This window comes from Strongylocentrotus purpuratus, unplaced genomic scaffold (assembly GCF_000002235.5).
Source record: "Strongylocentrotus purpuratus isolate Spur 01 unplaced genomic scaffold, Spur_5.0 spur5_scaffold_21, whole genome shotgun sequence".
NCBI classification, from domain to species: Eukaryota; Metazoa; Echinodermata; class Echinoidea; order Camarodonta; family Strongylocentrotidae; genus Strongylocentrotus; species Strongylocentrotus purpuratus.
Window position 1 is genome coordinate 23,684,745 of NW_022145607.1, and position 121,896 is coordinate 23,806,640.

The 121,896-nt window shown below is 38.4% G+C and overlaps 5 protein-coding genes across 11 annotated transcripts; 2 read left to right on the forward strand and 3 right to left on the reverse strand.

The window, feature by feature from the left end:
• Nucleotides 1-3,174: 3,174 nt before the first annotated feature.
• Nucleotides 3,175-16,396, reverse strand: LOC593522 (paraspeckle component 1). 2 transcript variants are annotated; one of them, XM_030995418.1, is made up of 7 exons: nt 15,847-16,396; nt 13,729-14,030; nt 13,109-13,401; nt 12,798-12,861; nt 11,552-11,708; nt 9,134-9,277; nt 3,175-4,923 (listed from the first exon to the last, which is right to left on the reverse strand). In XM_030995418.1, exons 1-7 carry the CDS (start codon nt 16,291-16,293, stop codon nt 4,393-4,395), a joined length of 1,938 nt encoding a protein of 645 aa, XP_030851278.1. In that variant the 5' UTR covers nt 16,294-16,396; the 3' UTR covers nt 3,175-4,392. The 2 variants fall into 2 exon arrangements, with proteins under 2 accessions (XP_030851278.1, XP_030851279.1); XM_030995419.1 differs by lacking the exon at nt 9,134-9,277.
• A 4,973-nt stretch (nt 16,397-21,369) lies between these two features.
• LOC588817 (zinc finger MYM-type protein 3) lies at nt 21,370-51,788 on the forward strand. 3 transcript variants are annotated; one of them, XM_030995416.1, is made up of 19 exons: nt 21,370-21,574; nt 27,812-29,797; nt 31,235-31,405; nt 32,506-32,814; nt 33,479-33,631; nt 34,404-34,594; nt 35,530-35,666; nt 36,883-37,364; nt 37,938-38,037; nt 38,727-38,907; nt 39,524-39,690; nt 40,779-40,841; nt 42,111-42,326; nt 43,940-44,359; nt 45,480-45,626; nt 46,398-46,617; nt 48,520-49,256; nt 49,691-49,838; nt 51,120-51,788. In XM_030995416.1, exons 2-19 carry the CDS (start codon nt 27,881-27,883, stop codon nt 51,436-51,438), a joined length of 6,078 nt encoding a protein of 2,025 aa, XP_030851276.1. In that variant the 5' UTR covers nt 21,370-21,574; nt 27,812-27,880; the 3' UTR covers nt 51,439-51,788. The 3 variants fall into 3 exon arrangements, with proteins under 3 accessions (XP_030851276.1, XP_030851275.1, XP_030851277.1); XM_030995415.1 differs by having other exon boundaries at nt 21,371-21,574; nt 48,517-49,256; XM_030995417.1 differs by having other exon boundaries at nt 21,371-21,574; nt 36,919-37,364; nt 48,517-49,256.
• Nucleotides 51,789-54,536: 2,748 nt separating this feature from the next.
• Nucleotides 54,537-60,217, reverse strand: LOC589690 (alpha-amylase B). The gene is made up of 5 exons (XM_789325.5): nt 60,122-60,217; nt 59,267-59,417; nt 57,964-58,193; nt 56,108-56,390; nt 54,537-55,470 (listed from the first exon to the last, which is right to left on the reverse strand). The coding sequence occupies exons 2-5, from the start codon at nt 59,404-59,406 to the stop codon at nt 54,639-54,641; spliced, it is 1,485 nt and encodes a 494-aa protein (XP_794418.4). The 5' UTR covers nt 59,407-59,417; nt 60,122-60,217; the 3' UTR covers nt 54,537-54,638.
• Nucleotides 60,218-62,801: 2,584 nt separating this feature from the next.
• Nucleotides 62,802-78,239, forward strand: LOC579451 (histone-binding protein RBBP4). 2 transcript variants are annotated; one of them, XM_030995420.1, is made up of 12 exons: nt 62,802-62,941; nt 67,207-67,354; nt 67,763-67,813; nt 68,466-68,590; nt 69,599-69,772; nt 70,178-70,293; nt 70,925-71,085; nt 71,529-71,592; nt 72,030-72,092; nt 72,389-72,543; nt 74,922-75,090; nt 76,818-78,239. In XM_030995420.1, exons 1-12 carry the CDS (start codon nt 62,923-62,925, stop codon nt 76,893-76,895), a joined length of 1,323 nt encoding a protein of 440 aa, XP_030851280.1. In that variant the 5' UTR covers nt 62,802-62,922; the 3' UTR covers nt 76,896-78,239. The 2 variants fall into 2 exon arrangements, with proteins under 2 accessions (XP_030851280.1, XP_030851281.1); XM_030995421.1 differs by having other exon boundaries at nt 62,803-62,941; nt 68,496-68,590.
• An 11,735-nt stretch (nt 78,240-89,974) lies between these two features.
• LOC575857 (galactosylceramide sulfotransferase) lies at nt 89,975-120,268 on the reverse strand. Of its 3 annotated transcripts, none has more exons than XM_030995422.1 (3): nt 119,652-120,217; nt 92,328-92,501; nt 89,975-91,733 (listed from the first exon to the last, which is right to left on the reverse strand). In XM_030995422.1, exons 2-3 carry the CDS (start codon nt 92,462-92,464, stop codon nt 90,743-90,745), a joined length of 1,128 nt encoding a protein of 375 aa, XP_030851282.1. In that variant the 5' UTR covers nt 92,465-92,501; nt 119,652-120,217; the 3' UTR covers nt 89,975-90,742. The 3 variants fall into 3 exon arrangements, with proteins under 3 accessions (XP_030851282.1, XP_030851284.1, XP_781324.4); XM_030995424.1 differs by lacking the exon at nt 119,652-120,217 and adding an exon at nt 102,319-102,422; XM_776231.5 differs by lacking the exons at nt 89,975-91,733; nt 92,328-92,501 and adding exons at nt 95,754-99,194; nt 102,319-102,503 and having other exon boundaries at nt 119,652-120,268.
• Nucleotides 120,269-121,896: the final 1,628 nt, after the last annotated feature.

A 121,896-nucleotide genomic window follows, 5' to 3' on the forward strand; every position in this document is an offset into this window, starting at 1 on the left:
TTTACCCATTAATGCTAACAAATCGCTCCCTTTCTAGTTTCATTTTCATTCTGTAGGCCTGTCCTTTACATCCACTAAATATTGGAAGAATGTCAGATAAACTGATAAAAATTTGGAGAAGAAAGAAAACATACAAAGGAGAGAAAGTCACTTGTGTCTTCCAAATACTACTTCATAAATTATGTGACCTCCCAAACGCAAAATCTGCTCAGAAATGGCCTAGGTTAACGAACAAACCCACCCCCTTTAGATTAGTAATTAAAATCAAAGAGTTCCAGATGGCAAAATGAATTTATAAATCTTATCCTTTTAAGAAATAAAGAACAGTTAAGTTTTCATAAGTGTTACTAGAATTGAGTAAACTATTTTACGCCTATGTTCTTTTCCGGTGTCTTTAATCAATGATAATCAATGATTTTAATAATTGTCCCAATTTGAAAAATGAATATAAAAGAATTCTGGCGACAAATTATATTTTCTATTAATTTTCCCTTTTATTTCATTTTGAGTAAAAATCTCAATATCAGGTTAGAATAAAACTCCTTGCGAACTTTCTGTTGTTTTTATTTATATTGCAATTATTGCTTTAACCTCTAGGTTTAAAAGATGAAGGATCTGCTCTCTTGGTTGATATGTGACATCTTCAACAGGGTTGTCCACCAACAAAATTCAAACATGTAAAATTGAAAGTTGGAAGGAGTATGAACTCGTGTGTGCGAAGCCCAATGCCTCTCATTGGCTAGGTCCATGGCTTGCCCAAAATGCTCTCTGGTGGAACCCAGGTCATATTTTTTTGACTGCCATAAGCATGTTTATGAGATTGAATTTTAACCGGTCACTGATTGTCAAGCATGTCATTTAAAGATTCAAACCAGTTGCTGTTATATTCTAAAACCCCTTGCAGACCACCATTTCTCCTTCACATATGAGGGTATAATAGATATGACTAGAGACACACAAACAGTAAATAGGGAGTATGGAGAAAAAACAAGGTAGGATGGAAAGATACAAAAATAAAAAGTAAAATCAAATTGATATCAATTTGGTTAGAGAAATGAAACAGGAAGAGTGGTAGAATCAATAAGAAGAAAGAGAGAAAAGAAAAAGCATAAGAAAAATAGGGATATGGGAAATGTGAAAAATGGTACAAGGAAATAATTATGACATATTGAGTAACAGAAGATTACAATACCTGACTAAGATCGAATTGTAGAACAGCAGAGAGTGACAAAGAAAATATGGAAACGGAGAGAGCTCACGTCAGTTATGATATACATTTACAATCAAAATAATGAATGATACATCTATAATGACTGAGAGGAAGGGAGATAGAGAGAGAGAGAGAGAAAGAGGGAAAAAGAGAGAGAGAAACAGACAGACAAAACTTAAGATTAGACGAGGAAATAAACAGTTCTGAGTCCTTGAAGATGTCCACAGCTTGAATTACAGGATTCTCTTGCCACAAAAATTCAAAATGGTGTCCCAGTGTTACAACGGGCATTTACACTGCAATCACAAATCATCAATTTTTCTCATATTCAAGAGTTTTGCCAGAAGTTGCTAGACATCTAAAATACCAATAAACATGACAAAAATCCGGCCTCTGGATTATGTCTTTTGTTTAAATGCAGGATGAAACCCTGTTACACCCTGTAGGTTTTGCAGTGTAAGTGCTCGCTCTTAAAACACTGGTGAACCATTTTGATTTTGCTCACGCGACTCTCGTCGTCTCCGTGTTATCACATGCAGAGCAGCGATCACTGACGCTTTCCAATTAGTGTAAATGATATTTCATAAATAACATTTTTGTTTCCATATTGTTTTTTTGACAATGAAAATGGGCTTCATGAGACCATTACAAACATGCTTGCCTCAGGATATTTCAACCACAACTAAAAGCAGTTTACTTAGGCTGCATATAGAAATATCAACCCTTGCCCTTGTGGTATCAAAAAAAGAAAAATCTACAAGTTCGGGCAAGTAAATGAAATTATTCTGGTAATTGCTGGGATTAACTCACTTGATGAGTCTGGAAGCACTGAGATTTATAACATAATCCTTATGAGCTATTACCTTGACAATTTCTATTACTTCACACTATAGCATTGAACACGCAATTTATTACATGATCCTTTTCCATAAACATTGTAAAGTGAAAACACTTTTGTGACCCAATATGTATCCAGGTGCATCTATCTTTCTTTCTTTACACTTTATTTTTTTTCCTCTGTCCCGTTTTCCTCACTCTCTCTCCTCTATTTCCCCCTCCTTTTCTCTCTCCCTTCCTCTTTCTCCAACTTTTCCACTCCTTTTGTTCTTCTTCCTCACTGCCACTTTCCAATGAGAAATATTTTTACATTCATTTAAACTTCATCTGCTAATATTTACTCTTAGAAAATCATAATTTACAATAACATCATTCCTCTCACTCTCTCATCACTGAATCTTCAACTTGCATCTCGAGCTAAAGTTAGCATTATAATTAATCTGGAGGTTATTTCAATATATCGCACAAAAGCGATTAACTAAATTAGGGGGATAAAAAATGGTGACTGAAGTCAGTTTGAGTACATGATAAATTTAGAAAAATGCAAGCTCCAGCCTTGCACTGTAAACAAGATCACCTTCCAAGTTCCCCAAACTCTCAGTTTTCTTTTCCTAAATACAACAAATATAAAAAGATATTCATGTGAGCAGGAAAGCCTCTTTATGGCATTTCTCAGGCTAAATGTAGAAGAATCTACATGAACATGAAGAATCTTCATTCACTTCAGAAATAAAGGCAAGTCTAAATCTCAATACTACTTTACTGACCTCTACTTGTTAAAGAGTATAACTCCAATTTTTTTGTTTACATATAACCCTACCCCTACCCCCAACAAGATCCTGTATTGTCATCTGCAGCCTGTCAGTAAATGTTGTTACTGTATTTCTCAGATGCCAACAGGTACATGTAATGTCCCTTTTCCATCATTATCATTATTTTTAATATTTGTTTTGCCTAGAAACTGCTGGAAACATCATGCAAGGTAATTAACTGGAAAAAACCCACATCCAAACAAGGACTTGCATCCTCAGAAATGTATAGTCCACGTTCCAATTATGTGATGACAGGCTGCAGAAGGCAATATCTGATTAAAGCAAAGTGATAAAAGCAATGTCAAGCAAGAGCAGTTCATCTTACAAACAACGTTCCACATATTTATTATACGCTTATTACCACAACATACATCACAAGATCGTCAAAAACAACAGCTAAAAACATGGTATAATACTCAAGTATCCAATTCTTTCCCTAAAAGCTTAAAATATCTGTCATTCATGAACAGCGAGGTTACTATGTAAACGAGAAAACACAAAAACAAAACTTTTTTTTCCAATGTCAACGTAATTCCACAAAACTATGCTTTTAGAACATGATCAATTCTGTACATAAAATTCACAAAATCAAATTACTTAAGAAATAGCCATGTGCACAGTGATCCATTGTACATATTTCTTCCATTGTTTACATAAATATTTTTGATTTTTGATTAATTTTTTTTTTGCCACATATTTTTCTCCTCAATGTACACCTACTGCAAATCAAGTTTCAAAATCACCCTTATAATAGGCAACTAACAAAAAGTGATTACATATGGCAAACGGCTGCACATATTTATATACAAAAGCTTACACGAACTGTCTGGGAGTATCAAGGATGTAAAGGAAATCGAATACTTGTATGTACAAAAAATATATCAAAACTGATTAAAAGCTGAACATACGGACTAGTCAGTTTTCTTAAAACAAATTCTTTATGATTTTTTATGGTTTTTATGGTGCATATTTACATGCTGGTTTATGAGATTAAAATGAGATACGACATCCACAGAAATGAATTTTGTGCAGTAGTGATGGCCCCAGCACTTGCAGTCCTGTATCTTGTCCTTCTCGTTCAAAATCGGAGCAAGGCAAATAGGAAGTGGGGGGGGGGGGGGGGAATGGAAATGAAAAAAATCATTGAGAAATATTTACAAAATAATAATTGAAGGCTGACCCAATCTATCTATCAAATTTGTTGGTCTAGGAATCTTTTGCGATTGACTGGAAAAAATACCAATGTTGTAATAAAATAAAGGCAGATCTTTTGTTCAGCACGTTATACATGTATCTAGTCTTGAATCAAAATGAGTCATTTAAAATATTAAGTTTCCATCATTACTTACAAGGGATGCAGGAAACATCATGTATGGGATTATTTTTTTAATCAATGTCAGACTTAGAAATTTCATGTCCCTTCTCTTGGCAGATGAATCCATCGAAGCTGACTTGTTACAACTCAGGCCTCGAATGTCTAAGCTAATCAATAAGAGTGATCAGGATTCTAAAATAGCTGTTTTTCCTTGACATCTAGAAGCGGCGCATGCGCTTGGCCATGTAGTCATCACGACGTTCCATACGGCCACGGTCACCAGCACGGTCGTCTCTTCGCTCCACTGGCATCCTTCCTCTTCCTTCATCCATAGGGGGGCGGTTTGGTCCTCCCCTGCCACCGAAGTTACCGGGTCCTCCCGGTCCTCCTCCTCCCATGTTGGGTCCTGGTCCACCTTGGTTTGGGCCTCGTCCTCCTCCCTGGGCTGGGCCACGTCCCCCTTGCGCTGGGCCTCGTCCACCCTGGGCCGGGCCGCGGCCGCCCTGTGGTGTGCCACCACGTCCACCCTGTGGGGACCCAACCTGACCACTACCTGGGGCACTGCCAAGAACTCCAGGGGCACCTGGTCCACCTCGGTTGGCACTCTGGCCTCCTGGTTGGTTACCTCCTTGGTTTCCTCCTTGGCCTCCTCCGTTTCCACCACCGCTAGGAAGAGGACCACCTTGGTTGGGTCCACGATTTTGGCCATTATTGAAGCCACCGCCTGGTTGATCAAACCTACTTTGACGCTGTTTATTTAAATGATAGTTACAAGTTTTTTTTGCAGAGGTTCAAGAGTAGGTTCATGTTCATGTCACCATGATTAGGGACAGCATAACAAAATATAACCCAAAAGGGGTAGTAAAAAAAGATGCATTGCAAGTTCCATGATGGTTCAGGTTTCATACGATTGGGTAATTATATGCAGGGGACATCAGATCAATTCAGGGTGGTTCCAATGGAGAGACATCAACAGTTGTCACAAAGAGTGATTGAGGCACACATAGGGTAAGAGAGATAAAGGTAATTTCATCATTAGCAAAATGTCAGATATCTACATCTATAGGAAAGTGGCACTTTGTTTATTTTAGAGTTTACGCAGCACAATTCATGGTTGATTTGCTATTAAGTTGAAGATGCAACAGTCACTGAGTAACAGATATTACTAACAAATATCAGGTCCATAGACGGCACACGAAGGACAACTAATTTTACCGCGTAATAAGACACTAATGTTACATTTTATAATTTAGCCCCCACATACAGAGGTTCCGGCTCTTTTTCCACTTTAGCAATCTTTGCTTTCATATCTTTTGCCTAGAAGACATCCACAGATCACAGGAGATAAAAAGCTTTCCATCAGAGTGAAAACTCAAGATCAACAACTCATCTACAGCAAAAAAAACTCAATGAAGAAGCCATAAGCTACAGTGTACAAGTCGAAATACGATTTCAACAGGATTCAATTGTAAATTATGCGCAACAGCAATGATACCAATGTTCGTATTAATTTCAGCAAAGTAGTCAAATAAATACATAAACTTATAGACAATTAGATGATGTCAAATGTACTTGTTTGCATCGCAGACTTGATGAGTAACTTAATCTATATTCTAGTCAGTAAATGTTTGACTTCTATTTACCATTCCCAATCATATAAAAAGATTTGAAGTGAACTAAGTTACTTAGAGGAAAGCACAGCCAAGAAGATATACTTAATCAAAAGATGACACAACACAAGATGGCTACATGGCAATTCTTAGAAATAAAAGTATTTGTCAAATTTAGAAATATATGTGCTTCATGTAAAAAAAATTAGAGTTAAGTTATGAAAAATCATAACAGATTCAGTAGAGATACGTTATTTTCATCTTTGCTGATTGCCGTGACCAACGCAGAGCTCTATCCAGACAAGATATCAATGTGTCCTCAAGCACAATAATATGGCAGATAAAATATGATTATTCCATGCTGTTTGTCTTTCCATAATAGATGTTTGAGCCAGTGAAAGGAGAGTATAATCCTGAAAATGTTCAACAGTAATTACTGATAGACATGTGATTAGTTTCAAATGATTGTTATATCCCAGGCACAAATTACGCAAGCTTTTGTTTCAATTAAAACCCTTTTTTTATGATCCAATTCCCCTATTTTGCTAAATCTCTGAAATGAGAAACAAATATTCAGACAATTCATGTATTTCTATTCTACTCTATATTTTAACAAAAGAGAATAAATGTGACTTTAAAGCCCTTACTTGCATACAAAATCTACAATGAATTTGATTGAAGTTCATTACTTTTATTTTATTTTAATCGGTTCAAAATCGACCCCCGCTCAATAAAGAGTTCTCACTGATGCATAACAATTTATGTGCTAATACCAAACTTGTGACCTTTAAGGAGAAGAACAAACAAACATATAGGCAACTAATCTCCTACAGTTGAATCAACAAGGGTAATAAATAGGCGAACTTCCTTTCTTCATTCATCCCAAACCACCCCCTCCCTGCCCCCTGATAAATCAAGGCTACATTCCAACCGATGTGGACCCTGCCAAGTTGTATCTCTCTGTACTGTAGATGGTCAATGTTATTACGGTGGAATCTGCCATGATTCGCGTGAAGGAAAAGCAAACGGAAAATAGCAATGCAGACTGACGGTGCAGCAGAGTATCCACCTCATCTATGAAATCACACTTTTCCTATCAGATTTACATGTAGAATACTCAGGACGTGTTGCACAACAACATATTCAATACAACCATGTTTAGATGCATGCTTTCAGTAGTATAACCTAATCAAGTGCCACTTTAAAGTAATTTTCTACACAAATAACACAAAGAACATATAATATGAACTGCGAAACAGTGATTGCTGGTACCCTAAAAAAGAGTAAATATGTATTTCAAAGACCTCTTGAAGGTTAGGAAATATTCAATGAAATATGATGCTCAAGCTAAAGCGCTACACATATGTATAATGTAGACCTTTGCTTCTGTCGAGATAAAGAAAATTCACTTGAATTGAAGAGGAAAGCATCAACTGTCCCCCCATACAAGGGGAAATCCCCTAAATGATTTTACCGACAGAAAGTTAGGTTCTTTCTTTTTATTGATGCTAGGTCTCAGAGTGATATCTCTAGGACCACTTCAATTGAAATAAAAGGTTCATGACGTGCAAGTCAATGTTAAATATCACTTATTGGCCCATTTTCATATAAAAATATGGTACTTTTCAAACATTTTACTTCACATGTAGGAGGTAATTAACTTTACTACACCATCTGCACTCTTACTTTTTCATTTCTTTTTCTACACAGAAAATAGAAAGATGATAAAATGTGATAGTACACATAATCACAAGTATACACAAATCAAAGAATCAAGCTTGACGAAGAAAAAGTAAGAAAAAAAAAAACAATATATGATCTAGAAAGTGCTGGGTAGATACCACTATCAACGAGAAATGAAAGGGAAATACACAGCACGTTCAGTTTTTTTAGTGTATGCAAAGCAGTCACGCATTGTAGCCTACTATGCAGTAATTCACAACTCTGGTAGCTCAAGATTGTATGGAGAATAGATCGTAAAAAATAAAATAAAAATATTTATTTTAAAAAAAAATCCCCATTCCTCTCTCTCCATAAGCAACAACAATGGGGGGAAAAGTGATCAGATGATACAGACTCTAGTAGCTCAAATTGTTTTGAGAATAGAATGAAAAATATAAAAAGTCCCCCATTCCTTTCCATTTCATATCATGCTGCTCTCTCTCTCTTTGAGCAACAATGGGGGAAAAAGTGATCAGATATTACAGACTCTAGTAGCTCAAGATTTTTTCGAGGATAGAATAAAAAATATAAAACATTCCCATTCCTTTCCATTTCATATCAGGCTGCTCTCTGTGAGCAACAACAATGGGAGAAAAAGTGATCAGACATTGTAGACTCTGGTAATTAGGGATTGTTTGGAGAATAGATTAAACAAAATTGAAAAGGACCTATTCCTTTCCTTTCTATTTCATATCAGACTGATCTCTCTCTATGAGCAACAACAATGGGGGAAAAGTGATTAAATGTTACAGACTCTGGTAGCTCAAGATTGCTTTGAGATTAGATTGAAGAAAAAAAAAGGAGAAAAAAATCCTCATTCCTTTCCATTTTATATGAGGCTGCTCTCTATGAACAACAACAAGGGGGAGAAAGTGATGGACGATATTACAGACAGGCACTAGAGAACAGTAGAGCTAAATTGCTCATTGCTCTTGTGCATCTTTTTTTTCCAGCCATGTACACAGGTACATTTGTTCCTATTCACTCTGAAACTTGAAACATTTCATCAACACATCTTTTGAAGAAGAAGAAGAAGAAAAAAAAAGAAGAAAAAAAAAAAAGGGATAAATATGTATAAAGAATAAAAAGGGGGAAGAAAAAAAATCTTCATGATCATCATGTAGTAAAAATAAAAAAGTAAAAAAAAAGATGCTGCTCTTTAATACCATACAGTTCTGGATGAAAAACATGTGCTTGCATCTTTTCCCTACTTCGAGTCAGGATTTTATGGTAGAACAATTCGAAATGTTGAATTTCTATCTCTGCAAAACATTCCTTTATTTAGGAATAGCACATGAAATGGGCTAGGAGAATTGAAGTTCTCTGAACATTCGAAGGTGTATTACATTGACTTCAGCCAATATATACCTATTTTGTTTTGGAAAGGTATAACTGTTCAATATTTTCTGCTTCTCAGTTGAAAAAAAAAAGAAAAAAGAAAGAAAGAAAAAATTGGGACGCCAAAAGAGAACAAAAGACAGAAGATAGATTTGTCAACCCAAAGAATTCGAGAAAAGGAAAGGGGTTAACTGCGACACAGAAGTCCCCTCACTCGTCTAGAAAATTGCCATCTCTCACATTCCAACCACTCTCTGACTCATCTGACACGATAGGAGAAACTACTTACCCCGCCGGCACCTCCTTGAATTTGCTGAGGCAAGATGTCTGTACCACCGCCCTGGGGACCACCACCACCTGAGCCTTGACCACCACCACCCCCCATCAGGGGCTGGGGCCCACCAACTCCTCCTGGCATGGGGCGTCTAGAGCCCTAAGAAGAATTATGTACACATTGCATTGACCAAACACCTGTTCCAACACATTGCATTGACCAAACACCTGTTCCAGTAGTTTCCACAAAAGGGACATTTGTCACAAGCCACATATTTCAGACAAAAGGGAATACACTATTCAAGTAACGGACAAGAAGGCCCTACTTTGTTCAGAACTAGTTATCTCAACATCATATCCTTTATGTTACATGGAAACAGAGGATTTTGTACCAAGGGTGTAAAAGGCTCCTACTTGTTTTGTTCAGAACTAGTTATCTCCACAGCATATCCTTTATGTCACACCAAGGAAGCTCTATTTTCTTTATTTTTCACTGATAAAATATATTTGAAAGATCTGCATATAAAGATATAGCTCTTATATGTTAACCCATAAAGAGGAGTTTCTTCCTTTATCAAAGGTCAAAGGTTAATATGGGGCAAGTTACATATAGGATAGTACAAAAACATGAGACACACTCATGTGCAACAAGATTCACAGATTTTCAGGGAACAAGCCAGAGAAGAATACCATAGAGGCATTTCACCATGATTCTCTGCTTTGCAGACATCTTTTATTTAATTTAATTTGTAGCAATTTTTTTCTTCTTAAATGATAATTGATTATTCTTGACATCTATTTCATCAATTACATGCACAAAATCCCTTTTATTCTTAGGTTGGCAAATCAACTGCTTTTGATCTTGTCAAAAAGGTGCAATGCTGTACAAAGTGTACATGTAGACTTAGATGCTTATACTCCAGCTATAGTCAAGCATGTGACCCCATCCCTCCATTTTCCGTGCATGTCAGTGAGGATTTCCTCGGGAAATTCCCAAATTATGGGTCTCAATTATCAAATATCGTTTTGACTCCTATACTTCATTTCACATGCTTTTTTTTACAGCTAAAAATGTTGAATTCGGTGTGTCGGTTCCATGTGAAATCTCCAAACATAAGTAACTGTGTTCCATGCCTGACTATATTCTGAAATCTGAATGCTAGTACAAATTTGTCGTCAACATAGACCTGGCTAGTGAGTATCGGTCATCACAAATAAAGCTTATCCCACAAACAGGATACAAAAATGCTGCAAAAATAATTCTTCATCATATGTTCATGCAATGAAAGGTATCTATGATGTGACTTGCAGATAAATGCAATCAGATAACTCTTCGTCAACTCGCTCATATTCACAGCATCTTTAAAAAAAATATATATTTTCCAGTCGACACTTGGTTTAAAAGCCAGTAATGAAACCATTACTGTCACATTGCTTGTCAGAACACTAGTGTTCCCCAATCGTAATCATCACCTGCAGGAGGTGTCTTTGACAAAGGAACAAACACTGTATGCAACTTGTACATGTCTTGCATTCAACACTCGGCTACGCATCGACAGTTCTGCGACTGCAACCTCTACCAAAACACTCTTCACCACAGAGATAGAATAGACTAGATAGAATAGAAAGCATGCACTTCTGAATATTCTGAACTGGAGAAAGGAGGTTATTATCTCTAATGAGAGATTCACTCACAATAATTAAGATCAGAATCAACATTTCGCTTCAATTTTCAAATATAATATCCGAAGACATGAATGCTTTGGAATAAAAATTTGAATTTTGGAAAGCCAAACATATTTCCCTAAACTTACCAAGCATAAATTTGGGGTCCTTTCATTTCAGATTGCGGTAGTAATTTGATGGAAGCTAAACGAGCAAAGCCAAGGTATTTGGTCATTCTTTGTCCTATAGGTTATCAAGGATATAAACAACTAAACGATGTTGAACATCGCTAGCGTCACTCTCCTCATTGTGTCAGATCCAAACTCTACAATAGGGAAGCCAACTTGATGGAATTAGCAATTATATCAGGGGTGATAGTGAGGACTAAAAAAATCTCAACCACACCCACTTTGAAAAAAAGAAAAAAGAAGAGGATTTGGCGGAAATAAATGGCATCCAACAACATTTCCCCCCCCCCCCCCTTTTGAGTAAGAAAATTGGGAAAGTAGAGAAAACAAGGGAAAATTGAGGAAAATGGGCATTAAATCGGGGGGGGGGGGGGGGGGGGGGAAACAGAGAAGAAAAATAATCTGGTACAAAAATTTAAAAACCGGGAAATCAATTTAAATCGGGTAATTATCAGGCCTGATATATACTGCAACCTCTGATATGAGTTACATATGGGACAAAACACCTTGGACTCGCACACAGACACTTTCTCCAGTTCAGAGTTCAGACAGTGTTAGGTCTCCTAGGAGACCATACCTACCTCCATCTGCATCATGTTATCCTCCTGCTGTCTCCTCATCATGTCCTGCTGGAGCCTGAGGTCATCCTGCTGGACCTGACGACGTCTCAGGACATCTTCCTGCTGCTGTCTGAACAGGTTCTCCTCCTGGCGCCTTCGCTCGTCTCGCTCGTTGCGCCTGGAAGAAATAGGTAATTAATGGTTACTTGCGATAACTCGAATTCTAGCTTGCATCTAGCCATCTACCCCAACTTATCCAGGGATGCCAGTTAGAATTGATCAGAGGGCCTGAAAATCACCTAGAATAAGCTATTTTGTACAAAAAAAATGGCCTGACGTCTTCAATAAATTGACATTAGTACTTTACAAGTAACTCTGAATAAGTCACTACAGTAAAATTTTGCATAATTCAAAACATTTCAGTGGTCCTAACAAATTCAACTATGTTTGACGGGGATTCCACAAACTTCAAGGGATGTGAAGGCTCCTAGCACTGGACCACTGGTTCCCCAGAGATGCCAACTTTTGGAAATCAGAAATAGGGAGGATTTGTAATCGACACCAATTAATGTGCGCGTAGCGCACATCTCGAGCGCGTAGCGCCCGACACATGCGGCCGGGGTCCAGGGCCCGCCTTAGGGCCCTGGAAGCTCTGGGGTTCTAGATGCTCTCTGGTGCAATCTGAGCCTTATTTTGGAGCATTTTACATGTGTATTTAGTTAAATAATTCCCCCTTTTTTTTTAAATAACATAAAAATTGTACAAAATGCATGATGAATTACTTTCAGACTTCCGATTACACAGGTACTTGATACTGTATTCGGTCTTATACTTCCGAGACCATTTCCTGGTCTTATTTTGCTGATTTTCCGCCATTTGGATTCTGTGGCAATATCCACGCATTGGTTACGGCGATCCATATGCTGAAACAATCTTTCGCTACTCTTAATTTGTCTTTTAACATAGTGGAATTATTACATGCTTAAGTTAGCAGATGATATTTCTCTTTCAATTCACAGATATATATACTGATAAGCGCCCTCCAAAAAAAATCATAATAAAAAAAAAAAAAAAAAAAAAAAAAAATCATTTTTTTTTTTTTTTTTTTTTTAATAAATCGGGAGGATAAGGATGGTGATCGTAAGGTCGGGAGTTGGGGTGAATTATCGGGAGCCTCCCGATAAAATCGGGAGGGTTGGCATCTCTGGTTCCCTCCCTAGTCAGACTAGACAAACATGCAGCCTATGAGTGTAATTTAGGCACTCACCTCATTTCAAACTCTCTTCGTTGCTCCTCCAGGCGTTGAAGTTCTTCCTGGCGACGCATAAGCTCTGAAAATAGAAAGAGGGACAATATAAATGTCGTTAACTAATTATTCAGAAATTGTATGTGCCAAGAAGGAAATTGAAATATGACAACTGCAACCCTTTCCCTTTCCCTTTATTTCTAACAAGTTCAATATACTTGGTATAACTGCTGTATTTCTCACATAAACCAATTTTTTTTTTCCAATGACTGTACCACCATCCCATGCTATTCCAATCATGGGAGGGTCCTTCATATTTTGTTTCTACATACCTTGCCGCATAACAATAGCCTGATGCTCAGTCTTGGCGATTTCCATCTCGTCCATGACCTTCAGTCTTGAGTCGTCAATGTTCTTCTCCAGCTGGTCTCTCTTCATCTTCTCCTCATCTTCCAGGGCTTTCATGCGCTGCCCCCACTCGTACTCGAAGCTTCCTGGCTGGGCAAATCGGGGAGGTTGCTCTCTCTCCCGCTGATACTCTCTGTTCTTCATGATGTAGCGCTCTTGGTTGCCATCCTCTTCGTCCTTCTGTTCCAGAGGTTCCACAGTGACGGGGAATGGAGACCTAAAAAACAACCAAGTAATGCCATGTTAATTCTTTATCATTTTACTATACATTTTTTTCAATACTCTCCCTTTTCTACTGCCCCAATGCCTGAGTGAACCTTTTACAAAATGTCCACACGTTTGCAGTTGATTTCTAACTTCATAAAAATCTCCTAAAAGTATACTTATAAGATTTAATTTCATGGAACAATAGTTGAAGTTTTATTGACAAATTAATACATAACGACTCAACTTCCAACTGAATTTTTTCACTCATATCTCTAGGTTTCTTTTCTCTCAAAGTGACCGATACAAATAATGTTCTCTCTTCCAAGATCACACTTACACTGTCAAAAGGAAAACTCCTTGACCGATTCTGTTCAATGCATTCTGTGCGCCAGGCTTGCGAGAGAACTCCACGATTCCATTCTTGGTTGCACGTCCTCTGTCATCTACGATCACAATAGCCCTCTCTACCTCCCCGAACATTGAGAATGCCTGTTCCAGAAGTTCGTTTGATGTGCTGGGTGGGATGTTCTTCACTCGCAGTGCTGCTCCATGTGTGGCAAAACGAACTCTGATGGTACGGTTCTTCTGTTGGGTGCCATCTAGGGCAGCTTTAGCAGCTTCTGCATTTAATCTTGTATCCTGCATTGGAGATAAAAAAAAGAGGAGTTATGAAAATGAGTTTCAAATAAGACAAGTAGAAAATGGGTCAAGATGTGGGTTAGATCAAGTATTACAGAGTTAGTAATAATTGAAAATGAGTTGATTTTTTTTCTTTCTTTCTTCTGATCCGATCGAATCATAGCTCCAACTAACCCTGTAAGTTGGGGGCTTTGATCGGATCGGAGCGACACCCTCGCACCTGTGATCGGTATCGGCAAAAAAAATTGGCAGAATTTTTTTTTTTAATGCCGAAAATTTTCAAGTTTTTGGCAAAGTTTTAAATCAAATGCTTTAAAAATTTCATAGCTGGGATTATTTTGTCATTTGGAGTTGTTCTAGACTCTAGACCATGTTTGTTGATATTTAGTGCCTTTTCATGACTGAATTAAATAATATTGGTCTAAGAGAAGAGGCAAAACATGCGGGCCGCCATCTTGGACAATAATGCATGCCTACATTATCATCCCACAACATTCCCCCCTAAGACTCTAAGAAAATTTGGGGAAAAAGTTGGAAAAATCTGGAAGATAGGCCAAGGGAGAAATCAGGGGGAAATCCAATAAAAAAAATTCTTGAAACCCGATTTAATTAAATCGGGTAATTAATTAGAGTAAAGTACCCGGTAATCGGTCAGCTCCGGTTTTCGGCCAATTGGTTGGATACATGGTAAAATCACTTTAAAATACATCGCATAATAGCATAACACATATCCCACACATACCATACCATGCCAGTGTCACTGAAGAACCACATTTGCAATGAAAAATATATCCTAAAATATCACATTTTAGCGATGTAATCGGCGGTCCCGCTACCCAAATCTGAAAAATCGAGTTTCTTACGCGTGTATGTAAGAAATATGGGTACCATAAAATGAGCTTTATTTCAAGTATTTTTCAGATATAGAGCCCGATTTTGTGCTGGTCGCAAGCTCAAAAGTATCTCATCGCATGTATTAAATCAATGCAGCCGCACACCGCGACGCACACACGATATGTCCGTCTAATTCAGATTCCAACTTCCGATCACCGCTGTGCCTGTATTCGGTCAGGCGAGCACCCGGGAGCTCCGGCGTGGGATACCTGCTCCGCCCGCGTGTGCTATACATCAGCGCAGAAACGCACGGCGCGCGCGAGCGCTTCCGATTGACTTTGTACATGCGGCCGTAAACTGAAACGCTCGGCCGATAACCGGCTCCAAAACAGTGAAAATTGAAATGAATATTGTCATGGCAATTCGTGATTTTTTTTGGGGATTCTTTTTTTGTTTAAATAATAATAATATTTGCTTCATGATTTGAACAAGAAATGATAATAAATAGGAAGTAAAGAGTCCAATAAATAGGATTTTGTCTTAAGTGGCCGAAAACCGGGTACTTTACTCTAGGCCTGCATTGACTAATCCGTTTTCGGCATCGCCAATCAAAAATACGAAATGTCAGCGAAAATGCAGACGATCCTTTTATTTTATTTTTAGGACGCATCGAGCCGCATTTACGAAGACGATTCTCGATAATGCAGACGTTCCTTATTCTCGGACCAGCGCCCCGTATGGATGATCCTAATTCTTGGACCAGCGCCCCTACTGCTATTCGAAATCCTACTTTAACCCTAAAATTCAATCATACCGGACAACTCGGCCCCATATTTGCATCGGGCCAGCCGAGTTGTCCCCAGGTCAAACCGAGTCCCATGTCAATTCATCATCAAATTCATGATCTTTGTCATCAACAAAACCATCATCAACAAATAACTGTTATCATCATCATCATCATATTTATCATAGGTAAACCTACCAATCGTATGAAACCAAAACCTTTTTGGCTGTTCAGGAATGTTTCAGACACTTCACCATATTTTTCAAACATCTTTTTGAAATCCGATTCCGAGATGTCGTTGGCAAGATTGCCGACAAAAAGACGACACCGCCCTGTAAACTTCTTTTCCGTTCTTGGTCCTCCATCAAATTCTGGAAGTGGATTAAGTGCGTCATTTCCTTTCTGATAGTCTTTACGGTTTCCCCCTTGATATGGAGGTCTGTTGTTGTGGCGTTTCTCAGCGCCAGATTGATGCTGATGCTGTGGACCGCCGCCTCTTTGACCACCTTCTTGCTTGACGGGCTTGGCCGGTGTTGAATTCGAACTACCCTCACCGCCTCCTTTACTGTCATTTCCACGATTATTCATTTGAAAATTGTTCCTTTTTTGTCCCTGGTTTCCTCTTGGTTCGTTTCTGTTCGGCATTTCGAATATATTGTGAATAAATAACAGCTGAGAAGGGTACTAATTGATAAAAGAAATGTCACTTTCCAAGATACACGCAGTGCAATGGAGTTGGAGACAAATAAAAGGGTGCGTCGTTTGGAGCACACCTACAGGACTATAATGAATATTCATATCGTGACGTCACGCAACGTCACGATCAGTCCAGGCAGGCGCCGCTTACACTAGCAAAGGCTATGTATATTGCCCATTGGATAGCGTAGCAATAATGTTATTTTTATTTTATGTGCTGATTGTGCTCGATGAATTACACTTGCTACTAATACAAGTATATTTCTCAATTATATTCGCTTCATGTATACAAATTTCATCTGTAATCCCACTAAAATATATCCTCAGAGAAAGTATTGATTCTGACTCATTTATATAAATCGCCTTGTAGATGTGCTCCATCAGCCTCTACATGTGCTCCCTAAATTACACTCGCTAAATATGTATATTTTCTCAATTATATTGCGTCATGTGTATAAATATCATCTGTACTGGCACTAAAATATCTCCTCAGAGAAAGAATTGATGTTGATATATTATATCTGACTCATTTTCATCATTTTGTGTCAGTATATATAAATCGCCTTGGACATGTGCTCCATCGACCTCTACATGTGCTCCATATATTACACTTGCTAAATATGTATATTTTCTCAATTATATTTGCGTCATGTGAATAGATATCAGCTGGAATCGCATTAAAATATCTCCTCAGAGAAAGCATTGCTGTTGATATATTATTTCTGACTCATTTTCATCATTTTGTGTCAGTTTATATAAATCGCCTTCTAGATGTGCTCCATCGACCTCTACATGTGCTCCCTAGATTACACTTGCTAAATATGTTTATTTTCTCAATTATATTTGCGTCATGTAAATAAATTTCATCTGTAATCGCACTAAAATATCTCCTCAGAGAAAGCATTGATGTTGATATATTATTTCTGACTCATTTTCATCATTTTGTGTCAGCTTATATAAATCGCCTCCTAGATGTGATCCATCGACCTCTACATGTGCTCCCTAAATTACACTTGCTAAATATGTATATTTTCTCAATTATATTTGAGTCATGTGTATTAATATCATCTGTAATCAGGGGCCATAGAATCTACAGTGCCTATGTTGACTCCTGGGTTTGGGTTTGCAGCTTGTGCACTCTCTGGACAGTCTCTTTGCATGTGGCCAGTCTTGCTTTCGTAGAACTCTTATATCACAAATGTTAATATAATTTTTTTTTTGAACTATGAACCGAGGCTCTTGCCTTTTTGTAAATATTATGTTGTATAATTCTTTATCTTTGTATGCAGTGTAAAATACCAAGGCTTTGTATTTAAACACAACATATTTCAGCCTCGATGTAGAATAGCTTGTAGCAGTGGCGTAGACAGGTTTTTACACCTGGGGGTGGGGGGGGGGAGGGGGAGGATGATTTGCCGATCACAAGGATCAATCTTGTATACAGATACACACACCTTGTGAGGTGGGGATGCATATAATTTTGAAAGTTTAGGTTTTTATTCAATGAAACTTGGCCTAACGAGTTATCAAGTATCCCCAATTATGTGAGTAGAATTTCAGGTCACAAAGTCAAGGTCAAAGGTCATTTCAGGTCAACAAATCTAGACTATGTTGTGACGTCAACATCAAAACTCAACCATAGGTTAAGATTTTGAACTTTTAATATAATTTTCAAAGTACAAGTACTTATTCAATGAAACTTAGACTAAAGGGTAATCAAGTATCCCCAATCATGTGAGTATAATTCCAGGTCATTAAGTCAAGGTAAAAGGTCATTTCAGGTCAACAAACCTAGACTATGTTGTGACGTCAACATCAAAACTCAACCATAGGTTAAGATATTGAACTTTTAATATGATTTTGAAGTATACATTCCCATTCCATGAAACTTGAACACAAGGGTTATCAAGTATCACCAATCATGTGATTAGTCTTTTAGGTGACAAAGACAAGGTCAAAGGTCGCTTTAGGTCAGTAGACTTTGATATGTTTTCACAACTTAATATGAGAAAGAATGAATCAATTTTTGTTATTTGTTCATATTTCATGAAAGTTATCAATCTTGGTACAAATAATAGTAAATAATTCTTCTGATGAGTCTTATATTCACTTCAAAGTGCTGATTATATTCGGAGGATTTCATATTTGAGGGCCTGGTTAGTGGGCCACCCTGCATATCAATAATGTCCCAACCTCAATTTTTCATCATATTTTATTGCGTAATGCAGGCGAGACCTCCGAGAGCGTTTCCCTTGTTAACAGAGGCGGCCCTCCCGGGGGGCAGGGGGGGGGGGCACAGTGCCCCCCACTTTTTTAAGCACCGTGAAAAGTGCCCCTTTTTACATAGGAAAAGTGCCACTTTTTACATAGGAATAGTGCCCCTTTTACTTTGACAAGTGCCCCTATTAATTTGTAAAAGTGCCTCTTCCCCTTTTCAACTGTGATAAGTGTCTTTTATTCGGACACGTGCCCCTTTTCATTCGACAAGTCCATTTTTTCCTTTCAGTGCAAAAAGTGTCCATTTTCCATTCTCCTAAGCGCCATTTTCAATCTCTAGTAAGTGCCCCTTTTCAGGCACGAGAATTGCCTCTTTTCACTTTTGATTAGTGCCCCTTTCACCTCTGATAATTGCCCTATTGAAATCTGAGAGGTGCCTCTTTTACTTTGACAAGTGCCCTTTTTCCTTTGTAATAAGTGCCCCTACCCCTTTTAATAAGTACCCAATTTTAACTGGGATAAGCGCACCTTATATTTTAAAATGTGCCCCTTTTCATTTCTGATAAGTGCCCCTTTTCCTAATGATAAGTGACCCATTAAAAAAGAGCCCCTTCCCCTTCTCATAAGTGCCCCTTCTCTGGTAAATGACCTTTTTCAGGTACGAGAAGTTACTCCTTTTCACTTCAGATAAGTGCCCCCTTAACCTCCGATAAATGCACTTTAAAATCTGATTGGTGCCCATTTTATTTTAACTAATGCACATTTTCCTTTATAATAAGTGCCCCTTTTCAAATCAGGTCATTGTCCCTTTTTTCAGGTGTGATAAGTGCCTCTTTTCACCTCTGATAATTTCCCTTTTAACAGTGATACGTGCCCCTTTTCTTTCTAATAAAGGACCTGTCCCCCCTTTTTACCTGATGGGGGCCCCTTTTCCGTCGACAAATGCCCATTTCCTTTTCTTATAAGTGTCCCCTTTTCCTCTCATCATTAAACGCGCCCCAAATTGCAAGCGACTAAGAGCAATTTAACCCAAACTCGCTCGCTACGCTCGCACGCATCTATAGATGATATACTTATGTTACCTATCAAAGGTCTATTCAGTTTTCCGTTATGAGAATGTGCTTATAACCCCATCAGGATTGGTTTTTTCCTCTTTATAAGATGCAATTTTTCGCACTGCGATCTCACAAATATTAAAATGTTTCCTTGCTCGCTTCGCTTTGTTTATAATTCTTTGTGTACAAGAATAAATATTAAATTTACTGTGGTAACACATATTACAATGAGTTGACACTTTGATGGAATGCTTTGTGTATAATTTTTTTGTGTACAAGAATTATTATTAAATTTACTGTGGTAAAATGAGTTAGAATAATTGGAAACAATATTATGGAGAGATACGCCATGTTTTGTGCAAAATATAAAAAGGCAGGGTACATGATAAATAACGTCAGGCAGAAATAATAATAATAATAATAATTGTTTTAAATGGGGGCACGCTACAAGGGTCCTATCTCGCACCCCGGGGCAACGTGTCTGACACGGCCGGTTGTAGCAACTACTCCGAAGATCAAGATTACAGTAATCTTGATCTAAGGAGACACGAACGAACGAATATATCAACATCAATGCTTTCTCTGAGGAGATATTTTAGTGCGATTACAGATGATATTTATTCACATGATGCAAATAACATTTAGAAAATATACATATTTAGCAAGGTAATATATGGAACACATGTAGAGGTCGATGGAGCACATCTCCAAGGCGATTTATATATACTGACACAAAATGATGAAAATGAGTCAGAAATAATATATCAACATTAATGCTTTCTCTGAGGAGATATTTTAGTGCGATTACAGATGATATTTATTCACATGACGCAAATATAATTGAGAAAATATACATATTTAGCAAGTGTAATATATGGAGCACATGTAGAGGTCGATGGAGCACATCTAGAAGTCGATTTATATAAACTGACACAAAATGATAAAAAATGAGTCAGAAATAATATATCAACATCAATGCTTTCTCTGAGGAGATATTTTAGTGCGATTTCAGATGATATTTATTCACATGACGCAAATAACATTTAGAAAATATACATATTTAGCAAGGGAATATATGGAACACATGTAGAGGTCGATGTAGCACATCTAAAAGGCGATTTATATAAACTGACACAAAATGATGAAAATGAGTCAGAAATAATAGTACATCAATACTTTCTTTGAGGAGATATTTTAGTGCGATTACAGATGAAATTTGTACACATAAAGCGAATATAATTGAGAAATATACTTGTATTAGTAGCAAATGTAATTCATCGAGCACATTCAGCACATAAAATAAAAATAACGATATATTGCTACGCTATCCAATGTGCAATATACATAGCCTTTGCATTGCACGTAAGGTGTAAGCGGCGCCTGCCTGGCCTGATCGTGACGTTGCGTGACGTCACGATATGAATATTCATTATAGTCCTGTAGGTGTGCTCCAAACGACGCACCCCAAATAAAATGGCGAGACGCGGTGTTCGGGTTTTTCCGTAAACTATCGGATGTTCGCGTGTACTTCCGGAAAATAATATATTTTTAAGTTTGTTTAAAAATGATCAATAATTTGATAGATTCAGACATCTAAATTATTAAAAATATACCTCTTATACATGATCTTTTCGTTTTCAAACTATATAATTAGTACTTATTAACAAATATTTTATTATTTATTTTCCGAAATACTGCGGCATGGTTCGGATTTTACGGAAACTTCGCACGTGCGTACTTTTTATTGTCTCTTTATCTCATATAGCGAGCTAGTGACGCGATGCAGCACGTAACTGGACATGGTGCTCGCACTCGCGATCGCGCATCCCATTCGATATCGCATCCCTGGTTCTTTTTTCTACGAATATGTCCGACGTGTACATTTTCATGTTTGTTTTTAACAGAGAAAATTGAGATGAAAGAATGAAACCGCAGCCACCCATTTTTAATTTTATAAGGTGAGTAGAATTATAGTTGTAACTTAACCAAGGAGTGAAGGACAACCGTAAGCTTAACTTCATCATTTTTGCCTGTGGAAAGTTTGAAGTTCTTGGAGATGGAATTGATCTTTTTTTTTTTTTTTATGGTCAGTTTTTATTCTTTTCTCTCTTGAAACAAATTATAATCATAGTACAAATTACAATCATCATAACTCTCACTGCAAATGTGATGACATTATAAATCAGTATAAATTTTTGTCTTACAAACGGCTTCAAAAGAAACTTACATAGTTAGTTCCTATACATCATATTTGAAACAAAAATTCATATTTTCAAAGAAAACATATGCAGTTGTATAATCCAATTTTTTTTTGTTTTAACAATGTAGCAACTTATACTTCTTTTTATACTGTTGTCCTGAGAGAAAAGTTTTCTCTTTTTGTTAACCCTACCCTACCCGACCTCTCCCTTATCCCCATTCCCCCCCCCCCCCCCCCCCCCTCTTAACCGGTGGACGACTGGCTCTGGGTTCCAATTGTTTGTCTAATACTCAGGTTTTCCCATTTAGAAAAATGAATAGTGAGAGTTCCCCTCATTGCTGCCAATTTCCTTTCTTCTACTTTATCCCCTATTATACTATTCTTTATTTCATTAAAAGAGGGTGGTTTTTTAAGTTCTCTATTTCTATAAATCAGATATTTAACAAGAATTAAAACATGATTCATTAATTGATATTTTCCTTTATTTCTCTCCTCTTTCCCATACAGAATTTCCTCCAAACTACAGTTATGTATTTCAAAGTCTAAAAATCTCGTGCACATTTCCCACACTGATTGTGCAAATTCACAAGTATAGAATAAATGTTTATATGTTTCTTCATCTTTTTCGCAAAATGAGCATAAGTTAGTCGAGACAAGACCAAAACGGAAGAGGTGATGGTTTGTATATAATATATTATGTATAAGTTTGAACTGAAACTCTCTTAATCGACTGTTAAGTGTACACTGTCTTAGTCTTAAAAATATGTTTTCTATTTCCTTACAGGAAAAACCATAGTTCCTTCCAATTCTCTCAAAAACCAAAGGTTTAAAATCATCTTTCTTTATTAATTGTACATAAATTTGTTTTGATTTTAAATCAGCTATATTAGTTGTTTTCTTCCCCAAAGTGAAATCAGTTCCAGAATTATTTTTTTCTTCTCCCTTTCTAAAATTATTTTTCCAACAAACTGGTAAACAGGTATAAAAGTGCTTGATCTTTTCAATTTCATTTACTTCAACACCTAAATCGATAAAATGCCTGTCACTTTTTAGTTTACCATCGTTTTCCAGAATATGTTTTAATTTGTAAATTCCTTTGTCATACAACCTCTTATCGTATATACAACTTCCTTTATATCGAATAAGTTTATTATTAAAAATTACCACATCACCAATGTCTATACTCCTTATATGTCTCGTATTCACCCAATCTTCTAATAAATCCTTATAAAATTGTGGAGCTGTCACTTTTAATAAACTTGGTATATAGTCACATGAAAATATCAAATCTCCACCCACGTGTTCAGTGACGAAGTTAAAATATTGTTTCCATTTCATGTCTTCATCTTTGTTTAGAAGTTTTTGAATCCACATAATTCGCTGCGATTTAACTTGTGCAGAAAAATTTAACATCTTTAACCCCCCTTGGTTATAGTCTAAGAACATGGTGTTTCTATTGATTTTATCTGTTTTTCCTTTCCATATGAAATCAAAAGTTAATTCATCCAGTGAATCATAAACCCATTTTGGAACAGGAGTAAGTGACGCCCGATAAAGAACTTTAGAATAAATGTGCACTTTCAATAGTTGAATCTTACCCATAAGTGTTAAATCCCTTTGCTTCCAAAAATTTAAAAGTGTTTTTATTTTACTTAAGATTTCTTTATAATTTAGATCTTCTTTCTTGTGTTCATCGAGGGAAAAGAAAATCCCTAAAACCTTAAGAAAGTCAACTATTTCGCCAAAAGCAAAATCACAATCTAAACGTTGACATGAACCTAACCTTAATATTTTAGTCTTGTCGTTGTTTATTTTCAGTCCAGAAATTTTTTCGAAATCTGCAAATAATACTTTTAACCTATTAATTGATTTTTTATTGCGAACAAAAATTGTCATATCATCCGCATAAAGTACTAGTTTAGTTTCCTTATCTCCAAAATTAATTCCGTCCACCAATTTATCTATTCGTAATTTGTGTGCCATTACTTCAATACACAAGATAAAGAGGTACGGAGAAAGAGGGTCTCCCTGTCTTACTCCCCTTTCTACTTTGAAATAACCAGTGGACCCTCCTTCATTTAATACACAACTTAGAGTGTTCATGTATAAAACTTTAACCCACTTTTGAAAGGACGGACCGAAACCAAATGACGACAGAACTTTTTGAAGAAATTGATGTGAAATTGAGTCAAAAGCTTTTTCGAAGTCTACAGCTAACAAAAAACCAGATAAATTGTAACGGGATGTATGAAAAATAATATCATCTATAATGCGAATGGCCTCACCAATATTCCTCCCTTTCATGTAGCCCACCTGATCTCCCATAATGATCTCATTTAATACTTTCTTGATTCGCTTAGCCAAAATTTTTGTTAAGATTTTATAATCGACATTAAGAAGGGAAATGGGTCTATAATTTTTCAGTGAAAAGGGATCTTTCCCATCTTTAGCGATTAACGTAATTACAGCTTGTTTTTGAGACGATGCTAATTCTCCTAATCTATATGCTTCATTCAAGGCATCTTTAACTAAATCTCCAATATTCGGCCAAAAGGTACGATAAAATTCTGAAGAAAAACCGTCATTTCCAGGTGATTTGTTCTGTTTTAATTCTTTTAAGATTTCTAGGCATTCTTTATTACTTATAGATCCTTCACAGTATTCTCGAGATTTTTCAGTCAATTTCGGTAAACCTTGAAAGAAACTATTATAACAATTATCCGAGCACTCGTACTCTACTTTACTGTACAACATGCTGTAAAACTTCCGGATTTCTTCAGTTATCCTTTTTTCATCGCAGCAAATAGCACCATCTGAGGTTTTAATTTTTTTAATAGTACTCTTTCTTTTGTTATTTTGCATTAATTGATTGAAATAACGCGAATCCCTTTCTCCGCTTTCGTACCACGAGGCTCGTGATCGAATCCTAATTCCTTCATTTACATAGCTATAAACTTCCTTTAATTTCTTTTTTGTATTTTCCAATTTTTCTAAAGTATCTGCATTAGTGCTTTCCGTCAATTGTTGTTCTAAACATTGTATTTCTTTTTCTAAATCTGTTCTTATTGTTCTTCTTTGATCAGCCAATTTTTTTGAAAATTTTTGTGTAAAGCTCCGAATTTTCATTTTTAAAAAATCCCATAACAACCTTTTGTCTTTTATTTTAGTTTGCAATTCGTTTTTTAATTGACAAATTTTCTTTTTTAACTCTCTAACATAATCTTCATTTTCACATAAACTATTATTGAATTTCCAATATGACCCTTTTCTTCCATTCGTTTTATTGACTGTTTTGTCAAATAAACGTAAAAATATTGAATGATGATCAGGGGCAACAGATGGAATTATATCGCACTTCATAACCATTTCCTCTAGACATTCTGATATTATCCAGTAATCTAGTCTACTTTGCATAAAGGGATTGTTTTGCATATAAGTGAATTGCCTTTTTAAAGAATGCCTACATCTCCAAATATCCAAAAGCTGCAAATCTTCCATGAATTTTTCAAATTCTCGATTAAATCTTTTCGAAATCCTGTTTAAAGATTTCCCGTTATAATCAAATTCAATGTCCCTAATCATGTTAAAATCACCACCTATTATAACCGGGTAGTTATCTTTATTTAACTTAGCCAGATTATTGCGTAATTTTCGAAGAAATTGCAATTGATCACTCTCAAAATTTCTTGTTGGAAAATACACATTGCCTAAAATCAACCTAACACCTTGAAACTTACAGTCTATAAAAATATATCTACCCTCACTGTCTTTTAAGACTTGCAATATCTCAATATCTATCCTCGGCGCAATCAAAACAAGAACTCCTTTACTGTGATTAGAACCATGACTAAAATAAGTAGAACCCTCCCACATTGAAGCCCACTTGTCCTCACAATCGCTAGTACTAAATGTTTCTTGTAGGAAAACAATGTCCGCCCCTTTATCTTTACACCAGAAAAATATGCGTTCCCTTTTATCTCTGTCCCTGATCCCTTTCACGTTGAGGGAGAACAATTTACAATTAATCAGAACATCCATAACCTATCACACACAAGAAAATTTAACCCAGTCCCAGAGCCAATCCCCCACCTTAAAGGACCCCACGAAAAGCAAGAACGAAACCCCGTCATCTGGGAAAGAAACTGATACATGTAAGGCATGCAATATTGCAGCTCCCCCGCCCCACCCCTCCCACTCTAAAAATTTCTATTTGAAGGTAACATTCCCGAAAATAAGGCTATAAAGGATTATGTACCCTCTCCACATTGAAGGTGCTATAATAGCCTGACTTACAGAATACACAAAATAAATGCTTCCTTGCAATTATAAAAAAAAAAAACATGTCATGTACGAAAATCTTTGAAGGCTCTTGAATCTATTAATCACAAATTGATTAAGTATTCAGGAGTAAATTACATTTCAATAATCAACATATAAAAAGGGAACATCCTTAATAATCACAGGGTTGTAAACCAGTATCTTCCCATATAATAGCTTAACTACCAAGTAAATACCAACATGAAAAACATGCAGCTGGTAAGTACACCTGGGAACAACCAATACTCTCCGAAGCTACATCTTATCTTCTCTTATTAAGGAGTGATGCATTTCACCAACAGTCTCACAATAATAACTACAGACCCTTGGAATTTGCATGCATATAAAAATAAAAAAATTTAAACAAAAAGATGACATTCTTGAAACGCATGTAGTTCGAAGCTTAAATACTTCTCAAACATAAGGAAATTTGACTTGGCAACAGCCCTGAAAAAAAAAATGAAGCAATTATTTGACTAAGAATAAGAGTTATCCATTTACATTCCAATACTCTCCGAAGCTACATCTTTTCTTCTCTTATTAAGGAGTGATGTATTTCACCCAATCAACAGTCTCAAATTAGAAACTACAGACTCTTGGAATTTGCATGCATATAAAAAAAGTTTTTTTTTTAAACAAAAAGATGACATTCTTGAGACGCATGTAGTTCGAAGCTTAAATACTTCTCAAACATAAGGAAATTTGACCTGGCAACAGCCCTGAAAAAAAAAATGAAGCAATTATTTGACTAAGAATAAGAGTTATCCATTTACATTCCAATACTCTCCGAAGCTACATCTTTTCTTCTCTTATTAAGGAGTGATGCATTTCACCAACATTCTCACAATAATAACTACAGACCCTTGGAATTTGCATGCATATAAAAAAATAAAAAATTAAACAAAAAGATGACATTCTTGAGACGCATGTAGTTCGAAGCTTAAATACTTCTCAAACATAAGGAAATTTGACTTGGCAACAGCCCTGAAGAAAAAAATGAAGCAATTATTTGACTAAGAATAAGAGTTATCCATTTACATTCCAATACTCTCCGAAGCTACATCTTGATCTTGATGATCGATTGTCATGATTGGGGGGCATCATGTTTATTTGTGCCTCCATTTTTTAAAATAAATAATTTCATAAATAATAGTAATCAATTTTCTAGGCATATCGAATACGGAAAATGCCATTGATGGGGGAATTAGGGGGAGGAAGAGGGGGATGTCAGGAAAGGCTTCTGACTTACTTTAGTTTTGCCTTCGGCTTCAGATATTTGTCTGATGAAGGGGTGACAAAAGTTCGCAGAGATTTTGATGATTGATATATTAATCATTAGCGATATTCAATTCATGATTTCTCATATTCTACACAATTGTTTTTATTTCAATTAGACCTAGTCTATAACTAAATGGATGGCAAAGTTTTGGAAAATTTATTGTCCGGAGAAAGTCTACCGCGCGCGATCTAAAAGTTTGATGTCGGATCGGCATGTTTGAGTTTGACTCTTAAAAGTCTTAGAACTTAGAAGATTCATGAAATATTGCGTGTAAATTTCTTCAAACTGCTGGATTAGTAAATTAGATCGACTGTCTGGATATAACAACTTGACTGGGTGCGTGATCAGTCAAGATTATTATTGAACAACTGTTCCCTTTCATTTTCATCACACTCACAGGTCGAGGGTCAAGTGTTTTCAGAAAGAGATGTCCAGGTCTAGTCTGCAGTCCAATATCTTGGTGTAATTATGGAACAAGCCAGCAAAATTTATGAAGAATTGGAGGATGCAGATGATGCAATTCTTGGAGAAGATGAAGTCTGTAAGCTTCAATTATCTGAAGATGATGCACTGCAAAAGAACCCACAAGATGATGAATCAAAGCCAGGAGAGGAAGAGCAGAGGGATTCTAATGAAATAGCAAGTGATAGTATTAGCCATGTCGAAGAAACGTCTGGCCAGGATGTACGTGCTATTAGTAATGATGATACTGCTGAATCAACTTTTCCCAAGAAGGCCCCAGAGGTTGGACAATCACAACCAGAGCTGGTGGCAGCGATGGATGTACCAGTTCCGGATGTGGAGGACAAAGCAAAGGTCGATGCTGATCAAGAGTCAGGCGCATTGGCAGGAAATTCTCTGAAGCCTGATTCCTGCAATCAAGGGGGAAAGGAAGTGCAAGAATCCTTGACAGAAGCTGCTCAAGATTCAGTCAAAGAATATGAAGAGGAGGGACAGTCTGCTTCCTCTGAGCAAAGCCTAGAAAAAAAAGGAATTACTGAAGAAACTTCAGAAATTCCAGGGCTTATAACAGATGTGGGAGATGGTGTGCAGGTTGGTGCTGACAAAGATGCTACTGTACTTAGTGAAAGCGTTTCTCCTCCGTCTAGCTCACAAAATCAAGGAGAGGAACCCTTGGCTACTTTAACAATGGATGATCAAGGATCGGGTGAGGGCCATGATGGGATTGATAAAGATACACCCGGCGAGCAGGACATGGCCAAAGGGGATGGTCCTGAGGGATCTTCTGCAGTGCAGATGATGTCTGAGCAGGAAGAGACGGACATATCTGCAATGGAAGAAGTGGCAGAGAGAGGTGATGAGGGCTGGTCTGAGGACATCACTGGTGATAACCCACCACTTGATAGTCAACAACCTCTTGAAGCCTTTCTTCAGGAAACTACTGAACCTATTGAAAGTGAGTTAGTAAGAGAATCTGGTTTGGATGCAGAAATGGACACCTCTGAACCATGTCCTGATGGAGACAAAGAAACAGATGTTGGTGAGAGAACAGTAGAGATTCAAGAGGCCGGGGGAGATGCACCAAGGGTAGATAATGTTGAAGGATTTAATGATGAGACGGGTGATGGAGGTCAGTTAGGAACCGATTTGAATGAGGAAGATGAAAGAGTCCTGGATCAGCAAATAACTGATGATATTGAGGGTGGTGGCAATGTAGGGGAGGAGGGCATGGATCATAATGAGAAACCACTGACAACCCAAGAAGAGGATCAGCTACTTTCAGAAGACACTCAAAATGAGTCTACTCAGCCCCCAAGTCAGTGGGAAGAAAGCCTTGCAAATCAAGATGCAAATCTATCTTTTGATGAACCTATGGACACGAGTGAAGGTGAAGGGGGCACAGGGGCAACTACCAAGGAGTCAGATGATGGTAACGTAGGAAGTGCCATGGAAATGAGCGATAACATGATAACTAGTAATACTACCATTTCGGAACTTGAGGATAGCGGTCATAACCAAGCGCTTCCTGCTGAGGGGTCTGCTCACGCCGAAAACATCACGTCTGGTGCTGAAGCCCTTGTGAGAGTCGGTGAGTCTAACAGTGGATCCAGTATGCAAATCAAGCAGGAAATTTTGACTGAGGTCATGACCGAAGTGCAGGCCAACACCGAGGCTGAACCTCTCCAAGCTGCTGAAGATACTAGCACCACCAGCAACCCTGTCCTGGAGAAAGACCAAGATGTGAAGCCTCCCAAGGCAGAACTTGACAGTGTCTTGGACCAGACCCAATCCAAGCAGACATCACTGGGGGAGGCAGAAAGTACCCCTGCTTCACAGGCAAAGAAGAGCAAGGGCTTCAGTATCACAAGCATTGTAGGAAGGCTCTTTGATAAGAAGGAGGAGGAAGCTAGGAAAAGAAAAGAGGTAAGAAAAAGTAATGCTAGCTTTTTATTATGTTCCCGGCAGCCTGTGCGCCGTGGGATTTTGGCCATTTCCCCTTTTTTTCAAGTTTTAGGTCTCGCAAATTTTGTTTGTAACGTACTGTCACATTTTGTAGCGTTCACCCATTTTACTACAACTTACTAGGTTTCTCAATTGTTGTTTTGGAACTTACCCTTACACCTCAAATCCATGACTACTTAAGAAATTATGATTTACAGTGCCTCCTATTTTCTGACTGTAGTCTTTGCCGAATTATTCATTTCCATTACTACATACCGTAAATCTCTGTGTATAAGGCGTCTTTTTTGCCGCCGAAAAAAATTTGAAAGTCGGGGTTGCGTCTTATACACAGGTACAGAAAAATAGTTTTTTTTTTTTTTTTTTTTTTTTTTTTTTAGCTTCAATTTATGGCGCTATGCCTGGCAATGTCTCCTAGCTCAGTAAACAGTGTGTTGACTCACCACTCGGAAACTACAACAACACTCAAATTTGTCTGTCATCTTGGTTTGAAAGTAATCTTTCTAATAGATCTCACTCAATATGTAGTTTATAATAATAATTCCTCAATTTTTTTTCCATAACAAATGGTGTACCACAAGGTTCTATCCTAGGTACTCCATTGTCAGAAATTTAGAGGATGCTATTCATATCATGCATGACTATTGATGTTTGGCATAGAACACAGTGCTTCTGCTAGGTGATGTGATGAGGCTGGTGTGGGACACTTGGTATCATGAAGCCTTAGACTGTTGTTACTTTTATTTATGACAAGTTCACAACTTCAACTGCACCTCGATGTAAAATGAAGGTCCTTCCCCGCGTGGGTTTTCGGCAACAAAACAACAACAACAACAACAAAACAAAAAAACTTTTTTTTTTTTTTTTTTTTTTTTTTTTCTTCTTCCTTTCTTTCTCCTCCCCAAAATAGGGGTGCGCCTTATACACGGAGATTTACGGTACATACTTGGATTGTTGTGTTCCTCCTTGATTCTGTTTTGTGTGTCCCCAGAGTCTTTTAATACTGTATCCAATTTTGCTGGAACAATGAATTATTTTCCCCTTCTTTTATTTTATTTTCAAGAATTTCCATGGGTGTCCATGTCCCATGACCACTTCAGTAAATGAAGAGTTTATTTCCAAAAGGAGCTAAATCCATTTTTGTTACTTTGGAGAAAAAAGAAATTGTTTACCAGACTTTGTATAGGGTCAGGCACAATCTATGAAAAAGTGATACTAGAAGGTGCTTTATTTCATATTTGCTCCCAAAATGTAGGTAAATAGTTTTGATAAAAGACAGGTACTTTAGTGAACAATGATCTGATATCAATAACTCAATTTTCATAAAAAGTGGATTTAGCTCCTTTTGGAATTTAGCTCTTCAAATAGTGACATACCCCCTTTTGTTATCTCATTGCGTAGACCTCTCCTGAAGAACCCCCTGACGAGATTGCCAATGTTTCCTTCAAGATCTCCGGTGTCAAGTCCCTAGCTGCTCCTGAACAGGCAGCAAAGCAGCAGCAGAGACAAGAGATGAGGCAGACCACCGCCTCACCTTTCGTCATAGCCAAGGTCACCTCCCTGGCTACAGAGGTAAAATAATGATTATAATAGTAGTGGGTTCTTGTATAGTGCTCATGTCTGTCAGACTTGACACTCCTTGCGCTCCCGATTATTACCCTGGCTTTAGCACGGCTGCCATTACAGCGCTGTAGCATTTCAAGGAATTAATTCCAGCCAGGTACCCATTTGCATCACCTGGGTTGAGTGTGGCAAATGTAGATCAATATCTTGCCAAAGGACATTAGTGCCGCGGTGGGACTCGAACCGTGGACCTTGTGATTGACAGTCCGGTGACATATCCACTTGACCACAACGCCTCTAAATGAGTTCTTGAAGGAGATATCATCTTTTTGGAGCAGGAAGGGTGTTCACTTGTATTTCTTTATACAGAGTCAATGCCCCTCTAGCCCCAACAAATTAACTAATTACTGTGTAGAAAAAAAAATGTATATTACATAAATTTTATCTGAAAATGTCCTCAGGAATATTTATCTGTCTTTGTCTACAGGTACATATACTTGAGAATCCACTCAAAGTCATTTAATACTATTCATTTACACTCAATATTTGTCTCTCTGTTCGGTCCAAGCTCCAAGCTTTAATATTTGTAGCGTACATTACCGACCACATGTCAGTAATGTGTATTTCTGGTGATCACTTCAGTCAATAAATTAATAGCATCACTGGAGCTTTGATCGGACAAGATTTGTGATAAGTCATGTTTCTGGACCCTGTATTATAAAGAATTGCGATCGATTCAAATTGATCACAACTTGAAATTAATCCCAACTATGTACTTAAGAGACAGGAGTTGAGATTACTTTCATGTTGTGATTAATTTGAATCAATTACATCTTTTTATGAGACAGGTACCTGGTGAAAGTTTATACTCATAATTCCATAATACTTGGTAACATATAGGACATAAAATGCTCTGGGCCCCATCTTACAAAGAGTTGCGATTGATCCAATCAATCGCAAGTTTGCAGTCTTCTATCTCTTATGTACATGCTTGTGATTGATATCAATCGCAAATAAGTTGCAATTGATATCAACTCTTTTTAATACGGGCCTTGGACTTGCCCATTTATTTTTGCCAACCATTCTCAATGACCTCTATCTCTGTTCAGGTCGAGAAGTGCAGCAAGTGTAGCAAGCAGATAGAATCTGAGAAATCGGCATACAAATGGCAGAAGGAACTCTTCTGTTCTTTCTCCTGCCTGGACACCACGAGGATCACCTCCACCAAGACGGTCACCTGCGACTCCTGCACCGTAGTCCTGCACCCCAGGATCAGGAACGTCCACTTTGCCAAGGTCGGCAAGGAGATGCGCGAGTTCTGCTCCACCCGTTGCTCCAAGAACTCGGAGGAGTCGCCCAAGCTTTGCCCGGGGTGCGGCAAGGATGTGTCCTCTTCGAGTAACCCGGTACTAGCTCAGGTGAGGATCATTTGAAGTGATTATGGAAGAAAATGAATGGGTTTTTATCACAAAGGCAGAAGTTACTGATTGATGGAAATTTTTGATTTAATTAGAAAACCAGAAATGATGCTTTTTGGAACATTACTCATTTTTGTCACACATATTGTTGTATGCCCAGTAGAAAGTCATGATCACAAAAATGTCTTGCCTCTGTAGGTTCAAATTCTGAAGTAATAATATCACTATTCACAATTCTATTTCGAATTTCCTCTATCTTTCTCCTCTCTCACTTTCCTTCTCTCTCTCTCACTCTCTCTCTCTCTATCACTCTCTCTCTGTCTCTCTGTCTCTCTCTTTCTGTCTGTCTCTCTCACTTTCCTTCTCTCTCTCTCTCACTCTCTCTCTCTCTCACTCTCTCTATCACTCTCTCTCTGTCTCTCTGTCTCTCTCTTTCTCTTTCTCTTGCTCTCTCACTTTCTTTCCCTTGCTCTCTCACTTTTATTCTCTCTCCCTCTCTCTCTCTCTCTCTCTTTCTCTCTCTCTCTTTCTCTCCTTACTCTTTTTCTCCCCCTCCCCCCTCTTTTTTTTCTTCTTTCCCCTACCCCTCCCCCTTCTCTCTCTTTTTTTCACTCTCTCTCTCTCTCTCTCTCTCTCCCTCTTTCTCTCTGACTCCTGCGTACAGACTGGATCGGAGGGTATCTTCTTTGAGTTCTGCACCCAGGACTGTGTCAACCAGTATGAGGAAAGAATCTTGGGCGATACCAACAAGGATCATGAAATCTCTGTCTTAAAACAAATCAGGTCTACATGTAATGAGTGTGAAAATCTTGCAGAGGTAAGATAGTTCGCCCTCTCCCAGGAATTTAGAGCAATTGAAAACAACACTTTCTGATCTTCAAGAAAAAATATCAGTAAATCATTATGTGATGATGTAATCAATGTCATCTGCAAAGTTGCTACATATCATTATGAATATGAATATGGACTTCTAAAGAAATATTAAATGAGATACTGTTTTCGTCCATGATTTAGTTATTGAAGTCGGAGTTATATTTGTTAATGTTTAGCATTAGTGCTGTATGCGTTCATCCTTTTCTGATAAAAAGAGAAATTTCTGTAGAAGGGGTATTATACAGAGTAATAAGGCTGTGAAGGGTAGTCGAATGCTCAAGTACCCGCACGGTTGACAACTACTCGGGTACGATTTCTCGTACCCGAATATTCGGCCGCAAAAAAAATTATAAAAAAAACAAAAACAAAAACAAAAAACAAAAAAAACATGGCGTCCGAATACTCCAGTATTCGCTTGTAAACATAGGAGTGTACTCGGGTACCTCATTACACTGTTGTGCACAGCCTTACAGAGTAAGCTTGTTTAATATTGCCACACTCGACCCAGGTGAGGTAAATGGGTACCTGGGAGGAATTAATTCCTCTGGAGCGCTGTAATGGCAGCTAGGCCAAAGCCGCGGTAATAATAAGTGCGCCTCGGAATAGAATTTCTAAATAGACGGCGCTATACAAATGCCTAATATTATTATTTTTATTATTTCCTACAAATCAAAGCCAAGAGTTCCCTATCTTTCCTTTGCACCTTCATTCTCCAGATTCGTTATGAATTCAGCTTTCATCAAGTGAAGAAGCTCTTCTGCTCTGAAGCCTGCTTCGATGCCTTCCGTATGAAGTACAACACGAAGATCGATCGATGTGCCACTTGCAAGTGCATGTGCTCCAATGATGCTAGTGCTGGCATGACGATGACCCTCGATGGACAAACTTACCAATTTTGTAGCGAAAAGTAAGTGATCTGTCAATTTCTCTTCTTTTCTGGATGTTCATCTTCATGACTCTCGCTTTGCAGTGAATGAGAGCACTGCTGTGTTGGTGCTGCAAAATCTTTACGATTCTGATCTCAATTTTAAATGAATGACAGTTATATTGCATTTCGGTTCCTATAGAATGAAAGATTTTTGTGTGCTAGAAAATTTTGCAATATTAGTTTAACAAACAAAAACAAAAAAATTTAGTCACAACTCTGAACATTTGCAGTTTGCAAAAGTTTCTCGTCGTATAAATACAGTTTGTGAAATTTTCGGGCATAATAGCCCGAATTCTCAAAGGAGGTTTGTCAACAAACCTAGGTTTATGTGCGTCATATGAAGCGTTTCGATGCATTTCAGACAAGCGTGAAATGCGTCATATGACGCACATAAACCTAGGTTTGTCGACAAACCTCCTTTGTGAATTTGGGCCTGAAAGTTTGCTGTTTACAGTAACAAGGAAATTGGTATGATAGCTCTGTATAAATCCCGTCATTCTTTTATTTGATAACATCATTATAAAGTGCTATACCCATCCAGAGTTATATGTATATGGTCTCATCATGTAATTCATCAACATTTGTTCTAGATTAATGCTAAAGCATGAATTTTCCTTTCCCCCCCCCCCCCATCCACTCCAGGGTCGGAGGGACTGCATGCATGGTCCCAAAATGTCCGGTAAAGGGGTACCTGTCACGCACCAAAGTCTGGCTCGTAGCACACAAAAATCCGGCCCGTATTGACTTTACACACCGGACTTAGGGGTGTTTTCAAACATAGGAACATGCATACGCGTACCCTAAATAACAGTGAGTGGAGGGGGGGGGGGGGGTTATTTCATTGCTGGTATGTGCTCCAAAAACACAGCAACTAGAAATTTATGAATTATTTTTTTTAAATTTGACTATGATAGATGTAAAGGCACCTTTGCCCAGCATTGCACGTACTGTTCTGCTAAACGCCCCGTGAAAACGATGCTCGAAGATGGCGACTCCAAGAAATATTTCTGCGCTCTGGCTTGTAAAGACAGCTATCAGAAGAAACATGGTGGTAAGTGGCCAGCTAAAGTTAAAGAGGAAGTCTACTCTAATATTTAGTTGGTTCTAAGAGAAGGAGAAAAATGAGGGGAACAGGTCAGTGGGAGTTTGAGCAAAAGTCAACCAAAAATACGAAATTTATGAATTTTTGAGAGTGCGATCAATCAAACACAAACTGTCAACCCTGTGATGTATCTTGTGAGCTCTCCTCCCAATTGCTCTTTACTTAAAAACTTCAAAAATTTATATTTTCCCTTTAGAAAGTTTTTTATCCTAGACATTCACTCAAAATATGTTTATTGCAAATAGGTTTTTGTATAGGTTTTTGTACACCTGTCTATTATGTCATCAATAGCTAAGAAAATGAAAATCAACAAAATTTCAAGATACGTCACTGTGTTGCCAATATGTGTGTGTGAAGTTGAAGGTGAACAAAATAGTATTCTGTAAACTTTTTTTTATTATTTTCATATCTATGTCAGTGTGGAAGAATAGGATAGTAGAAATATTCCCTGAATAGGATTGCTCTTCTCATGCCCTCATATTGGAAATTTGAGGAGGAATAGCTGAATAGTTTGGACAAAACTTAAATGTGGTCCCATGTGCCCATTTCTGTGTGCATTACATGTGGTTCTGCATGAACAAGATTAAGCTGATTTCTTATAATTTTAATGATTCCATCAACACAACTAGTTTGTGATCAAATTATCATGAGAACCAAAAGACAGATTACTATCAAACTCAAGACATGTATATGTATCTTGCAGAGCCAATGAACTGAGTAGATTTTAGGGTCATCAGGTCTAAGGTCATGGGGCTCATTAAGGATGCCTATAAATAGCTTGTGAATGCATTATTAAAGACGACAAATGGATTACAATCAAACTTGAATTTTAAAAGTTGCTTCCGTTTTGGTTTGTATAATTGCTCTATGGCGGAGGAATCATTTTCGATTGCGCGCAGTCGAAGTTCCATCTATTTTAACAATAGAATTCAGAATAGTTTCCTTGCGATCTATTGATTATTAGTTACTCATAGAATGATTTACACTATCAGGTATAAAGGGAGTTTATTACCAAAACTTGATCATAATACATTACACATAGGAAATAGAATTATTTGCTAATAGGCCACCGTTAGATAACTATAACTGCTAATAGGGTGCAGTACCCCTATACAATTATATACAGGTAGAGTAACCTTTGAAGTAATGACAATGTACTCTGCAGGCGCACCTCCAGCAAGTATCTTTGAATGTTTGACAGGCAACACCAACGCAGCCATGCCCCAACTAGCCCTACCTCCCATGACGCCACTGAACAGCATCCATGTACCCTCAGCCACCAGTGAGGTACCCCAGTCCATCACCTCCAACCAGCCGCCTCAGCAGCAGGCGCAGAAGCAACCCCTGCAGACGGTGGTCAACACAGCAGGACCGCAACCCTCCAAGTGCAACCACTGCCAGAAGGTGCAGCGCCCTCTCTACCACCTGACCATGAGCGACCGCACCCTGCGCGACTTCTGCAGCTACAACTGCGTCATCTCCTTCCAGTCCCAGTTCAACGTCCCGCCCGTCACCCTGCCCGAGGAGACGCTCCTCTTGAGGTGCCACAAGTGCCAGAGGGGGTTCAACTCTCGCCCCTTTGTCTTGGACTATGAGGACAAGACTTCCCTCTTTTGCAGTGAGCTCTGTTTGGAAGATTATAAGAGGGTGAGTTGCAATGTTTGCAAGAAAAGCCTTATGCTGAAGCAATTTACCTGAAATAAAAAGGGGAGGTGGTGTTCCTTCTTGTTAAGTCTGAATTTAAGAAGAGTGCGAAGTTTAAACCCTATCTTTCGTAGGTAGTGAGTCTTTTTGATAGCTCCCCACCCCCCATACAGAAGTATTCTTTACTTAGCACCCTAAATCGCCTTTTAGACATTCTTTGTACATTTTCACTGTTTTTTACTTTTTTGTACTTTGAACAAATGGCTGAAGGACTTTGTTAAAAATTCAGGTTGTACTGTAATGAACATTAGAAGTAGAAGAAGGATTTAGAATAATATGAAAGAGTAGACAGGCAGCTATTTCAAGAGAAGAACAACACATGCATTCAAGTTATCATAGGTCTGCTGGCTTTAATTTGCTATAGTATCTACTCAAGAACCGATTGAAGATCCATCTACCAGTAGTTCCTTTTGATCTCCTTCCTCTTACAGGATGTTTTCTTGAATATGGACCATCATTTACCAAAGTTTTTAAATGCCGATGTTCTTTAATGTACTACATGTTCTTGTTTTACAGACCAACTGTGTCTTTGTGCAGTGTGATCAGTGCCATCAAGAAAAGATTCTTTTTGAAAGGACACACTTCTCTGGGGAACCTAGGACCTTCTGCAGCCAAGGTATGTTAATGAAACCTTAGAACGATAAGGTCTGCAGGTTTTCTTAATTTTGTATGTTTACAAACTATAACCTTTACACTGCTCTCTGCAGTGTAAAGTATCAATAAACAGAATAAATAAAGGGAAGAAACAATTATTTAAAATGAATGAGTGATGTAGGGCAGGTTTTGAATTTGTTTAACTCCGAAAGAAATGGTCTTCTTCATCATCATCAACATCATCATCATCATCTTCATCATTATCATCATTTATTAAAGTCATGACCCATTCCATGAACCCCCTTATGTTCATTCTATCGGATAGTTTCACACCACAAATCTTCCATATCATGGTTCTTTCTGTTATCCTTGAGATACCTTCATACAGTGCGCGTGTATGTGTATGCTTTTAAAATGGGTTTAGCTGGAATACTCCTCAAGGAGTGGAGGGTGTGCACTATCATGTGCAGAATAGCAAACTAATCAAACCTTGTGGCCGGTCTAATAATAATTACATGTAAAGTGCTTAGAATAGTGCTATACAAATATCACTATCAAATATCACTATCATTGCCGAAGCTAAAGCTAGGGTAATAATTTTGAAAGCTCTTTGGAAACGTATAGAGATGTTATTTCATAAGGTACTTTGCGCTATACAACAACTGAATATTATTATTATTATTATCATAATTGTTTTTGTTTTTCCTGCAGGTTGTATGCTGCTCTTCAAGCAAGAGATCGTACAGACCCTGGGACTTCAGTGCATCGTATGCGACTACTGCGCCCAGATGTGCAAGAAGGAGGTGTCCGATACCATTGGAGGGATCAAGCGGCACTTCTGCCAAGAGGAGTGCAAGTCCAAATACGAGCTATGGTTCTACAAAGTGGCTAGGTAGGTCAGAACTTTAATAAGTCAGAATATTCAAAATAGTAAACGATTGTTTATGTAATGTATAATTTTAGAATTTCTCTTTTTACCCTAGAGGAAAGTTCATCCCACAGTTCTTTTACAGACAGAATATACTACATTTATACATGTAGGATTCTTATATTTTAGAGCATCTGTTGATTAATTCATGTATTTTGATCTTCTTCAAAACATTGAATTTCTTTGAGTGTTTTCCTTCTCTAACTTTGAGGGTCACTCTTGAAGCCAGCGGGTTGTTTCACAAAGATCCTTAGTAGATCTTAACTCTAAGTCAGACTTAAAATTTATGGAGAGCCATTTGTAGCCTTAAAATGAAATACATTCAAAAGCAGAAATTCAAGTATTTTAGACTTTTCATAAATTCCACATCAAGAACATGAATTCATGATATGAATGATCTGAATCAACATTTCAGTCCAACTTTTACAAAATATTTTCAAAGATGCTAATGGCTTTCCATAATTGTTTAAGTACAACTTAGAGATAAGTTCAACTTAGGATCTTTGTGAAACACCCCCCTGGATTACTACGAATCGAAACAGCTCAAGCTCAGCACTGACCTTCATCGTTATTCTTGCAGGTGCGATGGCTGCAAGAACACGGGTCGGCAGCTGACGGAGAAGTTCATGTGGCGAGGTCACACAAAGCACGTTTGCAACCAGCAGTGCCTCTTACTCTTCTACACCCAACAGAACATTCCCAATGTTACCACTCAGCTACCACAACCCATTCCTACATCCACAGCTCGTAAGTCTAGAGATAATGAAGGTCGTGGGTTCAAACCTCTGTATGACACTACTGTCCTTTAGGAAAACCTAGGTGGTACATAGGTGCTGGTAGGAAGGTACTCCTTGATGCTGTCCCTTTATAGAATTATCATTCTGTTATCACAAGGATTTTTGATTGATTGTCATTTGTTCCAAAGATTATGTGTGTTGTGCATAGACATTATAAACCAATTGGATAATGGTGAAAGAGTATTGTTATAACCCCCTAAACAGGTATTTCTACACCTCTGTTTGCTCATATGTATGTGAGGCCAGCATCCACTTTTTCCCTGCACCTTTTATTAGTCAATAAAGGAAGTGTGATATGTTCAGTAAATTATGTGTGCTTTGCATAGAGATTATAAACTTATAAGATGATGAAAAAGAGGTGTTTTTCCCCTCCTAATGATGAGTATACATCTCCCTGTAGCAGTCTTTAAAGTTTTGAAGTCGTCATCAGTGAAACACAAATTGGCAACACTGACATACCTTGCGAGCTCCTCTCCAATTTGCTCTGTACAGAAAATCAAAGGAAGTGTGGTATGTTCCATAGATTATGTGTGCTTTGCATAGTGATGATAATCCTGATGGATAATGGATGATGAGAGAGAATTGATTATAAAACTGACATTTCTACACGTCCATCTGCTCATTCATACATGTAGCTGGCATCTACATTTTTTATTTACCAGCTACAAGTAATTGGCCAAAGCGTCTGCAGCGCTTATTAAACATGCCATGTCAGCAATTTCTTTACTGCACAGTGCATCTTGTATTACCTACGTTAGTCATTAGAGTGTGTATTGCCCAATAATGCACTCCACAATAAAATACTATGGAAGCCCCACTGCACTACTAAAGCTTCTTGCGCCCTCAATATAGCAAACTATGCCTAATCGGTGACCGTTGGTCCCCTATGATCCCCTTTTTCTTATGTTAATTGAGAGCTGAATTGATGAGATAACCATGCAGGGAGGTCTAATCCCTCTTGGCCAAAATAGTGCAGTGGGGCTTAAAAACGTTCTTTTTCCTCCTAATGATGAGTATACATCTTGTATTTTTCTGTAGAGCATCAAACTCCTACCATTGCGAAGGTCATGTCACTTCTACCCATTGAAAGGCTGAGTGCACGTAAGTCAAATACAAAAATGTTATCATTTTTCTGCAAGATTTCAAAATACTCTTACTTTCGGAGTCTAACAGATTGGTATTGTTTGTTCGACGATTGTTTTACCTGACTGCTAAGAAAGCATTATATGCATATAAGTGAACAACCAGGGGACCGACGGCTTTTAGTCCTCTCCGAGGGATTATTACTAGCTGTGGGAAGACACCATAACTGGATTCATAATGCTAATGATAAAAGAATAGTGGACCCTTCTCCAGAGGTCGATTTTGCTGGTACACTTCCACTCAGTTCTGTAAAACGTTAACGTTAATGTAACCGTGTAAGGTAACGTGACACAAAGCATTACTCTGCGTAGCACTCGCACAATGCCCACCTTACAGACGTTTGGTAAACCTGGTATATTCTGTTTGCTGTGTGAATGAATGTTTCATGGCGCTTCGGTAGAAACAGACTCTTTTCATTCCGCCAAGGGGTACTGCTGAATTTTTACTCCAGGTGGACAATACCATTACTTTCTTGTCTCCCTTAGAAATATGCTTTTTGACTAAAGAGGAATATATTGAATCTAAATCCTATTTCTGATTTGCAAATACAGTCAAACCTGCTTTAGTGACCACCTGTCTACAAAGACCACATTTTTTTGTTTCCCTTGAAAATAGTTTCTCATTAAATCATGTACAAAAGTAACCTGTACATAAAGACCACCTGCCTATAAAGACCGATTTTCTTGTCTCCCGTGGGTGGCCTTTGTAGACAGGTTTCACTGCAATATGTGAGATTCCCCAAAACGAAGGGGCTACATTAAGTTTTTGTAAGTTCGACCGAATCGAGTCTTGTATCATAGCATGTCAACTTAGTGCTTAGTTACATATACCTTCAGATATAAACTTCAATCTTGAGGGAGGGGGGGGGGGGGTGAGGTAAAGCTCTCATTCTTAGTTTATTTTCTGATACATACAAAATAACAACAACAAAACATTTTGTTGGTGTTTCCTTGAATGAATAATATATTACAGCAGTTGTACCTGGCTATATTTATATTTCATATCCTTCTTACCACTGATATGCTATCATCAGTACCTTTGCATGGTTTTATCATTTTTACAATGGCTGTATCTTCAGATTGAATGCGATTTATGAAATGTATGATGTCCTTGTATGCAAATGTGTATATTTAGTTATTCAATACTGATTTATTTTCAGTTCACTTCGTTGATTGATTCCTTTATATTTCATTACAAATTGAATCATCTCCTCTCTGTGTTCTGTAGCGCGCACCGTCGTGAAGGAAAACAAGAAGCTTTTCACCAACAAGCAGACACAGATCACCACCAACACAGTCTACATCAAGCCCCCGCCCCCTCCCCCGCCCAATCTACCCTCGCCCCCCAAGATGATGCGGAACAAGATCACCTCCTGCCGCCCCATTCAGATCACCAAGGCAACCATGTGTCGACCAATCGTGAAGGACATGTGCGTCGGAACAGGTGGGTTCTTGAGGGAATTGCCTAGAAGTTGGAATAGTATTTATAGGTTTTGGAATCACCTTTTGCATGCCCGTGTGTGTGTGTCTGTGTGTGCATGTGTCTGACCTTTCACCTATGACATTCTCTCTCCCCTGAATAGTGATCACTTACAGTATAGAAAGTTCACATTTCAGGGGGGTGTTTCACAAAGATCCTAAGTTGAACTTATCTCTAAGTTGGACTTAACAATTATGGGAAGTCGTTAGCATCTATGAAAATATTTTGTACAAATGAATTTAAAAGGCATAAATGTTGATTCAAATCATTCGTATTTTCTAGTATCAAGAAATTTCATGTTCACCATGTGGAATTAATGTAAAGTCTAAAATATTTGATTTTTCTCTTTTGAATATATTTTATTTTAAGACTACAAGTGGCTCTCCATAATTTTTAAGTCCAACTTAGAGATAAGTTCAACTTAGGATTGTTGTGAAACACCCCCCAGTTTCCACCTGAGCAGGTTCTCTCATTGATACCTGCATGAAGAACCTGTGTCGAAAGGCCAACTGCTAACAAAGACCTGTCCTTGATTGTCTCCCTGTAGCAGTCTTTATCGTTTAGAAGTTGTCATCAGTGAAACACAAATTGGCAACACTGACATATCTTGCGAGCTCCTCTTCAATTTACTCTGTTCAGAAAATGTCATAAAACTTTCATTCTGTTAATTATCGTGATGGAATAGATTTGTTTCATGCAGGGGTTGTATGAAAATATATTTTCAATAATTATATTTAAAACCTACTTAATATCAGGGTGCTAAAATCATGTCTAGATTTCTTTGAAATGATTTCTGAAATTGGGCTTTCACTGGTCATTGAATTTAATATTTGATGTTCGCATTGGTGTAAAACCAAAAATTTGCTTTCATCATTTCAATACTAGAATCCAGTTGCTTTGTTTGAAACGCCTTTATCAAGAATAGCCACGACATGATGGCCCATCTGTCCTTCTTGGGAAGATTAAAGATAAAGACCAGTTATGGTCATGCGATTGCATTGTGAAAGAAACATTGTGGAATCGATCAGAAAAAGGTTGATCATCTAACATAAGTATTGGGGTGTATTGCAAGGTTCTAGAATCATCAAAATGATAATAAATTTGGCACAGTACTGGTAAAGTTACAAGCACTGTACACAGAAAGATGTATATTGGACTACGCAGATGTGCGCGACATGTGCGTTTATCTCTCACAGTCCAATAGATAAACTAATTTACCAAATATATCAATTAGTAGGCGGTTTCCCGGCAAAATGTTTATCATCATGTATTAGTCAAAACATATTCTTTCACATGATTGGTAAGAAAGAGCTTCCATTTCATTTTTTGAAATTGGGGCGTTTCCTATACTGGTCTTTACCTTTAAGCTAGAAGTCGAATTTCTTCATAAAAATAATTATAATAATATAATATTCCGCTTTTATACAGCACCCAATACATCGAATGTGTCTAAGCGCTTTACAGATACATTATTACCCGGTCATCGGATTCAGGCTTACCCGCACACAATAAATGCACATTCTCCACTCCCTGAGGAGCATTCATGCAATGTTTTTGATATTTCTCTTATATTCCAGACTTCCCCAAGGTTCCTGCCATAGTGCCGATCCCCTTCCCCGTCTTCATCCCGGTGCCTATGCAGATGTACACCAGCCACATCCCGCACCCCCTTGCCGTCCCGATCCCTGTCCCCGTCCCCATGTTCATCCCCGTGGCTGCGCGGGACTGCGACCGTCTCCTCAAGACCATCCAGGAGATCAAGGATCGCATCCCCTCAGACCCCCTGGAGGCGGAACTCTTCATGATGGCAGCGGCGGCCGCCAGCCCCCTGGAGGACGACGTGAGCGACCTCGGGACCTCGGAGCACGATGGGACGGGAAAGAGGGGGAGTGTCAGTGAGAAGGAGGGAAGCATAGGGAGTCTGGGGCAGAGGACCAGGGCGTCGCTCGTTGACCAGGCTATGGTAGAATGCGGACTGATGGATGAACCTATGGAAGGTGAGAATGACAGGGTTGCTGGTATCCAATTTATAAGATGATGAAATGGATCCAAATCATATAATTGGTTGAGAGCTTACACGTGACCAGGCATTTATTTTGCCTAAGGCGTAATTTTACTAATGACCAGTCATTAGTAAATACACATAATTTTACTTATGACCGTGTTAGACTGTTCCAAAGGTAACTTTTGTGGGTAATTCTTACTAATGCCTTCACTGCTGTGTATTATTCGTATAACATATATATATATCAGTGAGGTGGTTAGTACAAATCATCCACACAGTCAGTCTGCTTGGAACAGATTTGACAAATTTAAAGTACATGTACTTAATTTTGATAATGTCACTGATGCCTGAACATACGATGTGTATTACCTGTTTTATAAAATGGTGACGAGGATCTTTGTCATTTGATAAATTACCCTCTTCCCATTTTTCTCAGATTTCGAGTCAACTTCCAAAGTTATTAACTGGCTAATGTCAAAATTGCTAATGGCCTTCTTATGAGGATGGGGGTATCCACAAATTAAAAAAGATAAATCAAACAAGGCATAGCATTGGTCGCTTTTTTTAATTGAAATCTTATACTCAATTTTATACTTGTGAAGTTATCATCTCACACTGAACTGTTCCTCTCTTCCATTCTCTCTCTCTCTCTCTCTCTCTCTCTCTCTTGCTCTCTTTCTTTCTCTCCTTTTTGACATCCAGTATGATGTACGGTTTAATATGTCTGCTACCAAAAATATACAATTTTTATCTGAAATTTTTAATAATTAATGCATAATACATTTTAGATCTTGGCTGTGATTTGTTCTTTTTATATGTCATTGATTTTTGTCATGAACATTTTCTAGAATATATGTAAGTTATTATTGTCTGTTGGGAGCCAGGGGTGTACAAATAATTCCGCTGGCTCTCAACAGAGAGATTAAATTATTTTACATTGTTATGTTATTTATGTTATTTGTAGTTATTTGTTTATGGTATGTTAATGTATTGTTATATTTTATACAAATGTGAGTCGTAAGGCGATTTTTATGCCTTCCTTTTATTTGTGCATGACGATAAAGAAATTCAAATTCAATTCAATGATATAATATTTGTCTTCTCCCTGGTAGACATGGGTGTGGATGAGCTTCTTGCCATCCTTTCTTCTCCAGAGGTCTCAGACGAAATCCTTCTGCTGAACACTGGTCTAGAAGATGATGATGAGAAAGAGAATAAGGAGCTTCTAGCTGAGCTCACTCAAGGACTCGATGCTTTAGGTCAGTCTAAACATCTCCATCATTTGAATAGAATCGTACATTCCAAACCTTCATTTTCTTTTGTTTATTTTATCACTTTCGAGAAAACTTTTGCCTTGTAGCAAATTTGGTTTAATTTATTTAGAACTTTTTGTAATTAACATGTGTTTGCATGAATTAATGTTTCTATTGTCAAGATATTATTTCATGAGTGTTTTGAATATTGCTAACGACTCAAACCAAAAAAAATCGAGCTGGAAAGCTATCTCTTTTGTTTTCCAACTATTGTCTGGTTTAGGCTTTGTCACCTCTTTGTCTCAAGTTTTTTTTAAACTCTATGTGGTTTAGAATAATGGAGCTATGAAACTTTTTATATTGTTTATTTATTTATTTATTTACTTGTTCATTTAATGTATTAAAAAACAGGATAATACATCTCTGTGAGATAAAACAAATTCAAATATAAAATGAAATACAAACAAAAAGTTTTCCAGGTTTTCCAAATCAACAACATCAGCAATGATGACAACATTTCTACATAATATATAAGATAGAACCTGAAGGTACAATAAAAGAAACAAGAGAAGAAGAAGTGGGATGAAAGAAAGAAAGTAGCTATGCTGGAGAAAAGCAGCTTTGCATACCGTACTTACTTTACCTGTGTCTACTAACATACAGAAAAGTCAAGCCATGGGGGTGGGGGGGGGGGGGATTTTGGACACGGTTAATCGTCTCAAAATAACGTATGAACGAGGATCAAGTGAGTTTTTGCCTCTTTCTGTCCTAAATCAGGTCATATTCCGGAGTACGAAGCAGACCCTCCGCCTCCAGCGCCGATCACAAAGAAGGTCACCAAGATAACCCTCAAGAAGAAACCAAAGAGACGCAAGAGGGCGACAAAGCGGAAGAGGGCCTCTGCTCCTTCCCCTGCGCAACCCCCTGCCCCAGCGCCAGACTTGGACACGGGCCTCCGGCGCAGTAGCCGTGGTGCCAAGCGCACAAAAGTTTACATGTGAGTAATTTGATATATAAGTCTGTAATTGTTATCAAAGATAAAGTTGAGTTCTGGTCATGGGATTGCATAGTGAAAGAAACGTTGTGGAATCGATCACAAAAGGTTGATCATCTAGCATATAGGAATTGGTCTGTACTACAAGATTCAGGAATCATCAAAATGATTAGAAATTTGGCCCAGTATTGGTAAAGTTACAAGCACTGTACACAGAAAGATGTATATGGGACTACACAAACATGTGGCATAAAAATCTGTCCCGATTTTTATGCTTTTACATGTACATGCAATATATTTAGAATATTACGGCATTTGAAGAGCCATGCTTTTCAGGGAACATGTTTTATCTGATATTCTTCCACACTTGCATAATACAATGATATCGTCACAAATTATTGTTCACCACTTCCCAGAACTCAAAACCTTCTCTTTAAAGGTAAAGACCAGTAATGGTCATGCGATTGCATTGTGAAAGAAACGTTGTGGAATCGATCAGAAAAGGTTGATCATCTAGCATCTAGCATCTGCAAGGTTCTGGAATCATCAAAATGATAAGAAATTTGGTCCATTCTTCGTAAAGTTACAAGCACTATACACAGAAAGATGTATATGGGACTGCCCTATATCTCTCACACGACCATGAGAGAAACAAATTTACCAAATATATGAATTAGTAGGCGGTTTCCCAGCAAATTTTTTATCATCATGTATTAGTCAAAACATATTCTTTCACATGATCGGTAATGAGAGCTTCCATTTCATTTTTTGAAATTGGGGCGTTACCAATACTGGTCTTTACCTTTAAGGACTTATTAGAATGTAATAATAGAATGCCAGTTGCTTTACAAGTAGAATTTCCTCAGTATTTTGCTGAGGATTATGTTCCTGCAGCATCTTGTTTTCTTCAGAAAGAAGTGGTAATTTATATCACAAAAACCTTTTGAAAATATTGTATCGTAATTTTTTGTTCTTTATTAGTGGTCAATTTTTATTCAGACATTCATGCATACATAGAGAAATGGGAAGAAGCTTGCAAAAAAGGGAAACACGGTAGGTTGGTACATGTATTTGCACACACAAATATTGGATCCTATGCAACGTACGGCATGGAATGAGATGGCAAACGATGTGCACTTGGTAAAACAACCAAGCAATCCACTGATGAAGGAGGACCCCAAGGGAGATATATAATTGAGGGAAGATTTATAAACTGATATTGAAGTGAAATAAAGTCTTATGTTGATGGACAGTTATTAATCATTTGTGTGGTTGCCAACTTCTGTCAAGATTCATTATACGAAAATGCTGGTCAGATTCTTTTAATCTTTCATTAAGGTGGATGTTATAAGTCATCTCTCTCTCTCTCTCTCTCTAAGTGACATATGGATTGACTTTGGCGATCATGCTGTTCCACAACCCTCGGTTCCTAGCCTTTTGTAATAGTACCACTCCCAGTTCTTTCGCTCTTCTCTCTACCAACAATTTCTGCAGACTTTCCATCCAAAGTGTCCTTCTTCCCCTACTCCTCCTTCCCACAATTTTCCTTGTCATAGCAAGATTCTCTAGGCCTTCTTTACGTGTAATGTGACCCGTGAACTTCAACTGCCTAAGTCGTAACAAAGGGAAAATAATTATCTACATGAGTGTATACTAAAGGAAGATAAAGCATATATCTGGTTGTTGTTAATGATGTAGGAAGAAAAGCTACATGTAAAATTTATTTTTAGGGATATCGAAAAAAGGTAAAACAAGAATTTGATTTTTATAAATGTAATGCTTCCTGGGAGAAATTTCAATTATTAAATATATTTACTGGGTGGAATGCCACAAATATATTTAATAAAAGAATTTGATTGTCGATGATATTCATGTTGGGTATATTATTATTTTGATTGGCAGTAGTGAAGATAGCCAGGATCAGGAGGATGCTGATGATGTTGAGGAGGAGTATGAACCAGAGATCACATCGTCATCAGAAGAGGAGATTGTTGAGATGGTAGATGAGGTCATCGACCCTCAGGGTGCCGTACAGCAGGCCACCTTACCTCGAACAGACGACGCCTGGGTGACAGCAGGTCTCCTGGCGTACAAGCTCTTTGTCCTGGGTCTGAACGAAGGCGCAAAACCTGTCCTACAGAGGCTCAAACCAGACATCCTGGAGTGTAGTCAAGACGTCATCCATCGTGGTCTGATCCAGTTCGTCCGCGACGCCCGGCAACCAAACGGCCAACCCTACCCTCCGGAAACCCTCCTCCTCATCTACATCTCCATCCAGCGACACCTCACCGACAACGGTCGCCTGGACAACTTCCTAGCCGGCCCCAACTACGATCAGTTCCGGAATTGCCTCCACATGGCGCTTGCCCCGTGGGTTCCGACCGTGCACCCCACCACCGGTCTCCTCCTGAACTCCCGCATCAACGAGGAGATGATGTGGGCCTCGCAGCAGTTGGGGGCGCACTCGCCGCACGTCCTGCTCAGTACCATCTTCTTCTTCAACTGTCGAAACCTGAGGATGAGGTCGGTGGCGGAACATTCCAAGCTGGCTTTCTTTCGCATGCAGAAGTTGGTGAAGAAGGCCCCGGTCCCCAGCGGGAAGGTCTCCCTTCTACGCTACTTTCCACCCAAGAAGAAGAATGGTGAGTTCTATGCTTTGTGAGATGTCACATGGTTTGATGAATGAATAGAAATGAGGTAGACTGGTTTATCATAGCGATGATGATGGTGATCTTCTTTTGAAGATTTATACAAGAAGAAAAAAAGGCTGACTGTTTGTACAATTATTACCTGGCTTTACAATGACTGCCTTCAGGATTATGATAACAAAACTTTTATTTCAACTTTTTAATGGAGTTCATAAAATTGTTTAAAGGGTTTTTTTTCTGTCAAAATTGTTTACAGTAACACCCTCAGCGACTGGCATATCTAGGCATTATGGTGCACGAAGCAAACAATGAAATTGGGGTATTTTTTTGCATTATTAAACCTATAAAACACAATTTCCTATGCATTTTACCCATGAAATATAAAGTCGCCCTCTGACGTGCTATTCATGTTGTTATGTACTTTGCAGAGGCTGAGGCAGGGAAGAAGGGTGCTGTGCTGAACATCGGAAACCGTAAGAAGAGGGAGTATGATGCAGAGACCCTTGATCAAAGCGAGAACACTGAGAACCCACTCAGATGCCCTGTCAAGCTCTATGAATTTTACCTCTCCAAATGGTGAGAATATTCACTTTTTTTAAAGCCCCACTGTACTACTTATAGCTACTTGCGCCCTCTATATAGCAAACAATGTCTAATCGGTGCCTGTTGGTCCCCTATGAGCCCCTTTTTCTTATGTTAATTGAGAGCTGATTTGATGAGATAACCACCTGTCAGTGACCTTCCTGGGTGGTCTAATCACTCTTAGCCGAACTAGTTCAGAGGGGCTTTAAGCATTTGAGAGGTCGAAAGGCCCAGTTTAGTACCAACCTCAATTTGCAGGGTATAATCTACAATTATGATGTGTAGTAAAATCTCTACCTGAGTTAAAGGGATTGGTATCTTTGCCTCGGATTCTGAAAAAAATCCCGGATTTAGCTCATGCTGCAATCATAATTATAAACCTTTAGGTCAGTCAGGAATCCCATGACTTTTACAAGCCAATCGCCTGTCTGATTATCAAGATAGTTATGATTGGAAATCAAAATTTAAAAATTTGTTCTTAATTTTTTGAGGCACTTCATGATCATTTTGAAGCACAATTCTTTTAGGGCTTGAATGTAACACAATATCACAGACACTGATAACACGTAGGGCCATGCATCTCGATTTTAACATTGTTAAGCGATGCCTTTAAGCATTTGAGAGGTCGAATGGCCCCAGTTTAGTACCAACCTCATTTTGCAGTGTGTAATCAACATTTATGATGTGTAGTTAAATCCCTACCTGAGTTGAGGAAATTTATAACTGATACAATCTTTCAGGCATGATGCCACAAACCACCTCAGAAAACTTTGTGTGGAAATGGGTGGCAGGAGGCAATACTTCAGGGTTTTAATATACAAATAATACACAGCAGAGAGGGCATTAGTAAGAATTACCCACACAAGGTACCTACGGAACAGTCTAACACGCCCGAGGCGATAGCCGAGGGTTTTTGGACTGTTTTAAAGGTACCTAGTGTGGGTAATTTTACTAATGCCCAAACAAAATGATGTGTATTATTTGTTTTATAAAATGATATTTTATAACATGATTTTACTAATGATCGGTCATAAGTATTTACTAATGACCAGTTATTAGTAAAATTACTTGTTAGGCAAAATAAATGCCTGGTCACGTGTACGCTCTGAACCAATCATTTGATTAGGATCTGCTTCATCATCTTATAAACACAAATATATGCAAAAATATATTTGTTTGTTATTTTTTGTGTGCACTTTACTCCCTCAAATCTGTAAATTCCTCTAGCTTCTTATTTGTGTTTACTATGTCTTCCTTTCCTCCTCCTCCATGCAGCCCTGAGAGCATCAAGATGCGCAACGAGATCTTCTACCTCCTCCCGGAGCACTCCTGCATCCCGGACAGCCCCGTCTGGTATTCCGCCACCACGCTGCCCGACGAGGAGGTGGAGCGGATGCTGCGGCGCTATGGCATGATCCAGGAGGTCCAGGCAGGGTGGCAGCAGAAGATGAAAGAAGAGGAGGAGGAGAGGGCAGCAGAGCGCGAACGAGAGAAGGAAGGAGCAGGTGATGAAGGAGGAGACAGAGGTGGAGTGGACAAAGCCTCGGTTGAGGGGTCATCGACGGAGCAATCCACTGATGAACAAACCAAATGATGAAAGAAGAGGAGGAGGAGCGGGCAGCAGAGCGTGAACGAGAGAAGGAAGGAGGAGGTGATGAAGGAGACGGAGATGGAGCAGACAAAGCCCTGGGTGAGGGGTCGTCTACGGAGCAATCCACCGATGAACAAACCAAATGAAGATGTCATCATCTGAACCAAAAGTCCCTGAAGTCTCGTTCCTCCAGATTGGAATACGTGTTTATAACAATTTCACATCTCAAGACCGCTATACCAAATGTTAGCGTCAGATCAATACCTGTAAAGCCTTGTTGACGTATGTGTCTGTAAAGTATAATACGCTTCACACTCCTTTATCTACACATAGATAGTGAGCACATGGGGTAGTGGGTACAGAGATGCCAACCCTCCCGATTTTATCGGGAGGCTCCCGATAATTCACCCCAACTCCCGACCTTACGATCACCATCCTTATCCTCCCGATTTATTAAAAAAAAAAAAAAAAAAAAAATGATTTTTTTTTTTTTTTTTTTTTTTTTTTTTTTTTTTTTTTTTTTTTTTTTTTTTTTTTTTTTATTATGATTTTTTTTGGAGGGCGCTTATCAGTATATATATCTGTGAATTGAAAGAGAAATATCATCTGCTAACTTAAGCATGTAATAATTCCACTATGTTAAAAGACAAATTAAGAGTAGCGAAAGATTGTTTCAGCATATGGATCGCCGTAACCAATGCGTGGATATTGCCACAGAATCCAAATGGCGGAAAATCAGCAAAATAAGACCAGGAAATGGTCTCGGAAGTATAAGACCGAATACAGTATCAAGTACCTGTGTAATCGGAAGTCTGAAAGTAATTCATCATGCATTTTGTACAATTTTTATGTTATTTAAAAAAAAAGGGGGAATTATTTAACTAAATACACATGTAAAATGCTCCAAAATAAGGCTCAGATTGCACCAGAGAGCATCTAGAACCCCAGAGCTTCCAGGGCCCTAAGGCGGGCCCTGGACCCCGGCCGCATGTGTCGGGCGCTACGCGCTCGAGATGTGCGCTACGCGCACATTAATTGGTGTCGATTACAAATCCTCCCTATTTCTGATTTCCAAAAGTTGGCATCTCTGTGGGTAGCTCCATTGTTGATACATAAAACTTCCATTGGTTGGGGTAATAACTACAGTTAAACCTGTCTATAGCGACCACCCAAGGGAAACACAAAAAGTGGTCTTTGTAGACAGGTTCCTTCAGTACATGTTTCAATGAGAAACCATTTTTAAAGGAAACAAAAAATGTGGTCTTTGTAGACAGATGGTCTTTGAAGACAGGTGGTCACTAAAGCAGGTTTGACTGTATCACCAATCTTCACTCCATTGATTTTGAAGCAGCAGTAGCAAGTAATTATGTGAAGATTCACTGGACTTGAGAAATTCCACAGGAGTGAATGAAGAAGGCTAAACTACATGTTAGGACCAATTGCTGCATGCCTAAACTTCTTTCCATACTCAATTGTTAGTATTCATTAAGGAAAACCTGCTGAAGTTTCCCGTCTCAAATGTGATCGAGCAAAAAGGTGCATTCATTATTTTCATGGAGTTCTTCACGATAGTAATCCCACATTCACAATGAATATTTTTTTTTGGGGGGGGGGGGAAATCAAAAATGCATTTTTAGTGGATTTTGATATGATTGATAATAAATAGTAGTAGCTATTATATACCTCTATTTCGTGAAGTAGGCAACTTGACAATCATTCCCGATCACTACATAACACTGAGCCAATTGGTATTACGCTCCTATGTGTACGTCTGTGTGCTGCCCTCTATATACCCACGCTTGAGCAACTTTAAATCCTAGTACTTGTATTTGTGGAATACCTCCAACAGTGCAGGGCAAGAAATCAAGCTTTTCCTCTAATCGCTTTGAAACTCAAACATTCATTTCACATTACATTGCAGTATTAGTAAAAAATTTAATATTTAGAGTCGCTGTCATTGTGATGTCAAAGGTCTTGTCAAAGGCAAAACTAGATGGATTAAGGGAATAGTACATTGTTAGTGTTTATATGTGTTGATTTTAGAATGTCTGTAGTTGTATAGCAAGGTGTAATATGCTCTTATTGTATTGTGTATTCATTGATATTGTATAGCATCAGTGTAAATATCATCTGTATGATATTGTGTCTTTTGTTGTTTTCCTTCATTTTATTGAAGACTTAAATACTTCTAAGGATTAAGCCATGCTGACTTTTGATAACATCAGTTTTATGTGTAACATGTTGAGGACATGCCTGATAATGACAAAGGTAGTCTGCAGATAGACAAGAAATTGAAATGTTCGAGTTCGAAATTTAGAAAATAAACTTGAGCTAGTTGTCCGACATATGTGGATGACATGTACATACACTCCAATTTGCGTTGTGTCTTTCAATGAATTATTTCATGTCTTCCAGTAAATAGACCAGTTTACTAACATATTAAAATTGTAAGCATACTCTTTGATCAAAGATTGTTCTTGACAACCTGAAAGCTTGCCTGAGGCTTACCTGACATAGCAACATGTAAGGTATGCACACCGGATTGTATTGTAATCCATTCATGAATAAGAAGTAAATTGAATAACTCATCACAAGGTCCCCAGAAAGAAACATCCATACATTTGAATATGTTAGTAAACCGGATCTATTAATACAGTAGCTGCCAACAATTTTTACTATGGATTCTGACTATAGTATTTTTTTCTTGGATTCCTTTCCCAATGCACTCATGTGATCATAACTCAACTTTATCTAATCTATGATTACCACACAACAATTAGTTTACGTTAGGATGCACATATCCAACATAATGCCGTATATGTGGGAATGGGAACCTCCTAAAGACAAGAAAATATTTGGACCAAAATTTGATTTACTTGCGATACCAAATCTGAGTTGTTTTGAGGCAAATCAATGCAACACGTCCTTCTAAAAGGAAGTCTTTCTTCCATATTTAAAAAAATAATAAATGAGCCTTGAAAAAAATGTAGAATTTGCCACTGATTCACTTTATAATTCAATAATATTGTAAGGAAATTGTTTGGTGCATCTTGAATGTCACAGGTACAGAACAGGTACAGTTCTTGTAAAGAAATGCTTGACTATCCATAAAGACCTGCATGACACAGGAAATTTATAATTAAGAGTTCTGTGTATAATTCAGAGAATGCTTTTAGTTCCTGGGAGGAGCAATGCAAGGGGATCTACCATTTGCAAGAACCACCCCCGCTGCCAGCTGTGTGTCTGCTTGTGAGGGCTACCATGGAGTCTTCCCCAGCTTTGAGGCAGATTTCAGCTTTGCCATCGCGGTACACCCTGATCTGCTCGCCCGTGCAACCGTCGTTGGTCGGGTCTCCGCCGATCAGATCACAGTAGGTGCCCTCAGGAAGGCCGGTCTGCTGCCAGGAGCACTTGTCGTAACTTTCGTTGCTAAGCGCGAAGAAAGCCCTGTTGCCCCTGGAGAAAGAGATGAAGTTGTCGCTCGGTGCGTCCCAGTTGGCGACGGGAGCGGAGCCAGCGGCGTTACGGAAGCACGCCATGTTGCGAATCTGTTTCCAGCGATGTTCGCAGACCCAGTCACCCATGCAGGAGGAGTCGTGGTTGAACTGCGGAGACAACGTGTTGCCCCAGTCACCAGATGGAGGTCCCTGATCAGGGTTACTGAATTTGTAGGAGCTCATGATCCTCGCAGTTCCGTAGTTCCAGGCTAGAGCAAATGCTGTGGCTTTCTTGTAAGCTGCTCCTTGGTTGAAGTGCACAAGGCTGCCCCCACCACCGTGTCCTCTCTGGTTATCATGGTTGTCAACGAAGACCAAAGCTTGTGAGGAACCAAGCAAACCCCAGGGTTCTCCAAAGTTTTGGAAGTACTTCAGTGCAGTCTTTCCGTTGGCCAGCTCGGCCATCTTGAGGCAGAATTTGAACTCAGTCACGTCACCGTTGCCTGTGTATTCAGATGAGGAGATAGGTTCATCCTGACTCACCGCTATGACTTCCTGGTAGATGTATGGACGATCACCAAAAGTGCAATCAAGCAAACTGAATATAATGAGAAACACGTGTGGAGATTGAAACATAACGCACTTCTACCTATTAAATACACTCTACCATTTTTATCCTGTTTATTTAAAAAATTACATATAAATATGTATATAAATTTCCCTCTAAAATTGACCAACAAGTCAACTTTCAGGCTCTAATCACCTTATGAGCTCGCACAATTCAACTACTGAAAGTGCCTCGTCTAACCAAAAAAATAATGTGTCTTAAAAAAGAAGTGATCACATCATCACACCAAAAGTGTCGTCGGCATGGGCGTAAATCCTTCCTTACGTAATACCTAATGTTTAGGGGGGTGGGGATGAATAAATAGATCATCCCCCCTGAACAATAGGTATTACGTAAGGATTTACGCCCATGCCGACGACGCACCGGTCCAAACCTACTGATTCTTGTCCACTTCAGGTAATGTAATTTTTGATTGGTCTGGTGGTGGCCTCTTTGTTCTGACTTGGGTGCCACTCGCACCACCAAACCAATAACACATCGACTCTAAACCAAATGATTCTTGGCCACTGGAGGCTATGTAATTTGTTTGTTCGGTTTGTTAAGCATCTATTGAAGTGGGATGGTTGCTGTCTAGGTGTGACTGAGATGTCATTCCTTTCTTTCTCACCTGTTGACGATTTTCTGAATCTCCAACGGGTGCATGTGCTTCGCAGCGTCGATCCTGAAACCCGCAACACCGAAACTCAAGAGCTTGTTGAGGTAATTGACCACATGATTTGTTGTGTCTTCCCTCGAGAAATCAAGATCGTCCAGGCCATTCAGGTTACAGTACCTGACTTCATCTGCATTGTTGTAATCTTTTATTTGGCCACCAGCTCTTTTACAGTTGCCATTGGGCACGTTGAAGTTATCCCAATGGTATGGCACATCTTTGAAGTAATAGCTGTTATCTGAAGAAAAAAAATGATATGAAAGTAATGCATTTACATTTCTAAACAATCTTAGACAGTATACATACAGGTGTAGTATAGTATGTGCATAAAAGTTAATTGCTAAAGGGTCAAAGGTCCTTTGTTTATTTGATCCCATTTTTAGATAGACTATTAGATTAGAGAGAGAGAGTCAGAAGAAATGGCTTGGACACATAATGCGGCATGATGAGGGCTTGATGGTCAGAGTCATAGAAGGTCTTATTCATGGAAAGAAAAAGAGGGGAAGACCTCGTAAACGCTTTCTAGATGATGTAATCACACAATGTGGAAGCAACAGGGTATGAAACGATGAAACGGTTGGCTCAAGACCGAGGAACTTGGAGAGAAACTTGGAGAGACACTTGATATAGAATTTTGAATGGGTCACTGAACCTGTCATAAACTGACAGATCACTATTGATGATGACCAGTGCCCAATTTGTGTACTACTGGGTTCAAGCAAAGTGAAGTATTTAAAAGAAAAATTAGATTAAAAAAAAAAAATTGATAACAAATACTTTTGAAGGTTATTTCAGTAGCCTTGTGCATCACCTATTGAAATTTGCAAACATGATAACGACATACACATGTATTTCACAAACCCGATAGATTTCTATGAGACATGCAATAGGGTAGACATTGCCCTTGAGTAGATTTTTCAGGAGGCTGGTTCGAGGCCCGGCCCCCCCCCCCACTCAGTGTTATTTAGGGTACGCATATGCTCGTACCCTCTTTTTGAAAGCACCCCCTATCTGAGGACTGCCAACATTTCCGAACCCCCCTTTCGTGGGCTTTTCGCGGGCTTTTCCTGCCTTGGAGACCCCCCTAAATCAGGAAAATTTCTCAATGTACCCCCCTAAATTTGGAATAATTTCTCAGGAGTCCAAAGAGATGAGAGAGAAAAAGAAAAACACCCCCTTTTTAAAGAAATCTCCGGGTGAAAAGTCAAATACACCCCTTTTTTTACAAATCTCGGGCCGGACTTTGTCGCACGAAAAGTACCCCTTTACCGGACATTTTGGCAACACGCATGCGGTCATTCCGACCTCTGAGTGGGGGGGCCGGGGTTCGAGGACAAACATTCCCTGGTTCCGGAGGATCCGCCACGGCTATCTTCCCTCGGAAACCTACCCATGTAGGAGTATTAAGGAAATTTACCCTAAGCAACACCTTACTATCCACAAGGACAACTTCCTCAGGACGATTACATGCCCCTTGGGACAATAAGCCCTCAGGACATCTTCCTCTCTGATCTAGGAATGCACCACCCTATGATCATTATAGCCCCACTCCCCCTCCTCCCTCCCTCCCAGAATAATTGCCCCGGACAACTACCTCTATGGTAGCCATTTTCCTAGGACATCTACTCCTAAGGTCAAGGTAGTTCGTCCAGAGTAATTGTCATGGGGGAGTTTTCTGGGGGTAGTTTGGGGCTAATTGTCCTTGGGGGTATTTTTTCTGGGATAGTCGTCCGGGATAGTTTTCTTGGACAGTTGGAGACGACAATCCAGTGGGTAACCGACCTGATACGATACAAGAATGATGTCCTTACCATTGGCCATGTGATTGATGACGGCATCAACATAGATTCGAACCCCGACCCTGTTGCACCTGTCCACCATGTCCTTAAACTCCTGCTCTTGACCACTGCGACTGTTGATGCGGTAGTCGACGGGTTGGTACCGCTGCCACCAGGGGAATTTGTTATTGGAATCAACGATGTATTTGTGTTCATTGGGAGGGGAGACCTGCACCCCGGCAAACCCGTAAGGCCCTAGGAAACTGTTTGGTGAACGAGGTGAAGGAAGAGAGAAAGAAAGAGAGAGAGAGAGAGAGAGAGAGAGAGAGGGGGGGGGGGGGGGGGGGGGGAGGGGGGGGGGGAGAGAGGAAGAGGGGGTGGGGGGGGGGCAGAGCCGGGAGAAATATTGGTGATAACGGAAGAGAGTTGGGTGATGGGGTTTTTTTTAATTTTGTTTAAGGGAGCGGTGAAGAGGGCAATGGGGTAAGGTGGGAATGGTTTGGAGGAGAGAGATCTCAGCTTATTATGAATTAACGATCACCCATGGGTGACATCTCAACGCGTTTTGTATCAAATTGAAAAGGTGATATATAAATTAGTACTATATCATTGACATTGTCAGTGATTGTATTGACATTTTTAGTAATATTATAATTATCATCAATTCCTTGATAAGAAGTTATTCCATTAGTCATAATGAGATGAATACGCACTTTACAAAAACATATCACAGAAAGTAGGACTATCGCAATATGTCCATGGCGCCACCCACCATTAGTAATTTTTTTAAAAATGATATCGAACTCCCTTTTTTCGAACTACCGGTATTTTCCGGGTTTATCTAAAAAAGCAGAAGTTATTCTATTATACAGACGATTCTTCTCAAAAGTATCAACATTTATTACTCCTCTGTTTCGATCCTTCCAAGAATTTGTCTTAGAAAGACATGTTTATAACATGACTGCTTTTAACTAACTATATCTAACAAAATATATTTTAAAATAGCGGTGTTAGATGTTTCTTTTCAGGGGTGGGGTGTCAAGCCTCCTGCAACCGCCCCCCCCCCCCCACTTTTTATCAAGCCATAAAAAGCACATGTCTGATGATAATCCGACCTTGTGGATTTGTATCAATAAACTTGAAACATGTAGTAACAACAGAATACAAGAATACCAAACCATTCAAGCCCCGCCCCCCGCCCCCCGCCCCCCGCCCCCCGCCCCCTGAAAAAAAATCGACAAAAAAATCTTCCATAATCGCTCCTGGCATGCGCTTTGCGAAAAAAAAAAATCATATAGTTGGAAAATGATCTTGCAACCATTCGAATCTGCTTTACCTTTCACATTCATTGGCGATGTCTGGCCACTTCCACTCGAACAGATGGACGATTACAGAACGATCCCCCACGAAGTTTGGATCGGAGAGTCCGGCCTGGGCGCCGACCGCCGCGACGAGAAGGACAACGAGACGAAGCATCGTTGCAGAATCTGCGAAATAACCACGATATAGATTAGTTTCACCGATAACCCATCTAGGTTTAAGACAAATCTCAGTGGTTTGACCGAATTACTAATAACCGACCTTAAAACCGCAATATTAGAACAATATATAGAACAAAAGCAAATGTAGAAGGGGTAGTCAGAAATTAAAGAGATAAAATTTGTCGTTGACTTCCCTCTGGCTAACAACGGGCTAACAAAATCTCCTATTAGGTAACCGTTAATAGAGGAAAACAAATTATATTATATATCTAAATGATCTGAATTATCATCAAACATAGAACTAGATTACGCATGCATTGTGAAAGATGTCCCAAACTGTTTAAAAAAAAACTGTAAGTCAAAAAGAAATATGATGATTTGGCACTTCACTGTCTTGTTTGCAAATAACCATAGATTAATAAGGCAATAATGTTATTGTTTGTGCATATAAATTATTATCCTACCGAAGTTCCAAAAAAAAAAGAATACTAATTAAGAATTGAGGTTAAAAGGCTTTTTACGAATACCAGTATTTAGATTAACTAACTGAAATTAACTAATTTATAAAATAACTAAAACTGACAGGTTCTGGCCTTTTGTTTTAAAACAGATAAGTTAGTCTGAGGCCTAAGTTTTCCTTTTGGTTAAAAGTGATTTAAAACCCAGTGTCAGGTTTTAACGGATGAGTTTCGAAGATTTTCAGCACTTACCAGATCTGATGGCGTCTTCGACAGGTCTAATATGAGCTGAGATGACTGTCACCCGTCTTCGACAGGCCTGTGAGCTGATATCACGAGAATGACAACTCATAGATAAATCCTAGCTCTATTTATCTATGTTTTTGTATACGGGGCTGCACACCTAGATAAGAAACGGGTCAACATTTGGTAGGATCAATGTTGACCTGTTTCTGATCTAGTTGTGCACCCCCGTATATCAACACAACAATGAATAGAGCTATATGATTAATCTAAAAGAAAAGTACTAGTTACTAGTTTCAGGGGCGGAGTTTCTTTGTTAAAATATTCATCAAAAAGTCTTTTACAAAAATAATGAAAAATAGAGATCCCACTTTAAGACTGTTTGCGAACGTGCTTTTATAAAACTGAGGAACATTTTTTTTTTAATCACCTAACGTGAATTCTTAACTTTATAACTTCGGAATATAATATATGTATCATTTTAGCTAAAAGGTAGCATAAATGATCCCTGTAAAGATATTTAGACATGGGCAAGACAAACAAACAAAACATGAAAAGAACTGACCAAAATAGCCTGTACTTGCATTTTGTTTTATGTCAGTGGGAGGGGGTCTCAAAAAGGAAATTGGAAGACTGGGCATCATTATGCTCCTAGCTTTTATGCTGAATACGCCACTCCACCCCAAACATTCATTTTGGGCATTCCAATAATCCAGGCAACCACGACATGTGTCTGCTATTTATTTTGTTTCCCCTCGGTCGATATAACATTGATGTTTCTTGTAGCAAATTGACTGAGGATAAACATAACGAATATTCCGTTATTAAAAATATACACAGGTGGAGCCTTTGTTGAAAAGTTTTATTATTTTTAGTCTAGTCTAATTTATTGTGTAGTTCCAATATTTATACTGACGTTTTTATGTAAAGCGCTGTGAAACAACAGTTAGTTCGTAAGAGCGCTATAGAAATGACTTTATTGTATTGTATTGTATTGCATTGACGTTCAAATTAAATCCTCATGCTTTTGTGCAACATAAATTAATTTTCATTTCACCATCTTACTCGTCTTTAAGTTTTCCTTTTATAGTATAGAATGATATAGGCAATATCTATAGATTGACCAATCGGGATCCAGGTTTCATCAATTGGAGTTTTTGATTGGTTAACCCTTTAGGGAGATCATTGCCCAATGAAATTCCAAATGCTTGTTGTTCGGGACCATAGAGATATATACTACTAACATAACTTATTAAGTATATATCTCTATGTTCGGGACTTAGCTTAATATTAGAAAGAAGACATCCCGGAGGTCATGATGTAATCAGCACCTCATTTTCAATTTATCGTAAAAGTAGTCTTCTTCTTTTTTTTTGCAACGATGCATGCATTTATTGTCCAATACTGCATAATATTAACTTCTTTACGAACAATTAAATTGTCAATGTTTAACCATGGTTTAACCATACACATTGTAATGATTGACAGCGCTCTACCTGACCATTACCATGGCAACTCATTGGCAATTACTCCTTTTGTTTGGCAACATACATATGGTACTATTTGCATATAGGCCTATGCACATAACATGGACGCGCTGAATTAACACATTGATTATTTTATTTACTATTATTCTCAATCATAATTCATTTTACACTCAATCTCTTCAAATGTTTTACGATGGGCGACCATCATTTATACACAAAAAGGTGTTTCTTATTTAGGTGCTCCTGAAGAAGATCAAATTAATGTTTATCTTGAAAATACAAAACAATTATATACCGTTTAGTGTAAGGAATCGCGTGATATTGGAATGAAAAAGTCGTTAACATTAAAAAAAAAAAAAAAAACCCACGTTGGTGTCGCGTAACCGTACAGTGACATGTGTTCAATCATTTTTATTCAGTGGTGTCCCCCAACCCCCAAATCACTGAAAACGAGACAAAATTTATAAATCCCTCCCTTGTCTCTTCGATAATGATATAGGCCTGTATAAGGCCAAATTAAAAAAAACATGTTTAGCGTCCTGTTTTTTTCGAAAAATATGAAGGAGGAGGCCTTTTTGTTTTGTTTTTTCTTTCAAAATGGCCGCTCAAAATGGCCATACGGTACATTTTCCCTGACACTCCCTGACAGTCTAAAATACTGAAGAACTGAAATGATAACTAGACGTTGTTGACCCAAATGTTTACATTGAAACGGAGAGCATGCGAAAGAATGCTTTTTTGGCGCTTAGTTGCATTCTAAATATTAAACAAATAATACGACACAAAAAAAAGCGTTGGGGGAGGGGGCGGCAGTGGCGGATCCAGGGGGGGGGGGGGGGATCGGGGGGCCCGCCCCCCCCCCCCCCCTGGAGAAAAAAAACGTGTAGAAACACGTGATGTTTAGCTTTTTGGGGGGATGCCCCCCCCCCCCCCGGCGGTCAAGCGAAGAAGCCAGTAAAGAAAACGACTGAGGGGTGCAAATTTTCAAATTTTCGAGGGCCAAAAAAAAAAGATATATGTTCACTACCAACAAAGACCAATAATAATTCATATTATCCCCATTTGAAATCGATCTGGGAAAAAAATTGTTCAATTTCATCATGTAGAGTTTGTTTTTTTTAAACAGGAAAACACACACACAAAAAACACTGATAGCTGGCCAACAAAATTAGAGTGAAATAGAGCCCTCTATCGACACTTGCGTGTCCATTCCGCGCGACATTTTTGCATGTTTGGCGGGGAAGAAATCCATTGTTCTCGGCAGAAGACCAGCCTAATTTTTCAGCTTTCCTGGGACCTCTGCACCTAAGAACACTCACAAACATGGCAGAGAAGGACAATGGTATGAGGATCGTTATATTCATATGTATTTTTATTTATAAGATTTCTTAAATGAGGGAGGATAAAGCACGAAAGGCACACAGTTATATGTTTAACGGGACAGTGACACTACTGACACAGTGTAACATGTGACCAATGCCATTGACTGTACACATATCTCCGTCACGTTACGGATGCGGGGCGCGGGATGGACCGCTCAGCCGGTGGTGGCCGAGCTTGCTGTCTCGCCGTTTCGGACGAGCTGCTGCTACTGCACTGCCATGCTAGGACTTAGTGAAATTAATAAATCCTGTGGCTGTGACCTGTGTAATACTAAAACTAATAGCATCACAATGGATACACTGTTTTGTAATCGAGTTAAACATGTAGAGTCTAGACTCTATCAACAGGTTCGCGTGAATCCTATCTGCCGACGTGTTAAAATTACATTTTTCATCATGGCACTGTGGCTACATTTCACAAGATTTTCACTAAATTTGTGTCTCTAGGCCTAGAGGTCTACTCAATTATATTAAAATTTGAGATAGAGTCTATCAACAATTCACTTCCTGAAATGATCGCGAAACCTGCATTTGATGATATTTTTCCAGAGCGTCAATTCACACTGAGCATCCCATGGACGTCGCCATCTTGAAAAAAGTGACCCTAAATCATGGTCAACTTCCGGTTCAATTTTTCACTCTAACCTTGTCATTATGACGTTTTACCAAACGAAATTTTGCACAGGGCAGCTGTATATAGAGTAAAGGAGCCCGTTTTCGGCCACTTAAGACAAAATCCTATTTTTAGGACTCTTTACTTCCTATTTATTATCATTTCTTGTTCAAATCATGAAGCAAATATTATTATTTAAACAAAAAAAGAATCCCAGAAAAAAATCACGAATAGCCATGACAATATTCATTTCAATTTTCACTGTTTTGGAGCCAGTTATCGGCCGAACGTTTCAGTTTACGGCCGCATGTACAAAGTCAATAGGAAGCACTCGCGCGCGCCGTGCGTTTCCGCGCTGATGTACAGCACAAGCGGGCGGAGCAGGTATCCCACGCCGGAGCTCCCTGGTGCTCGCCTGGCCGAAGACAGGCACAGCGGTGATCGGAAGTTGGAATCTGAATTAGACAGAGATATCGTGTGTGCGTCGCGGTGTGCGGCTGCATTGATTTAATACATGGGATGAGATACTTTTGACCTTGCGACTAGCACAAAATCGGGCTCTAAATCTGAAAAATACTTGAAATAAAGCTCATTTTATGGTACCCATATTTCTTACAGACACGCGTAAGATACTCAATTTTTCAGATTTGGGTAGCGGGACCGACGATTACATCGCTAAAATGTGATATTTTAGGATATATTTTCCATTGCAAATGTGGTTCTTCAGTGACACTGGCATGGTATAGTATGTGTGGGATATGTGTTATGCTATTATGCGATGTATTTTAGAGTGATTTTACCTTGCATCCAACCAATCGGCCGAAAACTGGAGCTGGCCGATTACCGGCTCCTTTACTCTAGTACTACATACATACAAGAAGACCAATCAAAACCTCATCAGCAGTTTGCATTTACTTTTTTTAACGTTTTAATCACCCATCTTCAAAAAAAGAGTCACTGATTTTGTTACTTTGGACCCAGTTTTTTAAAATAAGTTCTTAGGCGCCATTCAAAATCCGGTTTTTATTCCATTCTTGATTCTTTGAGATGTTTTCTTCATAGAAACACCTTACTTTCATGCTGAAACTTGTCTCATTTTGTTGCAACAGGTGTAAACAAGTCAATGTGGGGGGCTCTCTCAGTGGTGCCTATGCAGGTTCGCAAGTGCTCTTTAATTCAAGGCCACCTTACTTTTCCCTCCCGTTAAATGAAATTTTAAGTGATACAGCTCTTACTACTAGGTCTAGGAACTTTCTATAACATATCTTTTTTGCCACTGTATTCCTCATAAGCTTAGATTTGATGAATAATAAGTGTATTTTTTTTATTTGGAAACCCTAATGAAAGATTAGAGAGTAAGATCCCAGTTATTTACAAAAGGTGCGGCAGAAGACATGACATAGGGGGAATTGACACCTTTGACAAGCCATAACTCAGTAAAAAGAACCTCTGATTCAAATAATCTCTTCACCATTGGATTTCTCTCATTAAGAGCTTTAATTTGATGTATGGTTTGCCCAGAATTGAAGAAGAAAAAAATTTGGTGTAATATAGCTAAAACATGAAATCATGAAATATCGCACTTGGAGTAAAGGAGGGGGTTTTCGGCCACTTATGACAAAATCATATTTTTTGGACTCTTTACTTCCTATATATTATCATTTCCATTTTCTTGTTCAAATCATGAAGCAAATATTATTTTTTAAACAAAAAAAGAAATCCCAGAAAAAAATCACGAATTGCCATGACAATATTCATTTCAGTTATCGACCTAGCGAGGTCTAGCAGTTTACGACTGCATGTACAAAGTCAATAGGAAGTGCGCGCGCGTGCCGTGCGTTTTCGCCCTGATCTATAGCACAAGCGGGCGGAGCAGGTATCCCACGCCGGAGCTCCCCGGTGCTCGCCTGGTCGAAGACTAGCACTGCGGTGATCGGAAATTGGAATCTGAATTACACAGACATATCGTGTGTGCGTTGCGGTGTCCGGCTGCATTGATTTAATACATGCGATGAGATACTTTTGAGCTTGCGACTAACACAAAATCGGGCTCTAAATCTGAAAAATACTTGAAATCAAGCTCATTTTATGGTACCCATATTTCTTACAGACGGATTACATTGCTAAAATGTGATATTTTAGGATACATTTTCCATTGCAAATGTGGTTCTTCAGTGACTCTGGCATGGTATGGTATGTGTGGGATATGTGATATGCTATTATGCGATGTATTTTAAAGGGATTTTACCATGCATCCAACGGATCGGTCGAAAACTGGAGATGGTCGATTACCCCCTCCTTTACTCTATCTAGATCTAGACCTAACGGAATTGATACAAAAAAAAAAATTGACTTGAAATTTGAACCACGCCTTTGGCAAATTTGAAGAACAAGCTAGCAGTAGCACTAGCACTATAATCAGTAGGGGCACTGGTCTGAGAATGAGGATCGTCCGCATAAACACGAGGATATCTTCGTAAACAAGACAAATGGCATCCTAAAAAACTTGGGTTCTCTCCAGCAGGCACGTAGCCAGAGCTTGATGTTTTTTTTTTTGGGGGGGGGGCACATACATGTAATCGATCGAGGTTAAAAAAAGGGGTCTAAAAAAGTTCAACCGATCCTGGAAATTTTTTGGGGGGCACGTGCTCCCCCGTGGCTACGTGCCTGCTCTCCAGGATTCAGGTTCCAGATCTGCTTGCTGGCAATGCAAAAAAACGGATTCAGCGTTAAAAAAATACCCCCTGTTCACCGTCTACTTTTACGGGTTTTCTGTCTTCCCGAAGATTTATCGTATAGGGGTCTATAACGTGAAAATCTCTGTGCTGCGTCTTAAAGTGAGAAATGCATTGTGGAGAATTCATAGCGGAATCCGTTTTTTCGCATCACCTATGGGTAATGAGGATCATCCACGAAAATGCAGACGCTCCTTATTTTTGAGGACGCGATTTTCAAGGATATCCTTTTTTCGGACCACCGCCTCTACTGCAGGCCGAGAGAGTGGCGGGTTGTTTTTTTGCGAGGTGCGACTTCAGTTTTGAGAACGCACATTATGTAACCGTGCGCGTCATCCATTAGCTGTTGAATGAAAATTGAGATTGTGGACAATTGACATATAAGATTTTTTGTAAAAATATCTAGTCAGTTTTCCTCTTGTTTCTTTCGTTTTACAGGACCTTAGTTTAAAGAAAATTTCTTCAAATGTGCCTATGATGTGGTTCATACTGTTTGTCTGATTTCAAGTTGTGAAAATGTTGCGAAACTATTTTTGTGTGTGAACTTGCCTGGTATGATAAATCATTAAAATCTGAAATGGGCGACTTCTGCTAGGAGATCAATTCTAGAAATCAAATTTTTGAATTGCAAATACTCCCATAAACATGAATATTCTGTGAACTATGCATTTTGTCACCAATTTTCAAACTAATTTGAAGAAAGAGATGGTGTAAAAGCTTGAAATTTGCATATCTAAGTGCATTCAGAGGTCATATGTAGGGAGCACTTAAACTTTTGACACTTAACCGCTCATCAATGCCCATCGCCCTCGAGTCTGGTTATCCAAGTGCCTCAAAAACTTAATGATCCCGACATTTGCCTTTCCTTCTTTTGTAGAAACGTTTGACGATGCGGTGGAGGAGAGGGTGATCAACGAGGAGTATAAAATCTGGAAGAAGAACACGCCGTTCCTTTATGACCTCGTCATGACCCATGCCCTGGAATGGCCAAGTTTGACCTCTCAGTGGCTCCCAGATGTCACAAAGTTAGTCGCTTTTTATTTCATTAACTTGAACTGTCTTTTGGAAAAGATACATGTACCTGTGTTCTTCATGCAGCCTATCATTTGGTTTTGAAGCTCTTTTTTTGTCCCATTTAAGATTATTGGGTTAAGAGTAAGGCACTTGAATGTCATACAGAAAATAGGTTGGCAAGTCCAAGTTGTAAGTAGAATATGTCGTAAGGAAAATTGTACTTTCACTGTTATTCATGTACATTATTGTTTGATACTTGACCAAATACCTTTCACTTGCCTGGTGTTATGTGAGGAAGTATAGATACATTTATTAAATGGATGTCGTTTTATTCACATAGGAAACAATAAAATTGGTTTACAACTGAAGTTGATTGAATTAAATGTTAAAGTCTTGTTTGTTTGTTGTTGTTTTTTCAGACCTGAAGGTAAAGACTATTCCATCCATCGCCTGGTGCTTGGTACACACACGTAAGTATTTTCTCCCTTGGTTTTGCATATGGCATGGTCACAAATTTTGCTAAGTGGTAGGGTTCACTGGGATGTCAAAATCTTGACAAATTCCCAGGCCCCTTCAAAGGTTCATAGTTAAAAACATTTGAATGTGCTCATCTAATATTTAATTCATTCAATTAAACTTCAAATGTTATCGTCCAATTATTGGAAATTTGTTTCGTTTGCATGTCAATACAAAATTACAGATTATAAACATCAACAAGATACAAATGGACACAGAATAGTACATTTGACTTGAACATAGATAGATAACACAAAATATTGCAGTAGTGATGGTTATATTAATCATTTTGATCTCTCACGTTTACAGAAAGTTTGATCTCTCTGATGTCTTTCTACCTGTACATACATGTACATGTGACTACAAACCTTTTATTTATAGTTGCATGTGTCATCTAACTCTTTTTCTAAAAATCTTTATATTTCTGTTTGGAGCCAGAAAGGTATTAACTCATATACTTTAACACAGAGGGCATTAATTCTGTATTGAAGTATATGAGTTAATGCCCTTCTGGCTCTCAACAGACCATTGCTCCTTTGTACCAAGGAGAGAATAGTTATACCATGCATCACAATTTATAGGAATTTGATTAATTGATATAAACAGTTCTTGTTTTCCTGACCCTTTCCTGAGCAGATCTGATGAGCAGAACCACCTAGTCATAGCCAGCGTCCAGCTTCCAAACGACGATGCTAGCTTTGATGCAGCACACTACGACAGCGAGAAGGGAGGTGAGTGCTTTAATACCTCAACTCTTTGCCCGCTTTAGTTAACGATGGGAGCAAACGCTGGAACGCCACGGTCGACCTTTGTCACATCATGCTACATGTAATGGGCATTATATTTTAAGCAATGCGGAAGTCTGGGTTTCAGTTCAAAAATTAAAGATTTCAGTCCCATTCGGACAGGAGTCAGGAACTTGCCTTAAAGTGCCTCAGAAGAATTTAAACAGTTTTGTATTTTAGAAATTCGGGATCATTGAGCATAGCTGTGCCATTGTTGCATCGAGCTGTGCACTCGCCCTGCCCTTCAATAACATTTACTCTTGCCACTCATTTATAATGAAGTTTTGCCAGAGCGGTTTCTTTTTCAGATACTCGACCACGTACTGTATCGTTAGGTAGTTATTATACTCTTTCATAGTTTTAATGGTACACACAAAAATAAAGTAAAGGATTTAATTCCCTTTCAGCAACAAATTATAACAATCTTTGGTTGCTTTGACATCTTTAATAATAATAATAATATAATAATCTGGATTTATATAGCGCTTAATACTGAATTCCGTCTCTAAGTGCTTTACAGATATTATTACCCGGTCATCAGATTCATTCATTCACATTTGCACCATCTTCACTCCCTGGGAAGTATTCCTACCTTATTGTCACCGTGAGGGCATAGGCAATTACTAACACAAATGCTTTCGCCATCCTACCGGGTCCCTATTGGGTATTGAGTGGCAAATGTTATTATTATCATTATTATTTATTCGGCAAAAACAAAGACATTCGTTGAATACAAAACAGGAGTACATTTGGAAAAGAGTCACGTGGATGCCAGGAAAAGAAAAATATTAACTAAATAACTATTGATGCCTTGCTAAAGGACATGTTACATGTATCATCAGCTGCTTTTTTTTTTTTGTCGGTTGAGGCATCAGTAATTTTATAAAAGTTCAGATTGAGGAGTCAAAGAAGTGTTGATAATGTAACACTGTGTCGTCCTGTTCTGTCTCGTAGAGTTTGGAGGGTTTGGCTCGGTGAGCGGTAAGATCGAGATCGAGATCAAAATCAACCACGAAGGAGAAGTGAACAGAGCACGCTACATGCCACAGAATCAGACCATCATAGCAACCAAGACCCCCAGCAGTGATGTCCTGGTCTTCGATTACACAAAGCACCCTTCCAAACCAGGTAGGAACTTAGGAAGGGGTGAAAATAATATCAAATGAGTATGATAACCAGTACGTTACACATGTGTGCGGGCTCAACATTATTTTCTTTTTTTGTTGTTAATCTCTATTGATTGTATATCATGTAGACTGTATAAAGTTTACAGTCAGGACCCTTTAATAGATCAAATAACACCAAAATCCTGGTCAACTTGAAGGAAATAAATTATTAAAAAGGCTCAACTTTAAAGCTTACATCAAGTTATGGTAGTAAAAAAGGACATAACATGTAGTATTTACCCCTTTTATTTGTTTTCTACTTTAAAATTTTGTATGCAGAAAAAAAAAGTTTTACCCTGTAAAAAGTATAAACAAGCAGAGCGTCTGAAAGTATAATTTGTACTACCTTCCCTATCTCTATTTCCAGATCTGAACGGTCAATGTAGACCGGACCTAAGACTTCGCGGTCACTCGAAGGAGGGTTATGGACTCTCCTGGAACCCTAATCTTCATGGCCATCTACTCAGTGCCTCAGATGATCACGTAAGACCTCTCAGTCCCAACTATAGTTTAAAATGTTGGAATCTTCTTTCATCCCATATCTATCCTCTCAGTCCCATCTATAGCTTAAGATTTTATATTCTTTTACAAATAAGTATTGATAGATTCCTGATTCTAAAAGTCCATTTATTAAAAATAATGTTTTTTTCAACTGGATGATTAGCTATTACAATGTATTAGTATGTTAGTGTAAAAGCCTTCTTTGATGATCCTCAAATTTGGAATCTTCAAAACATACAAAAATGAATGTTTAATTCAATTTTGTATGTTGAATCTTGTAATCTGTTATATTATTATTCAGACTGTCTGTTTCAGGAAAACAATGACATGAACCGTGTGGTGTAATTGCCAGTTAAAAGTCATGATTATCAACATTTGGTCTGCAGTTAAACCATTTCACTAACATCAAATCGGAATAATCATCAGGAACTATTATTATTATTATTATTTATTATTTATATACAGCGCTTTTCCCAGAGTGGCCCAAAGCACTTACAACAAGAAGAATCCTACACTAGATGAAAATGAAAACTTATAGAATCCTAAAAATCTGGATTACAAAAAAAGAACTATTCATGGGCTAAATTGAAAATTCTGTTTCATTACCATACAGACCATCTGCCTGTGGGACATCAATGATAAGCCCAAAGAGAACCGTGTGGTGGATGCCAAGACGATCTTCACGGGTCATTCCGCAGTGGTGGAGGACGTCTCGTGGCATCTCCTCCATGAGAGTCTCTTTGGATCAGTGGCTGATGACCAGAAACTCATGATGTAAGTACTGAGAAAAAATGTAAGAGGCCTTACAAAAACTTAAAGAGATGGTTGAGTGAGTTATGGTAAAGAAAGAACAAAAAGTGTGAGCTTTTGTGATATAATATTATGTCAGTTTGGATGAAAACCAGTCAATAGTAGAAACAAATGTCTTTTTAAATGTCCCCATCTTTGAATTGTGACAAGAAAAGCTGAAAAGTTTGGTACAAAAATTTGTGTGTAGTCTCATATACACATTTCTGTATATAGTGCATATGATAGTCTGCAATATTGAGTAGATTTTGTGATGATTCCAAAACCTCAGACTTTACACAAATTTATATGTGCCACATATTAACATTTTCCAGTTGCTTCTAAACAGTTTCATTCACAATGCAATGACATGACCAAAACTCAAATTTATTTTCAACATTTTATTTCCTTTTCTCCCTTTTATTTGACAGCTGGGATACGAGAGTAAGCAACCTTGCCAAAGCGAGTCATTCTGTGGACGCTCACACTGCAGAGGTAAGTCACATGACCAAAAGCTTGTTCACATTTGACTTTTTTAATCGCAATATTTCTGGGTGACTCTGTGCAATGTGCACTGTACTGCAGATATCTTTCTTCCACACATTTCATCAAAGAATAACTCTTATTATTGGTCCAATTATTTCAAATTTTCAACATTTTGTTTCTCTTATTTTAGAAATGAAATTATTACAAAGGTTGGAGAGGACTTAAAGTCGTCGGTCACCGGGTTCTAACTGACGAACATACTTGTGCTTTCGTAGCAGTCAGGTAGAAATTAACCATCACATATTAAGTTTTTTTTTTTAAAGAGCATAAAAGTTCTAGCATGTATGATATGAAATTCAATCACAACTATTGTTGTTTGTTAAATCATTACTATCTGTTTTTATTTCAATATTTTTTCACAAACTTTTCTACTTTTTGTTCTGCAGGTGAATTGCTTGTCTTTCAATCCATACAGCGAGTTCATCCTTGCTACTGGATCAGCTGATAAAGTAAGTTTTATCATCATTTCAATTGTCTTAAATTTGCATTATTGACATGTTATGTATCCCGTCTTTTAAAAGAACTGCATAGATATGTAAGTGATGGTTGTTTGGCAAGAACAGCAAAAAAACTTTTTTTTTCCATTCTTGGCTTCAGACTTAAGGTAAACATGGCCGTCAATTTTTGTTTACTTTGGTCCTTCAAAGTTTTGATTTTAGTTGAAATATGAGCCTTGAGCCTTGAATATACAAAGTACAAAAATACAAATTAATTTGCTTTTCTTCTTCGTTCATCTTCTCTTTAGACTGTTGCATTGTGGGATCTGCGTAATCTGAAGCTCAAGCTGCACTCGTTTGAGTCGCACAAGGACGAGATCTTCCAAGTACAGTGGTCTCCGCATAACGAGACCATCCTTGCTTCCAGTGGAACCGACAGAAGACTCAATGTATGGGACTTAAGGTAGGGCGTCGCATTCCTATTGATTCTATTCTAGGCAACTTAGTTGCTGTAGTTAAGACAGTGAAACTGGTCTATAAAGACCGATCAGGGGAGACAAGAAAAGTGGTCTTTATAGGCAGGTGGTCTTTACGTACAGGTTCCTTAAGTTCATGTTTCAATGACAAACAATTTTTTAAGGAAACCAAAACATGTAGTCTTTATAGAGAGGTGGTCTTTCTATACAGGTGGTCACCAAAGCAGGATTTATTTAGGTGTCGTAGTCGAGTGGTTTAAGCACTTGATTTGAAATGCGAAGGTCGTGGGTTAGATCCCTGATACGGCACTAATGTCCTTTGGCAAGACGTTAATCTACATTTGCTACTCAGTACTCAAGACAGAAATGGGGACCCGGTAGGATGACAAAAGCATTTGTGTTAGTAATTGCCTATGCTCTCACTGTGACCATATTGTAGGAATACTCCCCAGTGAGTGGAGATGGTGCACATTCTTGCATGAAGGAATCCGATGACTAGGGAATAATATCTGCAAAGCGCTTAGAGACGGTATTCTGTATTAAGCACTAAATAAATCTAGATTATTATTTTTATGCCTCCGCCACCGAAGGTGGTGCCGGAGGCATCATGTTTTCGGGTTGTCCGTCCGTACGTCCGTACGTCCGTCCGTACGTCCGTCCGTCCGTACGTCCGTCCGTCCGTCCCGTTTGACCGTTATCACAATATCTCAAGAACCATTTAAGATTTAAACTTAAGACTCGGGAATAGTATTTATCACCATAGGAAGACGATCTGATTAGATTTTGGAGTACGTAGGTCAAAGGTCACAGGTCACAGAGGTCAACTTATGAAATTCCTTGTATTGAGTTTGTTAGCGCGATATCTCAAGAACCATTTGAGATTTAAACTTAAAACTTAAGGATAGTATGTATCACCATAGGAAGACGATCTGATTAGATTTTGGAGCACGTATGTCAAAGGTCAAGGGTCACAGAGGTCAACTTATGAAATTCCATTCATTGAGATTGTTATCATGATATCTCAAGAACCACTGGAGATTTAAACTTCAAACTTAGTGATAGTGTGTATCACTATAGGAAAACAATCTGATTACATTTTGGAGCACGTAGGTCAAAGGTCAAAGGTCACAGGGCTCATTATGTATGCAAAAACAGCTTGTGATCGCGTTATCTGAACAACCGATTGATGGATTCCTGCCAAACTTTGGTCATGTATGTATCTTGCAGAGCTGATGAACTGATTAGATTTTGGGGTCACGAGGTCAAAGGTCAAAGGTCACAGGGCTCATTATGTATGCAAAAACAGCTTGTGATCGCGTTATCTGAAGAACCGATTGATGGATTCCTGCCAAACTTTGGTCATGTATGTATCTTGCAAAGCCAATGAACTGATTAGATTTTGGGGTCACGAGGTCAAAGGTCACAGCGCACATTATGTATGCAAAAACAGCTTGTGATCGCGTTATCTGAACAACCGATTGATGGATTCCTGCCAAACTTTGGTCATGTATGTTACTTGCAGAGCTGATGAACTGATTAGATTTTGGGGTCATGAGGTAAAGGTCAAAGGTCACAGGGCTCATTATGTATGCAAAAACAGCTTGTGATCGCGTTATCTGAAGAACCGATTGATGGATTCCTGCCAAACTTTGGTCATGTATGTATCTTGCAAAGCCAATGAACTGATTAGATTTTGGGGTCACGAGGTCAAAGGTCACAGCGCACATTATGTATGCAAAAACAGCTTGTGATCGCGTTATCTGAACAACCGATTGATGGATTCCTGCCAAACTTTGGTCATGTATGTTACTTGCAGAGCTGATGAACTGATTAGATTTTGGGGTCATGAGGTAAAGGTCAAGGTCATGCGGCTCATTATGTATGCAAAAATAGCTTGTGATCGTATTATCATTAGAACAGATTGATGGATTCCTGCCAAACTTAGATCATTTATGTATCTTACAGAGCCAATGAATGGTTCATAAGATCAAAGGTCATGGGCTCATTATGTATGCAAAAATAGCTTGTGGACGCATTCTCATTAGAACTGACAGATGGATTACTATTTAACTCAGGAAATCTTGCAGAGCCAATGAACTGAGTAGATTTTAGGGTCATGAGGTCAAAGATCAAAGGGTCATATATGTTTATGAGAAATTGCTTGTAATCACGATATTCTGAGAACATGTTAATGGATTACAATTGAACTTGAATTTGAAAAATTTCTTCCGTTTCGGTTTGTAAAATTGCTCTATGACGGAGGCATCATTTTCGACTGCGCGCAGTCGAATTCCATCTAGTTATTATTCTACTTCTGCTGCTGTTACTGTCGTTACTACTTCTATCATGATTATTTTCATTACAGTAAAATTGGTGAGGAGCAGTCGCCGGAGGATGCTGAAGATGGACCTCCAGAGCTGCTCTTCATCCATGGCGGACACACAGCCAAGATCTCAGACTTCTCCTGGAATCCCAACGAACCTTGGGTCATCTGCTCTGTCTCAGAAGACAACATCATGCAAGTCTGGCAGATGGTAAGGCTATGTGATGCAGGTGGTTTTATTCTTTTTTTATGCCTCTGTTACGAAGTAGCCGGAGGCATTATGTTTTCTGGTTGTCCGTCCGTCCGTCCGTACGTCCCGTTCTCGTGATCGCGTTATCTGAAGAACCGATCGATGGATTCCTGCCAAACTTTGGTCATGTATGTATCTTGCAGAGCCGATGAACTGATTAGATTTTGGGGTCATGAGGTCAAAGGTCAAAGGTCACAGGGCTCATTATGTATGCAAAAACAGCTCGTGATCGCGTTATCCAAAGAACTGATTGATGGATTCCTGCCAAACTTTGGTCATGTATGTATCTTGCAGAGCCGATGAACTGATTAGATTTTGGGGTCACGAGGTCAAAGGTCAAAGGTCACAGGGCTCATTATGTATGCCAAAACAGCTCGTGATTGCGTTATCCGAAGAACAGATTGATGGATTCCTGCCAAACTTTGGTCATGTATGTATCTTGCAGAGCCGATGAACTGAATAGATTTTGGGGTCATGAGGTCAAGGTCAAAGGTCATGTGGCTCATTATGTATGCAAAAATAGCTTGTGATCGCATTATCATTAGAACAGATTGATGGATTCCTGCCAAACTACGGTCATGTATGTTACTTGCGAAGCCGATGAACTGAGTAGATTCTTTGGTCATGAGGTCAAAGGTCAAAGGTCATGGGCTCATTATGTATGCAAAAATAGCTTGTGAACACATTCTCATTAGAACTGACAGATGGATTACTATTTAACTCGGGACATCTTGCAGAGCCAATGAACTGAGTAGATGTTAGGGTCATGAGGTCAAAGATCAAAGAGTCATATATGTATATGAGAAATTGCTTGTAATCACAATATTCTGAGAACCTGTTAATGGATTACAATTGAACTTGAATTTGAAAAATTTCTTCTGTTTTGGTTTGTAAATTGCTCTATGACGGAGGCATCATTTCGACTGCGCGCAGCCGAAGTTCCATCTAGTTTTCCGTCAAAGGAAATCTGAGATGCATGGCCCTACGTGTTATCAGCGTCTGATATGGTGTAATATTGAAACCCTAAAAAAAATTGCGCTTCAAAATGACTTAAAACCGTCAGTCCTCTGGCTGCTTACTAACAAGCATTTATGCTTTTTTAGTAGTCAGGTAAACTAACAACCACAACCACTAACAAATAATTGTTTACAAATTTTGAATCATGTCTTTCTTTGAATTACAATTCGGAAGAACATCATTTTAGGAATGTCCCCCGTAAAAGGATTGCTCTACAAATATTCTGCTATTCAATATATGAAGAGGATAAATAGCAGATCAGTTTGGACCAAAATTTCATGCCACATATGTGTGTGTAGCCCCAAATACCCACTTCTGTGTGCAGTGCATGCGATTTTCAGCACGATTGAGCCTATATCCTATCGTTTTAATTTTTCTAAAACCTCACTGTATACCCAAATTCCTATGTACTACATCACTCACCGTTCTCAATAGCTAAGAGACAGTTTCTTTCTTCATGTAAATACATGACCAGGGCCCCCGTCTTAGCGATTGATCCAAATCAGTCGCAAGTCTGCAGTCTCCTATCTTTTATGTATATAGTTGTGATTGATATCAATCACATAAGTTGCGATTGATATCAACTCGTTGTAAGATGGGGCCCAGTATGTAACTTTATCTTTAAAAGATTTTGTGATTTAACTATCTTTTTTTTCTGTTTTTTCCACCAGGCTGAGAACATCTACAATGACGAAGATCCCGACACATCAGCGGCTGATTTAGAATGCCAACAACAGACTGTATCATAAAAGTTCCACCCTCAAGAAACAGAAATGAAAAGAATGAAGAAAAAAAGACGGAACAAAACACTCCTACTTCAACTGTCATATGCCTTCTCGTTGACAGTGTTATTCCTTCCTCATTTCTTCCTCTTTCTCGTGCAGTAGTACATTATAAACCTCCTTGGTACCCAGAATATTCCTTGTTTTGAAATCTCTCTATGTCAGGACCCAAAATAGTGATAGTATTGACTTACAAAATTGTAAGTATCCTTGGCTAACTATCGCTAAAATAACAGCTCTTAAAATTGCTGTCTCTTGGTCATCTGAAACAATTTCCGTTGCACATAAAATATTGGCCATACATTACTTAGATGCACTGTCGATATTTGCTCGCATGGAGAAATATTAGATAGCTGCCTGGCTAGCAAGCAGCTATCTGTAAGCAAAATCTGTTTACAGTGACACTATTTTCAATAAGGAGGAAACACCCTAATGTTTAAACACTCCTTTCTTTTGCTGCTACAGTATGTTAAACTGTAACAAGTTGGTGTCGATGGGTTTAGGTGCTAAAGCATGACAGCGGTGTTGAGCTTTTATAGCTTATTTCTTACCTCGATATTAAGGATCACACTTATTCCAAAGATGACTGGTAGGAGGAGTGGAGAACGGTTTTTGTAAATTTTGTGAATAGTTCATCGTACGATGAAGAATTGCTTTTGTAGAAATATAATGAGCACATGTAAGGGAAGAGGTGCTGAAATTATGTGATAACCCCTCTGTCATCCTTCCTGTGTACGGTGTACTACCTTATACTGTAGATGGTGGTGGTGGTGGACACTGGAGTGGGATGTTACTGTAAAGTCAGAATCTTTCAAGATGTAATAGTTGTGCAAATCGTTAAAGATGGCCACTCTCGCGGCAAGAAACTAGTGAAATGGCGTGGTCTAATTATATGTTAAGCATTTCGCGGCATGAAATCTTCGCAAATATAAATCACTGGCAAAGTTCACGAACATTGCATGCACACAAAAGTTTCTGGTTTTACAGTACATGTATTAGAGTGTAATGCCGTAAGTTTCAATCCAAACATAATTTTCCTCTCTATTTATGTACAGCATATACAATCAAAAGTAGCATTTAATGCTAGTAATGAAATACAATGCTGTCATTGAGTTCAGCAATGAACAGGCAGAGCCATGAACATGAATGATTAATTTCAGTGTTACAATGATTTCCATGTAATTTTACTCTCAAAGACTTAGTGATATGTAACATTTTTTTCTACTATGTGAATTTTGTTCCGCCATGTCCATTTTTCTGTCATGTATGATAATGGTGTCAATAAAAGGACCTTTAGTATTTGTACAGGTATGCTTATTTTGACATCACTCTTCTTATATTTATAAATGAAGCATTTTTTTCTTTTTGGAAGAGCAGATACCATTGAGGGTGTGGTTGTGTGTAGAGGGGAGGGGTTGTGCCCTTGTCACGTGAAATCTGAGTATAATGTTAAAACATCAGAGATAGAGAGAGAGAGAGAGAGAGAGAAGGGTGGCGAGGGAGAGAGAGAGAGGGGGGAGGGGGCAAGGGGATGAAGAGAATGAGGGGGTGGGGATTGCATACATACCAACTGTTCAGATTAAAGAGGAACATTCCTCTTTTTGGGAGAAGATAATTATCATTTTAATGCAGGTGTTCCTCTTCCTTTACAAATTTGTCTGTAGTATTGAATAGGAGAGTTAGGATTTTTTTTGAAAATAGCATAATTTGTACAGATTTCTGATTTTCAAATGGGATTGGAGATAAGAGATAACTGGAAGGGGGAGGGAAATAATTCACCTGGTCACTATTTTCTTTCAATTTATGCATGTTTCTATTACTGTTTAATTTTCACCTGCTATGCATAATCGAAAATCTTTAGATAAAATCCACTATGTATATATTAGCTGCTGCTCAAAATCATGTGTATGGCAAGCCTCCGATGAGCTGCTGAGTTGTCAGATAATTTTTTTTCGTTCAAAGAAGTATGCATAAATTAGGAAACTTGTCTATTAGAGAGAGAGAGAGAGAGAGGGGGGTAGAGAGAAGGGGGGGGGGGGGAGGGGGGGGGGGGGAGGGGGGGGGTAGCTCGGTGGAGGAAGAAAGGAAGATGTTGGGAATGGAAAGAAAGAGGAAAGAGAGAGAGAGAATGAGAGGGCATGTATATACACATGTACTTTCGTAATTACATGTATATTACCCTACCACCCATACCCACGCCAGAAGCGGACACTTCTTTTTTTTTTTGGTCTCGAAATTTGAAAATTGGACATTTTTTTTCGTTGGGGGGGGGGGGGGTAAGGTCACTTTACGTTTGCCGTGGGCATAATTTTTTTTTTTTTTTTTTTTTTTTTTTTATTTAAACAAAAAACAAAAACAAAAACAAAAAAAACAAAGGGGGGGGGGTTTAGTTTTTTTTTTTTTTTTTTTTTTTTTTTTTTTTTTTTTTTTTTTTTGGGGGGGGGGGGGGTTACACACATAAAAATACCAAAGGGGGGGTTTGAACCCCAACCCCCCCCCCCCCTGCGTACGCCCCTGCCACTGATGATGATGCCGTGATGATGATTACTATTATACAAAATGAGGATGCATCATGATTATGACAATATAATGTACTACACAAGTACCTGTACATGAGATTGCAGATATCGAGATATAGGTGTACATATATTATGTATGTAGGCCATTTATCTCTTTTTATTTGACAATTCTAATGGGTTTCTGTGGGCGACGAAGTCATGGTGCGATAGATATGGATGATAATCCCCTCTTGAGATTTGATATTCACATCAGATAGGATAATATCTCCTCGATATAGCATAAATAATAAGATTTAATCGATGAGAGAAAGAAAACAAAATATGAAATTAGAATATATTTCATTTATAGACTGTGCCAAGGCAACATTGATTTTAAAAATAAATTATTAAAGAGGTGCTTACTACGTTCCTTCAACAACCATTTCTGACTATTAATTCTCTGTATGCTGAATGGTTACAATCAGGTGCGAACGCAGACGGGGGGGGGGGGGGGGGGGGGGGGGGGGGGGTTAACCCCCCTCAAATATTTTTAATTGTAGAAAAAAAATTGCTCTTACCCCCCCCCCCCCCCCCCCCCCCCAGATTATTCAGCGGCTGGCTGAGTCGTTGCGAAATTTTTCCTCAAAAACTGGGCCAAATTAAAAAAAAAAAATATGCTCTTATCAAGCTTTATCTCGTCTGTCCTTTTCGTGTGCAATGTTATTTTCTACTATGTATTATACTCAGGGGCGGATAAAGGGGGGGGGGAGGCGGGGGCCCAGGTTTTCTCCCCTGGCCAAATGATAGGTTGAAAAAGATGGTAACGTTAATTTTACCTTTAACCCCCAAAAAAGAAGATGCCCCCCCCCCCCCCTCTGGCAAAAAAAAAAAAAAGACAAAGTGATTTTTGTTGGCTAGAAGAGGGAGGGGGGGGTGTTGTATAAACAAAAATAGAGTTCAACCCCCCCCCCCCCCCCCCCCCGCTTATTCGGCTGGCAGGCTGAGCCGCCGCTGAGTATTTTCTTCAGAAAAAAAAATTGTGCTCACTACCCCATGCCTCCCATCATCATAATTATCGTTATTATCTCATTACTTCTACTTCTTGTTTTATTATTGTTGTTGTTATGAATCGGATATTATCAAGGATAGTTTTCGGGTGGTGGGCTGGTCCTTTACCAGAGTGAGGTGTGAGCAACCTCTACCTCCCATGGCTCGATCATCTTCCTTCTTTTCTACTTCTATTCTTCTTCAACATCCAGTTGTCTTGTATCATCACCATGCAGCGGATAGGTTAAAGGCGCCCTAGTCAAGGTCGAGACTTCATCGACACCACAGCGGGGGTACACGCAACATACATATCTGCAGTTGCCATGGTGGTGGCGAAGGCGTAATCCCATATAACTTAGTATGGAAGGCAACTGGTCCAAATATTGAACCTCTATTTTTTTCTTTAATTTTGGGTTTCCACTACTCAAAGCACAATACTACCCAGCAACTCATACATTGAGGGGCGGTGGAGCAACTTTCAACAGAAAAGGACACTTCTGGAAATAAAAGGCACCTACAAAGGGAAATCTCAAAGCGAAAATGCACAATTTTGTAGACATTTTTATACACCATAAAAGATATTTCTTAAGCATCATTCTTTGCAGTTGGGTGTGATGGTCTGACAATTCATTTGCGAGCGAGCTAGAAAAAATAGTTTTTTTTTGAGGTTGCAGTGCAAAAAATTGCATCTTGTAAAGAGGAATCAAAAGACCTTTGATAAGTAACATAATTATATCATCCATAAATGCGAGCGAGCTGAGCGATCGAACTTCAGGGAAATTGCTCTTAGTCGCTTGAAATTAGGGGAGCGTTTAATGACGAGAGGAAAATGGGACACTAGTCTTGTCGAAAGGGATAAGACATACGTTTATTAGAATATAGCTGAAAGGGGGACATTTATAAGAAGGGGAAGAGGCTCTTTGTTTACTAATTGGGGGACCGCGCTTATCACTAGGAAAAGGGGCACTTATTAGAGAAGAAAAAGGGCACATGAAAAATTATAAGGTGCGCTTATCCGAGTTAAAAAGGGGAAGGGGCACTTCTTACAAAGGAAAAGGGGCGCGTCTCAGATTTGAATAGGGCGATTATCAGAGGTGAAGGGGGCACATATCAAAAGTGAAAAGGAGCACTTCTCTTACCTAAAAGGAGCACCTACTAGAGATTAAATAGGGCATTTATCATAATGGAAAATGGACAATTCTTGCGAAGGAAAAGGGGCGCGTGTCAATATAAAGGGGCACTTATCAGAGGTGACAAGGGAAAGGGGCACTTGCCAAAGTAAAAGGGGTACCTTTCCTATGTAAAAGGGGACACTTCTTACGAAGTTTAAGGGGCACTTTTCCTATGTAAAAAGGAGCACTTTTGAGGGACTTGAAAAAGTGGGGGCACTGTGCTTCTGTCCTCCTCGGAGGGCCTCTCTCTGCATATATACAACTCATACATGTATGTATTATGTTAGGCTTACAGTAGCTTCGAATTTTTTCTTATACATGTATAGCATCTAGCAGCACTTAGATCGAGATAGAAATCAGTGCTGGCCCTGCTGGGATAAGCAATATTCTAAAGATGGGTTCCGATGGGAATGTATATAGATTTTAAAAGAAAAGCTTGAAACCTTTAATAAATTCAAGTACCTTTAGGGTCAACCATCACAGAGGTTGCTAATTCTGCTCAAGAAGTCAAAATCAGAATTGCAGTTGCCGCCACACTTTCCCTTGCAAGTCTGAATCCAGTTTGGAATGACATGTAGAATTAGCTAGGTGAGATGACTGAATCTGATTCAGTCTTTCTATATGGCTGTGAAATATGGACACTAAATACATAGATGGAATAGCGAATGAATGCTTTTGAAGTTTTTAGATTAAATGTCTGAGAAGGCTTCGCATATCCACTTCATTTCACTTACATGTACGTCCAACATTAATTATTATCATTAATCTAAATTTGCCACTCTTCACCCAAGCTTCACCCACTTCCCACGCGGCAGACGCGAGAATAATTTAACGATTCGATATTTTAATATGCATGTTTTACCAATAAAATAACATATTTAAAAGGAAACAATAAACGCGTAGAGTTTCAATACACTACTGAAATAAGAACGCTATTTTTTTTCTTCTTCAAATACATGCTTGTAATTCAAATCCCTTGCCTATGTACATGTACTTGCAAGTTGCAAGGGAGAAATTCGAAAAGTGATCGTTGTCATAACAACGGAATAGATATCGTTGTCACGAGGGATTTGGGTGGGATACTATCTTAATGGATAGCGCTGCGTTGAACCATTATGCTTATTCATATGCGACTAATCTCCCTACATTCTGATAGCAAGGGCTGCGGAACCGGAGAAGGGATTTGGGGAGTGGCGGATCTAGGGGGTGGCCAAGGGACACGGGTCCCCGCCCCTGACCCCCAAAGAGGGTAAAACACCTATTTAAAAAAAAAAAAAATAGAAGGTGGGCCCCCACCCGTGCCCTGACAAGGGGGGAGGGGGGAGTGTTGAACCTACGTTGAGCAAAACAAAAATTAGTGCTCATTACCACCCCCCCCCCCCCGCTTATTCGCCGCTAAATATTTCCTCACGAATTGGACACCCCTTGTGCCTCCGCCCTCGCTGCCTGTTATAAGTAAATGCATAATCATTCAGCGGCATTGCAATGAAGCAATAATCATGCTCATCATCACACCGTTGCCAAGCTTGTGCTTTCCTAAAAACAAAACAAATAAATAAAAAATAAAAAATGGGTATAAAGGTTGGCCAAACATTTCACTTGAGTGAGTAAATCAACTTGGCGTACTTTTTACATTCTTTTCGTTCTTCATTTTATTTACATCATAAGTAATCTCAGGGGGAATATTATGTTCGAAAATATTTTGTTGTTTTTTTTAATTTAAAAAAAATCAAACAAACCGAAAAGATATCTCTAAAATAGCCCAATGTATATTAAGTGCAATGATTTTCGAAAAAAAAAAAGCCCTCTTTGGACATCGTGGTATAGACAATATCATCCAAAGCAGTAAACTAGTATACAATAGATCGGTTTACTATTATGTATTCAAAATGTATGGATGTTTTTTTCCTGGGGAACTGGTGACGAGTTATTCCATTAATCATTTATTATTAGTAAACCGGCTTATTACGACTATCGACTCGAGGAGTTATCAGGTGGAGCCTTATAAATAACTCTTCGCCTGACTAGACGTGACACAATCGCAAATCTTCTAAAACACCCTTTAAATTGCACATTTTGGAAAATGTTGAATAGATAAACAGGGCTTTGCACTTGTGTTAATAAAACTAATTCTTTATAGTTTGTTATATGTTCATCATATTTATCTTCCTGTTTTCTCTAAAAGAAAAGATAAGAGAAATGAAATACAGATTTGTGCAGTACCCGGTTTTATAGGAAAAAAGGTCTTCTAATGGATGCATAATATATCGTCTCTGAGTTGTTTTTCTCACATACATTATGCATTCCCTGACGTGCGTATCTCCCTGGTCTCTGTCTATTCTTTATCTTCCGATCCGTGAGCTATGCCCGAACTCGCTCCCACATTATGGCGTGTAAATATTTCATCTCTAATCCAAGTTAATGGAGTTCTCCTAAACAAATCCCTCCGTGCAGTCGAAGTGACAGTTGAAGCAAATTGCCTTCTATATCTATATATCTATTTCACTAACTGCCTCTCTCTCTCTTTCTAGACTCTCTTTCTCTCTGCATGTGTCTCTCTCTTTCTCGTTCTCTCTCTCCCTCTTTATTTTTCTCTGTGCGCCCTATCTCGCTAGTCTGCAAACACAAACTCTTGTTCGGCACTTGTCTTTACCGCAATTCCTAAAACCTTGAGCAGAGCCTAGATCTGCCACTTGCATATTGTAGTCTCATATTGCAAACACTACCGACTAGCAAGGGTCTGTGCCTGCAAACTACCTCTCTCTCTCTCTCTCTCTCTCTCTCTCTTCCGACAATCTATGTTCCATCCTATCTGCAGACACGGACTCGATGTCGATACTTTTTTAAAACAATTCCTAAAAGCCTTGAGTCGAGGCAAAGCTTTGCTGGTCTCTGGCGTAGTACATGTTTCTCTATATAGCTGTGTATAAAGAGCAGCTTTATGCAAAATTAGTTGAATGATTGACAAAGTTATTGGTTGATATTTATTGATCGACAGGTTGACGTATTGATTAGTAGATTATATTGACATTATGACTGACTGACATATTGAGTGTTGAACAGGCGCGTACGCAGGATTTTTTCAAGGGGGGGGTTTTAACATTTATAAATCGGTCCGAAAATTTTGCAACGACTCAGCCAGCCGCTGAATAAGCGGGGGGGGGGGGGGGGGGGGGGGGGGGGGGGGGGGGGGGGGGGTAAGAGGACACATTTTTTTTTTTTTTTGGTCCCAAAAAAATCGCAACGACTCAGCCGACCGCTGAATAAGCGGGGGGGGGGGGGGGGGGGGGGGGGGGGGGGGGGGGTAAGAGGACACTTTTTTTTTTTTTTTTGGTCTCGAAATTTGGAAATTTGACATTTGCTCCGTTGGGGGGGGGTTTTAGGTTTTTTTTAGGGGGGTTTACACACAAAAAATTTCCAAAGGGGGGGGTTTAACCCCCCAACCCCCCCCCTGCGTACGCGCCTGGTGTTGAATATATAGACATTGATTTAATAATTGACTGACATATGCTATTAATTTTGTAGACATATTGTTGGACACATTGATTGCCTGATTTACATTTTGGCTGGTGGCTAAAATGATTGACATAATTGATTGACTGTTATTTTGATTGGCAGACATATGTCTGCATTGATTGCCTAATTTATATATTGATTGTAGCTATAATGATTGAAATATTGATTAACTGATAATATTATATTGATTTGTAGACATATTGATACACGCATTGATTGCCTGATTGACATACAACTTTGTAGATAATATTGATTGACCGATATTTTGATTGGCAGACAGTCATATTAATTAATGGACACATTTATTGAATGATTGACAATGTGATCAGTATATATTATTGATTTTACATATTGATTAGGAGACAATGTTGATTGATATATTGACGGATCGATTGGTTGAACTGCTGATTGATCAATGTATTGAATGGATGATTGACTAATCAAACGATTGCATTATTGATTAGCATGATTATTGATGGGCCGGTAAATTGATTGCATGAATGATTGGCGGATCGATTGGTTGAACTGCTGATTGATCAATGTATTGAATGGATGATTGACTTACTGACTAATCAAACGATTGCATTATTGATTAGCATGATTATTGATGGGCCGGTAAATTGATTGCATGAATGATTGGCGGATCGATTGGTTGAACAGCTGATTGATCAATGTATTGAATGGATGATTGACTTACTGACTAATCAAACGATTGCATTATTGATTAGCATGATTATTGATGGGCCGGTAAATTGATTGCATGAATGATTGGCGGATCGATTGGTTGAAGAGCTGATTGATCAATATATTGAATGGATGATTGACTAATCAAACGATTGAATTATTGATTAATTGCACGATTATTGGTGGACATGTAGATTGATTAATGGAATGATCGCATGGATGATTTTTATTGACTGACTGACTGACCGAATCTATCCCCACAAAATACTACAAATAAATATAGGCATGCAAACGCAACTATTTGGGCTAGCAGTAGTTATAAATGTATTAAATAACGAATTATTATTATTATCATCAATAAAGGTTTATTTGACACAAAGACTGAATTATAAATATTATTAAAAGATTAAAATACATCGTTAATACAAATTGCAACTGTGAATAAGACATACTGAATTAAATACCAAATTACATAAATACTTTACATTGTAGACAATGAATGTCAGATAACATGTTAAAAGATAAAAGTAAGAGGTCTACCCAAAACAAAGCAGTAACTTGATAGCAACACCATACAAACTCGGAACAGGTCAGAATAAATACAAAAGTGATAGATGATTATCACCAGTTTTGATTCGTATGATTATTGAGTATTGTGAGATTAGGAAGGGCACGTTTTTGAAATCTCTTAGTTCTGCGAGTAAATTCTTGATATTTTTTGACATTTCGTAAATTGAATTAGTTAGTTTTCTTTCAAATGAAATGGCAAATCTTTAGTCAGTTTTTTCTATACGAGTCAAAAGAGAAAGCAATTCTAGTCTTGCTAATGCATCTTGTCATATGAGCTGTAGTTTGATCCAAAAATGATTCTACTCTCCTTTTTTGTATACTTTCTATATCATTAAAGATAAACTTGAGTACTGGTAATGCGATTGCATTGCGAAAGAAAAGGTGTGGAATGGATCAGAAAAGTTGATCATATAGCATGTAAGTAATGGTGTGTAATGCAAGGTTCTGGAGTCATCAAAATCATCATAAATTTGGCAAAGTCTTGGTAAAGTAACAATCACTTACACAGAAAGATGTATATGGGACAACACACATGGTGTCGGGGCTAGTACTACCCTGATTTCCTTATCTTTCTATGCTCATTACTCAGCCAGTATACATTTTCTTCCAAAATTGTTTGGCACATGACATTTATTTGTAATCTTGAACATTCAGTGTAAGTTTCGTTAGATTCTGTGAGAATTAATTTTCTTTTTTGACCAGAACTCAAGTTTATCATTAATCTGTCTGACAGTCAAACTTGCAGAAAAAGAGCTACACAGTATTCCAAAATTTGTCTTACATATCCGATATGTACGGTTAACAAATCAAAAACGGGTAGGTTGTACGGTTTTAATCTACGTAGCATGAATAATTTTCTATTACTCTTTTGTAATAATTTCAGTTACATTAGTTTTCCACTTAAGGTCACTTTGAATTCTGACTCGTGTTTAGAAAATGAAAAAGACATCGAAGAACATTTAAATACATTTAATTTCATATTATTTGATGAAGTCCATGATTCGAGCAGTTCAAGTAGGCCTTGTTTGTAAGTGGGATGTTTGTGTACTTGTTCTACATTCTACTAGTGTGAAATCATCTATCGCATTAAAAATATGGTAAAGAAGAATCTTTACAAGCACGAATATATCAATATACAAACACAAGCGTCTTGCTTATTACCGAAACAGACATCAATAAAACCACATTCATATATACTATAATGACTGTCAACGTGCGTGAAGAAATTACGAATACGATCAAAATATACATACAGCAAAAACAAAATTATCGGTATGTCAAAACATTATTAATAAAGCAAGTCTACTCCACACTCGATGTATTACTATAAGTATACATAAGTACACCGATTGGAATTATAAAATGAATATAGCATCGGCCGCAGTGATCGCCAAAACGGCATCTTCTGGCGATCGCAAAACTGACGGCTAACTTTACCGTCATGTCTCCAGTATACACGTCTATGGCGCGCCATTTGACCAAAAATACGAATGACCGTGTTTTTCGATAAACCTTGTTTATCGAGAGAAACTGTGTTATTAGTCGATATACAGAGTTTCTCATGATAAACAAGGTTTATCGGGGTTATTGGTCAAATGGCGCGCCATACACGTCTAGAGGGTAGGTAGCCTGAATGAACCATTAAATCTTTCACAGGTTTAAACCTAGACTTATTGTGTTCCCAGGTTTGTATGATACAGTCATACCTGATTAAGCGACCACCTGTATAGAAAGACCACCTGCTTATAAGACAACATTTGTCATTTCCCTTAAAAATCGGTTATCATTTTGAAACCTGTACTGAAGGAACCTGTACATAAAGACCATCTTGTCCCTTGAGCGGTCTTTGTATACAGGTTTCACTGTACTTAAACAGTAGTCTACTTAATAATCTTTGGTATCCAGGTGATCATAAATATAAAAAAACAACAGCAAACAAAATATGGAACATCTATCGTTGGTCAGGAAAGTTGAACAAAAAGGTCCATTCAATATCAAAGAGGAATAAATATCACTGCCATTTATGGCAAAGCTTACACATAACTGGAAAAGTGAAACAATTACACATGTTTTTTTTTGTTATATTGACAGAAACATACATTGTGGAATCGTTGATATGAAGTGCATAATATATACATCGTGTAACTATTATGAGTAAACCATACACAATACAAATTGATTGGCAGAATCAGAGAAAGAAGAAACATATGCTGCTTGCATTCAATTTTATGTGAAAATAATTCATGTACATCAAGGCAGAAATATGGACGTTTTGTTGGTCAATTCGATGACTTTCTCGAGAGATAAATACTGTTGAAACGAAAAGAGTTAACACAATATGCAAAGTGACAACAGAATGAACGAAAAATGAGGTAATTTGATAAATGTATCCAATTATTTATAACATATTGGTGAAAAATACTTAAAATACATGTAAAAGCCAATAATACCATTACAAAATTCTAGAGAGTACTGGATTAAAACAATTAGATGCACCAGATAAACTTAGAAATCATCATCATTATCATCATCACTCATTCATCATTATAATCATAAGCTGTAGTAGCAGCATAAAGATGACATGGGCATCGTAATTGTAATCTTCACTTTAATCATGGTTGCGGTAATGTCGTTGTCGTCATCATATTCATGATAATGATATTCATTTTGTCATCATCATCATCATCATCATTATCAATCTTCCTCGTAATTATTAATCTTCAATTATCATCATCAATAAGGAACGCCGCTTGGTTTTGGTCAATAAAATACGGCAACCAATGTAGTCATGCAAAATACATGGGATTCTAAGGCCCTGTCTTTGAAAGAGTTGCGATTGGTTCGAATCAATCGCAAGTCCTCTAATCTATCGCAAGTTTGCAGCCCCCTATCTCTTATGTACATAGTTGCGATTGCTATCCATCGCACCCTTTATAAGACAGGGCCCTGGCAATACAAACACTATTGTACTTACAACCACTTACATGAGCTAGGCTATAATCTCCAAAATTATTATGACATAAAGTAGGAAATGACATCACGGATCATCACAATATGAATTGGTCTTTGTAAACATTGGTCATATTCAGGAAAATCAAGGAATACAAATAAATATATTAAAAAATGAGGTAAAAAAGAATAAGGTGAAGAAGAAAAAGAAGAGGAAGAAAAAGAAGAAGAGGAAGAAAAGAAAAGGGAAAGAAAAGAAAGGAAAAGAAAGAGAGGAAAAAAAAAAAAAAGAATAAAACAAACATTTAACAGCATAGCAACGTTCGCAAAAAATGGCACCAAGATAAAGCACATCCATCATGTCTGTAGCTTAAAAATATTCTTCCCAAGTCCCCAGAATAATTTAATTCACTTGATATTCGATGTAACGAGTCTTCGATGATTCTTCGATGTTATAAAAATGCAAAAATAGAGCACCACATCATTGGAAAAATAAACGATGCATAAAATCTACCTACATTTACAACACCAACTTGGGTGGAGATTTGCAAATTTCGACACTGGATTTACTCAAAGCATTTGGCAGCTATACTTTTTTTTACTCCTTTTTAAATAACCTACTACATTTCATTTAATTTTCTTCTTTAACCTTTCCAAATGCGTGGGTTCTTTGATGGCAGATACCCCCCACATTTTTAATGTTTTCTGTTGCAGTCTATCTGGACGTTTCTTTGCTATTATCAAAAGAAAATCCTTAGTCTCCGTTCGCTTCCAACTTTACCATTCCTTGTGCCGCCCCTGGATATAAACCCAACAATTATTTATGAATTTGGAATTAATTAAAGTGTAATTTTGTTAGTATAATTAATGTAATTTGGATGTTTCAACTAAACCAACATCACAATTCAGAATAAATTTTAATCGATTTGTTTCTTCGTGCGATTGCACATCCAGTTCTCAACATTCAACCCTCAAATTCAATCTTATTTTGCGTGACTTTTCTTTCTTTCCTCAAGGAGAATATGAGAAAATGCATTTAGCCAAGCTTTGTAAATATTGGGCAAAACTTCAAAAGAGAAAGCATATTTTGTCAAGTAGCAACTTGTACAAGGAGTAGAAACTTACTAGGTAATATAACCCTAGTACCCTACTTACGAAAAATGAGGGTATAATAAGATCTCAAAGAATTGAAATTCAAGCCAAAGCCAATTTCAGTAGCCTTGTGCGACATCTTTTGTGCGACATCTTTTTTATTATGAGAACATTGCAATTACTTATTACGTGTCTGATCATGATTTCTATGAGATTTGTAAATAGGGAATCGAAATAATACGAGTTATTATTTTTCGAAAATAATCGCGATCGTGTTTACTGGAAATCATGCATATATACCCGTGCTTTTCATACGTTTGGCCATTTTATTCATCAAGATTCTATGGGATCCCGTTTCTTCTTCAGTCACATTTTTTAAACGATCCCTGAATTTTTGCAGTTCGTCGTTAAATCGCGGTCCATATGCAGCTATCTTTTGCCACAACGTCCTATTATAATGCTCGTAGAGGTGGGTGTCAGCACCGTTCCATTGACGAATTTTGGTTCGCATTTCCGGACGGACTTGGATGGATGAAGTGGAGTTGCGAACCATCCTTTTCGTGTAAAGAATGTCTTGAGTTGTCCAACAGAGTAGATCGCGAAGGAGGATCAGCGATTCGTCGTAATATTCGGTAATCATGACGAGGTCCAGCTCCTTATCGAGTTTTGCAATGGTTTTGTCGATTCTGACCCAGTCCGTGGAGTACTTGGTGTCCAAACCAAGGTCGAAGAACTGTTGATTGTGCATGACATGGGCCATAGTATGCGATTCAATGATGGCCATGTTCCCAGCAGGATCGTCCATGAACTCCTCGAAGACGTTGCTGTACGTCCTGCCCTGCCGATCAAACTTGCGCTCAAGACGCAAGTCGAATTTATAGTAAACTAAAGCAGATGGTAGCTGCTTACACGGATCGCGGAGGATCGTGATGTATTTGGCCTTGGGGACGATGGCGGCCATCTCTTTACGGTTGTAGCGTGCGTGACAGGAAAAGACGTTGAAGCCAACGGTATCCCTCCAGGACAGCGCGCTCTTGCGTAACCTGGCTATCATGTCCCGTTGAAAGAGCTTGGTACGATCCATGTAAGCTTGCCCCTCCGGCGGTACGGCCATTGTCAAGTTGTTCTTGTAAGCAAAAAGGCCGATGATACCGGCTGTGGTGCTGCTGGCTGTTTTGTGTGTCTTCAGAAAGACAATCTGTTTCTGGGGATGGCACTCTCCTCTAGTCCTTGGTGAGATACGTTCTATGCCATCCATATCGTTTTCAATTACCGGACTGGGAAGAAATCGGATTGCAAAAAATATAAATATATTGGTTATGCGGATATTAAGTTGTGATTGCGAAATAGTCAATGATCATATTATACACATTCCTCTTTTTATTTATTTCTGACATTTACACAGGGTAGCACATTTTCATCAATTATAGTGGTGGTCTTTCATGAGGCCCTGGCTGGTAACAACAAAATTAAATAACAATCATGAATATATACTCATAATAGTACCAGAACAAAATACAGACGAAAATACTTATATACATGTGTACCCATTTTCTGGTATCCTCGTGATAAAATGCAGAACATTTTCGACAAAATACTGTTGCATATATTGTATTACATGTATATATTAAACATAATTAGGCCTACATGATTGAACAACACAATTGAATCCTAATTTGAATGTATTAATGTGTCATTTGACGAATAACTAAGCGAATATTAAGCATTATGTTAATAACCTCTGATATAATAATAGAAATTGAATCGAGAGAGAGAGAGAGACAGAGAGAGACAGACATACCGGGGGGGGGGGGGGGTCAGTATTAATACATCTCGGTTTCATCCTCTAGGCTATGATTTTTTGTTCTTACCGTTGTGGTTCTGTCCCGCCCATCACAACCGTCACGTCATCGCTGCTGTAATAGCCGCCGTCACACAGGAGACCGAGAATGACGACTGCCATCAAACCGAGGACGACGGTCGATGCGACCACCGCTCGTTTCGCCATTCTTGCTCGACCGCCTGAGAGTTACAGCGTTTAGTATCTGTGCAAAGAAAGTTCGAGAAAAGTTGTAAATTTAACAATCAGAGGTGAAATGTCATACCCTTGTCCCACTGACGAGACCGAATACAGACCGAAAAAAACGTTGCTTACAACACCGAGTGGACAATAATCGATCGGTTTGCAGTCGGCATGCAGTCGGTATGGCGGTGTGCTTCCGACACAGATAATAGTTGCAGTCTTCAACCTTTAAAATGTCTTGAATCTGAACCAATACATGTATATTCACTATGAGATTTCATTATTTTATTTTTAAACATAATACCTATATTATATCAACATAACATCTTATTATCATCACCATCATTATCATCATCATCATCATCATCAACATCATCATCCTTGTCATCATTATCATCATCACTATCACCATCAACATTATCATCATCACCATCACTATCATCATCATCATCATCATCATAATCATCAACATCATCATTATCATCAATATTACTAGAAGACCATCATCATCGTCGTCCTCATCCATCATCAAAATCATCACCACCACCACAACCACCATCAAACTTCATCACCCTAACCATCATAATCACCACCTCCCCCCCCCCCCAAATAAGATTCCCCATACAAAAGGATCCACGTAGGAATATTACCATCTCGTACCCCTCTCATCACGAACATCATCGTTGTCATAGCAACGATATTAACCATCACCACGCTACTGATATCTGCACTCATCTGTCACCGCGTGAACTTGTCAAAATTAATCGTGTCACGGAAATGAAGAGATGGATGAGGACATGGATGAGGGTTAAAAATTAGCATAACTCGAGGAAGATAATGGAATAATATCAACAGCAGGTCTACATGACTGCGACTCATGTAGCTCTTGTTTATGATGAAACGATAGATTATTTTCGGAGCAAATCGTGGCCTTCTCTGCACTTCAGCATGTTGAGTGCCATTGATCAAGTAAATTAATAAGTCTAATCCTCACGCTTTTAGGCATTATTATTCCATGTCTTGCTGGGTAACTTTAATACACATTTTAACATGTGGTGACTACAGATCCACATCCTCCTCTTCGTCTTTTCCCGCATTAGTATGAACATTATCACCATCATCATCAGCAGCAGCAACACCTTCATCGAGTCAACACCATCGTATCGTAAACACCACCACCATCATCACCACCATCTTCTTCATCATCATCATCATCATCATCATCATCATCACCACCCACCATTCAATCATCGTAAAGATAAAACCGTCTCAGACAAGCTCTATGGCAGGTCACATCAACTTAATAATACTCGGTAACTTACACATTTTGTTTCAACATGAATACAGGTCCACATTCTCCTGCTACTCCTTATCCTCATTCCACATCAGTATGAACATTGTCATCATCACAACTATACTCATCATCAACAACACCACTACCACCAACCACCATCATCATCTTCATTACCTTTACCAACACCATCATCATCACGAAATCATCATCATCATCATCATCATTACCATTATCAACACCATCATCATCATCGTCATCACCACCACCACCATCAGTCCATCACCATGATCACCATAGCAATTTTAAAACCCTGTCTCAGTCAACGTCATAATCATCAGCCTATCCTTCGATAGGTCACATCCACTTTATCATCATCACCGCTATCACAATTATTCTCAGAATTGCCATCATGAAAACGTAATGAAAACGTAACGTGTTCATCATCACCTCACACATTCAACGATCATTCTTGTCAGATGACTTAAAATGGACATGTATCACTCGCTTTCTTGAAAGACGGTCATGTCTATAATTATAGCATCATAAATAATGCACACCCAAGCTACATACATTGTAGTTCCATACCGAGTACTTCTGGTATCATTACACTGACTTTCAGTGGCGGATCCAAGGGGGGGGGGGGGGCGGGGCACCCGGACGTAAGGACATTCATAAGGACCATTATTCATAAGAACTGCTATCCATTACGGGTAACAAAATGAATAGCTGCCCTTATAAAATTAATAGCGAGCAAACCATAGTCAATTTACCTCGCTATTCATAGGGACCGTCATTCATAAGTACCGCTATCCACCACGCGTGACGAATGAATAGCGGTCTTTTATAAATAGCGAGCAGACACCGACATTTAAGTAGAATTTCAGCCCAAGAGAATGAATGAGGATGACAAACACATGACAATTTGCGTGTGACTGATGAAGCTTTATTGCGCAATCGCATATTTCCATTTATAATAATAACTGATTGTCTTTACGAAAAATTACGATTGATTGTCTTTAGGATTTAGGATCAGGGCATCGTTGATTAAAGATTACCATTGATGGTAATTTTGCCATCAATGGAAACTACCATGGTAACAGGGATCAACAGCCAATCAAAATCAAGGTTTCCATGGCAGTTACCATCAATGGTAATTTTTGTGCAGCGGGGCCTAGAATTGATTGTCTGATTTGTCTTAATGAAAAATCTTAATAAAAAATCTTTTTTGTTAACAACACATACATGTATTAAAAAAAACCTTATATCAAATATACAGTATACCTTTATCATTTGACAATGTCGGGATTCAAGGTTAAAAAGATGAATTGCGAGTTGTCATCTATTATCATCTACATTATTTAGCATTTTACATGATGGACAATGTACTGACAATACTTCGGTGGTGTGAGAGGAAAATTGTTACTTTGGCAATAAAAAAATCGTAAGATTCATATACATAATGCTGCGTAGAATGAGGTTTCCGAAACGAATACCCCCACCCATGGGTGTCGATACTAATTTCAGGGGGATGAATGAATAGATCATCCCCCCTGATGAATAGGTATCAGTTACGGATCGACACCCATGCCCCCACCCATTCCTGGACCATTAGACCATCTTACTTAATATATTCAAAATTAGTATGCATACTACATAATTAAAATTTGCTCACATGTGTACCCGACATAGCAACGAGTAGGCGTGTATACAAGGAACTTCGTAAGCCGTCAATTAGCAAGGCAATTTTCAAACACAGTGATGAAGAGTAAATGTATCCAAAATAAATATTTAAAAAATGGAATTAAATAAGCAAAAAAATGTAAACTGGACTGATCAAAACATTAATGCTGCGAGAATGTTGCTCTGAATGGACTAATCGTAATTCTCTACAATCTGGCAACCTTTCGGTCTCAGGAATGTCTACATCAATAAAAACAAAACTTTTTCTTCATACAGAAAATAGGAAGCATAAAAATATATTGATACTGTTGGCACATGACGCGTTACACGCGCAGGAAGCAAAAGCAGGGCCCCGTTTCATAAAAAAAAACTTGTTATCAATAGCGAGATACAGAACGATAACTGTTACACGCTACTGAAATCTTAACATTTGATTGTCTATGAGCAGGGGGTGTTTCACAAAAATCCTAAGTCGAACTTAACTCTGAGTTGGACTTGAACATTATAGAGAGCCATTTGTAGCCTTAAAATAAAATATATTCAAAAGAAAAAAATCCAAGTATTTTCGACTTTTCATGTTCTTGATGAGGATTTTATGAAATCTCCTCGATAATAGAGAACATGAATGTTTTGTATCAGCATTTTATGCCTTTTAAAATAACTTTTACAAAATATTTTCGAAGATGCTAAAGGCTTTCCATAATTGTTAAGTCCAACTTAGAGCTAAGTTCAACTTAATCTTTGTTAAACATCCACCAGATTTTCATGCACCTTTGGAAGTTGTTATTTATTTATTTAAAAAAAAGAGTTTCATGAAACAGGGCCCATATTAAAACAACACACATTTACGATATAGCCAAAGTCCCAGACATAACAAAGAGATGGAGAAACACACATAAGAGTTTACGCATTCATGAAAAGGACGAAAAAGGTGTTGCACTTTAAAAGAGTAATGCATATAAATGAGATGTATAATGCCGATTTCAAGTACGAAACAAAAAGAAAAATCAAACAAATAGCACTGCTAAAAGAGAAAACCACATAAAAAACCTGCTCGTCGTTCTAAAATACAGTCTTTAAAAAAGCGGATTGTTTGAGCTGACAGAAACGACAGCTCACACAATTATAATTAATACTGCTGTAACACCAACGTTCATGTGCTAGTGTTACAGATTCGCAAACATTTCTTGAGATCAAATACGATAAAAGTTTCTAAAAATAGCTAGCATATTCTGTAAACTGTAATAAAAATGTATACACACCCATAAGTCATGTCATACAGCCAATGTATAAACATGATTCTTAATTCTTTTCTTTCATCCAAAATATTTTCCTTGAATCCATCAACATACTTTTGTTACCAAGTTTGTGAAGATTTAACCATGAATTACGTCATTTTTGCTCAATTACGGTAGGGTCAACATCAGGATTAAAAAAAAGACATTGCGATGTTACGGTAAAAAAGTTGATTACTGCAACATCACGATGCACCGGTATATTAACTGCCGAAGGATGAATCAGTATGTACGGGTCTACTAAAAATAATAATAATAATATTACAAAAATAAACAAATTTGGATGAAAGTTATTCATCTTTTAATGAACAGTGATTTCAGAAGAGTTGCGTTTTCTTTCTAACAAAAAGATAAATATATTTGCGTGCTGCGACTACCTGAATCTCTACAGCCCATAAAACTATAATTAGTCACATATAAATATGATATGTGATAACACCAAGGACACATTTACGATATAGACAACTTATTGATTTTATTTCAGTAATACATAATTGTACTTTTTTTTCTCACTCCCCATGAAGAAAAAGTAGGATCATGACAAAATTCACCAAACGCGCAGAAATTTACAAATATATAGCGAAAATCTTACAAAAGAAAGTTTGATTGTAGTAGAATTCTAATTGGGTGCGTGACATGATATAAGTTTGTTTTTTGGCAAATATCTATTTCAAAGGCGTGCGATGCAACCTCATGGTTGTCTCTAGAACATTTATATCTGAGATGTCTTAACAGTGCAACAAATTTTAAGCGTGAGTTGGATATGATATGGAAATGGCCTAGCTGCAAACGAAGTGTTTTTCTATCCAACGCCTATCGATTGCAGTGCTCCGTTATTAAGGTAATTAGAAGTATGTTCATTCAAAGAACAACTAATTTCCAACTTCTGTTTTTTCCCTAACATATATTGTGTATATTACAGGAGCAAGTCCAGTGTATTTTGTTTCAAATACTACTGACAAGAACCTACGATTCTAGTAATTATGTTAATAGACCGCTCCGGAGATAACACAGGTTAAAAATGACCCCCAAATATCCACAGATCTTTTAAACATGGCTAAGCCACACTTCTGTGTATTTTAGAATAATCCAAATGATGGAAGTTGCTCCATGTTTCTTTGCCCTCATGAAAAGAATACGTCCACCTGTGTATCACAGAACGTACCATCGGTGTATACATGAACAATGATTACATGACTTTCATGTATCTAGTATAATTATGTTTCGATCGGTTTGTTACAGTTTGTACAAAATTTACCCTTTTCTGCTCATGCGCAGATTGTTTCTCCGGAGTGGCTTATTGTATTCAGTCGCGTGGATCAAGAAAATGACACTTTTAGTGTAATTTGGTGTTGACGATTTGAGACATTATCATGCAAGTGCGGAATTATGCCAAATCAATAGCAGACCACTGCTGCTATACATCACTAGAATAATTTATTTGTACTATCTAACCAGTATACCTCTGTCTTTCATTCGTTTTATTATCTTCTTCGTGTCACGTGAATGCTTCCCCGTTTTTCTTGGGGTCGTTTGTGCGAGTCTCTGACGAAATATTTTCAGATCGTCCTGAAAATTCGGTCCATACGACGCTATGCGCCGCCATAATGTCTTATTGAAATAATCGTACATCCGGGTGTCAGCTGCGTTCCATTCGCTTATGGCGTCCTTTGTAACGCTGTCAAGAAATACCTCGCTGGAGGAGTTCCTCACGAGTCTTTGCGTATAGAGGATATCATCCATTTCCCAGCATAAGATGTCTTTCAGAACTAGAAGGGATTCATCGTAGTACTCGGTAATCATCACAAGATCCAGCTCAGAATCCAGCCGTGATAATGTCTCCTCGATGATTTCCGGGTTGGAGAAGTAGGCGGTGTCTAGACCGAGATCGAACATCTGCTGGTTCCACAATACCTGCGAGTAGACGCGATGGCTCATTAACTGGTAATTCTCCATGGGGTTCTTGATGAACCCTTCGATGACCGTCGAGTACTTCTCGCCGCGTGACTCAAAGATACGCTTAAAGCGGTCCACAAAATTGAAGAAGACAAACGAAGAAACAAACTGTGCTCTCGGATCTCTGAGAATTGTGACGAATTTGGCATTGTGCACCACAGCGTCCATTTCCGGTCGGTTATACCGCGCGTGAGCTGTCAGCATGTTGAACCCGTCCTCTCTCTTCCAGCCGATGCCGGAGTCTTTGGTGTCAGCCACCATGTCCCGTTGGAAGAGTAGCTTCCGGTCCATGAAGGGGGCGCCATCGGGTGGCACAGCCACCGTCAGGTTGTTTCTGTAGGCGTAATGGTCAAAGATGCCACTAGTTGTGCTACTGGCTGTCTTGTGAGTCTTGATGAAGACGACGTTGGTTTCAGGAGTGCAGTCGGGCTTCCGAATCGGGTCAGTCCCCTCGCCTTTCGTCCAAAGCTGCGATGCTATGTAATTCCGGCTAAAGTATTTACGAATGATACAAAATGGTGGAGAGAAAAACAGTCGTCATCTCACCAACAAGATGACTCGAGAGTCACAAAACTTCTTCTTAATGCTTGTATCTTTTTATTTACTAGCAAATCCACGTTGTTCCGACTACTAAAGAAAATTCCATGCATGTAGATGCATTTGAGAGAGTGTCAAAAGACTGAAAAGCGATAAAGGGGAATTGGGTGTCCATGTGCATGACAAGAGAAAATTGACATGAGAAACAAACCGGTAAAAGCACAAGGTTCAAGAAATCAGAGAGATGTAAAGAGTAAAGGGGCAACAAAAGAGAAAAACTTGGAGCGCGCGCATAATAACGGCACAATCTAGACGGCGAAGTAGAACAACCTTACATCCAGCCCCATATAGCATTTCCCAGGCCACTTCCTCAAAGATAGATGCTTATCTTTAATTCAACATTTCACGTCAAAATTAGCCGCACTCTGCTCTCGAGCATGCATGACAAATTGGCCCCTATTGGAAAGACAAGATTCGACTAGGGAAACGGTCTTCGAAGCTACTTGGAGCGAGAAACTTATTGTGAATAAACATTAACCCGAGCCCAAGTGGTTTTCAACTCTCCTGCTACAGCTCGAGCTCGTTATAAAGCTCTAACCTACATCACGCGAGGAAAAAGGGGAGCCAGTACCATGTCTCTTTTTATATCTCCCTTATGTTTCTGAGTTAATATTCAAACCTTCTTTTTTTCCAGCTGAAATGTTTTATAAGTTGAGGTCCGTAAGGGAAACCGCGTTTTAGAGGCAACACCCAAGATATTGATTTTAGTTGAACCTGAAGTTGTTGTTGCGTGTGAGATTTTCCCCCATGCTTTTCCTTATTATTAATCCCCTCTCCTACCGCGGCTGCCGAGGGGATTCATGCATTATCTATTGCTTCAATAATTTAGTAGTGCTGACACTTTTCTCAAGTGATGAACATCGATCATTCTACAATAACAATACGTGGACATCTAGCGATGCTGCCTGGCTTGTATAGGCAGCTGCAATTGTTTTTAATGTGGTGGATGATGCAGTAGGTTTTCATCTATTGTCACTATTTAATTATTATTCCTCTCAACTTTATGAAAAGGTAAAAAAACAAAACAAAACACGTAAAGCTTATTGCGTTTATATTTTATAAGGGGGGGGGTCGGTAATGCAATTACGGATTCGGGAACTGGGGGAAAAGGGGGATGAAATGTACATCGTTGCTCAATAAATATTCCGTGTTTTTGTTTTGATCTTCGAACTCGGGACAGAGAGCCAATTATGTTGTCACTCGTCACAACAGTACTGTCATTGAAAAAAAGCGTGACCGGAGCACGGACCAGCATGCCCTAGTATCTATATAAGCACAATATGGAAGCATTATAATGTTTATTGGCGTAATACACAGGAATGCGAGACAGGCAGCAGAGGGATAACGATGGGGGAAAGGTGAAAAATAGGAAGGACAAAAATACAACGTTTTAAAACATTTTCTAACTAGTCTAGCGGCAATTTTGGAATACTTCAGCCTTATCGGTAAACGATATGTGAAGAAACACCCGTCGACAAATGGGAAAATCCGTCTTTTTGTTGGGAGGGAGGGAGGGGGGAGGGGGAGGAGGGTGGGGACGGCTTACATAAATAGTGTCAGCTGGGTAAATATGGTCAACCTTCCTAATGTGTTCAATCTTCCTTTAAAAAAGGTAGAACGAAGTCCCTGACAACATGTAAAGCGGAGCGAATGAACGATGGTCTAGAAAATAGAAACTGCAGATGAAATGCAAATATTAGGCAAGAAAAGCAACAGCAAAAAAGAGACAATAATAAAGGGAAGGGGCGAGAAAAAACGAAAAGGGTTAAGAAGAGAAAGTCATATTATGCTTGGGAGCAAAATTTCCTTTAACCGAGATCTTTTCTCATGTCAATTCAATTGGTTGCAGGTGAAAACACATGAATTTAGGGTAACTGCCAAAAATAGAAGAGAATCGAAATGCCAGAGCGTCCGGAAATAAATGCGGGGAAATTCTATTTTAAAAGACTTCCCCCGCTCTGTGCCCAATTTCATTTTCAACGATCCGAAAAAGGAAATAAATAGGGCGTAAAATACACGAATTGAACACGCTCCATTTTTAGACAGACCGAAATAATGCTTGACGGGTCGATCTTGTTTTCAGCCCGACACATATATAGCAAACTGAGTAACATATCATTTGATAACAGTGATCTGCATCCTTCAATTAAACGTTTCCAGCCATTTCTCTTGATCTTTTATAGGTTTCTGGGCATTAGTTGCTGATAAGTATACTTTTTTATGCATCACATGAGGCAATTAAAAGAGGGTTATAAACTTGACTCAATGATTGCAGGACGTTAATGTAACCCGAACAAATATTGTTTTCAAGAAATCTGAAAATACACATTGCCCCCCCCCCCCCCCCCATGGGTAGAACCCTACATGCTTAAAGAACCCCTAGAAATCATAGTAAATTAATCGGTTTCCTTACTTCTGGCATTTTAATTCTCCTCTTTAGCACCCATACACATTATTGAATTGCAAGACCATCATTTCGTTCTTTTAAGCTGATGTTCTAAGTTTGACATGAAATAGAATTTAGAAATATAAAGTTTGAGCCATCGTACAATCTGATTTTGTATTGCATTATTTCTTTTATTCTCAAACCATGAAAGTTCAGAATAAACCATTGGCAAGGCAAGTCATAATCTTTTGGTGATACTGGTAAGTAGTTTGATGTCCAGGCGTATTTATTAGAATATTATTTGTCTCGTAGAAAAAAAAAACTATTTTCTTCTACCGCTATTCAATCTCTGTATTTATAATCAACTTTGATTCACCTATATTTTGGATTAATTCCGTTACCAACATGACAATCTATCAAAATTGATCCCCAAACGAATCGACAGATGTGATATATATTAATAGAACACTCACAAGCTGCATAGAAAACAGTCAAATTATTTTTTTAAAAGCGATACTGCATGCGGTGAACCCCTGCATGTACATAACAACAAAACAATGCTGTAATTAAACGCCTGGACATCACGACTACCATGTTTTCTCAAAGTTTTGTTGTTGTTGTTGTTGTTTACCTTGCCGCTTGCCCGAGATGGTCGAGAATGGATCTGTGTCTGGTAATGGACTCCTTTTTGTCGCTGATGATGACTGAGGAGACCCAAAAGAGGACGGAAAAGACGAGGAGGGAGAGAACGGCCCACATCAGACGTCTACGCGCCATTTTGTAAGGGGGCTAAAGAGATCACGTGACCCAAACCACCTACGACAGAGAAGTTGAGAGAGAGAGAAAGAGGGGGTGTTGGGGGAAGAGTGTGGGCAAAGAGAAGAGGGTGTCAACATCAACGTCATCTAAAAAATGCATCTTATTTACACTTTCCAGGTTTTCGGGGTCTTTTTAAAATGAAAACATCACCATGCATGTGAGAAAGTGTCACGTGATTGGACTGAAAAATCGCGGGCTTAATTCAAAATGGCCGCCTGGCATGATATCGGTTTAACTTCAAGATTATATTTTCAAAATCAAATTTCGGGATTTATTAAAATTAAAATAAAACACTATAAAATGATCGCTGGCTAATTTCAAAATGGCCACATGACATCCTGGTTAGATTTCCAGTCTGTTCTCAAATATCAAATTAATCAGTCATAATTGTGAATACAAAAACGAGGCATCGTTCAAACTTCAAATCTACATATTGGATCAATATGTCCATTGATTCTGACGCACACTTATGCAAACCATAATAACTGTTCTATTATCATACTTCAGATCATTCCGTGAATGAAAAGCAAATACATACATGTGTGTATTGCACGATCGCTGTTTTTTAAAAGCTCATTTAAACAGTTTTAGTAAGCAATCAAAGAGAAAGTCGTCAGATACTTCATCATCTCAGGTATATAATTAAGATACCAACAAATTTAAAGCTGCAGTAAGTGATTTTTCTCTATAAAAAAATAGATAAGAAATTTAGAAGAGACTAAAATCAGAGAAAAGGTATTGAAAAAGCACAACATAAACATGCATGCAGCAGATCCACTTTAATGTGCTCAAATTCCATAGCACAATAGGGTCATAATACACTTTTGATCTCTTTCTCTGCTCATAATGTATACACGACTCCTCTCACTCTCAGCTCCATACACACATCCCCCTCCCCCCCCCCCCCCCCCACAACCTCCGCTTTCGACCCCCTCCCTCTCTCTGTATCTCTTTGTCTATTTTGGTTTTATACAACCCCATTATCTTTGTCTATGCGCACATTGTAACGTATTCTGCTGGGTTTATAGGCTTATGTTCAATATCTAGTTCAGCAAAATGTGAAGTTACATGTAGTCCGAGATATAGTTTTCCTATTGTTGAACGCGAGTTTAGACCGACGCACGTACCCCAATAATCCGACGTCTCAAGAGTACTTTGTCCTATAACGTTGCCCACCGCATCAGTATACCTGATGATTACATGGAGTGATCAATAACTTCCATCGTTATCGTTTGTTGAGAAAAAGAAGGTCCTTACCACTATGTTAAATACTGTTAGATAATGCTCTTTTGAACCATGTTCTTTGTTTAATGATAGGCATAATATATTCAGGTTATACACAGAAAGACCAACTACCATCGACTTGCTCCGATGTTTTCACCGTTACTGTAAGGACTTCAAAGGTCCTCCGGGGCATTGTTTCACAAAACCGTCAAAAGTACAACTTCACCGACAATCCCATTGCTAACTTTCAATCACGCATTTCAATGGGTTGTCGGCGAACTTGTCCGTTCACGGTTTCGTGAAACCCAACCCAGATTGGAAATGGCATTCTGCATGTCGCCCACCCTTCCCCTGGGATCCCAGAATAGGTATGCAGACGAAAAGCAAATAAAAACCTTTTCTTACCAATGTCTACCTGCCACATCAGCAGACAATCACAGAACAAACGACCACAAGCCCGCCCCAGACGATTTTGTTCGAGCACAATACCGAAAGTTGGTATCTCTATATAAAGAGTGAATTTGTATCAAGTTCTTCGCGCCCAAACTGCGCAGGGAACTAACGTAACAAACAACAGCTATGGTACATGTATTAATATATTTTTTTTTCTTCTTCGCGTTTTCTTCTTAACTTAAGGCATTATAAATATGAGCATAATGTAAAACACTGAATGAAGTCTACATACACTCGTGTATTAATGAGATAATCTTTGCGTCAGAGAGACAAGGCAGATTTTGTTTCGAGAATTGAAATACAGCAGACTGAAAAACATTTAAACTATTTTCTACATAACTTTCACCAGGTGCAATTCATACAGTGTATATATAGAGAGTATACTAAGGACTGCAGCTTATATATCAAAATCATACGTTTACAAACAAGTTAAAAATCAAATACATGTGTTATCATTATCAGTATAATATAGTTAATCTAATCTTAATCTATCCGCAATGTTTCGTAATTAATATGGGTTGAAGGCAATGAAGGAGGTATTTTCTATTTCAGGTCAATTGGGAAATCTAGAAAAACACCAACATGTGGCAAGAAAAGATCAATCAATATGTCAAATGCATGGGTTCTTTTTCAGCGAAGCATTAAAAATGAATGTATCAAAAAGTATGTTCGAGACAACATGACACCACTGTCATCAACGTTATCATCGTCATCATTATCTTTATTATCACTATTACAATCACCATCACTACTACACCACCATCAACAGCATCATCAATAATTCACTATCATATCATCAACATCGCCGTCGTCATTATCTTTCTCCCATCTTACTCCTCATGATTATCATCATCGTCCCCAAGACTCCTCATCGTCATTATCATCGTCATTATCATCACCTTTAATATAACCACCAGAGCCAATATCATCATTACCGTTGTCGTTATTCCCAACCCCCCCCCCCCCCCATCCTCCTCATCAACAACATGTGTATGCCTACAAATTGTGCATTCGCAATGCTGTTTTTATCAGCAGTCACTTATATTCCGAAATTATTTTCTCAGGTTGTATTCTTCAATAGCTTTGTTCTCTTACTTAAAACACATGTCTCCCTATATTTCCATCACTGTAGCCCCTCTCCCATCTCCGTGTCCGTATGTCAAGTAAAAAGAAGTATATCTGCCTCCCCTCTCTCTTCCTATCTTTATCGTCATTATATTATTTCTTTTCCTTCATCGCCGTCGTCGTCATTATCTTTCTTGCATCTTCCTCTTCATGATTATCATCATCGTGGTCATCGTCACTATCATCATTATCATAATTATCATCACCTTGAAATTAATATCACAACCAATATCATCATTACCATTGTCGTTATCCCCATCCACCCCCCCCCCCCCTCCTCCTCATCATCAACACAAGAATATACATATAGGCCTACACATTTTGCATTCGCAATGCTGCAAATATCATCGGTCACTTATTCCGAAGTTATTTTCTCAGGCTGTGTTGTTCAATAACTTTGTTGTCTTACTAAAAATATGTGTCTCCTATTTCCATTACTGTAGCCCCCCTCCCATCTCCCGTGTCCGTATGTCAAGTAAATATAAGTATATCTGTCTGCCAGTCGCCCCCTCTTTCTTTTCCTATCCACATCATCATATCTCTTTTCCTTTTCCAAACAGCCCTGCATGAGTTGAGCTCAGTGAACCGGTACCGGGTATCACCTGCATATCTCGTCATGTTGCAATCCGACCGATCGATCCGGTAACTGACATGACAAGTTACAAATGAAGCAACGAGGGATAAGAAAAAGAAGGAAGACACTTCAAGACAGCCATCATGTCTCCTCACTACTCTGGAGCAACTCGGACCTAGTCAAGCAGAATATTCCATGGTGTATGGTGAATTTGACCGAGCTAGTCGATCACCAAAGCGCGCTAAGAAATTGCAGAGAATGGAACAGGTTGACCTCGATCTTTGCTGTTCGTTTCTTACGTTTTTAAAAAGAAACATCGCTGTTTCAATCCATCATCCATCCCTTCTCCTCTATCCACCCCCTCCCCCGCCAATTCTGCGTTATGGTATAGCAATTCCTTTTCTACGACGAGGAGCACTTATAAAATCAAATAAAAGAGAAAAAAATCAACATCAACAAAACGAAACTAGGAAGAGTAACAAATATCATCTCAACGTAGGGTTATAGATCATCCCCACAACTGGCATATTATAAACAGTGACAGTTTTCAAGGGAAGAAATAAACAAATAAAGAAAGGAAGAAAGAAAAAAAAAGGAAGGAAGAAAGAAGGAGAAAGGAATTGCAATAAATACCTCTTATGCACGCAAAACGTGAGAGTGAGAATGGGGCGGACCAAATAATGCGACTAATACTTGATAATTCATCAGATTTACAGCCGCCCCTTGCAATATTACATATTCCTATATAGAGTGGTGAAAAGTGTGACGTCATCAAAAAATTATTTTCAGAATTTCTCCTATTTTTTCTTCATTTTCCGAAAGAGCATCAAAAATAATGTCCAAAATAATGTCGAAAACCAATTTAATATGTTAAGTATTGGCTGAGATATGACCATCTGAATAAATATATTTCCTATAGGTTCTCAGTATATGCTCTGGTGGCCGAACTATAAAACGGCTTGATAGCGAAACTCATGAAGCATGGTTTATTCCTCAGCAGGACGACTGCCTGTATGTTATCAAGACTTAAAGACGAGGTGGAGTTCTGGGAAGAGGTGAAAAACAATTTGTGAGCGCTGTCATTGTTATTATGCAAGTGTGGAAAAACATCAGAGAAAAAAATGTTCCCTCAAAAGCATGGCTCTTCAAATGCCTTCATATTCTAAATATGCCAAGTAACAGCTTTAAAAATGAGCCCCAATCTTTATGCCACATGTTTGTGTAGTCCCATCTTTCTTTACTAAGACTGGGCCAAATTTCTTCTCATTTTGATGACTCCAGAACCTTGCAGTACAAACCAATACCTATATGCTCCATGATCAACTCGTTGTGATCAACTCCACATCGATTCTTTCATAGTGCAATCGCATGACCAGAACTCAACTTTATCTTTAAAGGTTCGTGACTTGTCACTGAACCAATACAGTTCGCTTGCTGAGATTACCCGCAGTGAAACCAGAAACAAACATCCAGGAGTTCAGATTTCTCAGAATGAGACCGTCTGTATTTTTTGTAATGCGATAAAAATATATTGTAAAAAATTGTATTGTCTGAGAGAGAAAGAGAAAGAGAGAAAGAGAGAGAGAGAGAGAGAGAGGTGGCAGGCTCGACCGCTGAGAAGGGAGCGGGGGGGGGGGGGGGGTGTCTCTATAATAATATACCATTTTTTCCTTTTCTTCCGGGAGACATCCCAGACTCGCGAAGTCGGAAATCCAGAGATATGATTTTAATAAGTTCGCCAGTCCGAAGTATTTTTCTCATTAGAAAACCCCTTTCCTGTCTAAACGGGTGGGGGAGAGGGAGGGGGAGGGGGTGAGGGCTCTTACACGACGTGAGCAAGTAACAGAACGGAAGGTTTTTCTCAATTAAGTGCCAGTACAGAATAGACGTCATGCCACAAAAACCGAACACAAAAAGGTAAAATACTTTTTTAAAAGGTTATGCGGTCAATAGTCATAGAAGCCCCGATCGGAAATTGCATAGTTTCCTCACCATTGTCCTCTATTATTGTCATCTAAAAAGGAAACGTCTATACCCCAGCTCGGGCCTGTTTTTTTTTTGCGGTATCTTGTCTCAGACTAAAACTGCACGTGTTCATTTATCATTCTGCGCCACTCTCCCTGTAGAAAATATTTGGGTATCGAAGTGTTGGGAAGAAATACCAAACAATATACCAAGAAAAAACACTTAAAACAGAACTAAACAAATTGTAAAAACAACAACGAGCAGACTTAAAATATACAGATAACAGAACAAAAGACAAACAATAACACCCCAACACATATTGTTGTTAACATTAGTATGTGCATTAAACATTATATAAATAGTTGAACTTTGTTAAATTCTTTTGAAAAAGGTGCAAGTTAGGAATCCTTTTGATTTATCCCTCTGGTTGAATAATGTACTCATAAAGGTGATACTGTTCGCATAATTTCAGTGTACGCAGTTGAACATCTTCTTTTAGTTGGGCGGAGGGGGCAGGGGTTCACACTAACGTAAGGGTGCGGAATGTCCGGGGAAAAAAGCTCAACAAATGAATGTTTAAAAAAACAGACTCGGTCTACACAATGTACGTAAAGCAAGCAATGCCTGGTCTAGAACAATGTACATTGTATATGTACCCATAACCCACTTGAAATGGAAGAGAGAAAGGAAGGAAGCATGGGCGTGATTACAGTCCAGTGATATCTCATTACAAGGTATATGTACATGTACACCGTTTAAAGGGAGAGTGTCGTCAGTTTCCATGTGAAGAAAGCTATAATTCGCTGACACCAGACTTGGTGTACAAGTCTGCACACAGCAAACCCGTAGTCCTATCAAGAAATACCCCTTGACCCAAGGAGTTGAAGGAAACGTGAGATAACAAATTTACCATATTGGGGATTGTTTGGAATGAACAAAATGAAAAGAAATTCAAAAATTGACTCAATCCCGCTGAAGATCACATATACTGCACACAGAAATGGGTACACGGTGGGACTACACACTCTAGCTTGGTACAAACTTCGGCTGTTCCTTCCTTGTCATAATTCGAATATGAGGGCATTTTAAGATAAATTCTCTTCAGGAGACATTTTCATTTTGCACTGTAATATTCTTCCCACCTGACATATCCAGAATGAGAACGCTTTCAAAGTATTTTTCATTTTTACCAACACAACCGAACTTTCACGGAAGTATCGAGCAGGATGTCACGCTGTCTCTTTTGTAAATGAGATGAACATTCATTTTCATCATAATTATAAAATAGTATGAGACATAAGCTCGTGATTGTATTCAAGAGGAAGAAACGAAAGTACAGTACACTTATCAAGTAATAGCCAAGGCATTGCAGAAAGGAGGGGGGGGGGTGACCCATTGATCACAAAACTTTGCTCACAATTTCTGACAAAAAACTGCCATACTTAAAAAAGATACTGAATTAAAATTGAGAAAGAGGGAGGGAGGGAGGGAGAGAGAGAGAGAGAGAGAGGGAGTGGGGTATGGGGAGGGGGCGGTGGAGATGGGCAGAACACCCTTAAATACAGTTTTAGAATGGTCGGAACTCTGAACGAAGAGACATTATGTTTTGGTTTTTATTTCAAACTTGTATTATCACATATTCTAAAGATCAACAAAGACTTTCAAAAAACACCCCCGCAAAAAAGTTCCATAGAAGTAGAAAGTAATTTTTAACTGAAACTGACATTTAGCGATAGTACCGCACTTAATAACACATCTCCTATACGGATTCTGGAGACTGACTGTCTTTTTATATTTTTTTATTACATCCAAGGCCCTTTGAATGTCATTTGCCAGATTGCTAATACATTCGGGTGCAATGATGCGAGGTAAGGGTGCGGTACACGTCAGTGAGGGGAAATGGTTCTGAATCTTCAAAAAGAGAAAAAGAAAGAAAGAATGGATGAATGAAAGAGAGAAAGAAAAATCACAATTCGAATCAGAATACACAGTTTGAGTGTGTGTGTGGGGGAGGGGAACCTTTGCTAATACAGGGTCTTCGCTGTGGAATGCTTTCCCTCATAAGATTGAAAATATCAGATCAGTTTTAGTGCTAAAAAAATAATCTAAAATCGTATCTGTTTGATTCGGTCTATAAATAATTTTTTTAAAGACATTTTTGGTTTGCTCCCAGGGAACAAAGATCTTGTAATTGAAAACAAGTTAGAAAATTCTTGGGACCAGCGGAATTTGAACCTGTCATCTACTGCTTGCTATAGGCAGCGACTTTACCACCAGGCCATCATTGGTCCATGGCACAGTTACGATGAACTGGAAACAAATACCTAAGCTCTCCTGATTCATTCTGACTTAATATTATTCATTAGTCCGCCATTACATAAGTTTAATAGCTTTACATTTTAGGCGATCTGTGAGTGAGTTCCAATAATCGTTGTAAAGACATTTTTGGCTTGTATCCAGTACATAAAGATCACGTGCTCGATCTTGAAACTGAAACCCAGGTCAGACAAAATCTTATCTATAAATAATTATTTTCTATTTTTTGTTTTTTGTTTTTTGTTTTTTGTTTTGTCAATACTAGGCCAGTTGTACTATCATATACAGTGCTTTTATTTGATGTTCATCTCTTGTACTAAACGGAGCATTTGGTGGTATCTATAGTAGATTGGACGCCTTACAAATCGTATACAATTAATATTAACTTGTTTTTAATTCTATTATATAAGCTCTGCGTTGTTTAATTTCTTTCTTTCTTTCCTCCTTTCTCTTTATGTGCACAATCTCCTTAAAACTTTTGCCCATCATATTCTCCACGTTTTTAGATTATTATTATTAGTAGTAGTAGTAGTAGTAGTATTATGTATTTATACACACACACATGTATTTATATATTTTTGGGGAGGGGGGGGGGGTGGTATGTACGATTAACGACTTGGATCCCGGCATGCATTAACAATTCTCCTTTCCTTTAAAATATAAACCTAGAGCAGCAAATGTGAATCAAAGGTATAGACTAAAAACACTTTCGTCTTGGCAGGCGAATTTCTCTAAGCAAACAAGGTCTCAAAGACTCAGGCGTCGCTGTATTCAACCAAAAAATACAAGCATCTACAGCATTTTGCAGTTTATACATGCACATAATCAGCCATTCTGCCAGCTTCTTCTTGCTCCGTGGTCGTGTGAATTTGTTTTATTTTCTCTTCTTTTTTAAAAGAAAGTAAGTGTTTTTCTAGCACTTCTGAATCTGAAATGCAAATAAATGTTTCAGTGTCCCGCGTGTGCTATATCCTTTGATGCGAGAAGAAGAAGAAAAAACGCGACAAACCACTCCGCCATGCTCTTTGTCACTCTTCTAGGGTGCCCTGTTAAGGCCAGTTAAATTTGACTTCTAGTTTCTCGTCCAATTCTTTTCAAAATTGAGGAGGGGCGTGCAACGTTATCTATATTTGATTTTGTTCATGTACTGTACATAACAATGCCATTGGGTCAATTTCAATATCACCACAAACTTTCTTAATTCAATTTCATTTGTACATAATTATATTTCGGAGGCTCTTATTGAGTATTGAGTTCTTCTAGGATAAATGCACAAGAACACAACAAATAATTATCCTCCGTATTATGTATATATAATATATCTGATTTATGTAACGTCACTACTTAGATGTCCTAAACCTCATGTTTATTCTAATTCACAATTCACATCATTAATATCAATTAATCAAACAAAGGGGGATGAACCCATCATCGCCGTAAGGCACCAGTCGACACAATTAAGGCCCTACATCTTTGTCCCACATGTTGGGATGAGGCTGGAGGGGGATGGGGGTGGGGGTGGGGGTGTCAGGTACATGATCGAAAATTCAGCTTCGAAGGGGAGGGGTGGGGTCGAATATCAGTTTTGTCTAAAATGATAAGATGGGCATCAGAAATTTCTCATCATGAGGTGGGGGAGGGAGGAGGGTATCAACTTTCTCAGTAGAGAATAACAGTGTCCCCATTGTGAGACTACATTGACTGCTCGGTCTGTAACTCCATATAGGCGCTGTATATGAGCTCTTATTTGGCACAGCCACACAGAGAGACTTACAGAGCTAGGCTCTGCTCAAGGCTTTAGGAATTACGGTAAAGTGGAGATTATAACCGTGTCTTTTTGGCTTGTATTGCAGACTAATATTTCACTGGGAACATCTGTGAAGGTACAATGAACTCTCTAGCTGTCCAGACATGTGTCAGGATACACGCCACTCGCAGTCCCTAATTATGAGTGCTACATTTCGTTCCAACTTGCTTGATTGCCGATTGAGTCGTGGAAAATCAAAGCACGATTTTTGTTCTTTACACCGAACTCACCACGACAAACTGCAATTTGTGAGACGTGTGGATGACGACACTGTTTTGATATACGAGCCGTGTCAGGCGGGGGCATAAATCCTGGATATAAAAAAAGGGGGAAAGGTGCAGTTCCCCTTAAAGGTACTATGTCCCATTTGCAGGCCAAAAAAATGAAAGAGTTAAATTCCAACTGCATTTGAAAGATAATACTAATTTAGAACTTCCTTAAAAAAGGTGGGGCTTGAAAATGTCTTCAAGTGGGAAAATAACAACTATTAGTTGTCAAATCGACTTTACGGCTATAGAGCCCAAAAGTAATAGTCTTGATTTTCAGACAATTGTACCGAATGGTCATACGTTTTATGCTGCGCAAATATTCAATCAGTTTAATCTTGGCCATCACAAGAAGTGGGTTATTGATGTAGACAAATGCTCATGTACCCTTTACAACTCTTTTCATATATGTTATTACCAAAGAAGAAAAAAAGCCAGTCAGTCACTCAATAGTGTCTGACAGTGAAGACTAGCAAGTAAACGGGTTTCCTTGCATAATTTGAATATGAGGACACTGCTAACGTTTAAATTTCACAGATAGGACATACATGACATGCCAACCTCAAATTCTGTAGAACTTTGCAGGAATTATGAATATGTCATGTATGTCCTACTCCTATGTGTGAAATTTAAACGTTAGCAGTGTCCTCATATTCAAATTATGCAAGGAAACCCGTTTACTTGCTAGACTTCACTGTCAGACACTATTGAGTGACTGACTGGCTTTGTAAAGAGTTGTAAAGGGTACATGAGCATTTGTCTACATCAATAACCTACTTCTTGTGATGGCCAAGATTAAACTGATTGAATCTTTGCGCAGCATAAAACGTATGACCATTCGGTACAATTGTCTGAAAATCAAGACTATTACTTTTGGGCTCTATAGCCCTAAAGTCGATTTGACAACAGTCATTATTTTCCCACTTGAAGACATTTTCAAGCCCCACCTTTTTTAGGGAAGTTCTAAATAAGTATTATCTTTCAAATGCAGTTGGAATTTAACTTTTTAATTTGTTTGGCCTGCAAATGGGACATAGTACCTTTAAAAAAAAAGAATGCTATTTACAGTTATCATCATATATTTTTGTCTTTTCCTCGCTGATTGTACAGGTGTGTATATAGTACAATACTTCGTCATCATCTCTGTATCTGCTATTTCGGTTCAAGAATTAGTGTTTATTGTAATTTTGACATTTGCACTCATTTATCTTTGTTACACTATGCTTTTCATTTTTGCTTCCTTTTCTTAAACATATTTAAGAATGATCTGATTTGTTTGAAATATAAATATAATCTATATTTAATTGAATTGAATGATGCAGAGTATGGCTCCAAATAATATATTTTCCCAATCCCCAATTCGGAAATATGGATGTATCGTCATGTCATGTATGATGGAAAAATGTGTGTTTTTGCCAAAAGGAATTAATGTGCGACGCTCGGATTATTATCGGAGAACGATCTTCTACAAAATTATATTCTTTGTTTCCTTCAGTGTTTTACCGTTTATTAATCATTTCCCAATACCGATTCATTCGTCGGCTCCTGTAAGTACATAAACTTCTTCCAGTCTTTTAACAGGATTTGTTCTTACTTCTTACAGTACATCTGTTCGCTCTTCATACTCGGATACAAGACAGACTGACTAACTATTTTGTAATTCTAAAAATGGAATCTCACCTCCAGAAGACCAGACAGTAATGTTATGACCAGAGCTCCACTTTATGTGGCAGACGATTGAGCAAAAATGTAGCACCGAATCTAGTAAATTTCTTGGCTGTATATAATATAATGACGCCTCCCTGATGGTTATGAGGAACTATGACCTTTTGCAATCTAATTTTAAACTCGATATTAAAGCGAATAACTTTTTTAACGACTTTTCACCCTCCATTCATATAATAACGGCAGTTTGCGATCGGCATGCAGGTAATAATAAATCACGTACGTGAGGCGTGCAGATGCGGACCAATAAACGAACAGTGCGAAGTCGTGTGTTCGAGGAGGAAAAATTTAATACAGGTGTGTGAGGAAATATAGATGGGAGGGTAGAAAGTTCAAGGTGTGTTTTTTTTTCAAAGGGGGCGGGGGGGGGGGTGGGATGACACCGGGTATTACTTGATCGCGGTCACACTCAGCGTGAATGAATGAAAGAGAGGAGAGAATTGAGAGACACGTACAGAGACATGTGCAAGGGAGGGAGAAATTATCGTGAGGGAGGGGAGGGGCAGGGCTGTCGATGGATTTCAAACTTTAGAGTTAGGAATGTAAGACTAAATATACTGCATTAGATTCAGATACGTCGGGGGCGGGGCTGCTCCTTGGCCCCTTGGCCCCTTTTATTGACAGTCCTGAAGAGGAGGGTGGGAATTTCATATTCATACTCTTGGTATTTGGTAATAATGTTTCAATATTTCTCCATACTTCATGTTAAAGGATGATCCTGCATCGAATTTCTTATGAAGATTGGGGCCCGTATAAATTCAAGGAAATAACGAGAAAGGTATCAACATACATTACGTGTAGTTTTAGTGGAATATGCCCACCATTACCATGATGAACGAGTCACGACTAATACTATACGTGATTTGTCTGTTGAATAACAACTTCAAACCAGGATATGCTTTATACTGTACGTGTACATCTTGAATTATCTATCGTCGATACAGTCTATAGTAGATTTCTATTTTTCAAAACTGATGTCGAATCCCCATACTTGCAGAATCTCTATGGTCCTCTTTCAGTTTCCACTCACTCGAAATTTGTCTTCCTCTGAACCCCCCACCCCCCCTCTCTCTCTCTCTCATCCTTTCTGTCTGTCCTCCTCCTTATAATCTTTCACTCAGCTCTCTCTCTTTCATTCTTTTCACCTCTTTAATTGTATCCCCCCCCCCCCCTCTTGGTTGGATTTCCCTTTAATTTCTTATGAAATCCAACTCATGGGTGCAATAAATGAATGATTTAATATGTTGCTCATTCTTAATTATAATCGACATGATCAGAGATGGAACAATGATCAACAATCAATGTATAGCCTAAATAAAAAGAAAGTGAAACAATTAAGGGATTAAGAACATGATTGAATGATTCTGATGGTGATGAAAAAAATTGAAAATTAATACGGTGTTAAAAAAAAGATAAAAAGACAAAGCAAGTTTCAGGAAGAAATTAAAAGATAAAGGGTGACAAAAGGGTGACAAAATCCCCTTAACAAATTAAGGAATAATGCTAGTGATGAATTTGAATGACACTTTGACGAAATCTATTGCAAAATGACGAAATTCATTCGGGCAATTGTACCTTGGCACCTGGGGTTGACGAACTTGATTTGACTTTGACGATATTGGATGCAAAATGATAGAATTTTTTGGACAAAGTCCGAAAATGAATGGCCAAAGACGAAATTGACTATTAGATTTGCAAGATTGAGAATTTTGGGACGAAATAGAATGAAAAATGTTTGAAATTAGAAGAAAATAATTAGTGTTAAAATAGACGGGGAACCTTTACTCGAGATCTACTTCGAGTCCATTAGGTAGTGTTAGGATAATACGTATTGTGTTGTTTTCAGTTTTCGTATCATACGGATCTATCTAAGCCAAGCAGACTGTAAGGGTACTTGAACCGTCAAGATGTTTTCATGGCATATGCCAAGAACTTCTAGGGCCACCCTGTAGCCCGTGGGTATAAAAACGGATCCCAAGCGTATGGGATTTTAACATGCACACGGTTTGGTCTCGTTTTCATACTTCAATTTTAATCGCTTTTGATCAAACTACATCATTCAGGTTTAGTTGCTCTATACCTCTAGAATTTGTTGTCTCTACTCCCTTAATGCGTATCTCGGCGCTGTCGAAAGAAAATCCCCTTTCAATAATATTTGTAATTTTGTAATTATTTCGAAAATGTGATATGTGTATAAGGAAGGCCTATTGTATACCTACGGTGTAAAACGAGAATGTTGTCCAGTACCAATTTCCGTCTTCATAGACATCCTGCCATTCAATTATTTAAAAACACCGGATGCCGAACCACCATTCTGCTTTCAAGAATATCATGAACGAAATCGGTCTAATACCTGAGTCAAACAATGGAGATAATATATCCATTGTTTGACTCAAGAGACCGACAAGAGACCGACAGCAGACCGACATCAGACCAACAAAGAGACGGTCGGTGGGGAGTCGGTTTGACCGTGTGAATGAGAAACAATCAACGAGAAACAGTGACTATTAATTTTCACCTCTCTAGCAACCTAATACTAATAGCTCCATGGTTCGAACAAGATACGGACTCTCAGTTTCATAAAAACTCATTTGTAATTTATATGAAGTGCAACAGATCATCTACACCCATGTATGTCAAGTCTACTCATTAGCAACCAAATTGTAACGACTTCAGTAGCTTCTATCAATCATTGTTATTTGTTCTTTGATGTAACCATTTTGAGAAACAGTGCCTAAACGTCATTAGCTGACGATAATGACGTACCCCCAACTGGAACCGAGACTAGATGAAAGTGTGAAATAAACAAAGGCTTTTCCCTCGACCTCTCGACGTTTAAGGTCAACCGTCTGTCAAACCTGTCTGAAATCGGGTGAATGGCAAGCGTTAAGTGTTCCACAAAACAAACATAAATTTGTTTTCTCTCGGGTGCCCTTTGAACTCTAGCGCACGCTTTTGTTCTCGTGTCGCACCCAACTAAAGAACCCAATCATGACATTGCACAGAATCTCTCGTTTCAGGCTGTTCTCCTGGAAAACCGTTGAAAACCATTTTTCTACCATAAGCTTTCCTGTTGTTGTATTTTCCAAGCGATTCTGTGCTGTAAAAACCAACTGCATCACCAAGACTACTAGTGGCGCACCCTGTCAATCTTCATTCCTTTATTTATTTTTTTGAGAGCTTGTCTAGAAGACTAGAGCTATAATAGGAATCAACAAAGATGACTATACTAAAAATATGGCGAAACAAAAGAAATCCTATTCAAGTCTCAATTGCATTAACTACTAACGTTTTCTCACATCATAATTTTACAACAAAGAACAGACATTAGCCATGTTCCATTGTAACTCCTTAATTAATCCAAAGAGTTATTATCTCCTTGATTACCGGTAATTTAATTGCAAAATCACTCGCTGACCTTCAAAGCGTTCGCCTTCCATGTCCTTCTCATGTTTCGTTTTCCTTCTTCATTTTTTTTTATAAATCGGAGATAGGGATGTGGGGTGTTTCCTTATACTTATAATACTATATAGAACCTAGTCACAAACATAATTCTGTTCATATTATTTTTGTTATTCCTCCTACATGTAGATTCCTACCTCTTTACTGGATTAAAGGAGGGGGGGGGGGTCCATTTTTATACTTTATTGAAAGTAGGCACAGCTGTGTATTTCCACCCGATAAAATAATGACGTGTCTTGTTCTTCATGACGGCCTCATCTGTCTTGAATCAAGCAAGCCGCTCTCTTATAAGCACATGTAATCCAGCAGCACCGCCTGCATACATGTACATGTATTTATATCAGGACTTATGAATAACGTACGGATACTAATCTTGCAAACTGCTAGGCCTTTACTCGTAGGGAAATATAGGAACTACATTTCGTGAAAATATTCTGTAATATCATTTGATATGATTGTATGCAGGAAAGAATAACATGTACAAAACCATGCATGTTGGGTCAGATAGGACAAAGGGAAATTATGAAAACAAGCTTACGAGTTGCTTGGAGATGAAGCTGTATATTATTCAGGTAAGGACGCCGAGTGTTGACATTGCCAAAGCATTATAACATAGGAATAAAGTACTTTGTATTGAAAAAGAGGGGGGTTCAAAGAACACTTTTAAGGATTAATGAGGTAATTTCTTTTGTTGCATAATGATACGGATGATTTGAAGGGAGGGGGGAGGTTGTGTCCCCCTCCCCCATAAACAAAAACAGACAAGAAAAAATGTAATCCATTCCAACTCCTGGAGTCCTGGTATAACCAGTACAGTACACTGTATCACCAATTCCCCATTTATGAAAGATTTTAAGGATTAAGGAGGTTTAAGGATTTTAAGGATTAAGGAGGAAATTCTTTAGTTGCATAATGATACGGATGATTTGAAGGGAGGGGGGAGGTTGTGTCCCCCTCCCCCATAAACAAAAACAGACAAGAAAAAAAATGTAATCCATTCCAACTCCTGGTGTAACCTTGTACAGTACAGTACACTGTATCACCTATTCCCCATTTATGGAGTATGCCGGTACATACATACATGTACAATACAAGATGGTATGATTTACAAAAGAGCTACACATGCAGGTACCTCCGTACAAGGTGTACATACTTGATAGTCTCAATTACAACCTAATACAAGTACATGAATTTCTCCTGGTGCTGTAGAATCTAGACCTTTTTTGGAGCAATACTCAGAAGTGACGTTGTAAATGTTATGTGCTTAGAAACAGACTAGCCCTGTAAAAGATTATGTAATGATGAAATCAATATAATATAGGCCGAATCGTTTGTTCAATACTACTACTGTCATTATTGTTAGTATAATATTGCCCTTTACAGCTGGTCAGTACTATAAACATCATTTTCATCATTATTGTTATAATTATCATTATATTATTATCATTTATCATTTTAATTATCAATATATGATATAATTACTATTCATATTCTTCTTCTCAGTATTATTATTTATATATCTATCTACGTGCATTCATTGATTCTTCTTTGAATCTTCTTACAACATTGTGATGAATTGTATCCTCAATTTAGGGAGTAGGCCTACACTATATGACATTATGTTGAATTACAATGAATACAATCTCCTGATTTTAATACCAAATTTCTTTTCTCTTTATCGTATCTATTTCATTCATTTCAAACTTGCTTGGATATAGTATTTCAATTATTCATATCTGATGTAAGTTAATAAGCACCAATACAACAATGGGGTGGCTCTCGGTTAGTCATCGTGACATTGTATTAGCAGGTGAATTAGGGGTCAGGCCAGGTGAGATCCACTGTCGCTTACCGCACACAAGGTCGCACACAAGGTCAAAAACAAGTCACTCCAATCCAATCGCAAACTACTCATTCATTCACATTCACATTCACAAGAACTTTTGTCTTTGACGTCCATTCCTACATCACACTCATAATTTGTTTCCTCCCAACTCATTCGGCAAAAATCTTCTGAATTGTGAAAAAGCAAGATGCTACATAACGCACCAACACTCAACACTAACAGTAAATATATAATCATGATAATGCATGTGTATGATGGAGATTATTATGGTGTAAAAAGAGAGTCGCTGTGCATGTGCAGATTCCAGAATCCCAGTCTATTTAACGACCCATTTATATTATTAGAAATGATAATGAATCTATACAAAATATTTGGCACTCACCGTTTCATGAGATGTTCGCCTTGTAGATAAATCTCGTCTGGTTGTTTGGTCGCTACTGTTGTCATCCTCATCAGGAATCACTGCTTACACTCCAAAGCAGACATTCTTTGTACAGTCTCCAGCTGCAGGGTAGCCGTGCAGCGAAGGAAATGTTCACAGAAAGAGCAGATAACGTTGCATGTAAGCAGCACAGCACAGGGTCACTGTATAATTTACATGCACGATCGAACGGTATCGAGATTGTCGCGGCGTACCGTCTGCGGAAGATTCGACTCCAAGATCTTGTTTGATGTTGCGAGTTTTGACGGCGATCTCGGCGGAGAAAATCAACCAGCGTTTCCACCAGGTATGTCCTCAGACTTGGTGTTTTACATAGCTTGGTTATTTGATCATGGTTTCACGGGGGGAAAGACACGTTTGTACTGACTAGTCATGCAGAAACGTTGACTTCTTGCGGTCTTTTGTTCGTCAGCCTGTGAGAATCGGCCGAGGTGGAATGTATGAATACCGTCCGTTCTTGCATGCAGTGCATGTATTGTGTGCGAATAGCACAGTGCCCCAAAAAGCAGGGAGAGTGTGGGGGTGTGTGTGCGGCACTCTGCCACGGATACCGAAGTTACTTGCAGTGTGCGGAGGCATTAGTCATGCATTCAACAGTGAAGTTGGGGTCAAAACGTCAAGAATACCCCCCCCCCCCTTCTCTTTCTCTCTCTTTCTCTCTCTTTCTCTCTCTCTCTTAGACTCTTTCTCTCTCTTTCTTTCTCTCTCTCTCTTAGACTCTTTCTCTCTCTCTTTCGACATATCAGTATGCGTTTTCGCTTCATGGACAAAAAAGGAAGGGGGGGGGGGAGGAGGTAGGGGTCGGGCTCGGCCAATAACTATTAAATATATATTTAAAAGTACTAATAATACCTTCACTTTTTAAAGGTAAAGACCAGTTATGGTCACGCGATTGCATTGTGAAAGAAACGTTGTGGAATCGATCAGAAAAGGTTGATCATCTAGCATCTAGCATCTGCAAGGTTCTGGAATCATCAAAATGATAAGAAATTTGGCCCATTCTTCGTAAAGTTACAAGCACCATACACAGAAAGATGTATATGGGACTACCCTATATCTCTCACAGACCATGAGAGAAACAAATTTACCAAATATATGAATTAGTAGGCGGTTTCCCGGCAAATTTGTTATCATCATGTATTAGTCAAAACATATTCTTTCACATGATTGGTAATGAGAGCTTCCATTTCATTTTTTGAAATTGGGGCGTTTCCAATACTGGTCTCTACCTTTAAACGCCATGTACACGACTTGTATTACCCTGCATCATCCGATCACAGATAGTTTCCCATGTTATTATTTGTATTAACGCTTTCTGTCAAATTGATCAATATAGTAATTCCGATATGATATATGGACCGGTATGAATAGAACTATTAGTCTGTGTGATTTTTTAAAAATTGGCCTACTAGATCGAATACTACCTCTGAATTAAGCGCTCGGAATTCGGAAAGAAACTTCATGAGAACGATTTTGTATAATCTTCTACACTAGGCCTATAATATAATGATAATTGTTCTCATTGTCAGTTATTGCTACGATAATTTTTTTGTTTTCACGTGCATATAGGATTATCGGAAAGTCTGTTTTTAATTTTGATAATTCTTGACCGACCTATATTTTCATGCCGATCAAGAGAGAGAGAGAGAGAGAGAGAAAGAGAGGAATATAATGAGAAAGATAGAGAGAAGTTCATGACCACCCTTGCAGAATTGTTTTCTTAAAGGTAAAGACCAGTTTAAGGTCATGCGATTGCATTGTGAAAGAAACGTTGTGGAATCGATCAGAAAAGGTTTATCATCTAGCATCTAGCATCTGCAAGGTTCTGGAATCATCAAAATGATAAGAAATTTGGCCCATTCTTCGTAAAGTTACAAGCACTATACACAAAAAGATGTATATGGGACTACCCTATATCTCTCACAGACCATGAGAGAAACAAATTTACCAAATATATGAATTAGTAGGCGGTTTCCCGGCAAATTTTTTATCATCATGTATTAGTCAAAACATATTCTTTCACATGATTGGTAATGAGAGCTTCCATTTCATTTTTTGAAATTGGGGCGTTTCCAATAATGGTCTTTACTTCTTTCAATCGCATTTCATCTGTAGAGGGAGGGGGGGGGGCTATATTTTTGATAGCCGACAGGAGGGTTGTTGTTGTTGATTTAGTTTTGACGGC

Coding starts and splice junctions, on each gene's coding strand:
- LOC579451 (XM_030995420.1), top strand. Junction 67,814..68,465: donor CTGGTGCTTGGTACACACAC/GTAAGTATTTTC, acceptor TGATATAAACAG/TTCTTGTTTTCCTGACCCTT. Junction 70,294..70,924: donor TCAGTGCCTCAGATGATCAC/GTAAGACCTCTC, acceptor ATTACCATACAG/ACCATCTGCCTGTGGGACAT.
- LOC593522 (XM_030995418.1), bottom strand. CDS start 16,293: ATGCCGAACAGAAACGAACCAAGAGGAAACCAGGGACAAAAAAGGAAC. Junction 14,031..15,846: donor GTTTTGGTTTCATACGATTG/GTAGGTTTACCT, acceptor TCTCCAATGCAG/GATACAAGATTAAATGCAGA. Junction 4,924..9,133: donor TTCAAGGAGGTGCCGGCGGG/GTAAGTAGTTTC, acceptor TTAAATAAACAG/CGTCAAAGTAGGTTTGATCA.
- LOC575857 (XM_776231.5), bottom strand. CDS start 102,464: ATGGCGCGTAGACGTCTGATGTGGGCCGTTCTCTCCCTCCTCGTCTTT. Junction 99,195..102,318: donor CATCTCGGGCAAGCGGCAAG/GTAAACAACAAC, acceptor TAAATACTTTAG/CCGGAATTACATAGCATCGC.
- LOC588817 (XM_030995415.1), top strand. CDS start 27,881: ATGGAACAAGCCAGCAAAATTTATGAAGAATTGGAGGATGCAGATGAT. Junction 38,908..39,523: donor TGGTTCTACAAAGTGGCTAG/GTAGGTCAGAAC, acceptor TTATTCTTGCAG/GTGCGATGGCTGCAAGAACA. Junction 39,691..40,778: donor CATTCCTACATCCACAGCTC/GTAAGTCTAGAG, acceptor ATTTTTCTGTAG/AGCATCAAACTCCTACCATT.
- LOC589690 (XM_789325.5), bottom strand. CDS start 59,406: ATGCTTCGTCTCGTTGTCCTTCTCGTCGCGGCGGTCGGCGCCCAGGCC. Junction 58,194..59,266: donor ATCGCCAATGAATGTGAAAG/GTAAAGCAGATT, acceptor TTCACCAAACAG/TTTCCTAGGGCCTTACGGGT. Junction 56,391..57,963: donor CATCAATCACATGGCCAATG/GTAAGGACATCA, acceptor TTTTTTCTTCAG/ATAACAGCTATTACTTCAAA.